Here is a 144,179-nt window from a genome sequence, read left to right on the forward strand (position 1 = left end):
CCCCTCCAACTTCTTAGATGCACAGCAGCAAATTATACCCATTTTCTTCACCTACTTTTTAAAATTTCATTTTCTAAAAATTTTCAACAAATTTCATTATCCAGATGCAAAATCAATAAGAACATTTTTTACTTGAAGCATACTTTAGAATACATGGTTCTAAATGATATATAGAAACCATCCCATCCAAGAAAAATAGAATACACATTTTCCTCAAGTACACATAGAAGCCCCTGGTTAAATTGCAAAAAGAGACATAACAAATATTACAGATTTAAGAAGACTGAAATCATATCAAGTATATTGTCCAACCACACTGGTACAAAACTAAAGATCAACAATAAAACAAAGTTGGAAGATCTACAATGTAAATATTAAATGTTTAATATGTAAATACTAAGCAACACACTATGGTACAAGCAATGGGACAAATAAGAAATCAAATAGCAAATCAAAATATTCCCAAAACAAAAGAAAAACAAAACACAATATTCCAAAACCTATGGGATGCCACAGAAGCAGATGTGAGAGTGAAATTTATGATATAAATGCTTGTATTAAGAAAAAAAGTTCAAATAGACATTACACCACAAGGAACTGGGAAAAGAAGAAACTTAGCTGAAAAATTCAATAGAGGAAGGAAATAACAAAGAAAAATCAGAAATAAATAGAGATCAGAATAAGCAGTAACATAACATTGAAAGTAATGATCAGTTTTTCCAAAAGAATGAATAAAATTGGCAATGCTTTAACTACACTAAGAAAAAAAAAAGAAGACTCAAAAACCAAAATGAGAAATGGAAGAGAAAACAGTACAACAGCTAACCACAGAAATACAGAATGTGAATAACAGATTACTATGAACAGTTACATACTAACAAGTCGGATAACTTAGGGGGAAAAAAAAAACCCAGATAATTCCTAAAAACACAAAGTTACCAAGATTGAATCATGAAATCTTGATTTCAAGAAATAGGAAATCTTCTTAGACCAATAACAAGAATGAAAGTTGAATTCGGAATCCACCTGACCTTTTTTTTTTTTTGCTCAACAAAATGTATCCTGGGGATTACTCCTGAGTATTATGTAGAAATAGTTTTCCTTCCTTTTCCCTGTTGTATAGTATTCCACTGTCCCATTTCTTCCTATATTTTAGCATTTTTACCAGGTTTTATACACAGGTATACAGAATAGGTACGTAACTATTTGGGCTAGCACTTAGAGAGAGTTTGTGTTCCAAGTGCTGAGAAAAATTGGACAACACACTTTAAAAAACAGAGTAATAATCTTCCTCTTGCCCCATCAGCATTTTATTTAGTGCAACAAGTTTCACCCTTCCCCCTCAAGGACTATTAAAAAACTTGGGGCACTCGAGTGTCTCAGTCAGTTAAGTGTCTGCCTTCAGCTCAGGTCATGATCTCTGGGTCCTGGGATCGAGCCTCAAGTCAGGCTCCCTGCTGAGTGGGAAGTCTTTTCCTCCTGAAATAAAGAAAATCTTTAAAAAAAATTCTATTCTTTAAGCTCAAAATTTTTCAAATTTAAGAGAAGTACATTTCTAGCATTTTCTTAATTATTGTCATTGCCTTATCATTTCTGAACCAGGATCTAGTTATGTTCTTGTTTGCTAATCTGCAATTTGCACATTTAAGCTGCCCAAAGCCTTATCATTTTATTTTTTAATTTTTCCTTTTCAGAACTTTCTGGACTTTTCTCTCACTGTACCAAGGAGAGTGCTCTGTTCACTATGGTGGCCCTCAATCCTTCTCACCAACTGTGAGGATCAAGGAATTATTCCAAATTACTAAGTGGGATTAAATTTAGGAATTTGGAATTCCCAGTCACTGCTCCAAATAGCAGCTAAAAATGTTGGTTTCCTCTGAAGATCAGCGGGCAGAAGAATGTTACAGGATATGAGGTGGGACAAGGAGCTCCCTTGGTGCCCGAACAATCCTCAGAATGAGGATTCTGAGGCAAGCCCGAAAGGAGCCCCCAGCTGGGCTAGAGGAAATTAGGCCTCAGCTTCCATGGGGGAGACAGAGGAGCCCTGAGCTTTTCAGGGATGCTTGGGCTGATTCTTTTACCCTTTTACAGCAGCCTTGGAGCACATCAACTTGCTCTCCCTGACAAATGAGAAGGCCAGGCTCAAATTAATTATTTTGGCACTATTATCATACAGACCAATTCAGTACATTTACTTAAAGCTGAATATTAAAGCCTATTTATTTTCTCTCCTAGCTCATAAGCTGTCCCCCCCTACCCCTGCCCAAAATGGGTTACATGATGAAAGCTGAAACTTCAGGAAATTCCTCATTTCCATATGAATATCTCATTCTGCAATTTGAAGAAGTACAAAAGTATGAAATGTACCTCATTTTGATGTGGCCCCCAGGAGAAAGAGTTAAAGGAGATTTTGCTAAGGGGTGTGTGTGTGTGTGTGTGTGTGTGTGTGTGTGTGTGCTGAGTTGTCAGAAAGGAGAGCATGCAATAAAGAATATGATCTTTCCTATTTTTAAAGGGAAGTATTTTGTAAGAATGAGGTATGAAATCTGCTAACTCACTTTAGGATGTCATTTTCCCAATGACCCTCGAATTGTTTCATCAAAATCTTTTCCTATCTAATCAATTAAACTCACCTCTCTGAACCCTTTCTTTTACAGAACTGCAAATTTCTTAACTTCTGTTTTTAGAATTACCCCTTGTCTACTAATAATGAGCCAATGATAACACATGCTCAAGAGCAAAATCCAAAATACAATTTTGTATAGCGAAAAGAAGAGACAGATTTTTTTTTGGCTAGTTAAAATACCAGCTCGAACAAATTATTTGCCCTTCAGTATTTTTTTTAATCTTTTATTTCTCTGTTCTCGGGCTTAAGACGAACATATCTGCTTACTGCTGTTTTTTGCTTGTCTTTAATCATACAAATAGCATCTAGTCTCTTCTTCCATCTCCTTACTGCTCCCCCACTCTCCTTCATTAGAAGGTTCCCTCTGTTCTCATTTCCTCCTTTACTTCATTGTGAGCAGCTGGGCTATGTGCTTGCAGCAAATTAGCTGTAAAATAAAGCCGTCTTTTTTTTTTTCTTTTCTTTTTTTTTTTCCAGGGTGTTGTGGGAGAAAAGGTGGTTAGAGAAATTATCCCACAATAAGCAAGTGTGGACAAGGATCAAATAAGCAGAAGAAATCAGCCTGTTGGAGGGTTCACTCACACTGATGAACCATAGTTTAGTACATTTCCCTCCTGGCGGGGGGGTCCCTTTCGGGTCATTCTGGATGCTTACCCTCAAGTTCTTTAGCAAAGGCAGTTTCCCCACAGTTCTTGATTGCCACAGACATTCACCAAATGAAGTCCCGGTTGCAATGTGTGTTCTTTAAAATATTGAAATCCAACTGCAGTCTTAATGTTGTTGGCCTCACTTTTTGTGTGTGTTTAAAAATGCAACAGCAATTGTCACAGCCATTCATCAATTTAAAAAGGCAAGCAGGCACTGAAATTGTGTATGGTCTCAGGAGGAAAATTAGTTCTAAAGGTAAGGAAATCCAAATAAGCTGGGTGAGAGAGAGAGAGAGAGAGAGACATGGGAAAAGCCTTAGTGACTACTCCCAGGCATCTGGTCTCAATGTCCCCATCGTGGGTTTTGTGGTTCATCATGGTCTGCAGGTAATCAACAAGTGCCCCCCATAAAGGTGCTGGATGACCACGTACATTACGATTCTTTGAAGGGTCAAATAAAATCCTCTGTGCTCGCTTTCAAGCACACTGACAAGAAGATGCTAATTATTCTCACTTGGCTTCTCTCCCGGTAGCGTGTTCAAATCTAACGTATTGTCACTTCTCTCTCTATCCCAGTTCAAGCAGCACAGACCCACCTAAAGGTGGGTGAATGGAAAGAACACTTAGATGGAGGCACGAGGTCATCCTACACCTTGCTGGACCCTTCATCATTATACGCAGTGAATGTCAACCTTTTTTATGAAGCAGTGAAATATTTTCTTTTCCAAATGAAACATTACTCGGCATTTAAGTATGCAAAGCAGCAAAAGGAACATTTGAGTACCTTAAATTTATTTTGCAACTTACAAATTTATGCAATTGTGATTTTAAAGTTTGTTTATTTTAAAGGCGCTCAAAGAGAATTCTGACGCCTTTTGCTTGAACACAAAAAATTGAAATTGGGGATTAGGGATGACTATTGCCATTATAACAACCTCACTTCCCGATTCTACCCTCTTTATTTGTGAATTTTTGTTTGGTTTACAGAGTAGGGAGACAATTTTGATTCAGACACTTAAGTAGAGGGATATGGTAAGATTTTTGTTTTTTATTCCATTTCCTTTGTGACCTCGGAACAGTCCCCATTTCCTAGGAGATGACTGCAGACACGGGATTCCAAAGTTGGCAGAAACACAAGTCAACCTGATAGTACCGGGTTACACTTAGTGATCTCATGTTTGTTCATATCACTTGAGTGTTTTAAATTACTGTTTAAGAGTGGTTAAACTTATTTACGAATGCAATCCTAATTAAATGTTTGCAGAATCTCTGAAGCACCGCAGCACACTCAGGAGTAAAGAATGTGGTTTGGAAACCATTGTATTTCCAGAGGGATCACTGGCAGTACCAGCAGCATCTTGGGAGTGAAGTCACCAAAACTGGTGAGACAGGAGTGTGTGTGTGTGTGTGTGTGTGTGTGTGCCTCCTTAAGAGCCATAAATGCTCTGAAGGGGGTCTGTTGTCTGTTTTGGAATGTTGGAACAACTTTTCAGCCCCAAGTTTTGTTAAAGGCAGAATTTCTCTAGTTGGTGCCATGCAAATTGAGGATGCTGGAGATGGGAGCCTGGAAGCCCTTCCTGCTTCTAGAGCTACGTGGTGCAGTGTGGTAGTCATCAGCCACATGTGGCTCCTTAAATTTAAATCCTCATCCTCAATTAAAATTACATAAAATTAAAAACTCATTTCTGCGGCCTCACCAGCCACACTTCAAGTATGCAATAGCCACATGTGGCTATTAGATAGCATATTGGATAGGACACATTTGGACTTTTTTATCATCACAGAAAGCTCTTTGGGAAAGTACTGCTCTAGAATGAGAGCCACTCATCATCAGTCTGATGGCCATTTTGAGGTTGCTCTTAAAAATAGCTTATAACCCTGCACGGCATCATCTTTCCAGTCATTGCAAACATCCCCTCCATTTTGCTGGAACTATTTAAATGAAAGATGAGTGGGGAAACATTTGGCAACATCTTCTGATCCCGACGACAGTCCTCTCTCCTAATGGCCCATGATAGAATGAGAGAGAGTATATTGGGGCTTATATTTGCGAATTCCCTTGAAAGACCATAAAGGGCAAGCAGAATGATTCAGAGAAAGAACTCTGGAGTAAGGCTACATTTCTGAATCCACACGGGCCCTTATAGGCTATGCCATCTTGAGGAAGTTAACCTGTCTGTGATTCAGTTTCCTCTTTTAAGATAATGCCAGTACCTACCTCATTAGATTATTGTGAAATTAAGTGAGAAACGGCTCAGTGCCTAACTCCTAGTGAGCATGTGATATGTGTTGGTTGCTTTTATTACTCTTACCACTTGCCCAAACTAGAAATTCCATTATGGAAGTCATTGTTTGAATAACCATTTCAAACACATGAAACAGAAGAAAACTGATTCTAAAAGATCTCCCAGGGCGCCTGGGTGGCTCAGTTGGTTAGGCGACTGCCTTCGGCTCAGGTCATGATCCTGGAGTCCCGGGATTGAGTCCCGCATCGGGCTCCCTGCTCAGCGGGGAGTCTGCTTCTCCCTCGGACCCTCTTCCCTCTCGTGCTTTCTATCTCATTCTCTCTCTCTCTCTCAAATAAATAAATAAAATCTTTAAAAAAAAAAAAAAGATCTCCCAGATAAGAGAGTGGTAATCAAAATGTGACCTGTGAGAAAGGTGTCTGGGTAGAGTTAGGAAACCACCAAATGTCACCAATTCCCCATTCTAGAGTTTCTTTGATTCCTCACTTTAAAGGCTAGAGGTAGTCTTCAAGTAATACTTGAAAAAAGAGTGTTTTCTGAGCTCTTGCCTAGTTGGGAAAGCCTGTAATTGTCATATGAACGACAACTTGGCTGAGCATTAAATTCATGGGCCCCAAATCACTTATTCTAAACCCGGATAAACTTGGTACCATGGTTTTCTGATATTTAGTATTTGAAAGCAATCCGACCTGATTTTAGTTTTTCACTGAGGATGTGTTTTGAGTTCCCCCAGCAGTAAACTCAAGAGGCAAGGAATCAAGTGCGAGGAGTTTATTTGACAAGTGAAGGAGGGGGCGTGGAGATGCAAGACAGGGAAGGAAGGCAGCAGATAAGAGGTATGTCCTAGGGTGGGTTAGCAAGGCAGATACCACTGTATCCATCTGGAGCTGAATCATGCTGGATTGATTGTGGAAGTCAGTATAAAACACATTTCCCAAAGTTACCCTCTCAGAGAAGTGAGGACACTGGGGTATGTAATCACCAAATCATGTCTCTTACTGCTTGAATACAGCTTCTGGGAGTTACTGATCCCCCAGCACTTGTAGACATCTGCAAGGGCAGAGAAAGGGCAGGGTCAAAGAAAGACTGGAAGAGGATCCTGGGGGTTGGCCATTGGAGGTCCAGCTGCTTATGCCAATGTGCTGAGGATGAGAGCAGGTGTGCTGGGACAATAAGGACCACCACAGGGGGCAGCCTCTTTCTTCTGTAGGGATGCTTGATGCTTGAATGACTGATTGATTGATTGCAATTCCACATTTTTTTCCTGTGTCCTCTTTCACTTTCTCTGGATCTCACTTTCTCTTGGTTTCTCTCTCTCTTATTCTCCTCCATGTCCCTCATCTCTGTCTCTCTTTCTCTGATGCTCTACCGCTTTTTAATTTCTCTTTCTCTTTCTCTTTCTTTTTGACTGGATTAGCCCCTTTAGCAAGCAAACTTAGTCCTGAAAATTTGTCTTTAATTTTATTTTTGCTTATTTCTTTGGCATTGGTTCTTTTTTTTCCTCTTGTTTTCCTGCAATAACTATATACCTAAGTTTTAGCTATATGTTCTGCCCTCTCATTGTTTTCATCTCTATGCTTTTTCTTTGCATTCAAAACAAATTTTCTGGTTTGTCCTCCACATTGCTGCTTTTATTTTTGACATTGTTGGATCTGCTCTCTATTCTCTCTAAATTAGATTTTATTTTACCAATGCAAGCTTAGCTTTCTTGCAATTCTTCCTTCAGGATCTAGCTCAACTGTCATGTTAGTTTATTCAAGATTTCTGCTGCTCTTTCATAGATACCATGACTTTTCCAATTCTATCAAAAATATTGAAGAGTTTTCTATTTTTTTCTTGTCCCTACTGTAAATCATTTTCATATTTTCCTCCTAGTCTTTAGGATAGTGTCCATTTCTTTAATCTTCAGTATTTTCTATCATCTGTATATATATATATATGTTTTCTTTTTTACTGAATCTCAAAGAAGGTCACATCAACTCAGACCGACCATTTGCCAAATAAAAAAGCCTGTGGATTTTGCCCTGATTCTATTTGTTGTCCACTGCTGGCTGAAATGTAAGTAGGAGGGCAGGTTAATGTTTGTACCTCTCAGCTCAGGCTCCACTGTTGAACTGGTCTTCATTGAGAGAGGCTTTGATGGGCTAAAAGAGAGACCTTCCCCTATTCTTGGCACCTAGTTCTCTTTCCCTCTGAACCCACAGAGTTCAGGAAAATGTAAACTTGTAAACGTGCTGAAACCAAGGCTATTTGTATTCCCTCCATTGTCCATATTCCTTTACTTGTAGGGGCTATGCTTTTCCCAATGCAATTTGCATCATGAGTTCCATGTGCTTTCTTATATATTTTTAAAAAATATTTATTCTCTGTAAGGGTATTGAAATATGAGGGATGATTGGAATAACGGAGTCAGGTATAGTGATTTTCAAACCCAAGTTCTAGACCTAGACTGCCCAGGTTCAAATTCTGATTTGCGATTTTTTAGCTAAAGTCAGTTAACTTCTCTATGCCTTTGTTTCCTTGACTTTGTAATGAGGGTAAGGATGAAGCATCTACTCTTTTGGGTTGTTGTGGATATTAATTCCGTTAACATATGTGAAGTGCTTGGCAGAGTGCCTGCCACAAAGTAACTAATCAATAAATGTTAGCTCAAATTATTGTCTCACAAACACCTCCGGTGTGATGAGAGAAATAGCCACCATGTTTTTTGGTATGGGTGGGTAGGCGTAAGAGAGAAGGTACTGGGGGAGAAATGAAGAATTTTCTGATCCACTTTTGTCTGAATGAGACTGCTCTATCTAGTTCATGAGACAAAGTATGATAGACACAATTTTTTTTTTTTTACTTCCAGTTCCATCAGCCTTGTAATTAGTAGAAATCCATAATTAATAGAGTTAGAATTCTGACCACAGGTCATCTGCTGAGCTTAGCTTTTGGTTTTGTGGTGAATTTTCCTTTTATTATGTGTTTTCATGTGTATTTTAGTGGGATATTGGGAGAAATTGCATTAGATGACTGGGGAGATGCCATTTTAAACTGGAATGATGTAGAGAGTTTTTGCCTGCTGACCTTGCAAATTACTCCTATCCTGCCTTGGTTCAAGTATCAAAGGAGAGGCAGTAGCAAGCATGGAGTGCAGCCTTTATCCATGTGGCATGGGAGAAAAGAAAGTCCACCTGAGCCTTCTCAGTTTTGGAGTCTGTGACATTGACCATTTGACCACACATGGGTCGTGAGATGCAGATATGAACACAAGTTCAAAATAGGTACTGGTGTTATGCCATGATTCCATTTAGGAAAGGGGGGAGCTATTTTTTTGGCTGATTTATGAAGTGTTTAAGGGAATGTCTGGTATATAGGAAGTGCTATAAGGGTTTTTGAATCAAAGAACTCTATGAGGTAGGCTCTATTATTATACCCATTGTACAGATGAGAAAATTGAGGTTATATAATTTTTCCAAGGTCACACATCTAGTAGAAGGTAGAGGCTGGGTCCAGCCCCAAACGGTTTGGTTCTAGATTTCCCATTCTTGACAAATGGACAACTGCCATACTTGACAATCATTTGGGATTCTGCCATGGGCCTCATTGAAACCACATTGCTCACCCCCAAATGGAAGACAGATCAGGAAAGTTGCTATTGTTCCCATCAAATGAAGTTTACCAGAGAATGTCCTCAAGTCTTGATGCTACCATTAATAGTGTCATCTTCTAAGCCCAAAACACCAACTCTCCATTTTTCTTCCATCACAACTGTTGTTCCCTGGAGCAGAATCAAAAGTAAATATATATGCCATGAGCCTCTCTGTCAAAGTCCATGGGTATATGATATATATATACACTTCAGTATATCTGTGGATGCCTTCCTCCTTTAGGAATTATTAATATTCTGAGCACCTTCAATCAATTTTTTTACTTGGTAGAGTTTTCTGTGTGGAGTTTAACTGAGCCCTTAGCCACTCTCTCTCCCACTTATGAAGTTTAGCTGCACCACCATTTGGTGCTTATGTAGGTAAAATGTCAGCACAGGTCTGAGAAGTCTATCTATGGAGACATCTGCTACCTGAAGCCCCATGAGTAATAGCCTGGCCATGGAGTGAGTGGGAGAAACATCTGCTCCACACACAGAAACTGACTGCTGTGCAGGCAGAACCAGGCCACTGGGAGAAAGGGAGCAGACCAGTGACAATGGGGCTGCAGGCGGCCAGAGGCAATATTCTAGCAGGCAGCTCTCTCTTCCTCACTCCTTCCCTAATAAGAGTGGGATCCATGCTATGATAGGTGAGATAGCACACTGGCAGATTGTCCACCAGATGGTACAATCTTCTATTTAAGAAATATTTGAAAGGGCAACAAAATACAGCAGAAACCATCCGACAGTCCACATGGCTAATGCAAAATTAGCCAAGATGATGGCAGCAGCAGTAGTGGGGGTGTTGTGGGGTGAGATGCAGGAAAGGCTAAGGGGAGATGAGCACCATGATGTCTGGTGGGGCAGATGTCGGTATAGTTTGAGATACTTCTCCAACATTGTACCGTGGGGCTTTGATGAGCTTCTGTGAACCCTGATCTGTAGACTGTGCTGGAGAATGGCCAAGGCCAAGGGTGATGGACATAACCATGATGATCCAATGTGGCTCAGGTCTCATGAGCCAGGGACGTCTCTTGTGTTCTCACTCTGCGCAGAGTGGAACTTTGGTTGTCATTGCTGTTCTGTGGTTCTTTCCTCATTTCTGTCTCTGTTGAGTGCCTTTTCCTTACTGATGTTCCATTACAGCACTATTTGAACACAACTCTACATGTTGCCATCAGCATCCTCAGGGATATTGTTAGTTGAGCTTTTGTTTTTTTCCAGGTACTGTGCTAAGCATTCTACCTAGTAATAGTTAGTACACATTCAGTGGTTATTATATATCAGCACTGGTTGGAGTGATTTACATAAATTGCCTTATTGAATCCCTGCAACAAACTAATGAGGCAAGTACTATTATTATCATTTTAATCATACACATGGGGGAAGGGAGGTTTGGAGTCCTTAGATAACTTGCCCAAGGCTACAAGATTATCAAGGAAATAACCTTAATGGGGAAAAGAATGTGTCTAATCCTAATCTAGAATCCATGCTTTTAAAGGCTGTACTCTACTACCTCTGATATGTACATTTTCTGTTTTCATCCTTATGACCACTGTGTGAAGATGTTGTCATTCCTAATGCACAGTTGAGGAAACTACAGCTCAGAGAGTTAAAGGCATTCCCTGGGGTCACGTGTCTAGGAGTCAGGTCCATCTCACTCCCCAGCTGGTGACCGGCCGCCATGCTAGACCACCTCTTCTCCACCAGCTTCTCTAGCTCCCTCTCTTCCCCTGCATCAGCTTCCTCGGCATTCAGGCTTGAAACCCTAGCGATATATTGACATTATGCAGTTAACCCTTGAACAATACAGTGGTGAGGGGTCCCAATCCCTCCTGCAGTTGGAAATCTGCCTATAACTTCTGACTCCCCCCAAATTTAACTACTAGCTCACTGTTGCCCAGAAGCCTTCCTGATAACATAAAGTGTTGATTAACATGTATTTTGTATGTTTGTGTATTATATACTGTACTTCTACAATAACGTAAGCTAGAGGAAAGAAAATGTTATTGAGAAAATACATTTATATTACCGTACTGTGAAAAATCCACGTATAAGTGGACCCGCACAGTTCAAACCCATGTTGCTCAAGGGTCCACTGTATTTAATTTCCAAGTCTTATTTCTTCCTCTTTCAGAGTATCTCCCTTCCTGTTCCTTTCTTCTCCATCCCCGTGGCTACTAGCTGGCCTAGAAGAAGTTCCTTGGCCCTCACAGTGTTATTAAAATATTTGCCGTCAACTGTCACATGCCTTCCCTCAAAAGGTGTGCCATGATTTCTAGGCATGAGCCTCAGAGACACATACTACCATCCTATATTCTAGAGGTAAGCGATGATAGAATGGCTTCCTCTATTAACTAGCCCCTAAAACTACAGAAGAAGGGATATCTGTGTGTTGCTGTGTGTACAGACATTCACCACAGTGTAAACATGTAAAATTTGGTCATGTTTTCCATTAACGTGTATAAATGCATTTATATACAAATACATTTCTAAGGATGAAACTGTGAGCAGAGATAAATGCCACTGTGTTGTGATGGCTCCAAGGGGACTGCGTCTGTAGGGGCAAGCCAGTTTTCCGGGGAACTTTTCTCTTTGACCATCATAGGAAAAGTGTCAGGAATCTGGATGTTTAATTTTTGGTAGGCAATGAGGCTTCATTATTCATAGAGGATTCTTCCTGGGAGTTACAACAGACAGTGGAACAGAAATGGGGTTGACTAACCCATTGACCTTGTATCACAAGTGCAGAAAGAAATAAAAACTGAGCAGACCCCTGTGTTTTCCATCCCCCTGAGGGCTCTGTCTGTTCTCAGGCCTGGACCTCTTTCTGTTTTCCCCTCTGGAGGGTTCCAGTATCAAGCGTCTCTGTGTTAATTAACTCAGCATGTGGCACATAAAGGCCTGACAGCAGATAGCTAATGTTTTGGATATGCACACAGTTTAAGGATTAGCTCAATTCCAAAGGACAACTTAACGTTGTCACAGTACAGTTGACACTTGGTGATCCGAGGCAAATTTTGGGTTCTGGGCAATCTTCCTTCTGCTGCCATCATGCATATGGGCCTCCACTCCTTACTCTCAGCTCTTAGACATTCAGACAAAGCAAGGCAATTTTAATATTTTAATTCACCGTAAATAAAATCTTGTGATTGCCAATAAAACCCAACAATAAAAAAGCCTTATAATGCACCAGGTTATCTGTGCCGATGTCTGTCTCTCGCACGATGGGCATTTTATGGAATATATTAAAAATATGTGTAATAGATAAAATAAACATATAATGTACGTTCACATATAAGGTAGCCTCAAAGCCAAACTCCTTAGAATAGGTGTGTAGATGAGAACTCTGTGGTATGAAAATCCTTTGACCTGATTTCCAGCCTTTTTCAGCATTGAGTAATGCAAAGTTTGCCAAGTGGCAGCCCACAGGCCACATCTGGCCTCTTGACATGCTTAATTTGGCTTGTGTAGCATTCTTAAAAAGTTATAATTGAAAATGTGGGGAGTTTTTTTTTAATTTGCATTTTTGGGTTTTCTTGCTCTAGGTTTGTGTTGCCTGATGGCAAAAATTGACAGGGGTGGAGCGACTCTCTCTGCTTTGGGTGGGGCACATGAGACATGGTGTCAACTTTAGCCCAAGTACATAATGTTAGAAATGCCCATTTCTGAGCCCCAAGTAGTACTTTCTTATTGTTCTGCCAACCCGTTTGCTAAGTCTCCCACTTCATTCCTAATCATTTCTTGTCTATTTTGCTCAAGGTAAGCTGTTGAAGGAAGACAAACTGGCTCGAGTTGGGCAGATTCATCTTAGATTCCCTTTGTAGTTAGCCCTGTACAAAGTGGACTTTTCACTAATCTTGACCAATTGCCCAGAAATCACCTAGTGAGCTCCTTGTGCAAATTCCTAAAACAAGCAAATAAAATATGTGGAAAGGCTGACAAATTTAGCCATTCGGCATGGCATTTAAAAACGGATATAGAAACATTTTTAATGTACTCTTTCAAATGTCATGACAGCTGTCCAAATTTGTAATTTTAAAATATATTTTATGTTATCACATACATTTGCTATACACTCTATCAAATATATGACTAATATGTGAAAACAAATATGTTTGCCACCCGGCTGACTCATGCTCCTTGGGATGTGGGAGGCTCCTTGAAGAATAAACAAAGAGCCCCTTGTGTCTGGGAAGAGGGACCCCCAAGTTAACATTTTTTTTTTCTCCAGGGGATTTGTTCAGGGTTCACCTCTTGTTTCTCCTTGGGATGGAAGGCATGTATCATACAAGTTCTTACAGAATCATTAGGCCCAAAAAATGAAGATGTGTCTTATTTTCAAGACCAGGGAATAGTTCCTTAAGTCATTCATTCATGCATGCAGCCATTTCTTCATCTGTTCGTTCACTCAGGGAGTGTTTATCGAATACCTACCACGTGACACTGTAATGTTTGATGTTATAAGGGGGATATGTAGTGAATAAAAATTCTGGGTTGTTTGCTTGTTTGTTTGTTTGTTTAAAGGAACTGCATTTATTTCCATGGGCTGCCATGACAGAGTACCACAGATGGGTGGCTTAAACCACAGAAAGTTGTTGTCTTGTGGTTCTGGAGGCCAGATGTCCGATATTAAGGTGTCAGAAGGGTTGGTTCCTTTTGAGGGCTATGAGGGAAGGCTCTGTTCCAGGCCTCTCTCCATGGCTTGTAGATGGCCATCTCCTCCCTGTGTCTTCATGTCATCTCACCTCTGTGTGTGTCTGTGTCCAAATTTTCTCTTCTTATAAGGGTGCAAGTCATACTGGATTAGGGCCCATCCTAGTCACCTCCTTTGACCCTAATTACCTCTGTCAAGGCCCTATCTCCACATAAGCTCAAATTCTGCAGTAATGGGGGTTAGGACTTCAACATGAAGTTTTTGAGGGGAGGATGCAATTCAGCCCATTCAACAGGAGCATATAAGGTGACTGTTTCTGGAAGTCTGAATGCTTCTCTTCTGCTCATTGGTTCTGCTGCTTTTACTAGTAAAGAGGTTCTTTCACTGTTGCTAATGGCTACGTCACTGATTACTAAACTAGGCTGGCCTAGATAATTTTAGATTCTAGAAAGGTGACAATAAACAGAGCTTGATTCCATAAACACAAAATTTTAGTAACTGGACATAAAATGGGTATACAGATGACAGGGGCCGGATTTTGGATGCACTTACATGTAACATGAAGGGCCAGTTTGTGGCTAGGAGTGGGAACAAAAGATCTCCATGGTGTTTTCCAGAACGATCAGAAACCATGTAATATGGGTGAATAGAGAGGGGAGAGCTGGTGAAGATAAGCCAGAGAGGAAAGTTCTGGAAAGTTGAAATCTCAGTAACATAAAGGCTGTCACATGATCCTGTAAGTCTTCCTGAGTGAGGACAAAGGGAGAAAGAACCAAAAAGGAGAGAAAGAGCCAGCACTAACCAGGGGTTTGTAGGACATGTGTCATGAGAGACGGCACTGTTAAAAGGACCCCTACTGACATCCTTTGACAAGATCATGCTGCAGCCCAGATAGAAAGCAATGTGGGGCCCAGCCCTGTGCCACAACTGTGAGATGGAAGATCATCTTCATTACACTCTTTCTCCAACCCTTTTCCTTGCTTGGCCTTTTTTCTCCAGCATCTTCCCTGCTTCACTTTTCCAGCCTCTAAGCTGGCAGGGGTAAAATGAGAGCCGAGAAAAACCTTAGACTCTCAACAGCATGTGTGTTGTATTATGAAACTCCCAGAGGTTGAAATGCTTCTGTAAGTGGTAGGCACTGGAGGTCATGGGTTTGTCCATGGGTGCCTTTCCAGCACATTCTAAATGACACCACCGATTCAACCGCTCCACCTTCATTCAGGTGCAAGCCTGGCTCTGGCCCCCTTCTTTCCAGCAGCATTTCTTCAACTTTCATGAGTGAGTTCATCACATGGGGATCTTGTTAAAATGCAGATTGTGATTTAGAGGGTCCAAGGTGGGCCCAGGCTGCTTTGCACTTCAAGTTGCAAGGGCCTGTGGGATGACGGAGCCCCTGTGGAGATGCCGTCAAAGTGTCCTTCTGTCATTCAGGAGCTCCAGGCTCCGTGGGGTTCCCAGGTTAAGAAGAGAAGATGCCTCTCTTGGCTACTGCCGGCACCTTAACTTTCACTAGCTCCTGTATTCATTAGCAAGGGTTAGAGAGAAAAGAAAAATAACAATAGTGTTCTTAATTGGATCTCTGAAAGAGATACTGCATTTCCACTGATTAAGGCAATTAAAGGTGCAAAAAGCTGCTCAAAAGCTGACGTCTTCAGGTGTCTCATAACAAAAATTAATACCACTGTTAGCTGAGCTACCTAGTCATGCTGTAAAGTAAATTAATTACTGCAACCAAACTAATAATAACAGTGCAGGCAGAGTTGTAGCAATCTTGTGGCTTACCACTGGAGACTGAGCAGGGACTTTTGCCTCTCTGCTACCCATGAGCACAACCCAGCAACTGCTGACTGTAACATTTCTATTGTATGGTTTATGCTAAATATGCATATCTTAATTGCATTAGTCAAAATAATTAGCTAATATATTTTTGCATAATGACGAGGTAAGCAAATATCACCATAGCTCAGTGGTTCTTGCATGAGTAAATTTGGAAAATTAATAGACTCCCAATTTCCTAATTATCTGTCTTTTATTCCATGCTCAAACAAAGAAAAGCTACTGCACACTCCTGGGCATCGTGTAATTTAGTTTGCACCTTGAAAATTTAAAGCACCTGTGTTTGTTTTCTCCCCCTTTTGCAGGAAAGTGATAGAAAGAAAGCGACAACTCCTTCCTTTTATCACCCTGAAATTGAAATGTAAAGGAGGGAGTGATCAATACATTGTAATTTTTATATGGAAGTGGGGCCTTGAGTTACAAGGCATTTTTTAAGCATTGGGAAGTTATTATAAAGTTGAAGCAATGGCCAAAATTCTTTCCAAAGTGACAGTGCAGAGCAGGTGCTTGAGCTCCGGGTACATGGTAACATTCCTCCGTACTGTCCTTCCCCAGGCGTCTACCAACCTTCCCCTTTGTGTCTCTGATGACTTCCCAGTTTAGCCTGGCTCTTTCTAATGTATTCACACCAACATGGCAAGGGTAGCTTTCTTGCTGCTGGACATAACAGTCTCCACAGAGGACAGAGTGGTTGTTGAAGATTAAAGCTCGCTGTTTTGATTAAAATGCTCAGTGCACCACAGCTGGATACCTCTGGGTTCCATCTCATTTCTTTGGGTTTAAGATTATGAACCAGAGTAATACGCGGGGCTATCCTAAGGAGCATCCTGATTTAGCAGAACCTGGCCATTCCTGCCTCACTATTTATGAGAAAGCATACCCTTAGTATGCTAATCTAAGGCGTAAGGAAAACAGAAATCTGCCCAAGAGGACATTTGGGCAATATACTAATATCCTCTAAAGAGCTTAAAAGCACTCTTGCCTGTGTCTTCCGGTGGCAAGTTTCAGGCCTCCACTTAAAAGGAAGGATGTTCCAGAGCCTGAAGCCCACCACATCTGGACGAAACCCTCACACCAAGCCCTAAGCCACCAGTCTAATGATAGGCAAGTCCTGTAGGGGAGAAAGCAGCTGGTTGAGGCTCTCCTTTAAGTTTCTGATGAGTCTAGATTTCTGGTGGCTTAGGGGAAAGCAACCCGCAGCCTGATAAGGGAGGGAGGAGATCTTCACTGATGTCACTTTGCCTCAACAAGCTCTGATTGGATCACTTCCCCCGGCAGGTGCAGGATTCATCATCAGGATTCCAGCCTTGAGACCCCTTGGACTGCCTGTCAGCAAACCCCGTGTAGGCAAGGAGAGCAGGTAGTGGCCGTAGGCTGTAACTTCCTCAGGTAACATACTCCCTTCCACGCTCACACTGCAAATCGCCAGGAACCATAAAGGAAATGTATGTAAAATTTGTTTTAATTTGTACATGTGAGTGTAACAGGCTCTAATTAAGATGAGGAAAGAGTTGAAGGCATGCTAAATGGTATCTGGGAGGCCATGAAAATGTTAACATCCAATCTTACAGAACAAGAGTTGGTACAAGAGGAGTGAACTGGAAAACCAAACTCGCAGCGTCCATCTTGGCCAGTTAAGAAGGGAAGGCTGTTCACTGTCACCCAGGCGCCACGTTACCATCAGGGCAGGGGAACCCAGAAGGCAAAAGAAAAAACTGCTGGGATTGAAGGAAATTCCTAGGAATTCCTGGGATTCCTAGAGGGAAAACTAATGAAGAGAAACAGATGAATATTCTGAGAAAAAAAAAAAAACACCCAAATTCTCATGCTAGAAAATGTAGTGAGAGAAAAGTAACTAGAAACTTTAGACCAGAGGATGGCAGAAGTTCCGCACAGCTGGATGTAGCCAGTACACAGATGGAAACACAATGGCGGAAAGAGGAGAGAGAGAGAGAGGATAGAGACCCTGAGGGATGAAGGGAACGACTGCCCGGCCCTCAGGCTCCGTGGTTCAACTTCTCATTGCCTCTGATCCCAGGAGAGGCCATGCTTGCCTCCGAGTTATGGAAAGCCTTGTATCCGGGCAGGAAGTCAAGGGCAAAAGTAATGGGACATATTTCCCAGCCTTTCCTTAACTCCTCAGAGGCCTCAGGGGAGGCACCTTCTTGCATGCTAGTCAGGTATTCCCCCTGAGCCCCTCGAGTATTTAAGAAGACTTCCCATATGTGATGGTGGGGCACAGAGCAGGAGGTTGGGGCGCAGCAGATCAGGCTACAGAGGGAACAGGGACCCGGTGACACTCTTTCAACATGATCTGAGGAGTTTGAGCTGAATCCTGGGGATAGCCAACAGCCAGGAAAGGTCTGAAAAGCAGCATGAAGCATAAGATCAGCAAATCTTGGAACAAGCCATCAGTTACTGAATAGCTAACCTTCATATGGAAGGTACAAGAATGTGGAAAGCATATTCTTTGCTTTCAAAGATCTAATGTTCTTGAGTTATGTGAAAAACTGAATGATTTTGTTAAAAAAATCCCAAATAACAGATTAATAATAGAGAAGACATGTCTCAGAAGAAGTAGGATATGATTAACATGCAGATCCCTGCTGCTCCAAGTGTGGTCCATGGACAAGCAGCATGGTAATTACCTGGGAACTTGTTAGAAAGCAGAAGCTCAGGCCCTACCTCGTACTGACTTGATGCAGAATTTGAAAAATAACAAGATCTCCAGGTGATCTACCCAAAATCCTGGCCAAGAAGACTTGCAAAACTATTAGGTGCAAAGCCTTCAGTGGAGAACAAAGATTTGATGAAGAAAGAGTAACCTTTTGTTCAGTCGGGATTAGTTTCGTTGTCTACCATGAGGCAGGTGCTTTGGTGCATAAAGGCACAGGACGGGTCCCCTACAAAAGCATAGAGCAGATAAAATATAATAGCTGCCAGATTCTCCAGGCACTCACCCTGGAAGAACTTAGAATCTTGGGAAAAGGGGAGGAGGACCCTGCATTTCCTGAGAAAAGGGGACTTGTATCATAATTTGGATAGGCTTATTTCTTGCACACCTGGGTTGGAGAAATAGTTCTTCTTTGGTGCATGACGCAGTTGAATGGAGTAAGCTTTGGGAAGAGGCAGAATGGTGGGAAGTGAGGGAAATGGAGTTCCTAGGCATGGCTTCCATGTTGCATAATCAAGTGACTTCACAAAAATATAAGTCAACTAGAATCTTTCTAGAGTAACTAGATCTAGAATCTTAACTACAATCTTTCAATGTCTACCAAACCATGAAACAAGCCAGACTTCCAGTAGAGCTCTCCTGGCCTTATGTGGACAGACTGTTGCCAACCTTTCTATTCTCCTGTATCTCAATCCTCAAGCCCCCTGATCTACCTATCACAGCAAGACCATATGGAAATGTTACGTTGGGTTCTCCCACTCTGTCCACCTTTTTCTTCTCCACCCAGTGATTTGCTCACACAGTTCCCACTACTTATAACAGACCTTGTCACCCTATTTTGCCTATCCTTTGGTAAGTCCTACTCAGTCTTTGAACCTTAGCTCGCACTTGACATCTCCTTTAAGGCAAAATTAGGTACACTGTTCTCCATTGTCCCCCGATGCCTCATACACGGCTCCATCCTGTAGCAGTTACTGTGTGTGCTTCATACTGGACTCTTAAGTTCCTTGGTGCAGATAACCTGTCTTATTCTTGTGTTTCCACTCCTATCGCTATACTGCAGACATAATAGATGCTTAATAAATACAAGTTTAATGAAAACAGTGAATAAGTATGAATAAGTATGAAAACGTATGAATAAATGAAGACTAAATGAATAAATGAAGACTAAATGAATGAAATCAGATTACAGAGGGCCTTGAGTGCCAGGCTGGGGTAATTGGAATTCATTCTGCAGCTGTTGGAAGGAAAATGTAGCAGTTGGGTGTGGGTAAGATGCACTGATTCAACTCACATGTTAAAAAGCAAAATTAGAAGAAAAAAAAGAAGAAGAAAAAGAAAACACATGCATAGAGAGGAAAAGGAAATTCAGTGAGAAAAACAGCAACGAAAATCTGCAAACTCATTTTGTAATAAAAATGTCTCATCTCTGCATCTGGAGAATCGGGCAGTTACAGGTGACTGGAAGGTGACCTGCTCTCTCTTCTGTACACTCCTGGGCAGGATGTCCAAAAACCTCAGTCAATGGCAAAAAAAATCACTAAGTCAGGGCAGCCTTACACAGAAGATTACCTGCTTTAGTGTGCCCTCATGATTTATGGGTGCAATTTCAAATTGCTGTGCATTTCCTCTGTTATTTCCCAGATTATTCTTGCTTAGGTTATCAGACACGTGGAGCGCAGCCAAAGGAGGTGCCGTGGTTGGGATTGCTAACAGTAGGCGTGCACCAGCTCCTCGGCCAGCACCTACAGGGCACTTGCTCACGGGACAGGCCTTTTCTTTTGTGGTCACGTGGACAGACCCTTTGAATTGCTTCTGTTTCTTTCATTCGTTGATGTCACGGAGATCTCAGGGCAGAAGCTGGTACATTTAGTAGACTTTACGTTGTCCTGGTTCTACTTTGAGCCAGCCTTCAAAGTATTTGTTACAAGACAATTATTAGAGTAAGGAATAAAGTCAGGGTCTTTCATGATCAATTCCAAACTTTGGGAAGCATGCTGTGACTTTGGCAAAGGAGTTCCATGTGGAGGGAGCTTGGAGAGTTCTCAAGGCAGCATTCCTTACACAGGGCCTCAGTCCCCGCTGCAGCTTAGCCTGGATGTGGGATTCTTAATTCAGGTCCCAATTTTTTCAGATTGTTATACTGGGCTATTAAGCAGCTGCTGTGTTTAACCACAGATGTGGGTGCATTTTATGGATGCGATTCCTGTGTGTATGTGCGTGTGTGCCAATAAACAAATATGTATATATTTAAAACCAATATTGACACAGTGTTAAGACTGAAATCTTTGCAGTCAAATCAGGAAATTCCAAAGCTACACTTCCTGCAACAGAATCCTTTTAGGCGCTTACACATCCTGCGCATTGTACCACAGCCATGTAACTCCAAAATTACGTGGGGATAGACGACCTCAGGCCTACGCTCGCCAAAGTACAGTAATTTTATGAATTATCTGCTTTTGAGGTGTTTTAATTGTACATTTTAGCTTCATGTAAACACACTGAACTTTGAGAAAGGTGGAAATAAAGGAATCAGGAAAGATGTTTTCTTTTATAAGTCAAAAAAGAGACATGTCTAGTTTTAGTCTCTGGTTAATAATCTTTATCCAAATGGAAGTTAAAACGGCAGAGGGAATGTTCTTCATCTTAGGTTCAACACTCATTGTTTCAACCTTCTACACTCAAAAATAGGAAACCATTTTTCTTCAAAATTGGCTTTCATTCCCTTCCTTAATGAGGACTACAATCTTGCCAAATTTGAAGTTCACAGCTTCAGTCATTTTTGAATTGCAGAAGCACAGATAAAACATTTTGATATTTTTTTATGATGGAAAATATGCAATTTTCCCTGTCTAGGTGTAAGGTAATATTCTCAGATATATCACATCTAAGTTTAGATTCGAATGAGTTCTCCCGTGTCTAAAGTGCCGGGTAACTAACATTAAGTGGCTTTTGTTTTATTACTGTGGTTGGCTAACCTTCCATTTGGTTCTCTTTTATGGCCATTATCTGGTTGAAGTGTTTTGTCAACAGGCATTGCTGGGCCCGGAGACACATGGTCTAGGAGTTAGTTATCTGACTCTCAATTTGGTGCCCCCCCACATTCTCACTTCTTAATCTTACTGCTTGTTATGTTTCTCCCTTCTTTTTTCCTGCTTCCAAAATCTTCTGAGAGTTGCCAGATAATAAGAGACAAATTGTGCAAATTGAATGTCAGGAAGTGGTGCATTAGTAAGTGAGCTTTTTGCCATCAATGGTACAGCCGATTCCCTCTTTCTAAGCCAAATACTTCTCCAAATTGGATTAGGCTTGATGAATTTCTCTCTTTCTTTTTTTTTTTTTTAAAGTTAAAGTATGACAGCTGCTTATTTTCATTTTTGTTCATCTGGTGAAACCAGAAGGGGCCCAAAGAAGTCATTAATGTCCACTGTGTGAGGGCTCTAGGAAATGCGTTGAGGGTAGAATGCATGAACAGTATTGTTCACCATATGTAGACTAGAAACATCCTTATGTTCAGGGTCCATGGGTAAGAGAGGGAGTGTGTTATAATTAACTGTATAGTACATATGGTGGACTAGAAAGTTTACTCCTTGGAGACTAGTTTAGTTATAAAATCAAACAAACAATGAAAACAGAGTCAATTAACAATGGCTCTATCAAATGTTGTCATGGACTGCATGTCGATTGTGTGGAAGACCCCGGGATCAGAAAGCACGGGCATGTTCTGAACCTCGGCCCCCACTTTTCTAGACAAGGTGAAACAGGTTATATCAGATGAAGTTAACAGACCTAGTTCATAAGAGGGTGGCAATGACAGAGAGAGAGAGAGAGAGAGATGAGCTTTATCTGCCATGAATCCCCTTTACTATGGCTTCACCAAGGACTACTAGAAAGTCTGTAAGTGAGTCCTTCCCTCAGAGCCCATGTTCCATGGTCATTTGAGGGCCATCTGTCAATATTGCACTCCATCCAACTATGGGATCACCAAGAACTGGGTTAGAACTCCATAATCTGCTGCTTTGTGGCTCCATTTCCAGGGTCTAAGTGGCTATAAGTCTTGCTGACTGAATCTTTGATGGAAAAAGATAGGTCTGATTGGTAGCTTATATTATGCAGGACAATAAATATTTTAAGCTGGATCAATCTGAACTTCCTCAAATCTAGACAAGTCTCTATGCTTCGAAATCATGCTCTTTGCCAAGACAAAAGGCAGATGGTACCAGACCCTGCAACTGCAACAGAGAATCTGGTTTTGCAGAGCAGTTTAGCAAGATGGCCTTTGATTCATGCTCTTTTGCATCTGATGCCTTCCAGACATTTCTTGAGAAAATGTTAACAACTTTGAGGGCTCTATATATGTTGATAGGTGTATTTGCAAAATACAGACTTCTCTTTTGCTCTGATTGTGCTCATAGTCACATCTGATTACATCAATAGCTGGCTCAAAAGTTTTCAGTGGCTCCTTGTGGCCCTTAGGATCAAATCAAAAGGGTTAACAAGCTAATATGACCCTTCTCCTTCTGACCACCTTGTTTTTTCATCCTCTATTATACCCAACTTGCATTCTAGACATTAACACTTACTGATGTTTTTAGTTCTTAGAGATTCTTGAAGGCCTTCCTTGACTCTTCCCATCATCCTTCTCCTTCCCACTCCCATCTTTTGAATTGGTTAGGTGTCCCTCCTGTGTCATTGTATAGACTTGAGTAGTTTTTTGCACTTCTATTATAAGATTTACCATATTTTTTATATTTGCTTAGTTGTCTGCCTCTCCAGCTAGACAATAATAATCTCTGTGAGATTAGAAATCACTGTGTCTTTGTTGTTCCCCTTTGGGGTCCTTTACCTCACACAATGCTTGGCACATAGTGGGTAATCAATGGACATTCGTTAAGTGTTTGAATCAATCATTTCTATTTTAGATACTTAAATGGTCATTTCTGTGTATTAGACTAATACTTTGTTCTTTTAAAAAAATATTTTAACTCTAATAAATTTACCTCCTTGCTAATCTATCTTAACTTTGTACTGTTTTGAACTCCCTTTTTCTAGAGGTTTCAAAAAGCCTTGGGTCCACAGCATTGAAGTTATAACCTAAAAAGTATGAAATAAAAGTTTCTTAGTGCCCTATAGGACATTGTCTAGGTTCTCAAGCTCTAGGGGTGCTTTGCAAGTAAGACCAGTTTCTAACAAAACCATTAGAGCACCTGAATCTTCTAAACTGATACTAAGATGTGGCTGCTTTAAATAATATTCTGTTGTATAGTGAACATCCTCATGGTTAAGTTCTGGTGCATAAAGATTTGTGCCTCTGACAGATTGGTATCCAGGAGCACACACTCAGAGACACTCTATCCCGATCAATGTATGATGGAGTAGAGAAACTCGAGAGGAAGGGCATAGAATCTTGAGGCTTATCCAAAACTAACCCTTCCAAAAGTCACAGGAAACTACTATGCCCTCAAAAGGTTTTACTCTCAGCCAACCATAATGTCTAAAATGCTTATCACTAGAGTCCTCTTAGATTTTCATTATTGCATTGAATAAATGCCTTTTTAGAGTAGAAACCTATTAGCTCATTAAATCCATTCTTGATCTAATAAGTTTAGTCTAGATCAAGTAAGCTGCCTCTTAGAGGAGAGAGAACAGGACCCTCAAGAAATGAAATAGCAACAATAAATATCCATCATCAAAAAGGAGAGATGGTAGGAACCTAAGGAAATGTTAAGCTTGTAGGGATATTATTTGGATGGAGGCCAGCAGCTGCAGGGGGGGGAGGTTGGCGAGAGGAACGGGATCTGGGCAACCATGGGGTGCTGTGTATTTGTGTGTGTGTGTGTGTGTGTGTGTGTGTGTGTGTGTGTGTGTGTGTGTGTATAAGTCCTGGGGTCCCAAGGACAATAAAGAAGGTGGCTCTAGCAAGCTTCACCTCCTGGATTTTGTCTAGGTCCATCCGAGGTGTCAATTCCATGCTTCTCCAAGATAAGATGTGGGAGAGGGAAGACATAACCGTGCTTCAGTTTCTCTCGCTGCCTGGCTTGCTATTGAGTAAAGATCAGATGGATATAAACTCTCAGGATAGATTGTGAGCATCCTCTGGTTAACCTCACATTCTTCGACATCTTTGCCAAAAGATCTCCCACAAATATCAGAGATTTCTCTGTCTGTGGGGCACATGTTTGCTCATTACCACTGAATTGAGACTACTAATGTCCTTCTGATTTCTTTGCTTGCTTTTAAAACAGAGAAAAAAATTGAGTTTCTGGGCCAAGTTTGTCAAGTTTCCCCTTCCTTGCCTCCTTGTCCCAGTAGCTGCAGTCTTTTTCCTATGAGAGTTGTATGAAGTGTGCAGGGTTTCCAGGTGAAGAAAACCCAGGGGAAAAATTGGACAGAAGACTGGCTAATGACCAAAGTGGGTTTAACCCATATTTGAAGTCTCACTTTCAGTAACTGGTGAGGGTGATACTTCTGGAGTGTATGAACCAGCTGGTATTAGCAAAAGTGTGAAGATCTGCTGATGGAGGAGGGGGCAGGGAAGGTTTGTGGGTGTGTTTTGAAGTCTGTTGGATGCAACTGGTTTAATTTCCTTTGTTCATCTGCTTCAGTGTTTGCAGTGATTTGAGAGGGTCGTTTTCTAGCCCCCTCCAACACATTTGGTGAAGTCTGCTGATACTGTGTCACTCATTAGGCTGTCAGCAGTAGTAAATGTTGTACATTCCATTTACATCAGGAAATTTTCTCTTAAAGAACAATACAAAATACAGAGTCTGGTTCCAACCAGGGTTCATGCTAGAGAGAGGGAAAAGCAGAGACAAAGGAAGTCAAAGAGGAGAGGAAAAAAAAGAAATATGGAAAAAGAGAGACAGAGAGACCTAAGAAAGAGTAAGTGAGAGATAGAGAAAGAAGGGGGAGAGAGAGAGTGCCAGTGAAAAAGAGGGGACAGAGAGAGAAATAGAGATACCCAGAGAAGACAAAGACAGACAGAGATAGAGAGAGAGCCAGAGCCAGACATAGAGATGGATGGAAGAGAATATTATATATATAGTGAGAAAGACTGAACAAGATGCTCAGAGAATTGGGGAGGGTGGGAATGTGGGAAAGAGAGAATCAGAGATGGGGGGGTTGGGGGGAGAGACAGGGAGGGCAGATAGAGTCGGGGGACTGGAGGAGAAGGGAAAAAGAAGAGGACAAACAAGGAGGAGGAGAAGGGGGAGGAAAAGAATATTCCATCAAGATCCAGTGTTACTCATTAAGCCCTCCATGATGTTTTTGTTTTGTTTTGTTTTGTTTTGGGGGGGTACCAAATTACTTTATTTGAAGAATGGTACAAATGAAAGAAGTTAAGTAGATGTTTTGGTACAACTTATAGAAAAGGTAAAGGTAACCCCAACATGCATGCACTGCCTTGGTGACCAGGGAAGTCACCCTTGTGGCTATGGGAGGACAGCCTAAGGCTTAGCTTTCACTATCACTGTTTCCCAAGGTGTGCTTGTCAAAGAGATACTCTGCCATGCCAGATTCGGGAGCCCCCATCTTGCGCAGGTTGGTTACGTGGTCACCCAATTCTTTGATGGATTTCACCTGCTCATTCAGGTAGTGAGTCTCAATGAAGTCACACAAATGGGGGTCACTTTTATCAGTGGCCAGTTTGTGCAGTTCCAGTAGGGACTGATTCACGCTCTTTTCCAAATGTAATGCACACTCCGTTGCATTCAGCCCATTCTCGCAATCATCACAGTCTGGTTTCTTGATATCCTAAAGGAAGATTCGGCCACCTCGTTGGTTCTGCAGCTTCATCAGTTTCTCAGCATGTTCCCTCTCCTCATGAGATTGGTGAAGAAAATATTTGGCGAAGTTCTTCAAAGCCACATCATCGCGGTCAAAGTAGTAAGACATGGACAGGTAGACGTAGGAGGCGTAGAGCTCCAGGTTGATCTGGCGGTTGATGGCGGCCTCCGAGTCCTGGTGGTAGTTCTGGCGCACCTGCGAGGGGGACACGGTCCTCAGGGCGGCGGCTGAGAAAAGGCGGCGGGGGCCTTGGGGCGGTCCAAGGGCGCGACGAAGAGATGGCGGAGGGCTGGCTCTGAACGGCCGGCCCGGGTGGGGGACGAGTGCCGGGTTCCAAGCACTGTTGAAGCAGGAAACCGCGGCGACTCTTAGCGGAGACTGTCCCTCCATGATGTTTTGATGTTAGGGGTTACCTATATGTGCACAAGATTTTCCTACCAAACCAAGTTCAGGAAGAAGTGAAGGTAAAGAGACTACAGCAGACTCACAAGTCCTCAGAGCAACTGTATTCATCAAGGCAGGAAGGCAAGGGAGAGAAGTGATAAAAAACACTTCACAAAACTCTCTGAAAAAGTTTATAAAGAAGTTGATCGTCTTTTCTGCAACAATTTCTCTACTGAACAATTATCAGGAGAGTGAATTTCACTTTTTAAATCCAGATTTCCCACAGGTATATCAGTGGGGGAAAATTTCCTCTGAAGGAAGTTCAAGACCTCTTTTTAAGAACTCATCTGTGTTGTCTGGCTCATGTAGGCACTGTTTGGACACTGTGAGGTACCCAAGTTGTGGGTATGTTCGAGTGGAGGCAGTTTTGGTTACAGGGGAGTGAAACCCATTCAAGTTGAAGGTGAATCAAGTGGTGAGAATCATCCTAGTATGAATCTGCTGCTAGTATCAGACAGAGCTACCACTTGTTGAGTTCTTGCTATAGGCCAGGAACAATGGCAAGCTCTTTAAATGTGTTGTTTCATTATATCACCTCAGTAGCCCTATGAAGTAAATATATTTGACATATGAGGAACAGAGGTGCAGAGAAGTGAAGTGATTCACGCAAAGTTCTCTGGGATTTGATCTCAAGCAGCAAGCAGCAAGGTTGTGCTTCATCTGATACAGATAATAACAGCTGAAAAGATATATATATATATATATATATATATATATATATATATATATTCTCATGGAGAACAAACTGATCATTTTCTCTCCAAGGCAGTTGGAGTTCTAAAGAAAAGAGTCAATATCTGTCTTTCCTTATTATTCCCAGGGCTTTGAGTGGTGTTGTAGATATTAGACAGATATCACCATACATCCCCCCTGACATCATATAGAAAAACTCAAGTATCTCAGAAGACTGTTCAGTCTGTCCATTTTATCCAAACTAGCTGAAGATAATGAGTTACTTTATATCTGCAATGGGACTGGCCGTGGAGAAGGCCTGGACTAAAATGGATGAGGCATCAGATTCTAGCGCTCAAAGCTGAAACTTGGCAGCATTTTCCAAAGTGTGTCCTGTTGCACACTTGTTTCACAAGATATTATGTAAAGAAAAACTTCCAGGATCAGAGATTTTTGGGAAATACTGGGTTAATCACATTTTGGGAGGTCTCTTTATTGAAGAATTTCTTGTTAGAGACCATGTATATCTGCATTTGTGTCCTTCCAGTGGGATTGGTCTTGCCCTTGCATCCCATCTACCTAAAGCCACACATTATCCAATTTTTCTTAGATAGCTTATGTTGTACTCATCACACACTGCCTGGTTTGTTATTTAATATTTGACAAATCCATGTTTTACTTGCCCACCTAGATTGTGAGTTCCCTGTGACTGGGGACTTAAACTTGCTTGTTTAGATCTAATACTGTGTAATGTAGGTAACAGGTACTCAATAAATATTTATTCGTTGACACATCCACATGTGAAAAAGTGACATGTCTTTGTTTGGTTCCCCCCAAGCAGCTCCTGAGACAGCAATTTGGGTACAAGTTGTTTATTTGGGAGGTGATCCCAGGAAGCCCAGACAGAGTGGGGAATTGAGACAGAGTGAAGAAAGGCAATAAAAGGAACATTAATGGATGGGTTACAGCTGTGGCCAACTGAGGCTCCAGCCTACTGGGGACTCTGGCCCACGGCAGTGTACACATCAGGGTTGTGCCACTGCGGTGGGATGAATCTGGATTATCTTCCACCAACTTGGTTGAGGATTGGTCCTGGGATGTTAACCCCTCTGTACTTCTGGCCTGTAAGACAGAATGGCTGGAAGCCTTTAAGGCAGAGAGACACAGGAAGCAGTCAGAATGCACCAGACCGCTGCAGTGACCCCTGGGAATGTTGGCAGGGTGCTAGTGATGACCTGTCACATTATCCAAGAACAGCATTATTTAACTGGTCTTCCCTATTCCCAACAACTGAGCAATATGTACTCATTCAGCCTTGTACCAATAAATGAGCAGGGTTTTTTTTTGTTTTTGGCCCGGGCTAATAAATTAACTTGGGTTTTTCCTGCTTTTAGAATCCTCTACTGCTTTGCTCTCTACTACCTCAGTGAAAAATTGTCCTGTCTGCAATATCACAATGTGATTCCTTTATCAAAGGTCATTACTGATTATTTCATAAAGAGCTGATACTTCAGTAATTACCTGATTTTTATCTTTTTTTAAAAAAGATTTATTTATTTATTTGACAGAGAGAGCGAGAGCAGGAACACAAGCAGGGGGAGTGGGAGAGGGAGAAGCAGGCTTCCTGCCGAGCAGGGAGCCTGATGTGGGACTCGATCCCAGGACCCTGGGATCATGACCTGAGCCGAAGGCAGATGCTTAACGACTGAGCCACCCAGGCACCCTGATTTTTATCTTTTTTTACATAGTCATTTATATGTCATTATTGTCATGTTATGGTCTCTCTGCCTATGAAAAGGCCTGTAGTAAAACCAGCAACTTTGACTTTGCCTCTTAGTATTGCCCCATGTTTCGTTTGTCATTTTATTTACTGTTCTGAAGAAGATCATAGTTGGTTAAGGTGCTTGATAAATGAACACATGGAGATATAAGCAAACATATGCATGGGACCCTTCCCGACTCTTCGACTGGCCTGCATGCCTCATGCTAACAGCAAGAGATGACAGTTTCCATCAGTGATGTCATAACTACCCTCAGCATAACTAGGTCCAAATGGAAGTCTGCTTGATGTTTAATACTGGCTGTGCTTCATGCCAGTACCCAAGCCCCAGAGTTCCATGTATTACTACCTCCCATAGCAGCCAAGGCTGATGCTCTCATTCCACGTTGCCTTGACTGGTGCTTTGAGTAGGAATTCACCTCTTTTATCCTAGTTCTGGAAACATTTTTCTAGTGGTTATCTTATACCTCTTGGCACTTACGAATTTGTCCTCCTAAAACTTAAAAATTCCTGGAGTTCCCAGACTGTGTGTCACTCGTCATCTTTCCATTTCTCAGAGCACTCAGGAACATGCCTGCCATATTTAGATGTTCAGTGAATACAATGAGTTGAACTGAACTGGAAGACGGACAAAGAAAATCTTCTCTCATCTCTTCTCTTTATCAACTGCAAAATTGGAATGCAGAGTACCTGGATGGGTAGCGGGCTTTCTGGGAGTGTCATAGCACCCCTACACCAGACACATGTCATTTCCACTTTTCGAGGCATCAATGTTTAAAGAAGGTTTTAGCAAAAAGAAGTTTAAAAAAAAGGCAATCAGAGGGGGGTTAGTGCCTTAATTGCTACCCATTAGTATTAGTTTGAACTATAGGAAATTTCTATTGTTAAGGTCACACAATGGTGGTTCCTACCTAATGGCTGAACACAAATTAGTAGATTTATGGGCATGATAAGAAAAAGGACGTGGCAGTTGCGATGTGGAAAGAGGAAAGCAAAGAACACTGTTGAAAGGGTTTTTAGGATGAGGCACCAGGAAATGATGTTAATTGGAGGAGGGAGAGTAATAAAGATGAGGTAGGTGAGTACACTGCAAACTGAGTCCCCCTGAACCCTATAAAGTTTCCTGAGGCCACTTCTATCACAAGAGACCAGTGCTTCTAGGAGGTTCCTACAGTAGATTATATGGGGTAAACCCTGTTCTCTTTCTGTATTTGTTTCTTAGTATGTGTAACTCAAGGGTGTGAAGCCATGAAGGAGAGTGGTTCTTCTCAAATAGAGACTGTCTCTATAAGCCCTTACCCATCACAGATGCTTTTTGGCCCTAACTAAATGCTTTTAACCCATGAATTTTTGCTAGTTGGCATCATCTAGCCAAATCTAAGCCAAAACCAAAATCAGATGAACAATATGTACTCCCACACTCTCTATTCATACATGGGAATACCTTAAGTCATCTTCAAGATAACAGATCCCAAACTCTGCCATCAATTTTTAGAAATGAGAAGTCTAACCAGAACCACACACTCAACTGCCCCATGAGTCAAAACCCAACTGGCTGAGGCTTTAACTTTCTATAATATTAATGTGCAATAATGCTTGGGGACCTTGATATAACCCATGGTCCATGTAGCTCTTAGATATTCAAGGGCACCTTATAATGAGGTCCTACTGAGCAAAAGAGGAGGCATAGGCATTTATGTTAGGAACCAATAAAGGGTGCATCCACTTACTGAGGTCAAAAAGGTTACTGAACAAAAGGTTACTGAACAAAAGGTTACTGAACAAAAAGGGTGGGAAGAGGAAGATGTGGGAAGTATGTGTTTTAAACAGGGTAGGGAAGAAATAGCACTTTTTTTGTATCCTAGGATGGTGCAACCTCCCAAGATGGAATCTATAAATCAGGGTATTTTAATGTTTCCTCTGGAAACTTGCTCTTTCAGAAGACCATCAAGCAATTTTCATGAACTTGTCTATTCTCCCTCACACCTACATTGACAAGTGGAACTTTTCTATTCCATCATAATCAAGACACAGAAAATGGAGGTGTTAGGGGCCATTTGGCAATTCAGTAACACATATATTGATGTATGTGTATTACATTTAAAGGCACAGTATGGTAGAGCAGCAAAAAAAGATGACTTCTAGATTCAGCTCTAACACGAACTAGGTGGTGAGAACCTGGATTAATTCCTTAACTCTTGGAGTTTGGATTTTCTCACCTATAAAATAACTGCGTTAGATGATGATCTCTATTGGATAGGGCTATTCAATTGTACTATTCTGTGATTCTGGAGGAAGTTGCTGGTGCTAGACATAGAATTCTTTTCATCTTCAGAAAGTCATCATTGTTTAATATATCTATTGTCAGCTTGTGAATGAAGGTAAACATTTACAAGGAAAGTATTAACCAAGTAATAATCAAATAATTGTTCTTCTTGGCCTCCTGTATTCCTTATTTTTCCCTCCATTGCTATTCAAAATGCATGGAAGTGAATCAGTTAGAATGTAGGAGTCCACATACTTTAAAGCCTCCTGTATTTTATTTCACAAAAAGAAGGAGAGGAAAGAGAAGGGGCAAATACATAGGCATGGCATAAAAGAACAAAAGGACCAGATCATTGTGCATGGTTCTTGAAGCTTCAATAAAGACTTTGGGAAGAAAATGTCCCCAAAGGAGGTTTTTTTCCCCCTGAGAACCCTTAGATTAGTGTTAATTTTTCCCATCATCGTATTCCATCCCTACATTATATCAGAATTGATTCAGAGAAAGGACTGCACCCAGAGTACATAATAAACATCTCCAGGAGAGGTGGGGAGGATGGGCAGAAGCAGGAAGGAGATGAAGGAAAATCAATTGCTCGGTGCTGACAACTTCTTCTTGTAATAACAGTATTCTGTCACATTGCATTAGCAGCACTTTGCAATTGTATGTGTTTTTGCTAACAGGCTGTAAAAGTGTAATCATATGAGCACTGAATACATTGTATTAGTGGGAATGATTCAAGGGGATGTGCGCTTTATTACACCAGTATGGTGCATAATGTGTTGCTTACTGAAGTGAGACTTATCACTTTAGTAAAAGAATATTTATTATTTATATGTTTGTTTGTTGTGACATTGGTGCCTTCCAGGGAAAGCTGCACATTCCTGTTGGGGGAAGATTTTCTCCCACTCATCTCTCTCTCCCCACTCTGTATATCTGAGCAGTGTGACCCTGAAATTGTGATAAAAAAAATCACTTGGAGTACCAAATTCCCAACCACCTGAGAAAGCCACGGCTCTGCTTGGGTTTCCAAACAGCATTTGTAAAGCTAATGGGATTGTTGCTGTGAAGCGTCTTTTGCAAGGAAAGTTGAAGGAACAAAAAGGGAGGAATTTCACATGTGTATGAGAGCGACTGGGGGTTGGACAGTTACACCCCAAAGGATGTGCTGAAAAAGACGCGGCTAGAATTAGAGACAGCCTAGAAAGGGGCATGCAGGATCCTTGAGGATAGATTTTTTTTTTTTTTTTTTTGGCTTTAAGGAAGTTTGTAGGAATTTAACTCTTTCTACCCATGCTGGAATGCATTTGGGACCTTTCTAAATAGAGCCTTTCCTGACTACCTAGTTCTGAACTCTTGAACCACCAATTGTCCTATCACTCACTGGACATTGATTATACATTGAAGTGTGTGTGTGTGTGTGTGTTTGCGCGCGCGCACACACACATGCACCTCCTCTGTGACAGTGTCGGTCCTGGAGCGCAGACAGGGACTGTGCCTTGGACAGCCTCTCCCCTGCTAACACAGCACCGTTGTCCTGAGGTGCCCAACAAGCAGCTCTTGATTGGCTGACCTCATCCACCATAGACATCTGGATTTGTGCCTGAATTCGTTTGCTAGGGCTGCTGTAACAAAGTAGCACCAACTTGGGGACTTAAACAACAGAAATTTATTGTCTCCTGGTTCTGGAGGCTAGGAGTTTCAGATCAAGGTGTTTGTGGGCCAGGCTGGGTCCTTCTGAGGACGGTCCCATGCCCCTTTCCTAGCTCCTGTGGTTTGTGGGCAATCTTTGGTGTTCTTAGGTTTTTAGGAGCATCGCCCTGATCTCTACATTCATCTTCACATGACATCCTCCCCCTTTGTATGGGTTTGGGCCCAAATTTCCCCCTTTTATAACAAAACCAGTCATGCTGGATGAGGAGCCCACCCTACCCCAGTATGACTTCATCTTAACTAACTGGATCTACATTTTCAAGTAGGGCACATTCTAAGGTACTGGGGGTTAGGACTCAAACATATGAATTTGGAGGACACACTTGAACTCATAACAGCACTCGGCCCCTGAGAATTGTTTATACAACATATTTCGGGATTGGTATGAGTTTCCTCTAAATCTGACGATGCCCATCAACTGAAAACAGCCTCTGCGGTTGGGAGCATCAGCCAACACAGTCGCTTACCGTGTGGTGAGCGTGGTGCCAAGTGCTTTAAGTGCATTAATTTGTTTAATACTCACAATGTCATTATGAGGTAGGTACTATTATTATCCTCACTTTCCAAATGAAGAAATTGAGGCACAGAGGGATTAAGCAAATTGCCCTAAATGACACAACAGATTCAGGTTTTAAACCTGCACGGTTTGCCTCATGAATATCTGCACTTAACTATGGGTTTTTATAGCCTCTCTTAATTAGACAGAATTTGGATGGCTTCTTATATAATTGTTTCCTCTCTTTATATAATATTTATATTTATTTTTTCTGACTAGGGCTTTTTAACACAACAAAAGAATGTAATAAAAGACTTTTAGACGTTAGGTCAAATGATGCAAACGAGGTGCCTATTTTCTTTCGCTAGCTTTGTAAAGGATCTCCCACTGAAGACTCCCCAGGAAGCTGTTCTGGGACTTTGGCTTCGCCCATGGTCCAGAGGCAGAGGAAGTGAGGCTGCGTGTGGGTGGGATAAGGTGATGCTGGCTAGGACCCCAAAAGACAGTTCCTCAAAGTAACGTGGTGATTTTGAGCTGTATTTGGGCTTGCATCCATTGAAGTGGGTCCAGTTTGGTGGATAGAGAACGCCAACAGGTAACTGCAGGCTGGGGTGGCATTTCGAGGCAGGGTAATGAGTGGATCTTGGTTCCTGTGGTTAGTGAATTAGGGCAGGAGTCCTTCTAGTGGTATAGGACAGTTATTTTTACTATCACTTCAGCTTTTTATGAATTTTTTCCCCAGCCATAAAATCCTCCAGGGAGGTTTCATGGGTTATTAGTCTTTCTTTACAAGGATTCTTTTGGGCCCCAGGGATAGGTCCAGGGAAGAGTCTATGGTAGCTATTAGATCTCTGCTCCGGGTTCTGTCCTCTGCCAGCCGGGGTGAGAGCCTGGCGCTCTTCTGTCCACCTGCAATGGGGCTCTCGGCAGAGTAGAAGTGGAAGACGAGCTGTGGGAGCAGGCAGGTCTGATGAGGCCCCCTTGAATGACAGCCTCACAGTATCTAGAAATAAGCTCCTTTTGTGACGAGCCTGTTTTAATGCTATTATTTATGTTTCTCAATGATAGGAACAATGGTATTTTCATTCTAATTCAGTTATCCGACGTAAGTAATGTCAGTGCCCTTTAGCATAACATAATCTCCAACGTGAAAAATTTAATAAGAGGTGACAGGTGGTTGTTACTCTGTGAACCTCACTATCTTTTACTGGCAGTTGGGGTGCAAGGTTAAATAAACCACCCTTCAGTGTGGGAACTCCTGAGGTAGCCATTGATGGCAATGCAGGGAGTGGGTTCCCTAGGACCAGACAAATGGTGACGTCTTCGGCATAAAGACAAAGCTGCTGGAGACAGCTGATTGCTGAGTGTGATCTGAGGCTCTTGATTTTCATTACCTAATTAGCAAGACTGGAAATCTCAGGTTAAGACAGAGCAATAGTGAAGTCAAGAGCATGGACTGTGTCTTGTGTAGGTTTAGTCCTACTTGTTCTTAATCCTGAACAATTATTTTTTTCTAAGTGGGTAGGATTAGCCAGGAAGGTAAGAATGGAGAGATCATTTCCATTCCCTGACCGCTACTGGAAAAAAATAGTTCAAAAGAAATATCCACCGACAGTTGACTAATGAAAGTCACTGGTGTTTTTAAACAAAGAATGTCATATTACAGGGGAGTGTCTTTCAAAAAAATTATCTGGTCTTTCTGGACAAAAGGATGTAGAATAGCTCTTTTGGCAGCGAGAAGGATATCTGCTGCTGCTTTTCTCTGTGTCTAACCATTGATCTCACATTTCCTTGACCCTATTTGGACATAGAAGCCCCAGAGCTGGCTCTACTCACATCTTCCTTGGAAGCATGCGGCCTTATTTGGGATTGATAGGAGAAAAAAGACACAAGGAAACTCAGGAAAGCCTTCAGTATTTGTGTCCCAGGTAAAGGCCTGTGGACTTGGTTGGCATCTTGGAGCCCTAGTTGGAAATAGTACTTGGTGGGAGTATTTGGATGACCTCAGAGCTTAATTATAAAAGGACAATATCACTCAAAGTTTGAAAGAAAATTGACGTAAACAAGGTCTAATGATAAAAAATCTGGATGTTAGATCAAAATTTTTTTGTGTGTGTTTGCCATGGTAGAAAGGCCACTGGGGTCCTAGGTTCTGGCTCAGATGGCCAAGTCATAGCAAGACAATGAGGAAAAGCAGTGGGGTTGGAGAGTTTGCCTTCTGAGATCCCATGTGAATGAATCTGTGACATATAATGTACATTTGGGAAGAAACTTCTCTTCTTTCTATTTTTCATATTTTCATTAACTAAATGCATCACTAACATTTTTTCTAGCTATTACCTCTTGCACTTTGACATTCTTACAGACCCAGACCGTGTTCTTAACCCTCTCACTACTGTGTCTACTACTTGCCTCTAATTATCTATTCTGAACACCCCCATCCTTGCCTCTCTTTCAAGGCACAGAACAAATAAAACCTTCACTGTTTCCCTAGATCATTTAGTTTGTACTTGTCATAGGGACCCTGAGTTAGGACACATTCTGTGTTCCTGTTACTTTGTACAAGCCCTTTCCTGATTCATCTTTGCAACCCACACAGCTTCTTGCATATTTTAAATGTTAAATGAAAGTTTTTGAATGAATAAGCGATCGGGGGATAAAGACTCATTTGGATCTGTGAGAAGCCTGAGCTTCAGAAATTTATTTCAAATTCTAGAGATCCTGAAAGTCTACTTTATGATAGCATTTACCTAAACCCTTAAAAATATTTATTCTCTGAATGAGGGTAAACATTCCCTTCAATCCCTTCCCTCCAAATTTGTCTCATTGACTCAATAAACACTTTCTTTACAGATACTACAAAATATCTTAGACCAGTTTTTGTCTGGATGATAAGAAAATATCAATGTGAATTAAGGAAGGTCTTACATCTGTCCAATACATCCTGAAGTCATTTAGACTTTTCCTCCAAAGTATATCTTACATACAATGACTTCTCTCTATTCGTACTGCCACCACCCCTAGTTTAACCCAGGACTGAGTATCTCTTCCCTGGTCCTCGGCTCTAACATCTTAATTGGTCTCCCAATGATGAACAATTCTCCCATTTACTCATGAGGCCTCAGCAACATTGTTTTTCAGTTCCTTGAACTCTTAAAACAAAAATAATATAAAACAAGGATGAAATCAAGAAAAATAATTTCCTAAAACCTCAGGAAACTCTGACTACACCTTCTGCTTGTCCTTCATAGCCCTTTTTGATACCTTAAATCGTGATTTCTTGTTTAGTTCCAATAGCCCTATTAAATAGTAAGTTCCGGGGCACCTGGGTGGCTCAGTGGGATAAGTGACAGACACTTGGATTCAGCTCAGGTCATGATCTCAGGGTCCATGGGCTCCATGGTCAGCGTGGGTCTGCTTGGGATTCTTTCCCCCTCTACTCCTCCCCCCACTCACATGTGCACTCCCTTTCTAAAATAAATTTAAATAAATAAAATCTTAAAAAAATAAATCATAAGTTCCATGAGGGCAGAGACTGTCCACTTTGCTATGCACAGTATAACCAGTACCAAGATAATGAGTGGCCGAAGGTAGGTTGCTCAATTAATAGTTTGTTGATAGAAAGAATATAGATTCCATCATGGATCTTAGTCTTTCGTCTCATCAAGAGACTTAATAGTCAACTTCTTTCTAGTGGTAACTTTTCACAAGTCTGAAGGCTGCCTTCCTTCACCACCCAATCTGCTACAAGTTTGTAGTTCTACAGGTTATTCATCCCTGGGCCTTTCTGGAATACCTTTTGAGTCCCTTTGCCATTCTGGTCCCTATCTTAAAATATATTCTAGTTTGTGTGTTGCTATTTAAAAGTGGCACCCAGAGCTGAGTTTGATCTTCTACATGTGGTTTGACTGGTGTACAGAAGGACCAGCGTCTTCTTCAGATATGATACCTTCATTAAAGCAGCCTAAGTCTGATCAATTCCTGTGTACATTCATCATCTTGCTGCTGATGTTTGAGCCCACATCCTGAGGAACTGTTCCTCAGTTCCTCAACTGAGGAACACCCCTAAATGTCTTTATTCAATATGCTCCTAAGACACATTGTTGGTGTTTTGGACTCATTTCCAGAACTTTGCATTTATTCTTGTAAAATAGAATCATTTTACCATGCTAACCCCTAATTCTCTCATTTTTCAAAATCATTATCTTTCTTGGATTCTTGTTATCTGCAAAATCTATGTCTTCATTCCCTTAACTATTTTTTACTGCACACCTACTCTCTACTAAACTATGTGTTAAATGTGGTGCCTTATAAAGTGGTCATGATACCAACTTTCATGGAACATTCTAATTATTGACGAGATTTTTGAATGCCACAGCAATGAAGACACAACCTAATGGCAGTCATTTAGAATCCCTTCTAGGTATCTATCAATAAGCAGTATTTGCTCGATATGTTTTTTCAACCAATTAATAGCCCATCTGATATATTGTCATTTGGCTCATTATCAGTACATTAGCCAATACATAAGAATATGATTAGAGACTCATTTTAGGCATTATTAGATTACAAGTAATAGAAAACTTATTCAAAGTGGCTTAAGTGAAAATAGACTCATAAGGACACAAGGAATCTCATAAACTTAATTGTAGGAAATATTTCTGAGGTCTATGGAATTGGAAAATCATCAGTGATGATCTTCCTCCATTTCTCTCTTGAGAGCCCACCCACACTACAGATCTCCTGCATTCTTCTCACTGTAGGTCGAATGCTTCTGGAAGATTCCTAGTTTCAGCTCCCTTCAACTTTGACTCTCCATGGTATCAACCCGGGCACCATTTCTACATGGACATATGTATCCCAGGACCCAGTACCATCCGCCTGATTTTCCTTTCTTTCTTTTTTCTTGTTTATTAGTTCAAGTCCTAGAAGGAGAGAATCTGATTGGCCATTGGCTGATGGCAGATTGATTCCCCTTGGTCATGCTTGTTCAATCGACTGTGGGAGAGGAGAAGGAGGGGAGTGGAATCATTTTGTCAGAAGATCTGTGTCTTACAGGGCTGATTAAGCTGATGAAACTGGAAAGGGAGAGTGGGATGGCAGGCGTGGAGTGTAGCATGCCACTCTGATGAGAGCATCTTCATAATTCCTCTAAAATCTAGACATACTCTATCAAATTTCCCAATGGACTAATTTGATAATATTATCAAAGGAAGTGAGAGTAATCTGGCAGAATTTGTTCTTGGGGAACTTGTTTTTAAATTTTATCATATTTTCTAAGAGACCACAAGCCATTGCTTTACCAATCCATTCTAGAATCTTCCCCACGATCAGCTTCTAGGGAATAGATCTATACTATGCAGAACCAAAATTAAGTCCAATATATGCTCCTCCCTAGTAACTCTGATTCTCAATGATACACAGATAATGGTTTAACAATTTCATTTTCAGGTATTTTTAGTACATGTGTATAGTGGACACGGAGATATGCTGTCCTGATCCCTCTCTGAAGAAGCACTTGTTGCAGCTACTCATGGTACTGTCAACAGACAGTTCTCAGCTCTCAGCTCCTGCAGGGATCTTTTAGTTTCAGAGAACTGACTAGCCCTTAGCCATGCCCTTCTAGATGGTCCACATCTGGTGACTGACCAAGGTGAGGGTACAAAGGCTCTGCCACTTTAGTCCAACATGAGACCACTCTGATGGGCCATTTTAATTCCAGAGTACCCTGAATTGCTGGCTGAGGCTGCCAGGCCTACAGTGCAGTATGACTTCTTATACCCAATCCTGATTCCTTCCTATTCAAAGGTACTTCTACCCACACATGAAACTCCCAGACTCATTTCAGTCTGTTTTACAAAGAACCCAACCTATGACATGGCAAGACTGGCATATTCTTGACTGGCATTTAATTTACTGCCATTTTGACACCTTTTCCATTGTTTTCTTGTGGCACATGTAATTTCCTGTGTGTCCATCTTGTCTTCTTAACCCGCATGTGGACTCTCTTGGGGCAACATTCCGTGTACTGCACTCGTTTGTGTCCTCACCGCATTCTTACCCAAGTCTCTTCTCATCGAGGCCATCACTGGCCGCCATATATAAAATTGCATTGCGTGTCTCTCAAACCTTGCCACTCCCTATCTCCTTTACCTGATTTATATTTTCTTTATCATTTACTAGCATTTATCACGCTAGTATATAGTTTGCTTATTTATTTTAAAAATTGTTTATCTCTGCCCCCCCCCGCCACAATTAGAATGTAATCTCTACGAAGATAGGAATTTTTCTGTTTTGTTCACTGTTAAAACCCCAGTACGAAGAATAGGACCTGACACACGGTAAAGATTCAATTGATATTTGTTGTATTAAATTGAATTAAATTAGCAAAATCTTTCATTGTAGTGTTGTAAGGGTCTCTTATATCAGTCAGGGTCCTGACAGGAAATAGATGGCACATTCAAACTGGGTATTTGAGGAGACATTAATTAAGGAAATATTTACAAAGTTATAGGAAGGTCTTTGGGAAGCCAAGGAGGGATATTGCAGTACTCTGGGGCTAGCAGTAGTAGGGAGCCATTATCACCCCTAGATCTAAAGGGACAAGCAGCTATGGGGACCCAGAGAAAGTAGTTATAAGGAGAGGGTCTTCTAACAAGAATTGTAACCTATAGCAGAGGGAGGCATCCAACTTGCCATGCTTGGAAGGAAGGGAACTGGGACCATAAACACTGACCTCACTCTCTTCCCACCCTCTACTGCCTCCTAGAAACTCCTAAAGGCCAAACTCCCATTGCCAGCAGGCAAAGAAGCTCATTGATGCAGTCCTGGCGAGCCAGCGTCTCAAAGCATAGAGCAAGGTAGAAAAGGGTAGAGATTCAAGGGTCACAGGAAATATCTGGAACATGCCTTAAAACAAATGAGCTATTGCCATTTGGTCACAGATTTGCCTGTAGGTTGTGGGAGACTTGGTTAAATGGATTGTGATTGAGAGAGAGAAAATCCGGAGGGGTTATGCGGATGTCATGCACTAGTAGGTATAGGGAGGGGGGGAGTTTTCCTCTCTTAAGAAAGGAGAAGGTGAGTTTCTGAGAATGGGAGCTAGAACTGGAGAGAAGGCCTTCTGAATCTGTATGTTGCACGAATTTAAAAGAGGATGAGATGCTGTTTCAGCTCTCTGATTCCTAGACTGAAGGTGGCTTCTGAGAAGCTCCCTTTACATTAGTATTCAAGCCATTCTGAGACGATTCCAGAGTGTGGAGAGTGACAGGAGGGTTCAGCATCCAAGATTCTGGCTGTTGTTGACGGTTTTAAGCTGCAACTGTGGGTGCCAATCTGGTGCCCCCATTCCCTGCCTGCTGGGAGTGCCCTGCAGTGTCATCGCCCTCCCTTGGCCCTGGCCACCTGCCAGTTGGCATTCAGCAGTACATTGGGGCCAGAGTGGTCCACCTTCCTTCTGGGTGAAAGAAGAGGGCTGCAAAATGTCCTGGGAGCCACCGCTAGTGCCAGACATGCAAACAAAACTGGCCGAGTGGAAACAAGCTGAGAACTAATGCAAATGTGGGTGTGGGAGACAGAGCGCACAGGGCCAGGGAAATGGCAGTCTTCATTTCTGCTTGGTCGAGGAGGTGCTATTCTTTCTGAACCTGGGGCAGAGTGGCAGGAACAGCTGTTCAAAACTGTCTCTGTCAACTGCAGTGTAAGAGTGTGAGCTTGGTTGGGGTAGGGGAGTACTTCTATAGTGGAAAACTGCACAGCATCCATCGACAATCTGTAAAGGCAATGGAGCTTATGTGTCATACAATAAAAAGAAGACAAGGAGGAATAAAACTCTGAGTAAGAATAGAATTTGTTTAAGACAAGATGGCAATCATCCAGATGGTGGCTGAGGAAGGAGAGAGCTGGGGAAGGAAGACAGGATGCCATTGTGAAATTGCAAAGAGCTGTGAAGTCCTCCAGGTGGGAGAAACCTAGAAAGCAGATGGGAAGTGTCCCCTAATGGTAAGATAAAGTCCAAACAATGTAGCCTGGGTGGTCACAGGCATTTCCGTGGCCTCCACGTAACTTTCATTTCAGCTGATGACTTTCAAGTTATACTGATGGAATCTCATGATTTCCATCCCATATCTCAACCCTGAGATTTCAGACTTGAATATTTTTTTTATTCGACAGGACACTAACATCTAAATGCCCAGTAATTCCTTTAGAGTCAGCCCATCTGAAATAGAAATCAACACTTTCATCCCCACAATCACCATCTTCCTTTATTTCTTTTAATTGCATTACGTTCCCTCAAGTTATCCAAACCAGATCCCTGACCGCAATCATTACTCCCTTCCTTTCCCTACCTCTCTATCCAATCCATTACCAGCTCCAGTTGGCTTGAGTACTCTCTCTCTTCAACCCCATTATCACATTGTTAGTTTTGGTCTTCGTTATTTTCTTATGTGGGTCATGGCATCCTCTTCCAAGAGTTCTGTTCTCCATGAGTCCAATTTCTATGCTGCAGTCAGAGTGATCTTTTTGAAATTTAGAACAGATTATGTTGTTCCCCTGATTAAAAATTTCCTCCATTGTTTCAGGATATACTTAAAATTACCCAGTCTGGCTTACCAGTGTTAGCTGAAATATTACTTCCTCAGAGAAGCCTCACTTGATCTGTAGAGCTGGCTAGGCTTCCCCTATCTGTACGTTCTCATACCTCCTTGTGACAGAGCCAGACATCTGACTTACAAGTGGTGTTCCCCTTCTCTTAAGTAGAGTTTCCATTGATAAGTGGCTCTCCACTCAGGAACTTCATTTCTTACCCCTTTGCATCTAGGTGGAATGATATGGCTCATTTCTACCAAACAAGAGCTCAAGGGATGTTTATCACATCCAGGAGTGGCTAAGTATCAGATCTAGCTACTATTTTCCAGGCTGTTCCTTTCCTCTCATTGACTAATTGGATGAAGAGAATTTAGAAAAATGTTTTAGGAAGTTCCTGGAGATAGAAGGAGCCAGAAGAAGGAAGGCATCTGAATCCTCAGTCACCCTTGGGAAGGAGAGCTGCCCAATCTGCAGCTGTAATGTGAGTAAGAAATAGGTATTTGGTGTGGTAAGCCATTGAAATTTGGGGATTGTTGGTTATTATCAGCTAACATAAATTATACTAATACCTTCATCTACTTCCTTATCAGTTATGGTGGAATCTTAGTGTTCCTGATTTTTTTTTAAATATGTCTTATCCACTAGGTTAAATTTTGAGAGGACAGAGGAAATGTCTTTCTTGCTTTTATAACTATATTAATAGTATAGCACATAATTATTTCATCTTTAGGTAATAATAGCTCTTACCATACACCAGGCTCTATTGTAAGCAACTTAATAATACTAACTCAATAAATAGATGCTCTATAAATATTTTTGTGTAAGTAAATAAATGAATAAATGCATGCTTTGCCCCCCGCCTCATTTCTCCATCATTTTTGCTAACCTCTCCCCTAAACATTTTCTTTGGACCCCACCTTCCCTGGCCTATTTGCCTTTACCTGGCCAACATCTACTCGTCCTTTAAGACTCTGTCCATGTGTCTCTCCCGAGGTCCTCTCAGACATGTGTAGGTTTATTGGATGGCCTCCTCTGCCTGTGCTCCCACAGCCCCTGGACAGCCTATCGTGGTACTTATTTCAAAGCCAAGTGGTTTTTTTCTCCTTATAGTCCCCTCTAGATGCTGAGATTCTTGTGGACAGTGGCAAGGTCTTTTGTCTTATGCATCCCCAGTGTGAGCATGGACCTAGCACATCACAGATACTTCACTAATGTGATTGGATAGATAAATGGTGAACTAAGTACTCCACAGTGGGACCACAACTGGCTTTTTAAGCTAGGTGTTTTTCTACTCTGCCTTCCCAAACTCTCCACTTCAGCTTATTTGATCACCTTTTCACAATAGACCTCTATGCTTGGCTCATTGCCTGGTTAGAGAGTAAGCTAAGCTACTGTTAAAAAGATACCAAAAAACTCTGAAAAACAAACTGAGGGTTCTAGAGGGGAGGGGGTGGGGGGATGGGTTAGCCTGGTGATGGGTATTAAAGAGGGCACATTCTGCGTGGAGCACTGGGTGTTATGCACAAACAATGAATCATGGAACACTACATCAAAAACTAATGATGTAATGTATGGTGATAAACATAACAATAAAAAAATTAAAAAAAAAAGATACCAAAAAATACAGTGCCTCAAGACAGTTTGAAGGTTCTTTCTGTCATATCATGGTGGGAAGAGTGTCTGCTCCATGAGGTCCAAGAACCCAGATCCTTCTATCTTGTATTCTGTTACCTTTAGGTTGTTGTTCTCATTAACATGACTGTAACAGGCTCCTATGGCCCTAGTGATAAGGAGTCTGGGAACTATAACCTCCAGCTGGGCAACCAAGACCGAGCTAAACCTCTTCAAAGGAAGAAGATAACTTTCTGATAGAACATTGGAAGTCTTTAGTCAGTTCACCTGTGGCCCACTAAAATCATAGCCCACCCCAGGTCCCCTCTGGGACCTCTGCTGACCACTGTCATTACCGTCTTCTACAAATGACAGCATTTTGAATGGCACCACCCACTTGGAACTTGGACTGGCCTTGGACCTTTGGCTATCTTTTCGTGAGTCTTTTCTCCTCCTCTGAAGCATAATTTCCTCAAGAACAGGGGCTTGGGCACATGAAGAAGTACAGAGTAGTGAAAAGAACACGGGCTTTTGTGTCAAGCTGAACTTGGCTCAGAGAGGCACTGACACTCACTAGCTTTGCGAAGTTCAAGTTAATGAGTTGTTCCATCTCTCTTAGCTCCAGTTGTCAGACAGAAGCAATAATTCCAACCTCCTGGTTATGTTAATGAGAACCTATGTAAGAGTCTAGATGGGATTAGTATTCACTGAATAGTATCTGTTATTTTGATGATGATCCTGAGGCTAATATTTTATTTCTTCTATGGGGCCAGATTATATCAAACATTAAATAAACACTTAACAAACATTCACTGAAGTTTTCTAACGAAAAATTCCGCCAGTGACGTTGCATCCTGAGTGGGTCAGGAATTTCTAGACTGGGCTAATCATTACATTAGGTCCTCACTTGGCTCTAGAACATTGTTTTCACTACTTGAGTGGGATTCGGTTTCCTGGAGCCAGGGAAAAGAAACACGAGCTTCTGATCAGGTGAAGGGCTGCCTCTTACCCAGCCTCCATTATTCCCTTCCTTTTCCAGCATCCAGATACTTCCAGTAAGAGTCAGTGAAGGTCATGATGCTATGGTTGTGATGAGAGGAAGTAGTGTCACCAAGTGCTGTTTAATTGACTAAAGTCAGGCCATTCTTTTGATGGTGGGTATTTGAGTGTCTTTTAGAGTTATCATGAGAACAAAACAAGGTAATACATGTGAGATACTTAGAAAATTGTATGGAAAATTGTAAATGTTCAATATCACCAAATATTAGTAGCAGAGTAGCAATTCATTACCTATTCTATAAAATTCTACTATAGGTACAGTGGAGGCTGTAGAAGTGCATACATACAATATTCACAGTAAAAAGGGTGTTAAAATTCTGAGATTTTCCAGTCTTGACCTTTACCTAGGCCAGTGTTTGTGACTGATCTGGTTTACTTGAAGATATCCATAGGCCAGTTGCTAGTCTGGTTCGATGCTCCAGAGAAGCTAGCTTGTGCCTGTCCCTCTCAAAACCAAAAATGTTAAGACCAGATGAGATGAATGCTTAGGTAACTGTGGGGTGCAGCACAGTCTTGCTGAGGGGATGTGGGCACTGTCCAGCTGTGTGGCCTGAGTGAAGGATGCTGTCATTGTCAGCAGCTTGCCAGCCGGCCAGAAGCTGATTTGTGATCTTTGCACTTTTCAAAGACTGCTTTCCCTTTGAAGCTGTTTCATCAATTGCTCTTTCCTGCATAGTAGAGCCTAGTCTCTGATTTCACTTGTAGAACAGAGATGAGTGGTGTCCTCTGAGCCCAATGAATGGTTACATCTTCCAGCCTTAAGTCATTCGTGTTCCCTGTAGCTCAGGTAGTCTCACGTGACACTTAAGTACCTTCAATATCTTTCCTAAAGTCTTTTAATTATATCCTTACAATACATTTTTAAATGATGAAAACCATACACACATAATTCCATCCCCACCCCACCACCCCCCAAAAAAGAAAGAAAAGGGTCAGTCTATTACAAATGAAGATGTTCTGCTTATATATCAAAGGCTTCTAAAATCTGATGCTAGAAAGTCAAGTCTATCTGTGCTTGAAAATAGAGTCTCATGGTTCTAGAGGGTAGGGGGGTGGGGGGATGGGTTAGCCTGGTGATGGGTATTGAGGAGGGCACGTTTTGCATGGTGCACTGGGTGTTATGAACAAACAATGAATCATGGAACACTGCATCAAAAACTAATGATGTAATATATGGTGATTAACATAACAATAAAAAAATTAAAAAAAAAAAAAAAAGAAAATAGAGTCTCATATGCAGTGTCTTCAGATGGAAAGATCACCAACTCCATACATAAAGGGAAATCAGCCTTGGCCTGTGTTACTTGAAAAATTGAAGAAAAAGGGGTTTGAAACTTGGGTTATTCAGGTAATTACCTATTCCCTGACATCACTCAATGCTTTTTAGACCTGAGCTTCAACTCCTTTGTGATTTTTTTCCCCAGCTCCAAAACTTGAACAAATTCATCCACTTGGGTTTGTTTTTTCCTATTTGATTCAGATATTTGTTCCCAGCCTGAGAAATTGCATGCCAACTTCCTGCCAGGAGTACCTTTCCACAGCTGTGTTATAAATATCTAGGAAAAAATAGGGGAGGATTAAATAGAGGATTGCAATACAATCCCTCCCAGTGCCAAGGCAGTCCTGGGAGGTTCAGATAATAATATCTCATATTTACAATTTAGATCTTGAGCCCACCGAGCTAGGAGTGCATCCAACTTATTTTACCTTCCACAGGGCTGATGGCATTTAAAGACTTGCATGTCTGTGTAGTGATAACATCTATTATTAATTAAATTATTCTGTATTAGAAAGTATTGTGATTTTTAAATAACTTTATTCTTGGATCACACCTAGGTGACTGGTAAATGTGCCTTGTAGTTTTTAGCATATTTTTGTCATCTGAGTCTTAGAAGTCAGAAAGTGACAATGATTCTGCCCAAGGGTTCCTGTTTTGCAGATAACAAGATTGTTCTGATTTTAATGGGTAAGCATGTAGAGTAGAGCAATTTGTATGAGCTTTGCGGATACTGCCCTGAAAGTGGGTTTCCATGAGAGGCAAGTGAGGAAGGTCATGAGTACAAGGATATGGGCCGAGTCCAGCCTATGGAGGCTTCAGCAGCCCTACCATCCATGAACTGGGAGAGCGGAGCAGAAGAGTATGAGGGCACACAGGAGAGTGTATGAGCCCTCCGAAGAGGAAAGACAGAGCAAGGGTGGGGACCAAAAGTAGCAGCTTTAATCTTTTGCCCTTTTCCAGCTTTTGATTAGGGCCAGTCTTGCAAGGACAGCAAAACTGACTTGTTTGTGGTGAGACCAGGACTGTAGTCCGGTTCTACTGACTTCTAGACTTGAGTGGTGTCTACGTATGCCACAGCCTGGGAGGTCAGCCTCACTGTTTCACAGAGAAAATGAGCTGATCTAATTCCAAAACCTTCTCAAGAGGCAATGAATCTTTTGCCTAATCATACAAAGTAAACCATCTCTTCTAAAACAGACTCCATTCATTCATTCATTCATTCATTCACTCGCTCTGTACTTATTGAGCTACCGTATGACAGTTACTGCTCTGGGTACTGGAAATAGCTATGAACATAAACAATTCAAGTCCCTGTCCTTGTGGGGATGACATTCTGGCAGAGAAACAACGCTAACAAGTAGGCAAATATGTCAATGAAATGGTTTCAAATAGAAGGTTATAAAGAAAGTATAAAAATAAAAAAGTGATGGGATGAAGTGGGTAGGTAGTAATAGATGAACATATTGGTAGAGAGCAGACAATAATTTAGGCATTTCCATTTAATAATAACCGAATGTTAACTTCTGGCAAATGTCTTTAGATTATAAAGACCTCGCGAAAAGAAGCCATGCAAAGTAAAACAGTAAACTCAGGAGACGGAAACATTAAAGAAAATACTAGTTACTATTTTTCTATTGTTTTTTAAAATTACCACTTTTGTTATGGAGGTAGCACGTTTATTGAAAATAATTAGACCATATAGAAGACCAAGAAGAAAAAGTAAAATATGATAAAAACACTCCTAAAATTTTGATATTTTTCTTCCAGTTTTTCCTATGCATGTGAACATATGACTTTTACATATGCTACTTTGAAACTGGCTTTTCTGAACTTGCAGCGTATCATGAACATCTTTTGATATTAATTGCATAATTACATTAGGCATAATTGTTATGTATCCTTGTCGGGTAGTATTCCATTGAAAAATGTACCAAAGGTATGAAACCAGTTCCCTGTTTTGAACATTTGTTTCTAGTTTTCACTCTTGTAAGCAATGCTTAATGAATAATTTTTTTCTACACCATTGCATGTTTGTTTAATAATTTCTGTAGAGCAAATATCCTAAGAATGGAATTGCTAGGTCAGAAAGTCTGCAGTTTTATAGACTTTGAATTACATTGCACACATTTTTTTTTCAGTTCTCAATGATGCTTTATCTTCATTTTGTGTTATTTTTAAAAATTTTTTATTGTTATGTTAATCACCATACATTACATCATTAGTTTTTAATGTAGTGTTCCATGATTCATTGTTTGTGCATAACACCCAGTGCTCCACGCAGAACGTGCCCTCCTTAATACCCATCACCAGGCTAACCCATCCTCCCATCCCCCTCCCCTCTAGAACCCTCAGTTTGTTTTTCAGAGTCCATTGTCTCTCGTGGTTCATCTCCCCCTCCGATTTTCCCCCCTTCACTCTTCCCCTCCTGCTATATATTGCACACATTTTTTTTAAAGATTTTATTTATTTATTTGACAAAGAGAGACACAGCAAGAGAGGGAACACAAGCAGGGGGAGTGGGAGAGGGAGAAGCAGGCTTCTGGCAGAGCAGGGAGCATGATGCGGGGCTCGATCCCAGGACCCTGGGATCATGACCTGAGCCAAAAGCAAATGCCCAACGACTGAGCCACCCGGGCGCCCCTATTGCACACATTTTTATGTGAGAGAATTTATCTATCTAAACCAGCAATTGATGAGTACTCTTTTCCCCCACATACTGGCCAATTCAGAGCAGTAGGAAACATAGGAATAGGTGAAAAATGGAAAACTGCTATTTTGTTTTTAAAGATTTATTTTATTTATCTTAGAGAACGAGAGTATGCAGGAGAAGGGGCTGAGGGAGAGAGAGAGAGAATCTCAAGCAGACTCCCTGCCAAGCACAGAGCCTGACACAGGGCTCGATCCCATAATCCTGAGATCATGACCTGAGCTGAAATCAAGAGTTGTATGCTTAAGTGACTGAGCCACCCACGCACCCCAAACTGTTATTTTAATTTGCATTTATCTTATTACTAATGAGATTTATAGTTTTCTTTTTTTTTTTTAAAGATTTTATTTTATTTGACAGAGAGATAGAGAGCACAAGTAAGCACAGAGGCAGGCAGAGAGGGAGAAGCAGGCTCTCTGCTGAGCAGGGAGCCTGACGCGGGGCTTGATCCCAGGACCCCAGGATCATGACCTGAGCCGAAGGCAGTCGCTTAACCGACTGAGCCACCCAGGCGCCCCTGAGATTTATAGTTTTCAAACTTTTTTTACTGACTTTTCATATTTCTTCTTTATGACTCATATCTTTTGCTAATTTTTAAAACTGAAGTGTTCATTGTTTTCCTTAGTGACTTGCAAGACATCTTTATGTAGCGATTTATTCAAGTGCTGCAGGATCTAGAGATAGACTGATGAACAAGAAAATATTGGCTTTAAAAAAAATCTTTCCTAGTTTATTCATTGTTTCTTCAATTTTTGCCAGAATTTTTTTGGAAGTCAAAATATCCTTATTTTCTTATATGGTCTCATCTTGCAGTGTCATGTTTATAAAAGCTCTTTGTAACTTCAAGATTATAAAAACTAGTCAACATATTTTCTGCTGCTATTAATTGAATAATTTATCTTTTCTCCACAGATTTAAAATGCCATCTTTATCATACACTAAATTATTAAATATACATAGGGCTGCTTTGGGATTTTCTACTTGATTTCACCTCATATGTCTATGTTAGCACCAATGTCAAATTATTCTAAGTATTGTGGTTTTATAACACATTTGGCTATCTGCTAAGGAAAATCTCAACTCATCACTCTTTTTCAAAACATTTTTGCATGTTTATTGTACCAGAATTTTATCAAACTCCAAAAAGAAATTCCATGGGATTTTCTGAAGAATTAAGTTACATTTATAGATTAATTTGCAGAGAACCTGTACAATATTCCTGTTGTAAGAATACAGCTTCTCTGTATTCAATAATTTAAGGGTTTTTTGTTTGTTTGTTTCTTCTTTTCCAATATGGTGGATTTTATTTGTTTTTCTTTAAAGATTTTATTTATTTATTTATTTATTTATTTATTTATTTATTTGAGAGAGAGAGAGAAACAGCATGAGAGGGGAGAGGTTCAGAGGGAGCAGCAGGCTCCCTGCTGAGCTGGGAGCCTGATGTGGGACTCGATCCCAAGACTCTGGGATCATGACCTGAGCCGAAGGCAGTTGCTTAACCAACTAAGCCACCCAGGCGCCCTCTTTCCATATTCATTATGAAGAAAGCGTCTATGAGACCCTCAGCAAAGTTTGTTTTTATTAAAAAGGTCTTGCATATTGTTTGGGTTTAGTTTATTTCTATATATTTTATATCTTTGGTTATTATTGTGACTAGGATTTTTGCCATCATATTTTTTTAAAGATTTTTTTTATTTATTTGAGAGAGCGAAAATGAGAGAGAGAGAGCACATGAGAGGGGGGAGGGTCAGAGGGAGAAGCGGACTCCCCGCCGAGCAGGGAGCCCAATGCGGGACTCGATCCCGGGACCCCAGGATCATGACCCGAGCTGAAGGCAGTCACTTAACCAACTGAGCCACCCAGGCGCCCTGCCATCATATTTTTTAACCGATCATAATCGGTTAGTAGGAAACCTGAGTTACTTATTGATTTATTGGTAGCCTTCTAAATGATATATTTTATTACCAGCTACAACTCCAAATACTAGATCAGTGGTACAGCATGAGAACCAACCAGTCAACACAGATACTGGGTGTGAATGGCTTGCACACACTTTGCATGGCATAGCAGATGAATACCAACGTGGATGTCAGTTCTAATACTTTTTCAGATAAATCTTCTTTTTCCAATAGCTTTCATAGGTAAACAACCATAACATCTGTAATTCCTGGCCTTTTCTCTTCCACCTTTACAATATTTTGTTTCTATATTTAATTGCATTAACTAGAATTGTAGGAGAATCTTACATAGAAGTGGTGATGATGGGGGGTGCCTGGGTGGCTCAGTCGGTTACGCGTCTGCCTTTGGTTCAGGTCATGATCCCAGGGTACTGGGATGGAGTCCTGCATTGGGCTCCCTGCTTGGTGGGGAGCCTGCTTCTCCTTCTCCCTCTGCAGCTCCCCCTGGTTGTCCTTGCTCTCTCTCTGTGTGTCAAATAAATAAATAAAATTAAAAAAAAAAACCAGTGGTGAGGATGGAAATCCTTGTCTTATTCCTGATTTTATTAGAAGAGTTGGTCTGTAAATAATATTAAGGAAAAATCTATTCCATTCTATTTTATTAATAGTTTTTTTAAAAAATTAGAAATTGATAGTGAATTTTATCACACACTCTACCTCCACCCTTTATCAAGATGTTTATGTGGATTGTCTCCTTTGTCCTATTAATATAAATTCTGTGAATCCATTTCCAAGTTGAACCATCATGGCATTCCTGGAATTGAGCCTCCTTGGTCGTGATGCATAACCTTGTGTCATACATCTGAATTTTATTTATTCATGTTTTATTTAGTACTCTTGTATCTAATAGGCAGAAGTGTGATTGGTTACAGTTTTTTTTTTCTTGTGCTTTGACAGGTTTTGGTAAAAGATTGTCTTCATTTTGTACGTGAATTGATAGGTTTCTATCTTTTTGTGCTTGGAAAATTATTAAAAATCCCCTAAACAACATTATGGGCTTTTTGTGGAGATCATGTTTTAAAATTATTTTCAATTTTTTAAAATAATTTTGGTCTACTCAGATTTTCTAACTGTTCTTGAGTAGGATTTTGGAATTCATATTTTCTTAGAAAATAATCCATTTCATTGAGATTTTCAGTGTGGTGGAATAGAGTAACATATAGTTCTTTCATAATTTTAAAAATAATCATATCTGTTGCTATATAAGCTTTCTTGTCATTAATGTTTTTCATTTTCCCCCTCTTTTATCCTCAAACTAATCAGAGGTTGATTTATTTTATTGATCTTTTCAAAGAGCCCACACTTGCTTAGTAATAGCAGACATATTTTGAGTATTCACTGGGTGTTAGAGGTTTCATGAAAAGAACTTTACATATATGGGGCACCTGGGTGGCTCAGTCGTTAAGCGCCTGCCTTCGGCTCAGGTCATGATCCCAGGGTCCTGGTATCGAGTCCTGCAACGGGCTCCCTACTTGGTGGGAAGTCTGCTTCTCCCTCTCCCTCTACCCCTGCCACTCCCCCTGCTTGTACGCACACACACTCTCTCTCTCTCTCTGTCAAATAAATAAACAAAATCTTAAAACACATTCACACACAAAAAACTTTGTGTATATTATCTCACTTAATCCCCCAACAACCTTCTGGTTTTCATCACAGCACAGATAAGAACACTGACACTCTGAGAGCTTAAGTAGTCCCTGACCTTACACACCATAGTTAGTATCCTTCGGGCAGATGCTGAACCCAATCTGTCTGACTCAAAAGAATGTCCTTTTTAGCCTTTCGTTTATCAATTTTATTTAAGAAAACCAATTTCTCAACTTCTATTTTTATCTTTATTACTTTTTCCCCCTACTGTGCTTAAAATTGGGGATGGTAGTCTTGTTATCAGTAATCTACACATAGACCGTAAGTTCAATTTGAGTCTTGCACTTCATGATACATATAGAAAATAAATTTTGTATAGTACTTTGGGAAAACAGGGTAAGGCTGCTCAAGGTCAACAACTCTGGACTTAGAGGACTTGGCTGGTCCCATGCCCAGCCCAGCTGCCCTGGGGACTGAGAAGGTCATTACGTATTGCTGTGCTCTAGCTGGGTAGGAGACGTTTTCATCTTTATTTATTTTATTTCAAGGTGGTCATAATTGGAGAGAAAAGTGTTGATTTTTAAATGTGTTTTTTTAATACTTTTAATGCACAGCCGTCAGAGAATATGTTCTATTTGATTTTTGCTTCAGGAAATTTATTTTCATCATAGACCAATATATGATCACTTTTTTGGTAAATAATTCATGAGCACTGACATAGAAGCTATGTTCTCTGTCCATTCTAACCATGGGGTTCTAAGTCGAATGTGTATCCAGTAAACCAATCCACTTCTAGACTTACTATTCAAATTCTCTACATCTGTAAGTACTATTTACCTTCATCTGTCAAGAAGTGAAGGAAGCATTGTATTATGTCTGTCAATTCCTACTTTTAATTCAATTAGTTTTGCTTTATGTATTTTGATACTTTTTCAGTTGGGGCCTATAATTCACTACTATGATATCTTTATTTTACATTGTAAACTGTATAAAATAAAATCATCCTTTTTGTCCCATTTAATATCTTACTTTGAATTCTTGATATTGATATTTCAACCTCTGAATTACATTTTCCTTGTATTAGCGATTTATCTTTAATCTTTTATTTTTAAATTTTGTGAGTTGTCTTTGAATGGCATGGAGAAGGCTTTTATTTTTAACACACTTCACTCTCAATTTTAAGAGATTTAGCTCTTATGAAAGACCATCTCTCTTTTTGAAAAATATTTTGTATTGACTTGCATTATTAGATTGGTAGATGTGATGGTTGCTGAGACTTTCCCAAATGGCTGCACTTTCAGGACAGGCATAAATAAAGTGGGAAGCTACACGAATTGTGCTGGTGAATCTGAGATGAAGAGGTTTGTGTAGACAGGTGTCAGGCAAAAGTGGTAGGCAGTCTTTGATATACCAATACCAATGACCCCATCTCCTGGCTCAAACCCTGTGTAAAACCCCTTTCCCATAGTGTAGACTGGATCAAGTGATGGCTTTTAATAGAATATGGCAAAAAATGATGGGATTTCATTATGAAGAAACTGTGGCTTCCATCTTGCACACCCTCTCTGGTTCTCTTGCTGGCTTGCTTTGAGGAAAGCCAGCCCCATGTCGTGAGCTGCCATGGAGAGGGCCCCACGGCACAGTGTTTGAGGAATTCTATCCTGCTAGCAACGCTTGAGAGAGCATGGAAGCAGATTCTCCCCCAGACAAGCCTTCAGGTGGGACCACACAGCCAGCCAACACCTTGATTTCAGCCTTGTGAGACACTGAACCAGAGACACTCAGCTCAGCCATGCCTGAATTCCTGACCCAGAGAGACTGGGAGATCCGAAGTGCTTTCTGTTGTAAGCTGCTACATTTTGGAGTAATTTGTTATTCAGCAATAGATAACTAATGTAATAGGTGGTTAGGTTTCTTGAACATTTGTTAGCCCTTTCTATTTGGTTTGTATGTACAGGCACTAGGACAGGCACCTGAGTTCTGTTGTGATCGAGAAATCGATCAACGAAGACTGCTTAAGTAAACAAAATGGACAAAGAGGAGGTTAGAGCCTCTTGGTGATACACACACACACACACGCACACACACACACACACACACCGTGGTGACACACACACACCCACACACACCCCGTGGTGACACACACACACACACACACACACACCCCGTGGTGACACACACACACACACACACACACACACACACCCCTCTTGATTTACATAATGTCACCCTTTTATAAGTTGTTCCAAAGGGTTAGAATATAATTTTAGAGATGCAAAAATATTAGTGTGATCCATGGAAACGTAAAGTATCTCATGGCAGAGATGAATATTAGGGACGGAGGAGGCAGCCAGCACTTAACAGGAGGGAAGGCCCGTCTGTTCGGTCCCATGGGGTTTCTGATACCATGCGGATTCTCATTGCACTTTCTTGCATTATTTCAGTTTACTGTATTCATTTCCCCTTTTGCTTTATTTTATTTGGGACTAAAAATTGACAGAGTTATGGCAAAAATAGAGGGCCACTTTGAAAGTGTAAGAAGATGAGTATATAATCAAAAAATGAAAATACAAAGGCACTCACAGTCTTCATTGCCCATGAATCTTATTTCGCCTATTTATTAGAGAAAAGTAGTTTGAATGATGATGAATAAAAGCATGAAAAATGATTTCCACCATTAAAACCCCATAGGGCTAACAAAGCAGGATTCAGGAGGAAGAGTTACCCAAGGAAGTGTAGGTTTTACTCACAATAAGGGTGGTGAACCAGAGTTTAAAAATGTCACTTAGCCTAACGGCCATTCAAACAAAGTCTTAAAGTTGGAAGAAGAAAAGAGAAAGCGCAATGATCTCTTGCAGAATGGGGCTGCTCACGGGTGGGTCACATGGGAACTTGAATGACAAAAAATGGGGGGAGGGGTGGTTAGAATAGACACAAAAGCAACCAAAGTCTATGCAGGGATATTCAGAAGAAATAGAGAAGAATATTACACAGCACAGGAAGCCTTTCCATAAATGAAATCAGACTGCTTTTGGAGAAAACATGTCACCAAGAGTATACATTTTCTGGAGTTAAAACCAACTCCAGGACTGAAGGCTGCAAAAGATACACTCCGGCTTGGGGCTAATATGGTGGGAAATTGCAAATAGAAACTGTCACCTGTTTATGTCTCAGAAGGTCCCCTGGTAATGTAAAGGCGTTAGCTAGGCACATGTATTTTCAATGTAGACTGAATTCACACATTGCAAGGCTACCTTGCAAAGGACATTGATGTGATTTGAGGACGGTCCGGATAGTTATAAACCTTGCCTTCAAGGAGTTCATATCTGGCTGTGAAGGACAGTCCGCAAGGGAGGACTTCTACAATAAGAGCCCAGTTCTTGGCACGGAGGGGTCCTCACTGTCGTCAGGCCGTAAAGCCCATCTTCCAGCCCACAGTGTAAGAACTAGTGGGAAAAATCCAGGTTGTATATGTATTCTGAAAACAATTACTTCATCCCTCAGAGGTAGGAATTATTACCCCCATTTTACAGCTGACAAAATGAAGACATTGAGAAGGAAGTCATTTGCCCAAGATCACTCAGCTGGTGACTGATGGAGCTGGGGTCAGCGGTCTGGTACTGTGAAATCAAACCGACATACTTGACCTCTAAGGGCTGGTATTCTCTCTACCTCTGCCCACACCCACCTCCCAGAGATTTCGTGGGTGTTCGTTGCTTGTGACGGGAGCGAACTTTTCCAGATGAGGCTGGAATCTCCAGCATATTTGATGTGTGTTAATTGTGTCTTACTAACTGGATCACAGGCCTCTTCAAAGTATTGTCTCTTATTTTTTTCCCCCTCTCCCATACTCCTATATATTTTCTTTTGCTTCATTTTTTCCTATATATTTTAATATGGAAGACATGTCCCCACCTAATCAATTGTTTGCCTGCTTGACTACACATGCATTCAGGTGTTCTTTTTCGTCAGTGGCTGTTGAAGATGCCATGCCTTTGTTAGTTTGAAGGCTGCTACTAAGCCAGTCAGCTTATATTTACAAGACTGTTTACAAGAGCCATGGAAGGTTCAGGGGCTTCTGCTCCAACATCAGGGACTCTGTACAAGAACACTGGTGCACTCTCTAGGACTTTGAAAGCACGTCCTTACTTGCTGTGAGATTGTAGAGAACTTGAAATCCTACACTGAAAATTTGTGGAACGAATAAATGAACACATAAAATGCTGAATGTGTGAATTGAAACATAGAAGGAAACTTTGTTTTTCTTCCTGTCTTAATTCTTGCATGCTGGTGAGAACAAAGGCAGAGAAGAAAGAAAGAGGAAAGAGAAAAAATTATTTTGCACCCAGCGCTTGTTTAATAATTTTCTTACAGATGCGCGCAGAGGAATGAAAAAGGAGAATGTATTTTATCCATTCAGGTAACAACGACCAAGGTCTTACTATGTGTTAAGTTTACATACCTTACATAGCACATTAGTCCACTAGTTCTTAAATGTGGCTGCACATTGGAATCCCCTGAGAAAATTTAACATTATTGATACCTGGCATCCAGCCCCAGGGATTCTTATTTAATTGTTCTGGAGTGTGACACAGACAAAGGGTTTTTAAAAGTTTCTCAAGTGATTCTAATGTGTAGCTGACTTTGAGAAACTTCGTATTACTCCTTTTGTCCAGGGTTGTCAAACTCTTTCTGTAAAAGGCCCAATAGTAAGTATTTTAGTTTTCTCTGGCCATATGGTCTCTGTCGCGATTACTCAATATTGCTGTTGTGGTATTAACACAGCCATAGATAATATGTAAGTGAATAGGGTAGCTGTGTTCCAATAAAACTTTATTTAGGGACACTGAAGTTTGAATGCCATAACATTTTCACATGTCGCAAGACAGTATGGTTGTTTTGATCTTTTTTCTCAACCATTTAAAAATATAGGTTGCAGGCCCTACAGAAAAACAGGTAGCTGGAGGGATTTGGCCATAGTTTGCAGACTCCTGCTTTCTTTCTTTCTTTCTTTTAAGATTTTACATATTTATTTGAGAGAAAGAGAGAGAGGTAGAGAGAGAGAGAGCATGAGCCGGGGGAGGGGCAGAGGGAGAGGGAGAAGCAGATTCCCTGTTGAGCAGGGAGCCAGACACAGGGCTGGATCCCAGGACCCTGGGATCATGACCTGAGCTGAAGGCAGTTGTTTAACCGACTGAGCCACCCAGGCGCCCCAGACTCTTGCTTTCATCTACATACCTCCAAAGAGGCAGATATAATGCTTATTCTCATTTTTACAGCTGAAGAAAGTGAGACAAGATCTGATGTTGGCTAGTGGTCGAGTCAGGATTTGATGCTAAGCTTCTCTTTTAGAAAGTATCAACATTTATCCCCAAGTTACACTTTTGGCTGTATTTGAGATTAGTTATGAGGATAAGTGATGTGGGGAAAGCTCTCCTTCCAAACCCTGTCATTTATAAAATAAATTGCCAACAAATTAAAACTGAAGCAATACCTTGTTTCAATTAAAAAATTTTTTTTTTAAAAACATTGCTCAACTCTCTCCTTCCCACATTGTGGGGCAGACCTGGCCTTTTACATGTTCGTTGAGGGATTTACTCAATTTAATTGAAGTTACAGTTTTTCCTTGTTCCTCATGTACCGCCAAATCAAGCAAATAGTGTTAAAATATTATGGTCAATTATACATATAAATCTTGCAGAGTTAATGAACATATTCTGTAGATTGTGGAACAGACTGGACACTTATCTTACTCCTTAAGATAAAATACCACATCTATATAATGCATTGCTAAGCTTTCTTCTTCCTACACATTTTGCCTAGAATCCCATTTTCCATTAAACAATAATCACTGTAATTAATAGACTGGTTATTTTATCTCCCTAATCTGGTTACAGTAATTTATCAAAGACATGTAAAAGAATGCTAGAAAAGTAGTGCACCCTTCTTTTTATAAGAAGGTAAAGAATGTAAAATGTAATAATTCTCTAGGGGAACATAAGAAGATGTGACTTCTTGTAATTCACTGCCGGAAATACATAGAATATTTACCATTGTTTTCAGGGCATTTGATCAGTTTAACTTAACACTTCTCACAGCTAGTGATTGTGGGAACATTGTCCGGTGACTTGAATGTTTTCTGGAAATCTTCAAAAGGGCCCTGGGACGGATCAGCAGGATTCATTCCTGGCTCTGCATCCTGCATTCCTCAGTACTGACCAGCTGGAATGTGCAATGCTCCCAGGTGCTGCTGAGGACAATTCCGAGCTTAGATGCTCTTGAGAGGGGCTTAGAAAACCCTTTACTTCACCTTACATCTCCAGGGAGGATTTGTTACCAAGCTCTACCACCCTTGTGGCCTGGCACTGACAATTTATTCAGGCAAGAAAAAAGGAGGAGAATGAAGGGGACCCACCAGGTAGGTGTCTGGGCTCCCGTACAAGGTCTGTTGCAGTTCTTCAGCTGAGCCAATCTTCCTGACCCTTAATGCTAAGGTAACCTCCTTCTCTGCACTCACGCCTGTCCTGCCTGACCCGTAGGAGTCTCCCAAGGCTCAGACGAGATGTATCACGCACTAGTAAACATCAGTGGCCGAGGCTGGAGGTGTGCACAGTTTTAGGGCATTGAGTTTGAAGAATGAACTTGGGAGCCAGTCAGGCCTGGATTCAAATCTCAGTGATGTCCCCCCTGAGCTGACAACCTTGAGGATGTTCCGAAATCTCTGGATACTTCAGTTCATCGTGGACAAAATGAGGCTCATAAGCTTGTTGTGAGAATTAAATCAGAAAATGCTTCAGAACCCTCCGTTTGTTTCTCCGAGGCCATAGTCTCTCATGGGTGGGGGATGGGTCAGCCCGGTGATGGGTATAAAGGAGGGCACGCGCTGCGTGGAGCACTGGGTGTTATATGCAAACAATGAATCATGGAACGCTACGTCACAAACTAATGTATGGTGATTAACATAACATAATAAAATAGAATTAAAAAAAAGAAAAGAAAACGCTTCAGAATCCTACCCAGACTCAGAGTGAGTCCTAGAAAAAGGGTGTTTATCCTCCCTCTGTTCTCATCTTAGGCTGGAATGATCAATGTGGGACGTGGCTGCCCGCCTTTCTCTGAGGCCACGCAGTCCTTTGGAATGTTCATTCAGAAGGAGAGGAAAAGAGCAAAGATCAAAAAGAAAAGCCCTACAGAGGAACAAATTCTGATCGTGTCGTTATCACCCTCATCGTTCGTTCTCAGGCTAAAGAGCACAGAGTTTTTTACCACCGCCCTCGTGGCCCTGTGGTCTGGCCCCTCCCACGGTGCTAGCCTTCTCGGTCACCAAGCTCTGGCCCTATTCATTTCTATGGCTGCACGACAAATGGCCACCAGCTCTGCCGCTCTAAATCAACACTCATTTATTATCTCACAGTTCGGTAGGCATGAGTTCAGGCATGGCGCGCCTGGCTTCTCTGCGCAGGATCTCACAAGGCAGAGTCATCTTGTTGGCTAGACTGAGATCTCGCCTGGAGGCTCTGAGGGAAAATCCACATTCTAAGCTCTATAGGTGGAATGTGTCTCTCTTCTTCCCCTCCCCCCAATTCAGAACCATAGAACGTGACCCAGGACTGCAAAATAGACCCAAACCCAAACCCAGTACCTCAGGACGTGACCTCATTTGGACATAAGGTCTTTACAGATGTGATCGAGTTAAAATAAGGTCATACGGTAGATCTTAATCCTATATGACTGGTGCCCTTGTAAGAGGAAGAAATGATACAGAGACAGACATGTGAGAGGGAGGAAGATGTGCAGACGCAGGGAGGAGACAAAGGCCATCGATAAGCCAAGAAGAGAGACCTGGAGCTGGACTGTCCTTCACAGGCTTCAGAAGGACCCAACCCTGCCCACGCCTCAATCCTAGACTTCCAGCCCTCTGAAACGTGAGAGGTTAAATGTCTATGTTTCGGCGGCCCTAAGAAGTTAACACGCAAGCTCATTGTTGCTGTTGAGGGAATTCAGTTTCTTGCATGTGTAGGACTCGAGGCCCCGTTTCCTGGCCGGCTGCCAACCGGGGCTGCTCTCAGCTACGCGAGGTCATCCACGTTCCTTGTTATGTGGCCCCCTCCCTCTCCAAAACAGAAATGGTGCATCGAATCCTGTTCACGATTTGAATCTCTGACTGACCCTGTCTTCTGACTTCTAGACTGAGATTCAAAAGGTTCATGTGATTAGATCAGACCTGCTTAGATAATCTTTCTTTCTAAAAGTTAACTGTATATATAACATAACCTAATCATGGGAGCAAAATCCATCATATTCACAGTCTCGGAAATTATGTAGGGTGTGTCTACCCAGAGGATGACGACCTTGGGGCCTCTTAGGATTCTGCCGACTGGGGGCCCAATTTCTGGAATTTGCCCTGCTTTCTCCTCCCCCAGCACCTTGTGCTTCCAGTTCCCTCTCTGGGAATACTCTTCATTGCACCCCACCCTCCTGTGACTGACCTTTAATTCATACTTCAGATCACAGTATGTTTGTTTGTTTGCATGGATACATAACGTTTTCATCTGAAGAACTACTCACAGTTACGATATTACCTTTTTGTTTTTAAGTTGCTATTGGTTGATTTCTCTCCCATTCACCCTGTAAAGTCTTGAGGGCGAGAGCTGTCTGTTTCTCGTCATCAGTATATGGTGATGCAGACAATGCTCCTCACAGGCAATACAGTATCCACTGAATGAACGAATGGATGATAAAAATACCCTTCCCCTTATTCTTCCAATCTCTTGCACGAGTTGAGACAGTCAGAGACACCAACTTGGGATATGGAGGGAATTTTATTTTCAGGGCATTGTATGGGCTCCCTGAATGAGAATTTGATATGGACCACATGGCCCCCTGCTTGAATTATCAACCTGATGCCTAAACACTTTATGTTAAATTTCAGAGTTTAGATGATAACAGTTTAAAGGCCAAGATTTTTAAGTGCCACCATCATTGTCCCTGACAACTTAACCTAGAATGACTTATGCCACTTCCAACGGCTTTGAAGGAACACGATGAAGGGCACCAGGTCTTCTCAATGAAAGCGGACTAAGGAAGAATGCACCCTGGAATCTATCTGGGATGGTCATCACACCATGGGTTTGGGGGAGCCAAGAAGGCATTTGGGTGTTATAGGTGTCGGGCAGAAAGAGAAGGTTCTGCCTTAGAGTTCTGTTTAAGTGCCAGATGGACTATAGTTGGTTCGCTGAAATCCATTAATGGGTTAAACCATGATGAGACAACAGCTTGTGTTGATGTGCCTTTCTATCCGGGGTGGCTGTTTGGTGGAGGCGCAGGGGAGTGGGGGAGATGAAGATGATGAGGGAAACATTTCCCTGAAACATCAGAACAGTTACCTTAATGGCTACTTATGTCAGGGTTCCAAGGTTTTCATTCAAAATGATAATAAAAAGGCACCTTAAACCCACAGGGAAAGCCCATTCACGTAGAGCAGCTTTGAGCCAAGCCTCTGGAGTCACCAAGCTGAAAAGAACCTGATTAATGACAGCACCTGAGATAAGTGGCACTTTAACCAACCTTAACTGTTGATGTATGATGACATAATGTCCCCTCCAATTAATGACAAGGATATAAAACACCTGTATTTAGCAAAGCAGATGCTGCTTTTATGGTTAGATGCACAGATGAAATTGACTTCTAAAGGACCATCTATAACTTACTTCCTTATTATTTGTTTCTATATTTGTTTCACTATGTGTGTTATAGGTGGAGGAGGAAATCTAACCTCAGATTCTAAACCTGTGCAGCAAAAGGGTATATGCTATACTGTAATTTACCTCCAAACTTGCAACCCATGATTGAGCAGGTTGGCACTGGTGATCTGCCTCATTTACTGAAGGCCTTTCATGCTGTATGAACGCCAAGTTTATACATACATATATATATATAAAGATGAGCAATCCTTTAATGAATCATCCAATCAATCAATATACAGAAGCCACCTGTTTAAATCCTCTATAAGATAAACAAGGTATATGTAGTTTTTAAAATAAAAATGGTTATTGCATACCAAATACATGCAAGATGCTGTGTAGGTGTTTTCAGCTTACTGAGGACTTCTTTATGGAGTTGTAATTTATCAGAAGCAAGGCACATACACGACTGTAAATGCTAAATCTCAGGGAGAGCTACTGTGGATACTGTGATTTACAGTGAGAAATAATATATTTGGTCTTCTTCCCCATTTCTGGCACAGAGCTCCTAAAACCTCTGGGATTTCCTAAGTGAGAGAGTTACCAAGGTGTCTTTTGTTGTGTTAATAAGGTAACTTCTCAAAGGCACTTAGGTTTCATAAGGATATGGGCTGGTTGCCAGTGGGCCCAATCAAGTCATTAGAGGGTTGGAACTTTGAGTCCATCACCCACCCTGCCCTGCCCTAACCGTGGGGGGGGGGGCTGGAGGCTGAATCAATCGCCAATGGCCCATGACTTAATCAGTCATGCCTGTGCAATGAAGCCTGCATAAAAACCCGAAGGATGGGGTTTAGAGACCTTCTGGGTTGCGGAACACATGGAGATTCCAGGAGAATGGCCTCTGGAGAGGGCTCCGAAGCTCTGTGCCCCTTCCCCGTACTTTGCCCTAAGCAGCTCTTCAATCTGCCTGTTCCTGAATTATGTCCTTTTATAATAAACTGATGATCTAGTAGCAAAAATATTTCTCTGAGGTCTGTGAGCCATTCTAGCAAATGAACTGAACCTGAGGAGGAGGTGGTGGGAAACTTCAGTCTGTAGACAGTCAGTCAGAAGCACGGGTGGTAACCTGGACTTGCAACAGGCATGTGAAGTGGGGCATGGCGTAGTCTTGTGGGCCTGAGACCTTCACCTGTGGGATCTGAAATCTCCAGTAGGTAGTGTCAGAATTAAGTTCAGTTGTAGGGTCCCCAGCTGGTGTTGGAGACGGGCTTGTTGGATGTGTGGGGGAAAGCCTACACACCCACACACTGGCATTGGATCCAGAACCCTTTTTAGCTACAAATAATGGACATTCTATGAGTTCGGAGAAAGGAGAGTACCGTGGGCTGAGGTTGGCAGGAGAAAACTGCTTGGAAGAAGAGGGATGGGAGAAGGATCTACGTAAACAGGTGGGGAAGAGATCGGACAGGTCGGGTGGGAGATTATGCTTTTGAAGTAAAGGCAAAGGAATACACAGATCAAGCCAGGGTCTGGAGCCAACAAGAAAACAGCAAGTACAAAATGTATATTGGACAAACTATAGCTCAACATCAACAAGGTAGATTGAGTCAAGATTGTCAATGGCGTTGAAGACCAATTTAATTTCTTCCACATGATGATTTGGGAACCTAAGGGAAAATAATGGGGAATCTTCTATTTTCTGTCTCAGCTCGAAGTATTTTATGTTACTGTGTTACTTGGGTGAGTGCTGACCTTGGAATTGGGAGACTCTAAACAAGTGTTTAGAAGACATTGTGGCTTGAGACTGCCCGTCTTGTTGGTTGCAGCAGAAAATGTAAGAATGGCAGTAAGAATTGGAGAAATGGCTTCATGAGTGGTCATGAGTGGTGCGGTCCCCCCAAGAGACCCGAGGCAAGAAACTGGGCCATTGGTGTGGCTGTCAAACGCAGGGGTTAATAGGAGAAAGAACAGGAAAATGAGGGTGGATTTTAGTTTGGGGGAGCTAGGAAATTCATGGTCCCTCTTTACTTTTTCTCCAACTTCCCTTCACTACCCAAAGAAGAGTTTTCATGAATTGGTCCAGTTTTAGGACATTGAAGTGGTCACTGCCTAGAGGCTTCAGTGCCCTTGTTGTGTGGAGTTAGGGTCCTAGCATGCATGGGTGTGGACTCCTATTGATGTCTCTTGGGTTCCTGAGGCCAGAGAGGACACCAGATCTCAGAGGACACTGCCTAGGGGGTAAGGCCCATCAGCAGCCCCTTCTCTGCCTCTCCAGGTCATTGCCAGGATGTGGGCAGCTTCCTTCCCTCCTCCCTTGTTGAGACAGGTGGCCTTCACCAGTTCTGCTTTCGTTGTGAGGGCAAACGTTCTGCCTCTTTCACTTTCTCTTGCTTGCCATTAAGAATGGCAGGTGCAGCCATTCTCACATCTCAGGGTGGTCTCTGGGATGGCAGCAGGCAGAATAGACAGCTTGGCTGACAATCTGAGGTCACACTTTTCTTGATAAATTTGGAGATGGAATGTAAATCTCATGAGAAGGGGACTTTATTTTGTCCATTGCTGTATCCCTAGCACCTGCGTCCTGCCCATAGGGAGTGTTTAATATACATTCATGGAATGTGTCACTTAGCCTTGTTTTCTTTACTGCACACATATTTTCTTTAAGGACCCAGATGGCTGATTGAGAGCAGCATCAGCTGTTTGGGGTCCCATTCCCCAGACGTCCATACCTGTTTATAGCTATAAAATGGGCCACCTCATTTGAATATAACCAGCAGTAGCCACTAGCATTTTGCAATGAGTTTTTCCTTTACTTCTCTTGGAGGAGCTGTTTGTGGGGTCAGTAAAGCCTCCCAAAGATGGTTTTCAGTTTGCCATGCCTGTTAGCTCAAGATTCCAGTCTGAGAAGTGAATCAGCTGAGACCACATGGAACCCATTCTCACTTCTTCTTTGTAAAAGGAAAAGGTACCTTTCTTTCTCTTCAAGATTATTTTTCTCCATCCCACACCCTCCTATCTAAGGAGGGCCAGACTCACATTTTATACCTAATCCCTCCCCATCACCTGGCATTTTCCACCTCTTACTATCAACGGGTTACTTCTCAGCAAGTTATAGACATATTTATCAATATTTAAACAAATCTCTCTTCATCTCTGTGTCCCAGTTGTTGCCAATGACCCTCTCTCCTTTCCCTCATAGCCTAGTTTCTTGGGGAAAACAAATATACACATTTTATAGTTTCTACTTCCTCTCTTCCCTCTGTGGTTCCCTAACACCTCTTCGGTGGCTGGCTCAGGACGGAGCCTGTGCTTTCTGGTCTCTCACATATTATTAAGGGCCCTTTGTGCTGTCACAGGTCCCTGGTAAACTGTGTTGGTTCATTTTTGGTGATGTTCAGCCACTGAACGGAATTCTAGGAATCCTTATACCTATCAACTAATTTTATATTAAAATGATACTGAAAGAATGGGAACCATGTGCAATTTTCTTGTTTGTTCTGATACTTGCATTTTTTTATGGAAGACTTTTATTTCTAGAAGAAGGGAAAGCCATGGTTCCCTGCTCCCTTATGTAATCTTATCAAGAATTTAAGACCAAGGAATGTAAAGGGGGGGGAATGGGTAGGTAATGGAAGATTCTCTGTGCCCCATTAGTTCTCCACGAATCATAGGCTAGAACTACAGTCTACGGAAGAGAAGAGACCTCAGGGACCACCAGGTTAGGTGAGGCAAATAGGCCTGGGGGTTAGATGTGGGCAGAGAGAGGAAGTGTAGTGTGGTGGTCAAAACCATATTTTTTGAATCTGACTTCCTGGATTTAAATATGAATTCTGCCCCTTAAGAACCAGTGGCACTCTCTCTCAATGTCCCGGTTCCCTCAACTGTGGACTGGAACAATAATAACTGTCGTGAGGATTAAATGAGTTCACACTTGCAAAGGCCTTGGCACAGTGCCTGGAGGATAATACACAGGTATAAAGTGTTGCTTTTTATTATTCATTAAACAGATACTAACTACCCACTGCATGCCCAAAAGTGTACTGAGTGCTGGCGTTATAACATGATGAAGTCATAGAAACAGAAGTCATAATACAGCATGCATAAGTGACTAGGGGAATGCAGAGTCAAGGCTCCAGTGGGGGCTGGGATCTCCTTACTACCAACATCCAATTCCACATAACCTTAACAAGAAGAGCTGCGTGTCCCGTTGCCCCAAGTGTTGGAACGAGGGGAATGCGCCCAGGTGTGTAGGCAAGCACTGTGTGCAGACAGTCCCACTCACACATTTAGGAAAGGAGAATGTGAACCAAGGTAACATTCAGTGGCATGCTTTTATAAGAACTGTAATGTGTGTGGCTTGGCCAATGGAAATAATGACCTTTTTGCCTGAAACCATGAGCTTCTTTGTTCTTCTGCTTTGTCATGGATTTGTTTAGTCTTCAAAATGGCATTTAGGAACGAGTTTATTATTTCTAAGAGCAGTAATTACTTGACCAAAAAGAGGTGCAACGTCCACGTGAGCCAAACTTTAGTTTAGTTGGACTTGAGATACTGTGCTTTTTGCCTGTTGTGTTTGTTTGGGTATTTGTTTACTCACTTATTTATTTTTAATGGCAGAAATAGATGGAAGTTGTCTCCTAAGCAGAAAATAAACAAAAGCCCACTCTCAGACATTTGTGCTCATAACAGAATTTTTGGTCTGTGAATTGGGTCCTGACAGATTAAAGACAGCTGGTGCATACCACAGCAGCTGAGAAAAAGTACGTTTCTGGGTAAGTGTGTTGAATGAAATCTAAACAATGCTAACTGGTCACAGACACTAATTAAGGAGCATGCCAGTAGCTGTGGGCCTCTCCAAATGAAACACTATCTTTTCTTCACTGTGTTGACACAGAGATACAAATAAGGTTCCGGAAAGATTGAGAAGAAGAGTGTGGGCACTGTAATCTTGTCTTCCTGGTAAATTTGCCGGAATCAGATAACACTGAGAAGGAACTGGTTCGAAACCACCAAGAGACAGTGTTAAATGAGGGCTACATTGTTTTTTTTCCTTAAGAAAAAGAAAAAAGTCATGAAGCTCAAATCCCTTAAATCCTCAATTCTCTGCCATCATAATTGTATATACTAACTGGAAAGCAAATAGTTCCACTGAGAATTGTTTGCCATGTTTTATGTTGTTTCGAGGATGACTATTAAAAAAGACACTTTAAAAAATCTAGAAGAAGTTAAGTTCCTGCAAATGACTTTATAAGGTAGGGAAAAGAATTCAAGAAAAAAAAATTAAAAAGATAAAATTTGCAAAACACAAAAAAGATAAAATTTGCCTAACGGCAAATTCCTCATTTCAGAAAGTCTAGGGGTGTCCTTGAAGGAGGGGGAGAGAGCAATTCTCCTGGTCAGTTGGGTGAGGGCCTCTTTATCGTATGTTTGACTTTGCAGGAGCCCCTGGGAGAGACCAGTGAGTCAGGGAAGCAGAGTAAGCCAAGATGGAATGGAGATGACTAAAATGAGTAGGCCATCTTCAACCCCAAGGAGCTCTCCTTTTAGGAAGACATCACTGCTGTCCTCTGGGATTCTAAGGAGAGAAAAAGACCTATTTGATACAAAGCAATTTTAAGTAAAAAGGATGAGAAATGGGGATGATATATATCTTTGCACCCAAAGCTATCTTCTTATCATGGAGTAGGACCTTGGTTTTACAGTGATGGTTAGGAAGACAGTACTCCATCTAGGCTCCTGTCTACCTGTCTCCTCAGATGGCAGAGTTTTCCCTTGTCAAGGTCCTTATGACTTTCATATTTTCTCTTTTGGAATGAAATAACAGTCATAATTTGAACTGACACTATTTGAGGAGTTACTATACATCAGGCTCTAAGAGCTTTACGTGCATTATTTTGTTCATCCTTACGACAACTCTCCAAGATTATTCTCATTTTTGTAGGTGAGGAAATAGAGACACCAAGGGGTTCAATATATCTCCCAAAGCCAAAAAGCAGATATGTGGTGAAGACATGGTTAAAACCATATGACCTTGAAGAAGACCAAAGTTGGAGTCTTCCTGAGAGTTTTGGGAAATCCATAAAGTTGCATGGCAGGAAGAGAGAGGCCAATGCAGCCCGAGACCTTTCCCTGTAGATCAGGGACAGAATATAGCTTCAGTGGGTGTGGGTGAGGAGAAGCTCAAGTCCAAGCCTATCTAGGAATAGTCATTGACTCTGTATTCATTGACATAGATATAACAGGCATGTTTAATATTTAACATGTGTGTTGCATAGTATTTTTTTGACAGTTAAAGGCAATTTATCCTGTACCATATTTAAGATCATCCAAGGAGGCTAAGGAAAGTATGCGTATATGGCAAGGAGTAGGGGTGGGAGGTAGGTTCTCCTTTGGAATATAGCTAGCTATATCACTTAGGGTGTAAATTCCTATGGTATTTGCAACTGACAGAAAATCCAAGTAACACGGGTTTAAACAAGATAAGAATATATTTTTCTTTTATCTGCACAAAAATGTTTGGATGCACAGGGCTGGCAGAGTAGACTCATTAAGTTATCATGGACTCAGGCACCTTCTCTCTTGATGCTCCCCTATCCTCAGTCTGTGATTTCCGTCTTATGGCCCAAGATGGCTACTTGGACTCCAGCCATCATATCTATAATCCATTCTGCAGGAAGGAGAAAATGGGACTGGTATGCAGCAAATCTGCTTATATGCCATTGGCCAGAACTTAAAATTTTTGGCTATGTTACACCACTATCATGATAAAGTAATCCAAATGAAAGTGTTAATACTAAAGGCTATTAACATACAATAAATTACTCTCTCCAAGTACAATTTTGTATTTTCAAGAGACTACCTTCACTCCAGAATTTTACTTTTATGTAGACATCATATAAAGAGGTAGATGAATTTCGGGGGAGTTTTCTGTATAGTATAAAGCAAATAAGAAAGGGACCCTGGCTTGACATTTTGGACCATATTTCTGCTCACTTACTCCTAAAAAAGCCAGGGGGGGGTACTAAATAAAGGAAAGATGTTGGTTATCAGATAAATTGCAGGATAAGTTGTTTTATTCCAAACTTGGGGTTTATAATTAAAAAAAAAAACCCACACATGTAGATGTTAGGTAGCAAAATCTACTTCTTAATTAATGGAAGGTAGTCATATTTAGTAACATAGCTAAGAGCCTTTGAAGCACAAAATATTAAAGCCTAAGTAAATTAAGCTAGTTAGTCAAGAGGCAAGATTTTATCAGTTAAGTTTATTTGTTTGTTTTAATTGCAAGTAACCGACAGTGACTTGTGTCGACACAGGCAAGGAAAATTAAAAATAATTTGTTGGCAGGTTGTGGAGAGCTTACTGACACTAAGAAAAAGTGAAAATTGGCCAGTACCATATTTACAGAAAACTCCCCAACAATTCATGGTCTCAGAAAAGACATTCACCACGAAATACGTTGGTGAACCAGCTTCAACCGTTTTTCATACTTGGTTCACTGGCCTCTAGATTCAAATTCCCAGGAAGTCTGATTGGCTAAGCTTGTGTCTAGTCCCACCTCTTGGCCAGGAGAGGCTGCGACACTTTGATTGATAGAGCTACCAAGACTGGATGCCAGGGGGTTGGGGTGGTTCTCACAGAAAAATGAGGACACTCTTAGCGAGAGAAGAGGGGAGGAAGGCTGGCAGGCAGAAATAACAGATGGCCTGCTACCTACGTACGCACAAAGAGTAGCTCAACTTGAATCTCAAAGGATGAGAAAAAGCACAGAAACTTGGGTTAAAAAGTAATAAGATCATGAGCAAGCCCGACTACATCGTGGAAAGATGTTGCTTATCAGATAAATTGGGGTTTGAGATTCCTTATTTAATTAAACAGAACCCTATAGCTGGAGAATCAGAAAACTCCCTTTGGTCCTTCAGTGATGGAAAAAGGCAGGGGGAGAGTAGAAAAGACGGGGGCGAGGAAGAGAATGATAAGGTACTAAGGTCTATGCCGTGGCGCACGCTAACTTTGCGCGCAATCCTGCAACAAGGTGCAGTGCACTTGACTAACACACGGTCGTGAACAAACGAGGCCGCCTGAACACACCACTGCAGGGATTTGGTGACGCACTGATGTGGCAACAGCATCACTAGGAGCCAGGTTTCAACAGAACGGTTTGGCTGAGCTGATAAAAACATGGGTTTTGGGGCGCCTGGGTGGCTCAGTCGTTAAGCGTCTGCCTTCGGCTCAGGTCATGATCCCGGGGTCCTGGGATGGAGCCCCGCATGGGACTTCCTGCTCAGAGGGAAGCCTGCTTCTCCCTCTCCTACTCCCCCTGCTTGTGTTCCCTCTCTCGCTGTGTCTCTCTCTGTCAAATAAATAAATAAAATCTTTTAAAAAAACCAAAAAACAAAAAACATGGGTTTTGAAGGCAAAGAGGTTTGAAGTCAAATCTCACTTGTTTCAACTTGGGAAAGTTATTTAATCACTCAGGTTCCCCCTCTGTAAGTTGGGGGGTTCCTACCCAATACCGCAGGGCACTTCTCAATTGCCAGGGAGCCCTGGCCACCGCCCCCCCCCATCCCATCTTCTTCCCTCTCTTTCTCAGCTCCAGCTGCGCCGACCCTGGTGCTCTCCAAACCGACAAGGTACAATCCGATGGTAGAAGCCGTGACCCAGGTAAGGAAAGTGGCGGAAGCGGGTTCATCCTGGGTCATCTGAAAAGACCAACCTGCTTCCCGGTGCCTGTCTTTCCCGGAGCCTGTGGTGGACGAGCCTTTGGGAAGTGTTCTGTGGATCCGCTTCTGGTAGTTTCCTATAGCAGCTGTACAAATTGCCACCACAAACTTAGTGAAGACTCCCTAGGCTAAAATCAAGGTGTCGCCAAGGCTAGTCACTTACTCCTGGGAGTTCCAGGGGAGAATGTGTTTCTCTGACTAGAAACAGTTTCTCGAGGATGCGGGGCTCACTGGCTCATGGCCCCTTTCCCCATCTTTAAATCCAACAGGGTCTGGACAAGTCCTTCTCACATTTCTGTCTCTCTGGTTCTTCTCATCTCCTCCCTCTTGCCATTTCATCTTTTATTTTTATTTTTTAAAGATTTTATTTGTCAGAGAGAGAGAGAGCACAAGCAGGGAGAGCGGCAGGCAAAGGAAGAGGAGAGCGGCAGGCAAAGGAAGAGGCAGCCTCCCCGCTGAGCAGGGACCCGAATGTGGGACTGGATCCCAGGACGCTGGGATCATGACCTGAGCCGAAGGCAGACTCCCAACCAACTGAGCCACCCAGGTGTCCCTCCTCTTGCCATTTTAAAGACCCTTCATGATGACATTGGGCCCACCTGGAAAAAGCAGGGTAATCTGATTTTAAAAATCTGATTTTAAAGTCAACTGATTAGCAACCTTAATCCTATCTGCAATTTTAATTGTCCCTGCCATGTAAACTATCATATTCTCAGCTTCCTGGGATGGGGGCCCAGACAACGCTGGGGGACCATTATTCTGCCTAGCACAAAAATAATACCGAATTTCCAATTTTCTTATTCAGTAAACTCTCTAATATTCTTCCAATAAATTATCTTTATTTTCCCTGCTTATGTTAATCCAAATCCACGGTGGTTCCCTCTGCCTATATTCTTCTTCTTCCAACATATGGCGGGGCTCGCCCTCTTGCTCTGCTCGCATTTGTTACAATGTACCTTCTCAGATCTTCATTTGTTACAATGTACCTTCTCAGATCTTCATTTGTTACAATGTACCTTCTCAGATCTTCATTTGTTACAATGTATCTTCTCAGATCTTCCTACCCTCTCCCTGCTTCACTCCAGGATTCCTGAACCTGGAATCTCTCCTAATCAATTAGTTCCATAGCTGTTACCACCTCCTATGTCACTATGTGATTTACCTATTCCTCCTGTTGATTTTGTGTCTCCATTCCTCTGGAACAGTGTCTTGGACAAAACAGGCCCACAACAAACAGATGTTTGATGAATGAATGACAAAAAGTCATCATTAAGATTAAATAAAATTAGCTGAGATGATTCATGTGCAACACTTAGAACACTGTGTGGCACCTAGTAAGTGCTCATGGGATGGTTACTATTATTTTTAATTCCCCAAAGTCTCTGGCTTCTAGAATTCTTCCTGGTAAATGCTTCAGCCCCAACTCAAAGATGCCCCAAATGTTGCTAACAAGCCCCAGGAAGCTTGTAGTGTTTCTGTGACTGGAAAATAAAACTTTCATTCTTTGAAAGCCACAAAAATCGTTTAAATAAGGCAGTTACCATACTGGCTTTGTCTTTGTGGGACTGTTGGAATGGAGGGACAAATTGTGAATTTACACACCCCCAGCTCAGTCTGCTTTCCCTTTAGGGTAACGGCTCTCTGCTCCTGAATGTGAGAGACGCTGCCCGTCTCCTCCAGATTCCAGGCAACTGCTCCAGCTGTCACAAAGATGGGGCTGTGGCGTTGAGGAATGCGGTCAGAAAGCCACTAAGTGGAAAACAGGCAAGAAAGAGGGCACAACCCTCAGTGCCATGTGAGTAACGGGCTTTTTCAAATCAGCTTCTGAAGTACCACTTCCCTGAATGTGCCAAAAATGTGAAGCTTTGACCCTGCAAACCAGAGAAGTTCAGGTTTACACTCTAGGTAAAGAAGATTTCCTTAAGGCAGCCCAGCAGCTGCAGGACTCAGAAGAGAAAGAGGAAGACAATACATTTTCTTGCTCGGTCTGCGGTGGCAGGTGCACACCAAGGGTCATGGCCTCCAGAAGGAACTGGGGCTTGGCTGGAGAACTGTCAGTTAATCATCCAGGAGAATGCCCCTGACAGCAGGGAGAAAACTCCCATTCACTTCCTCAGGATTGTGCTGTAGCCATGAAACACTATGTTTCTACAAAAAGAATTCATGCGCCGTTTGGCGCCGGGAGTCATTTGTTTGCTGCTGCATGTTGTAGAACATGCAGCTGGATGGGTCTCCACTAAGTCCTCTCCACCTCTCCACACAGTCCGTGCCTTCCATCTCCGTTTTGTCATTTACGTGCCCCATTCGGAATGCACCCCCTTCTTCTCTTCCTATGTAAATTCTGCTCACCCTTGATGGTCCCACCAAGTCCCAGTTCCTCTCCCGGCCATTTCTGTTGAACTTTGTACCCATTTTATCCCGTTTTGTGAATCAGATGATCATGTATCACATTGATGATGATGATGATGATGATGATGATGATGATGATAATGATAATAATAATAAACCTGGTTTAGAAAGTCCCCCACTTTCCCTTTTACTATCTATATAACTTAGAGCGAGTCACTGTACATCCCTTAGCCTCTGGTTCCCCACCTATAAAATGTGAGGATGGGGGAGTAACCCATGAAAGCTTCCTTTAGCTTGCCTTTGCATGTAGTAATTGCTCAATAAATAGCAGTTGAATCTGAAAGTCCTGTCTGTCCTCAAGATGGTTCAGATGCTAAACTAGAGTCTCTGACATTGAGCATCCTGTTGCTGTGCCTTTGCAGGATTCCTCAAGTTTCCAGGCACAAGTCCTCCTCCTCCCTCTCCTCCTCCTCCCTTCTTTATTCGCTGTTCAGATCTTTCCCTACCATGTCAAGGCCATTTTACAGCTACATCTCCCCAACCACCATCATCCGGGTCCAAAGGCATGTCTTGGTTGAGGTCCTCATCCTGCATAGGTGTCACAAATCAAATTTCCAAGGCAGTAACATTGTGCTCCTGTCAGCTCAGACAGCTCAGCAGCAGAGGTCCCCAGTCCTGGGCTGTGTGGCTACCTTAAAAAAGTGTGTTCATTGCAGGGGGAGCTCTTTCCTAGCCTGCAGTTTCATGCCACTCACCAGGCTCAGCTTTCTTTTCGGGAAGCAGAACTATCCCCCACAGGAGTTCATCTCCTGGACAACCTCACGTATTTCTAGTCCAAGAGTCCGATGGGTTTTTTTGTGTCCTCCCTGCTTATTACTGTGTTTTCTTTCTGTGGTTCCATTTTTGATAAATGGAGCATGCACCTTGTTTGCCTTTTTTTTTTTTAAGATTTATTTATTTATTTGAGGGGTGGGGTAGAGGCAGGGCAGAAGGAGAGCGAGAATCCCAAGCAGACTCCCTGCTGAGCACAGAGCCCGACATGGGGCTGGATCTCACGACTTATGAGATCATGACCTGTATCGAAATCACGAGTCAGAAGCTTAACTGACTGAGCTACCCAGGCCCTCTTCATCTCGTTTTTGAGGATGGCTATCTTTTTATTATTTTCCCCGACTTTTTTTTTGAAAATTTTAAATCTACTGAAAAGCGGTAGGTAATAGAACTAACATCTGAGATTTCACCTAGTTCCACCAATTGTTAAGATGTTGCCAGATTTACTTTCTCCCTCTTTTTTTTTTCTTTTCTTAACCATTTAAGAGCTAATTGCAGGCACCATTACCTGGAACTTCAGCCAGAAATCCTTTATCTTATACATGGCTAGGGAGTTCTGCATGAACTCATGGCACTATGTTCAGTGGACCCTTGATAAGCTTTTCCTATTGCACTAGGATTATGTTAGGCAGGTTGCATTTTTTTTTAAATACATTGATGAAAGTCATTTTGAAAATGTCACACCATTGTCCTCTTGAATCCAGGGAAAGCAATGAGAAATCAAAAGTTGATTCCTTTTTTGTTCTCAATCTTTTTTCTTGCACAGGGAAGGTCTTTTCTTCATCCTGGATCAGTTTAAGTTGTCTCTTTATGCAAGCATAAAGAGACTATTGTGCTCCAAATATGTCCTCCATTTGTCTCGGTGTGGGTAAAAACATTTTATTCTGGCCAGCCTTTCTGTTTACAACTTTCTACCTCTTTATCACTTCACGATATATTTTTGAAAAATCTTTGGCTCTGCCTCCCATGTTACCAATCAAGCAAGACCTGTCATGACCCTGTCCATTATCCCTCCACACCCCGGTGCTGTGCCCACTTTCCTCCTTACTTTGGTCCATTTTTGATCCCTTGCAAACACATTTTCCTTGCCCCGTCTCTCACTTTGTTATATTTAGTTGGCAAACTCAAACCCTCAGTAAACTCAATTACCAACACACTTTGCCCCTCAACCCAAACAGCTGAACGTTGTTAGAAAAAACACACCTGTGGTGACAATTCTTATCAAAAATCCCCCATGGCAGACCTCTAATGGGCACACAGTCAGCATTCCTACAACGCATGCCTGGTGTGTTTGCTACACCATTCTCCGAAACAACTCCTCCCCTCACCTCCTGCTCTGTCTCTCCATCAACCTGTGACATCACCGCTTACTTGACTCAGAAAACTGAATCAAGCAGCAGGTGAGTTACCTACTAAACAACCAGAATCCATTCCTGTGCTTCCTGCCTTGTCCTTTCCTGCCTCAATAGCTAGATCAAGCAAGTTCCTGCTCCCATGCTGGTACTGTGTGTTTCTGTGTTCTTTCCCAGAAATCTCCCCTGTGGTCATGATCATGGCTAACTCCTCTTTCCTCCCCCATGAGACCCCCTCCTTACCGCTCTCCACAAACTACTAGTGCCAGTATCTGCAATCATTTTAATATTGGGGAATCCAGCTGCCATGTCTTTGCCTTCATCTTACTTGGTGTCTCAGCCACATTTGACACAGCAACTCCTTCTTCTTTCTTGAAAGATTTTTTTTTTCCTCTTGGAGACCGTGTGTGTGCTGGCTTTCCTACCACCTCTCTGACTATTACTCCAAAATTTAGAATCCTGCAGAAGAGGATCTCAGGATTCAGTCTTGAGTTCTGCTCTCCTCAACACATCCTCTTCTAAGTATCTCCCTCAGTCCTCAATGCTTTAAACACCATCTTTGCATTGATCACATGCACACACATGCACACACAGGTATGAACATACATGCACACACTCATATGTACACACATACATATCTACTTCTGACCTCTTTCCTGATCTCTGCAGTTGAATATCCAACTGACTATTGGACATCCTGACCTGGACATCTCAAATGTAATATATTTGAGATAGAACCCTTGCTTTTGACCCTGCCCAAGCTTGTTATCCAATTAGACTTCAGTATATTATGAAATGGAATCACCAACACAGTTTCTCAGGTTCAAAGCCTAGAAGTACCCCTTGTCTCCTCTCGTTCTCTATTTCCCTACATCTCGCCCACCATCAAGTCCTCTTGAATCTACCTGGAAAGCAACACAAATCTATTTATCTCCATTTTCACTGCTATTACACTGCACCCGTGATTCTCCACCCCGGAAGGACACTAGAGTTCCCTGGCCAGCCTTTAAGATGGGGGTTTAGGTCTTACTCCAGCACAAGTAGATTGCAGCCTCTGCAGTAGGGAGCAGACCACAGTCATGTCTTACAGCTCAGCAGTAGACCCTTACCTGGTCTCCTGGCTTCTGTTCCCCATCCTTTGTCACTCTTTTCAATCTAGCAGCAGAGTGGGCTTTACAAGCTATGAATTATTTCACATCATTCCCCTGTTTAGAACCTGTTCAGGTCTTCCCGTGATTCGTAGAATAAAATTTAAATTCCTCATATGACAGGTCTTCCCGTGATTCGTAGAATACAATTTAAATTCCTTATAAGAACCCAGTGGCCTACCCCCTGCTGAGCTTACTAACATCATCTTAAACAATTCTCTACCTTGCTCAGCCTGTGCCAAGTCCACTGACTATTCTATTCCTTGTCTACCTCATGCTTATTCCCATCCTTGTGCTTAGAACCAGATTTTCTTTGATTCATATCACTAGCTAACATTTTATTTTTCACTTTATTATTTGTCTTATTATTCTCTCTGTATTCTTAAGACTGGGACTAGGTAAGGAAACTGGGTTTATTTATATTTGCTCCTAAACTGTGTGACCTTGATGAAGTCACTTAACCATGGTGTTATTTTCCCCCAGACTTATGTACAAGCCTATAACTTTTTGTGATACACAGATAATTTCTCCTCACTTTTCCTTTTATAACTCTCTGGTCTGAGAGAATCTAAAATAATATTGTATCCTGCAATTAACATTTGTTTAAATTTTTTCTGTAAGTAACATTATTTAATATATAAAATGTGAATCTTCAGAATGATAGATATCTTACAAATTAATTGCTATTATTATTCCTAATAATGGTCATGGTAACACTTAGCAGTTGGCAGAGAAGAATAAGTTAGAAAGATCCATGTGAAAAATGCTTATCTAATATAACCTGGCTTCAATAGTGTGTGTGTACTTTTCTTATGCTATGAAAGCTGAAAGTTCTAACTTGAAGGTGCAGTGCAGATAGCAGGGTAAATGCTCCCAGGTTTACATTTTTCATTAGATGCCAACTTAACTTCGGCTCCAAGAACTCATGGGAGAAGTGGCCTTCAGTTGCCCTGTGTCATTTCAGGTTATGTAAGTTCTTACCGCAGGTTCCATTTTTAGCTACATTAATAAAAGGGATTGTTCATCATTATATCAGCTTAGCAGGCACAAATCACACATTGGGTCAAACCTTTAGGGGAAATAAGGTGATTCATTCTACTAATCCTTGGCCTCCCAAGTCCTAATAAATCTTGTCTCTTACATTGAGATGCAAACTTGAGCACCCAGAGATGTACCACATCTCGCTTTGCTGACTTTGCTGTTGTAATATCATATTTAGACTTTGTTTGGGCCACATTAAAAAGCTGCAATGACCATATGCCTAGAAAAACAAGAAAAAACGCTCTTGATGTATTATTGAGCAAAACGGATCACTGCAAAGCAATGTGGTTCAAAATGCAAAAAAAATATTATTAGACTATTTTAATGATACAGGATAATATTCACAATGTAATTTATTTTTTTAATTAAAAATATTTTTAATTTGAGGATAGTTGACATACAATGTTACATCAGTTTCTGGTGTACAACATAGTGATTCAGGTTCTCCATACATTATGCTGTGCTCAGCACAAGTGTAGTCCCCATCTCTCACCACACAACACTATTATAGTATCATTGACTATATTCCCTATGCTGGGACTCTTATTCCTGGACTTATTCATTCCACAGCTGGAAGCCTTCACCCATTTTACCCACCCTACCCCTCCCCTCTGTTAACCATCAGTTTGTTCTCTGTGTTTATAGGTCTGATTCTGCTTTTTGTTTGTTTATTCCTATTTTATTTCTGTTTTTTAAGTTCCACATCTGAGTGAAATCATATGCTATTTTGTCTTTCTCAGTCTGACTTATTTCACTTAGCATAATATCCTCTAGGTCCAACCATGTTGTTGCACATGACACCAAGGGGGAAAAAAAAACAAAACTCATCCTTTCTTATGGCTGTGTAATATTCCATTATATATGTGTGTGTGTATATATATATATATATATCACATTATATATATGTATTTGTACTATGTTATATATATAATACACACACATATATATGTATATAGATCACATCTTCTTTGTCCATTCACCTATGGTTGGACACTTAGGTTTCTTCCATATCTTGGCTATTATAAATAATGCTGCAATATGTATAACGGTACACATCTTTTTAAATTAGTGTTTTTGTTTTCTTTGGGTAGATACTCCATAGTGGAATTACTGGATCTTCTGGTATTTCCATTTTTAATTTTTTAAGGAACTTCCATATTGTTTTCCACAGTGGCTGTACCAGTTTATGTTTCCGCCAGCAGAGCACAAGCATTCCTTTTTCTCTACATCCTTGCAAACACTTGTTATTTCTTGTCTTTTTGATTTTAGCCATTCTAACAGGTGTGAGGTGATATCTCATTGTGGTTTTGATTTGCATTTCCCTGATGATTAGTGATGTTGAACATCCTTTCATGTGTTTGTTGGTTATCTGTATGTCTTCTTTGGAAAAAATGTCTATTTAGGTCCTCTGCCCAGTTTTAAATGGGATTGGGTTGGGGTTTTTTTTTGGGGGGGGGATGTTGAGTTGTATAAATTCTCTCTATATTTTGGATATTAACCCCATACTGGAAATATAATTTGCAAATATCTTCTCCCGTTCAGTAGTTGCCTTTTTGTTTCATTGACGGTTTTATTTGCTATGCAAAAGCTCAAAATGCAAGGATTTAAGTGCCATGGAAACCAGGCTTACATATGTTCCAACAACCCCAGTGTACTTTTCAGGTACCTCTAGGTTGTGGAGACCAGAGCTCATAGAAGCTGAAGTGATAGCCTCTGCCCATGATAAATCCTCCTTCCCTTGCTCCAGCAGGTGGCACTGAGCATCCTGGGTATGGAGGGACTGCTGTTCCCATCAGCCTTTTGTGTGCATAGTCAGGGATTTCACCCAACAGCCAGATTTGGAATGAATTTACAGACTATTTTAAGGTAGCTGGAACAATGGATGGGAAATCAAAACTCAGTTGTGGTAGATAAAAAAAGTGGGAACTTTGAATGCTTAGCTGAAACTTTTCTATATTCATCTCTTTTTAGGCTACAAACTCAACCAGATTTCTTCTAGACAAACCAAGCCTTTTGGCTCCCAGGGTTACCGAGGCCCAAATGTCGTAGGCTCTTTCCTATGGGATGGGGCACAGAGACCGGCAGTTTGGGGGAGGTGAAGAGGAAAAGAAGAAACATTTGGTTGAATTTTCCAAAGCATTCTTGAGTAGCAGGAGGATCTTAATATATTACATTGTATATATAAATGGACACCTTGATTGCATTTTTCTTGTCATGCAGTATAAAAGCAGCTCCGGTCTAGTAGGAGAGATAATTAGAACCAGGAATATTAATAAATTCTAAACTCCGTAGTCAACAGTGGGATACCTTGATGTGGGTTATTCACTTTATGTACTATCCACAGCAATTCTTGTGTCTTTCTCTACTTCTCAGCTACAGCCCTACAAGTTAGTCCTTTGAAGCTGGGCCTAATTAAAAAGGTTGAGATGAGACAAGGTGAGATATGTGTGCGTCTAAGCTTGTAAGTGTTGAAGAAATGGAGAATCCTATGATTTGCTTTTACTGCTGAAGGTAGTGAGTTATAATGGCTATGAAACATCCTTGTTATATTAGCCTAAGCAAGTTTTTTAACCTCTGTGAACCTTAGTTTCCTCCCTTAAGAAATACTGCTCCTCAAATAGGAACAATAATATTGACTCTGAAGTATTGAGATAAATGAATATATAAAATATATTATAACAGAAACAGTATATAAAAAGTGCTTTCCATTTGCCTGGCATAGAGTAGGTACTCAAGAAATAGTAGCTGTTATATTTACCCTAAATTTTGTCATTAGGGAAAAGGTCATTCCAGTTAATATCCAGGTCATTTTACACATATTCATTTTAATCTACTGATAGATTATATTCCTTTGTGTCTTTTCTTTCCCATTCTATTAATATCTGCTTTGATTTATTTTTAATATATGGGTAGGGCAGCACTGCTTTATTGATAAATTGCTTTTCCTATTTTCTCATTTTAAAATTTATCAGTGGGACTGGGTTTCAAGTCATAAAAGAAAGCCTTACCCACAACTAATTCTCAAGAAATGTTTACATTTTAATAGAGCCATTTCCCAATTATTCCCGTAATTTCAAGGGAAAGAAAAGAAATTCTTTAAAGAAGCAGAACCTTGAAGAGACAGATTAAGCCAAATGAATGGAGCAATGATTTGAAGGATCAGCCACTTTTATCGAGGGTGTCTATCTGCTTAAATTGTGCCCATGATTTTTCCCCCCATTTTTGTGTCCTGATTTGATATACATTAGATTCTTTGGGAGCACCTGCTTGCACGGATCAATTATTTATTTATCCAGTAAATATTTCCAATAAGTATTTACTGAATGTGGACTGCTAATAAGAAACTGTAATCAATTTTGGACGCAGGGGGGTATATTAAGTTGTTTAAGATAATGTATGTTATATATATATATTATAGGAGCCAATGTATGTAAATATTTATATATGGGAGAAAGTGCTAAATGCCATGAGAGAATCAGTGAAAGTTCTAGGGAGAAATCCTAACTGCTCAGGATAGAGATTTGGAAGGGCTTCCTAGAAGTGGCATCTGATGGAAGTTTTGAATGATGAAGAGAATTTGGGCATCTAGAGATGAGCCCTTGGGCAATGCGGGCAGTGAGAACAGTGTGGTCAGGGCATAGAGCCAGGCGCATGCAAGGAGATATCTTGTCCTTGCCCTGCTTTACTTCCTGTCCCTGTTACGTGACCTCTTTTCTTTCAGTATAAAGATGTTTTTAAAAGCAGAAGAGCGGGCGCCTGGGTGGCTCAGTCGTTAAGCGTCTGCCTCCGGCTCAGGTCATGATCCCAGGGTCCTGGGATCGAGCCCCGCATCGGGCTCCCTGCTCGGCGGGAAGCCTGCTTCTCCCTCTCCCACTCCTGCTTGTGTTCCTGCTCTCGCTGTCTCTGTTTCTGTCAGATGAATAAATAAAACCTTTAAAAAAAATAAAAGTAGAAGAGCAATAAAGAAAATAAAAATTTTAAATGCAAAGTGTATTCATCTTTATCAAGCAAAGAACAGTACGTCTGAAGCTTTCCAAAATGAATGATCTGACAGCCCAGATTGGAACATCTCAGTATTGCACTAAGCCCAAAAATGTTCAGCTAAGATGAATAACAGTTCCTGTGTTGAGAGATGGACAGATTATTTCCTCCTGGGATTCAACCTATCCAACAGGTATCCCAATTCCTTAGCAGATTGGATGTGGCAGCCTTTCTCTGAAGAGGGAGCCAACTGCCCCAAACCTCAAAATTCCAAAATGAAACACATATCCCATAGTAGACACTTTGCAAAACAGTACCTTGTCTATTCCAAGGCATTAGAGCTAATCTACCCAACTATGCTTTGTGTTGTTTCCTAGTACAGTATTTCATGTGTATTTCATGTTCCTTGAGAACACATCCTTCCTCCTCATTTAACATCTTGGTATGGTGTTGAGGGCCATCAGTATCCATCTATGACCCTTTATTGATGACTTCTTAAAAGAGCAATATGACCACGCTTCATTACTTTTTTTTTTTTTTTTTTTTTTTTTTTGCAGTGTTCTGTGTTTGTTTGTTTGTGCTTCATCTCAGGAAGGTAGGTTCCCTGCAGGAATAAGTATCCAATGGATGTTTGTGAGTTGACTCAAAATTAAAATAGGAGTTAGCCTAGTTCCAGGCTGCACGAGGTAAAAACAAAACTCTCTATTTTTTTGTGACCTCCAGAAATACAAAACTGCCACCAGAAAAACTGATCCAATTTAATCACATTCATGGCCTTTAGTTCAAGTTAGCAAATATAGTGCATAAACCAATGAGCCAACTTAACATGACTAGAGCGGGTAAGTAAGTCCTGAGCCCTCTAAAACTACCCATGAGGTCAACTGAAATGGTATTAGCACTTGGCTCAAGGCTTGGTCTAGGAGAATTAAGCCATTGTGATGTCCCACGTGAGCCAGGCTGGCTTTGGGGAGAATTAGTTCCTCTTGTATGGATGGGACCACTGTGTTCTGTGGCATACAACTTTCGCATACCCTAGGCTTTAAAACTCTAAATGAAGGTTGGACTTGGTTAGGGCCTAGAAGGTTGTGTGCCTAAAGGACCCATTCAGTGATTCTCCAGGGAGATGTTGGCTGACTCCTCATGCTCTCCAGAGGCCATCTGCTGTTTTCTCAGAGAACTTGCTGACAGCAGCCTGTCCTGGGAGACTTGGCAGTCAGTGTACTCCCCTCTAGTCAAAATTATCTTACATTAGAGGAAAATCCCAGCCACAGATGTAGTAGATTCTTTTCTCTTTTTGAATTTTGGGAACATTTTATCAACCTACTAAGAAGGAAGTTTTGTATGTCCTTTTTCTCCCCCAAAGGAGAAATTCCACTCAAAATAATCCTCCTTAAAGAAGTAGGCATTGGTTGGTACCATATACTCAGTAGAACTGGCAAGCATAGAGGGTCTTAAGACTGCATGTGTACTCAGAGCCTGCCAGTTCTGTGACTCATGACATGGCAGAGGCTGAGTTGGCAGCAAAGCCCTGTCCCAACCAAATGTCTCCTGCCTGCACAATCTAATTCCCTACCCACTTCTGAAGGAGTGGGGTCTCTGGAAGCACGTGCAGTCTCTTCCCCATTTAGTTACCTATGTTCATTTGTAGGTGTTTATGTTTGCCGATGTATAAGATGCATTTTCAATGACATATGCAAAGTGTGAGTTTAATTGTCACTGTCCTATTTGATAAGAGAACCTTACTCTAGTGCATAATTCCAGTACTGTTTCACACTTAGACAACTCTTCATTAAGCCTTCTCTTTATCTCTGCTTTGATATTGGGTTATAAGCAAACCTAAACATTCACCTGAGTTCTAGAATACTGCTCTTGAACCCAACCATTTTTTGACACAAGCACTCTGATCATAACAGAGTGACCCCTGGGCATTCCTTGCCCATTCTTATTCTCATGCTTTTGCTCATGCAGTTCTCCTTGCTTGGATTCCCTTTCTCCTGTCTGCTAATATAACCCTATCCTACCCTCGGAGGCCTCCCTGGGATACATGACCCCAGCTCTACATGATCCTTCACTCTGTGGAATCATTATCAAGTTTGGTGGTCTGGGAAACAAAGTGAGAGGCTGCAAATCAGGCCAGGCCAGTCATGTTACAGTTATCTTAATTATGAGAATGAACACGAGGTCAGAGCTCAGGTTGTCCAGCCAATCAGAGAACAATTGTGAGGTTCAGAGACTATGTACATGGACTAAGAAGAATGTGTCGTGTCCTGGGCCACTCAGCAAAAGCAGCAAAGTTTGACATAGAGCATTCTAAAACAAGGTATTTAGAAATCCACTTCCATCCTTTACAGAAGATCTTGAGGACAGAGAAGTTGGGTGACATTCCTAAGATCACCAGATATTAAAAGACTGAGCCAGGACCAGAGCACAGACAGTACAAAAATCTAGAAATTTCTGTCTGTGTTTCATTCAGCTACACAGGCATGAAAATATATGCAGTTTCTGAATCGGTCAGCTTTAAGAACCAGCACTTTTAACAAATACCCAAAGTGTCTCTGATGCACCATACAGTTCAAAAATGACTGGTCTAGGTTTTCTAGTGAATTCTCATTGTTGTGTCATATGGGCTAGACTATTGAATTTGACTCTTATTTTTCGTTTTAATATTTTTTGGGGTGTGTGTGTGTAGACTATTTTTTGGTGTGTCAAAGTTTGGGTGTTCAAATGGACTTTTCAGAACAGTCACAGGCTCTGTAATTATCTGAGTGGCTCTTATGGAACTTACCTGAACAAATACTTTCAGAGCCTGGGACAATTTTACCATCCATGAATCCTCCTTTTGGTTCTTCCCTTCCCTTTCCTCCCCTTCCCACCCCTCCCCCTCCCCCTCCCCTCCCTTTCCTTTCCCTTCCTTCCTTCCCTTCCCCCTTCTTCTACCTCTTCTTCTGGTCTTTTGTGAATTGATTTGTTACTTCAGAAAACTGATGCAAATTGGTCAGAGACTGTTTTGGGAAACAAGTTGGATGATCGTGTTGGACCACATTAGATAAAATTACGGTCTGATGGTAAAATAATGAGATCAGTTTTCTACATTTAATTTGTAACTATTTATCAAGGGCCTGCTAATTCAGAGGTGAACAAACTCAGATAGCTCAGTCATTACAGCAAGGTAAAAAGACAATGTAAGGCTTAGAGTGGGCCTTGCTGTTGAGATGCATGGAAGAGCTTGGAGAAGACTAGAAAGCACACTTTGCATCCATGGCTGACAGTAGAGAAGCTACACACTGGTTCTCTGAGGCAATTTACAAGGAGGAACCCCAGATGAATTTTGAGTAATGGCAGGATTATTGGCATAATGCATCATCCCTCAAGGTGAAAACCTCATTTGGAAATGTAAAATCTTGTTTTATTAAAAAATAATTCTTTTGGTTCTATAACTATATTAAGAATGTCTAAAATTAGATAATGAGCCGTTGGATTTTGCCTGAAATTGTTGGCTTAAAGATACCCTCAACGTAGCACATCTAAACCCAACCTTGGAGTCCGTCTAAATGAACATGTTTCTCCTTCAGTGCTCTGTGCTCACCAGCTCAATACAGAATCCCAAGAGCATCCTTGGTGCCTCTTTCATCCTCTACTCTTATCTGATCAACCACAGAGCCTATCAATTTTACTTCCTAAGGATTTTTTAAATTTATTTGCTTCTCTCCATCTCCACCATCACTACCCTGATTCAAGCTACTGTTGTCTCTTCCTTGGATTTTCATAATCACCTCTAAATTTTCCTCCCAGCTTCTACTGGTAGTTCCCTTATTATAGCCTGGTAGCCTGAAAGATCTTTTTTTTTTTTTTTTTTTTTTTTTTTTACTAGAGGGAGGGAGCGAGAAGGGGTAGAGGAGGGAGAGAGAATCTTAAACAGGCTCCATGCCCAGAGTGGAGCCAGACACTGAGTTTGATCTCACAAGCCTGAAACCATGACTTGGGTTGAAACCAAGAGTCGGATGCTCAACTGAATGAGCCACCCAGGCACCCCAGCCTTAAAGATCTATTTAAATGCCAATTGGATCATGTCACTTCCACATTTAAAACTATCCAATTCTCTTTAGATAGAGATCAACATCCTCCATATGGCCTAACGGCATTGAGTGCTTGGACCTCTCTTTACCCCTCAGCCAAATCAGTCCCCTCATGTCCTCTGTTGTTTCTGTTGCAACCACACTGGCCTTTCTGTTCATGGAACTAGCCATGCTCCCTTCCACCTTGGAGACATTATTTCCCTCCTCACTTTCTTCCTCTAAGTAAATGCCTATTCACCCTTCATTTTTCAGTAGGAATTACCTATACTAAACCAGACTCTTCTGTTTTTCTTTCATAGTTCCCTGAACTTTATTTTTATGATACATGTATAATTTGTTACTATTTATCCATACCATAATTTGATGAAGATCTCTCTTCTCTACTAGACTGTAAGATTTATGACATTTATCAACATTTGTGTTTGCTTACCATGATTTTCTGGGAACTACTATTATGCCTGGCACCTAGTAGGTGCTCAATTAACATAGACAGCTAGAATGAATGAATCAAATCTTAGAGTGGTGCAAAAAGAAATGCATCTCTGGAAACACCAAGTAATATAAATAAGTTCTGATTCAATAAGATCCAAATGAGCACAAGTGGTAAATAAATAAGGGCTATGTGTCATACTGTATTAAATATACACACTTCTAGGGAAATATCCTCATGAAACATGTACATATACACATACTTTTATAAAAACTACTGACAAAGCAAGAAATATAACATGTGAAAATGGAGGCAAGAATTCTTTTTCTCCCTGATTTTATATCTATCTATGATATATAAGTGAATATATATTTACAAACATACAGGAAAATTGAAAATATTATTTAATGAACACATGTATATCCACCACTTAGGTATACTTGTTAATATTTTACTATATTTGCTTCATATCTTTCTGTGTCTGCGTGCAGCAGGATGTGAGTAAGTTGCATTTATTGTGAAGAGATACTTCAGCAAATATTTCCTAAGTATAAGACATTTTGCCTCCATAACTAGGAGATCATTATAACTTAAGAAAATAACCAATAATTACATAAAGTAACCTACTAGCCAATCCAGATTTAAATTTCCCCAGTTGTCCCCAAAATGTCTTCTATAATTTTATCAAATGAGGTCCAAATTTCACACATCTCTTGAGGTTATTGTGTTTTGTTTTGTTGTTAGTATCTTTTAATCTGTAATAATCCCTCATTTTTAAAAATTCACTGATTTTTCTGAAGTGACTAGACATTGCCTTGGACTATGCTCTGTCCTGGATTAGTTTGATTGTTTCCTGTTGAAGTGATTTATGTTGTTCTTCTAGTTCCTGGAAACTGCAGGTTGGGTCTAAATGCTTGATGAGAGCTAAATTAAAAATTATTAACAAGAAGATGTCATAGGTGTTGATAGGCATGGCATATTGCATCTCAGAACATCTTTGAGAGATCCACTAATAGTGATGCTAAATAAGATGGCCAGATCCCTCCATTGAAAGGTTTCTTTCTTTTTTTTTTTCTTTGCAATTAACAAGCAATCAATGGGATGACTCAGGTCATCTTGGGACTAGCCTTTCCTTTTTATCTAACAGTTTTGGCTCCCACCGATGTTCCTTGTCTGAATCAATGCTTTCATGGGTGGGGGTTAGAATGCAAAATGGTGATTTTTGGAATTTCTATCATTTCTTTTGCTTTAATTAGTTGATGTTCGTTTGCAAAAATTAGCTTTCCCAGTCAACTGGGGATAAATTAAAATTCCTTTTTTAGAGATGTTAAAATGCTTAATTCTCTGTGAGAAGTATTCCAAGTGGGCGAATCAGCGCACCTTTAAAGTAGCATTTTTGAGTGGTTGTTTTAAGGAGTTGGCTCACTGGTAATCTGCAGTAGTGCATATGCCCAAACCAATTATGGTGCTTTGGTCAATGATCCATGAATTTCAAATTCTAATTAAGTCTTGACATCTTAGGTTAGAATGATGCAAAAGTTCATTAAAGATTACTGAGTCTATGATACCTGTTTTAAAAATACTCTAATTATGTATTTAGTCAACTACTGTTGAGGATGACCAAGTAAATTCTGTGCATTTTAAGAAGTCTCTTGATTCAATATTTACATAAACAGCCTGGAATGGGCAAAATATCAAGTAATTAATATACATTTTTAAATGCCAAAAATATCCATGTTTGGAAAGCTCATTATGTATTTATGTGATATGGATGGGTGGGCAACTGATAGGCATTTCTAAAAGTTAATTGTTTCATATCTTTGCAGAGGCTTACTCTGGTTTGTTAACGAGACATAATGGTAGGCCCGTGTCACATCTCCTTTTGCAGACAGAGCAATGGATCCCTCTTTTCATCCAGACTAGCATCTGATGAATTTCTCATTTGGGCTTGCATGCCTTCAAAGAGCTGAGGGAAATAAATCTACAAGAGCCAACTGCATGCTAAAGGAACTGTTATGCTTTTAGCTCCCTGAATTCAACCAGGAAACAATAGAAACCCAGAGTCAAGGCTAGCAATCTCTCTCCTAGTTGAGGATGTTGGAATTTATAAGTGAGGCACATTCATAGAAATTATAATGAGGCTGTCAGTTCAGATGGGAATACCCAAGACAGATCTTCTTACTTTTCAGATTCTCATCATTTATTGAAAATGGACTTCTTGGGAATTTATTATTTATTTACTTTCAGATATCTCTATTGTCTTTCATCTAGAAGCAGAGCAGTTTTTAGAAGGTTTAAAATAAAAGATCAGCGTGTTCTATAGGCTCCTTTTTTTTTAATGGGATAAATTAGCATCAACTGCTGAAATCCCTGAGTGAAATAAGAGAAAAATTATTTCTTGAGCTGATTATGTGCTCTGTGGTGTGCTGATACCTTGATGATAAAATAATAAGTTTATTGATAGATAATGTTATTCATCAGAAGAAATCTGATCTTTAGAACACAACTGAAAATAATCCTTTACAGAAGACTTGGTTGAATTTAAGAACATAATAGAAGGAAAAACACCACAGTCCCCTTCAGCAATAGTTCCTGCCACATAAACTTTTATACATAATGACTCAATCAAAATTAATTTAACGGACATTTATTCAACTGTATTTAAATGACAAGCTAGACAATGCTGCAAAAATAGACAACTCCAAAATCACAGGGGCTTAACGCAGTACAGGTTTATGTCTTGTCTATAGTGATAGGTACCGTTTCTCAATGTTTTATCTGTATTAACTTGTTTAATCTTTTCAATGACATATGAGACAGACAGCATTATCATCACCTCCATTTTACAGATAAGGAAACTGATCTTGCCCAAGATCGCACAGCTAGAAAGTGGAGGTGCTGGGCATTTCACCCAGGCATTCTGGCCCTAGAGCCTTCTCTCTTAACCTCTGCCCTGGCTTAGGCATGGAAGCCAGTGAGCAGTTTAATAAAGAGGAAAACAACAGGCTCAGCAAGACAGTATGAGCAATTCTGCAAGTAAGAATGACAGAGATGTGCACATGGCTAGTTGGGAAACTTCCCTTGGCCAATTATCAGCTATGACCTTGACATTACCTGTCTGGCTTTAGTTTCATGATCTGAGAAATGAGAGTGAAAAGAATCTGTTCCATTGCGTGTGTGTGTGTGTGTGCGCGCGCCTGCACATGCATGCACATGTAAGCATTCACATGGATACGAGAGAAAGAAAACAAGGGGGGAGCATGAGAGAGGGCACGCACGTGCAAGCACAGAAGGTCTGATACTTAGTGAAGTTTTATCTGTTTGTGGTAGTTTCCTTTCAAATTTCCTGCAGAGCATTTTAATTGGCCTTTTGGGCTTTCAGATTATAGCTCCTGATTCCTGTATGTCTCTCCTCATTCTTTCCTCGCATTCCCAAAGCAAGTTCCTTAAATCACTGGGAGAACCAGGTCAAGTCTGCTCTCTGAGAAGGCATGATGTCACCTTGCATAACCAAAGTCCTCAGAAAAATGATAGCGTGAGGACTAATATGTATGTTATGGAGAGAGAACTTAAGAAAATGACTCTATTTTCCTACCGTGAAATAAAGACAAACTCAATCTACAGGTGTTCAGATTCTTGGCCATCTCAGTGAGAGATACAATCTCCAGGAAGGATTTTACACCGGAAACTCTCTTTTTTCCTTTTTGTAATTTTATGATTTAATAATATTTCCCATGTTACAAAACATTCTCCATTACATATATGTTATTGTTTTATACAGTTTTAAACCTTATACACATGGCATCAACTTCTAAACCTTACATTTACCGTCTAAAATATTTCACAAACTGACAATAAATTGATCATGCTTCTTTAGATTGTTAACTTCTTTAGATTGTTAACAATGAGAACTAAAAATATAACTCAAATCCTTGATAAACGGGCTGTTCTGTACTCCTACAAATGATTTCTGTGACCTAGAGAATGCTATAGAGTGTTCATATGATTATTTAACTTTCTTTAAGAAAAGAAAAGATTCTGACTCTTGTTTTGATAGAATTCATTCTGGAAATTCTATTTTCTTTTTTATTTTTTTGCTAACTTTTAATTGTACCTATTTAATTTAATTTATTTAAAAAAGATGAGTATAATTGTCACACAATGTTACATTCATTACAGGAGTAATGGGCATTGGAAACAGAAATCATAGAAGAGACTTTCTGTTTCCCGTGCTGTTACTGAAATGGTTTTACCTTCCACCAGCCTGTTATTTGAACCTTAGAGACAGACAGAGAGCTTCTCACTTCCTATAGGAGCCTTGTTTGTAAGCCCCACACCCACCTGCTACTTAGAGATCTCCCTGCCAAAAATTCTGGCTCCAAGTGCTTTGTCTGTTTTTTTCCAGAATCAATAGAGATTCGGAGTGTGAGTGAGGTGGACATGACTGCCTTAAGGACCTGACTTTGTTTCTTAGCTATCCAGGCCTAGCTCATCCCGAGTCTCATAATCCAGGACAGAAACCTGGCTTAGATGTTGTTCATTGTTTTAGGGCAGGTAGCTGGTAGAAGGCAGTGGGAGAGAGTAGTTTCCCCTCAGAGAGCAGGCTGTTAAGGTCCTAACAGTTTAGGAGGGAGGGTTCATGGAAACCGGCCAGTTGTGACTGTTGGATGTGCTTCTCTGATAAGAGAGCAGATAAAAGTACAATCTTGTTTTCATTTTTTTTAGGTCCAAAATAAAGAAAAAACTTCTCTAATCTAAGCATTTGGTGAGACCATCAGGAAAGCAGACACTCTCTGAGATTTTCTCTGGTTCCTCCATCCCAACTTATCCACTGGCCCTTCATCTCACCCAAGAGCCAGTGACTGATACTTCTTTTGGGTTGCATACTAATTGCTGTTGTATAAGGAGGTATTCACATGCTTTCAGTGGGGATGACTTTAAGTGCAGGATGGATAAGTCAGTGTAACACTTAAAGCTATGAGAGAGAAGCTTAAATCTGAGGACTAACTACATACTGGATGTCTTTGAATTGTATACAATGTGCATAGTGAATGTAATCCCACACCCAAACCTAGACAGTGATGGACCGAATAGCTATGGGTCTCTCCCCATCATAATGATCTCTTTGAACAGTGATTCTAGTGACAACTTTCTTCACAAGCAAATTGAGATGCTGAGCTAGCCTGCCACCAGGATATATGTGTTTAGAAATACATTTACTTTCTACTTGGCTTGAACTGGACCTTGAAGGCAATGTGCTCTGTGGAAAGGGGAGTGGGGAATGAAGGGGTATGTCCCAGGTAGATGTGTGAACAATGGGAGAAGTAGGAACCCTCAGGCCATTGCTTCAGTGGCTAGGGTTTGTAGGGAATGGTTAGGGGTAGATTTGGAAAAGTCAATAAGCGTCAAGTTTGATATATAGGCCTGAAGATATAAGATATCCCATGGGGTTGACCATTAGAATCTTCTTCTTGGGAGATTAACAAAGATATCACTAATTGGGCCCAACTTCTATAGATATGAAATCTGTGGGTTGGCAATGCAGGCACCTGCATTTTTAAGCACCCCATCATGCTAATGGGTCAGTCTGGGTTAAGAACTGGTGTCATTAGCAAAGGGAAGCCGATGAACATGTGGGATAAGGGCTTATTATGTGTAGTAGCTTAGGGCAAACCTATAGATGTAGCATCTCCAAGTCCTGTGACCTATAAGGGACTAGATAGGGCTTGTAGATGTTAGTGCAGAAAGGTTTTTAAACATTATACTCACATTCTTTTATTATTTGCAAGGAGGTGATTAGAGATGGCTCAGTATTTGAGCTTATTAATTGATTTTAAGAAACGTAAATACCATGTAAGTATACATAGAGTTGCTTTCTACTACGAGTGTGTTTGTTTATTGATGGGGCAGAGTCTTGCAGCCTTGGGAAGAGGAGTGCTAAACTTGGCTCTACCCTGTTAAACTGGCTTGCTTCTCCTCCTCTGATGTGTTTTTAGTCTCACACCTACACTTTCATTCTCATTTTCCTTTAGGAATTTCGCATTGTGCCATGTGTCCAGGAAAGGTTCAGTAAATGTTAATTAACTTTGATTTCCAAGGAGGGAAATTCTATGGAGAATGGTGATCAGTTCTTCCTCTTTTTTGCTGGAAGTAGAACAAGAAAAATTGCAGCAGAAAATATCTATTGAGTCTGAAGTGTGTGTGTGTGTGTGTGTGTGTGTGTGTGTGTGTGTGTGTGTTAGGGAGTAGGGGTAACCTGCTTCCATTAACTAGAAGAGAGGGTTGGGCCATAATTGGGGAGATTAATGAAGGATCTCCTAGATCTTTCATGTGCCTTTTCAACTGTCAGGAGCTGGAATGGGGGACTAGATTGAAGACCACCAGAGTATGTTTCTCTGTATGTAGTGTGTGTAGTGTGCGGTGTGTAGCATGTAGTATGTAGAATATTACACCTCTCACCTCCCCTTCATGTCCTCACTTTCATAGTTTAAACCTCCACTTCCTTAAATTACATTCTTCCTTCTTTCCAATGCAATCTGGCTTTGTCTCCAGAATTCCAAATTCTTTTCTCCCTTGAAAGGTTGTTTCTTATTTTAGAACATGACATTGCAATCTATTGACACCCAAGCTAAAGCTTAAAAGTCATCCTAATCTACTCCTTTCTCTTCGTCACCTTCTTTAGTGTCTCCCACCCTCAAGCTGCTGCATCTAAAAGGTGCTCTCCATTCCCACTGCCATTGCCAGTCTGAAGTCCTCCCCCTTGCATTGCCCTGCATCTGGCCTCTCCTACCTCCGATTCACTCCCTACTCCCTCTGTGCAGGATTCCCTTTTCTCAACCACACGTAGGAAGAACTTTCTTGGAATATCTGTATGCTTTCTAATCCCATCAACACCTGTTTGCCCTTCCCTTGTTGGTCTTGTAACCATCACGACCCCATATTAGAGACTCAGCCCAGCCATATTCCCATGTGGAGAAACCCCTTGCTAATGGTCAGAACATCTGCAAACCTCAGGAAGCAAGACTTGAGGCCTGGAACATCTGGAGGAGATGCAGTTCTGTGGACAGAAAATCCCTGATGCCTCTGCTGGAGTAGAGGTTAACAGAGACAGTATGAGATTTTCTCTCCACTGATTATGTGATGAAACCCGTTCATGGTATGAGACTATCTAATTGTTAATATATTTGAATTCCTCTCCCAAGTACATTTTTACTGTCTCCACAGAGAGCTTTTATGTTCCTTTAGGGTCCTAAAAGAACCCTCCCCTGGCTCTGGCCCTCGGTGTAGTAAGAACTGGGTCTGATTTGCCCCTATGCCTCCAGGATAGCCCTCCCCATATGCAAGGCTATGCATGATGACGTGGGTAACATGTTCTCCAGGGTCCCACGTTATCAAGTGGGTGAAGCTGGGTATCAGGTGAATATCTCTACACCTTGGTTTGGGACTCACCAGTGGTCTCCCCAGCCCCGGAGGCTATTTCTGCTCCCATAGCAGTCAGATCTTCTCGGTTATTCCTAGTTTTATCTCAAATTCAGAAAAGGCTGGAGTCTCAGGGGCCCTCCGTGTACATCAGGAGTGACGCCCACTTGTGCTTGAGGCTTTATTGAGCCCACTCTAACTGACCTGCGTGTTCCAACCCTTGCTTTGACAAAGCAGGCATAAAAGGCACCCTACAAGAGGGTGAAGCCTGTAATGAGGGAGAGTAAAAATGGTAGTGTGAATGGGAAAGATCTTCATTATCTCTATTTCTAGGAGAGACTTAACAAAACTGCCTTGAGATCTCCTTAACAGAACAGTAGTGAAACTCACCCCCAGTTTATGACTACTAACATGTGAATACAATGTCTGAGACGCTGTTAACTTAGGTTACCCCATGGGCATATGAAGACTCTAGATCTACCCCAACCACCTAGTCTTTGTTTTGTTTGTTTATAGCATCATCTCAAATAGACTCCAGACTGATAAAAGAATAGTGTATATATAGGATAGAGGTTATTAGTTTAGGTCAATAGTAGAGATGCAGATTTAGGGATTATGCAGTGATTAGTAGTTCTTTACTGTATGATGATAACATTTCTATAGTTTAGAGACCTTATGCTCCCTAGGCATTCTCCAGAAAGATTAGGAGTTACTCAGCTCTCTCCTAAATTGCTCTCTTAAACATAATCCATGTCCCATTTATGGAAACAAAAAAGTTTTCTGTTAGCTTGGTGTTTCCTTCTAACTAACTTTTCTGTTAGCTTTCTGTTAGCTTTCTGTTTCCTTGGTGTTCTCTATGCCTTATATGTCAGGGAGTCCATAAAATCAAAACCCTTAGATTTTAATTTGGGGGATTCTATAGGATTCTACAATCCTAGAGGGCAGAGCAGAGGTCATGGCTTGGGTCTTTGTTCTCCATTTATCTCTTCGTAAGTATTTGTACATGGAAAACAAACAGGAAAATCTAGGTATGCAATACCTATCTGCTGTCAATAGAACTGGGCAACCATTTCATACAATTGGAATTTGCTACTATTAGCCTTCAATGCATTCCCTCACTTTGGTGGAACTAAAGAAATCTGGTAAAGGATGAATGTATGTGTTTGTACCCAGATTCATCCATTAAAATAGATTAGGACTTTATACTGTGAGTGCCTTGAACTTTTGCCAAGGAGTTGGTGGCCTTCAGAACTGGCCGTGAAGAATGGGTGTTTTCAAATATCCGTGACTGATGAGTATGGAGAAGACTGCCTTCACATGTCCTGTGTGTTTTTAGCAATTGCCTAGACTTATGTGATTAGCTGGATGACATAATGTTTTTCCTAAGACCCAGTTGTCTTTTCCCTGAGTCATTGGGAAGTGGCAGTGTCCATAGGCACCTTCTGGGAAAACTGGTTGAGGTCCGACGCTCAGGTCTGCTGTGTGGCAGAGGCAAATAAAAATTCTTTGTGGGATTACAAAAATGTACTGAGGACAGGGATCTAGGTGGATATATCTTGAAATACATTTATGTGATATTGTACAGCAGTGGGTTTCTCCACTGCTGTGGCTGAGGTGAAATCTCAAGCTGGCCTTGTTCAATCTCCAAGTCCCTCTTTTCTCCTCTAAGTTGAGATAAAAAGGTATGTTCTCTTTCATAAAGCATGTTCTCTTTCCTAGTACTTCCTGTGGGTGTCAAGGCCTCACTTCCTTTTTGAGACTTAGAAGTGCCCTAGAAACTTGAAGAGGAGGCTGTTCCACATACGGGGATTTGGCTGAATTGAGCAGTCTGGAGGCCTGGGCATGTTTCACTGCTGTCTAAGTGCAGGCAGTTGTTGACAAGATGTCCTTGAGGGACAAGTAGCCTCTAGGGGCCAGCAATATCAGTGATGTTCCCTCAGACAGACACCATCAGAGGAGGCAGGACTAGTACCTTCAAGGTTCCCTGGCTCTGGCCACTGGAGGTGTTCACGCAGACTTGGGGTATTCTCCCAGAGCTGATTCCCACTTTTCCAAGTAGTCTTGGGTACATGGAACCCCCCCTGGTCGTGCCACCCCAAAGTTTGTAGAATGTCTATCTGATAAACACAGTGTTCTTCCTTCTACTTCTTCATCTATTCTCTTGTCAATTTATCATTTGTGGATAAACTCTTTGGTTGCCCCATTGGTATATTAACACTTGGAGATTTAACCCAATCACCTCTTCCTTTTCATTTTATCGTCATCTCAGAGAAACACAGATTGATAAAAGAATGGTATATGGTACTAGCAAGCTATTGATCTTAAGCCATGTGAGTGGTGGGGATACAGATTCGGAGACTGTGCAATAATGAGTAACTCTTAACTGTGTGCTCATACATTCTGCCAGCTTTGCCTTTTGATATGCAAAACCTTTCATTCCTCTCAAAATATTGGTTCTTGAAAATTAAAAGCAATGACTTTTACTATATTTTTTTGGAAGTTGAAAGCAGAAATGGACTCTTTCTTGTTGCGTTCTTACTATAGAATTCCTAGTTCTCTCTGAAGCTGTAGGAATCTCTGATGGAATTATTATTTCCACACATGAGAATTTGCTCAAATTGCCCTCTGTCTTCTAGATCTTCATTGTCTATAAGATTAAGTCCCAACTCCAGAAGAGATTCAAGAGCATTAGTGGACTGACATCATGCTTCTCTCCAGTCTCATCTCCTGCCTCCCTCCCAGGCTCCCTTTGCTGTAGTCATGCTATTTCCCAAAGATGCCTCACCCATTAGTAACATCATACTTTTGTTCATCCTTTTCCTCCAAAATGGTACATCACTGACTCTTCTCCATTTGGTGAGCTTTTACTTAACCTTTAATGCCCAAATCCAATATTATTTCTTCTATGAAATACTTATATGTGGACATAATCTCACCTCCCTTGTCCTCTGAAAGCATACTGTTCATCACGAAAGCATAGCATTTATCACATTATATAATAATGAGTTACATACTTCTCTCATTCACTACACTATCAACTCCTTGATGCAGAGACTGTACCCAATTAATCTTTGCATCTGTAATATCTACCACAGAGCCTAGTGCAGAGTTGATTCTCAGTAAAAGTTCATTGAATTAACGACTAGAGAATTCTTTACAATAAAATTATATTTGGATTATGCTAATTTGGAATTTATGAGTTAGAATGTTGTTGCCATTTATAAGTAAACAACTAATACACTAATTAAAAATTAATCCCTCTATTCATTAAAGTAGGTCCCCAATGAATTTTGTTTGTCAGTATTTTGTTAGCTTGAGTTACTCTATGCATTTGAAATTTGTAGGCTTAATTTCTTTAAAAAGATACCATCATTTACAAATTGGTTGTTCTTTCCATTATATAAGTTTAAGAGATTTTAAGCTATTTCCATATGAAGATACACTATTCTAGACTATGATCAGCCATGAAGTCTCAGGAAAACCCAATAGCTCTTATTCTGGCCACTGAACTGAGTTTCATTGGCTAAGTTTTTCAAATGAGAAGGGACATTTATGCCATCACATTCGGCAGAAATGTTAATGGCTCATCATTTGACTAAGTAATAATCCCCTCATGCAAGTGAATCACCTACATGTCTACTCAGGTGTCCAGCCCGTCATAAAGGACTTCAAACCAAAACCATCTGAGAGGACTTTGAAGTCGTCAGTTTCTGAGATTTGGATCTGCAGTGGGAAATCTTCCATTACAAACACAAGTCCGTATTTTGTCCAATCAAAGTGTCTTTTTGGTCATTATTCTTGTTAAATATTGCCCCTCGAGTGGCTTTTATTTTCATCTAGTAGTTCCTTTGAGACACATATGTGAAAGAATGAGAGGCTTTTAATCATGACTCAAGGTGACTATCCTAGTTCCTGAAGTCACACTACAGTGAAGACAGTCAAAGACAAGAGGGTAGCCATATATGTCGATGTCATTTGTGATCATTCTGCAAAGGCAGGAACACTCCTCCTCTAATTTGTGTGCTCTGCGACAGCTAAGATGTGCTCTGCATGGTCAGTGAACGCCAAATGATGGGAGTAAATGTAATGGAATTATTCAAGCAGTATTCCTTTCATACTTTAAAAGTGCTAGAGAATAAAAAGTGATGACACTTCAACACCATGTCATCCTCTATTTGAGAATCAGCCTGATTATTGTAATTGCAGAAGAGAAGCATTCAGTTCTCTAAATATTTATGGGCCATTGTCTGTACTCTTCTGGTTACCATTTGCTATTTCCAGAAAGAGTATGAGAGAATCTTGAGATCATTTTTGAGTTCTGACTGCTGGGATGATTGGTTTGATCTTCATGATTCCAGATCTTGGCAGGCTTGGACTCTGACCTAAAAGTTAAATCCTTCCTTATTTGATGTCATAGCTTCCAAACACTTGGATGGCTACTGACCTTAGGTAATCAGGGAAATGCTGACCAGTATCTTGACTTCTTGACTTTCATAACTTGACTCACCTTGGCACAACTCAGTACTCCCTGACTCACCTTAGCTCACCTTGACTCACATCGGCCCATCTTGGCCCACTTTGACTCACTTTGATGTTTTAACAAAGGCTGTGACATTAATCCCAAGAGGACTGATTTAGGATGTGGGTTCCCTTGTGGTTTTTCCCCAAATCTGACCCATTCTTCTGACCTTCCTCTACCCTCTGTTATGTATGCTCAGCATGATGCTTTGTTAGTTGTTGGCCTCTGGAACAAACACAGAGGTAATGGCACATAAATCATGACTGTGATGAGCAGAGGCCTTCTTAAGGTTGAGAAGTTCAATGCAAGAAATCATATGTCTAGCTATGGGAGCAAATTAAGGAACAGCAATGTCTTGAGGAGACATGATACTCACGGTAAAAGTTGTTGATAATTTTGTGTATGAAACTGGGAAATCTAGCATTTTCTTTCAAACTCTCTATTTTACCCCATCTTCTTTTTTTTTTAAGACCTTATTTATTTATTTGAGAGAGAGAGAAAGAAAGCAGAAGTGGGATGGAGGTGAAGAGGGAGAGGGAGAAGCAGACTCCCCACTGAGCAGGGAGCCCGACACAGGGCTCGATCCCAGGACCCCAAGACCAGGACCTGAGTCAAAGGCAGACACTCAACCAACTGAGCCACCCAGGTGCCCCACCTCATCCTAGTTTTAATTGAATAATAGCAACACAATAAGGAGTAAATTCTTTAGATAAATTGTTTGCCTTTCCATCAAAAAACAATGTTGATTTTAAATATTTTTTTAAGATTTTATTTATTTATTTGACAGAGAGAGGGAACACAAGCAGGGGGAGTGGGAGAGGGAGAAGCAGGCTTCCCACGGAGCAGGGAGCCTGATGCAGGGCTCGATCCCAGGATCCTGGGATCATGACCTGAGCTGAAGGCAGATGCTTAACGACTGAGCCACCCAGGTGCCCCTGATTTTAAATATTTTTGATGGAAAATTTTCTTTCATGTATTATGTAAAATCCTGTCTTAAAGAGGATATGTTGGATGGAATTTAAAGTTTTAAAAGAAGATTCAAGTTCATCATTTCAAATACCTGATAATGTAATTATTGCTTAGTTTAATATTACTTTTATGTCCCCTGAAACTGAGACTCAGTTTTCTGTTGCTATATAACAACCGTCTTCACACCGAGTGGCTTACAGCAATAATCATTTCATTATCTCTTATGATTCTGTGAGTTGACTGGGCTCAGCTGTGTGGTCCTTCTCCTCCAGGTGATGTGAGCAGCAGCTGCGTCCTGAGGGCTTGGTTTGGCTGAACATCCAAGATGGCTTCCTCACATGACTGGCAGTTGGTGCTGGCTTTGCTAGAAACTCAGCTGGGGCTGTTATCAGAGGGATGGACTCTCCAGGAGATCTGGGCTTCTCACAACATGGCATCTGAGTTCCAAGAGGGAGCATTCCAAGAGATAAAAATGAAAGCTATAAATCTCTTAAGGCCCTGTTCCAAAACACAGTGTCACTTCTGCCAAATCCTACTGGTTAAAGCAATTCACAATGCTGACCCAAATGCAGTGTGGTAAGGCTATGGTTCACTGGGTGCCATCTTTAAGGATTAGTTACTAAAAATATTAAGCAAGTTTCCTTCTACTAATGAAGCCCTAATTTCTGGGAGAATTACTCCAGTAGCTCAGCATCTGGTTAGTCCTCCTCTCAGTTACAGTTCTAATCCCTGGTCTCTTGACTTGCTCTCTGTGACCAAATCCTACTTAGATATCAGATTCAGTCATTGGTCTCTGCCCCTCTTCTCTGGTTCTTCCAGCTGACTATAAATCATGTAATGCCAAGTTTCTTCCCTACTAACTTCCTAAACTATCCTTAGACATCTTCTTTCCCCGTCTTTGTCACTGCTGACTCCCTCCTTGCTGGGCCTCCTCTTATTCACTGAAAAGTCTGATTTCTCCCTTTGGGACCTATTTGATTTGGACCCAAATATCAGTCTGACCCAGCTCCCTGCCACCTGAGTTCCACTAATGCAAGAGCTTTTCTCTGAGGCTGAAGTTACCTAGAGCCTGTGTCTACCTGTGAGGTGGTCACTATATCTGATTTGTTCCTAATGCAGTTTAATTCTGAAGACAATAAACCTAATGCTCTTTGAATTGTTGGCCAGGCCATATTTGCTATTTATGTAGCTGTAGGGACTGGTCTCATCTCCAGGGCCCAGTTGTCCACACTGAGGTAGCTACATAAGTTTATGCTCTTACCTCCGTGGCAGTATTCCCTTAGCACCTTATTTATGTTGACTCTGGCATGTCAGCTTGTAAAACCAAAGAACCTTTGCAATGAAATAATCTTGCAAAGGTCAGCCATACCTTTAACACTGGCCCTTTTTCACAATTTTTTAGAACATCCACCATCTCCAAGAATGTTAGTATTCTATAACACAGGCTCCTGGGTCATGCCTATTCATCTTATTTCATTCTCTTCCAAAAGAAACAGAACATGGGTTGGCATAAGGTGGATGTAGAATGTTTATGTAATGACATAGTTATTTTAAGATTCCTGACTAGGAAGCAGCTTGTTGCTGCTAAAAAGCTTAAAAGAACACCCCACTGCCAGGACAGTCTATTAACAAAATGTCATTTTAGCATGCACGATGCCTATGTGTGTACCTTTAATTACCAAAGTCACAATTTATTAATAGATTTCTTTAACCTCATGTTCTGGACATGTCCCAGTTTGAATGAGTGCATTCTTCCTGCCTAAATTTTTTTAGTCCCTGGCTAGTGAGAGCAGAATAATAGGCTAACCCTGACTTCCCATGGTCCACTCAGATAACCAATAAATGTTTAATGGAGTATGAACTGAACATCTACTAATGAACATGTATTTTCTACAATAGTAATTTCATATAATAGATAATGCATATTTATTGATTTGATTTGAATTCTAACCCAACTCGATGGTAATTCATCGTGTATAATTTATGGCATTATACACTTAGTACAATATTTCAACTGTTCAGTATGTGTCAGGCACTCTCCCAAGTCTTCTACGTGTACTACCTCATTTGATCCTCACAATGAACCTATGAGGCAGTTTAGACAAGAAAACTGAGGCATGGGGGGGATTATGTAACTGTATCATGTGGCACTGACATGCCCTTGTTTTAGCAGTTGTAATTCAAAAACAAAAAACTCAATATAAATCTCGTAGGTATCACAAGGAACTTTGTTCTTCCTTTCTAGTAGAGGGGTGGGTTTGAAGAAGCAAGAATGAAGTGGGTAGGACAGGTGACATATGAATGCAGTTTATGAACTGTTCTTATGAACTCTATATGCGACAAGGTTCATAAATTATATGTGTGTGTATACACACCAATACACTTGCACTTGGGTATAAATAAGTATTATGAATGGGCTAAAAAGTCTTGTTCCAAATAGGAAAATCTTGAAAGATTATAAAAACATTCCCTAAATAAAGGAAGCTTGTTCTTAATGAATCAAATGGAGAATTATAAGGTCTTATGTTCAAATCAGATGAGACTTATTTAAAGGTCTTGAGAAACTGTCAGATCTGGGCTTTACACCTCCATCAAGTTGGCCAGGCTTTATCTATGGTCTCTTTAACTCTGACATTTTTGTGAATTTTTAACTGTGAAGAAAATTGAGAAGATCAGCATATCATTCTTGTCCTCAGAAGACGTGTTCGTCCTGTTTCTCTGAAGGAGATTCTATGGCTGGTGGCTTCAGAGAGCTCCAGATATTTTTTCCACCATGGGAAAAGCTAAAGAAGCTCTACCTATTGGTTCCCCTCTGTTTCTACACATGGTGCACCTGCCAGTGCCATTTATATGTGGGGACATGTTTTATTTGTTTCTGTACTGACTGTGTCCTCCAACCAGCATCCATTGCCTACCCTGCTCCTCACATACTGCAGGTCCTGGATCTGCCCTCTCCCCAGCTTTAGTTACTTCTTTATCGGCGTTGTATGCATGGTGGCCTTGTTGTCACAGCCAAACAAACCCTGAATCTGCATCCCCTTCCTGTGTTAAATGTAAGTGGATTATTTTTTCTTAAAAATTATTCACATGAAGATTATTCCCATAAATGCTGTTTCATGGTGGGGGGTAGTAGGCAATTAAGAGAGTCAACTGTATCTTCTAAGTTTTTCTATTCGAGATTCTGGGTAGAAGTTCAACTGATTTCACTCAATTGCTTTTGAGAAGGAACAGAAGGCCAACGTATCTATGCTATTTGCTTTGGCAATATTAGGAGTTTGTCCTGTAGTTTAGTTTAAAAGTCCCCCAAAACATTGATGCCAAATTGTTAGGGCATGAAAGCCTTAGAGAATGATTACATTCAAATAGCAGCCGCCGTGAATGCTAAAAGCAATAATATTGTAGAGTAGATAAGAATCTAATTTTTACATTGGCTTCCAAAGCAAAACTTCTCCAAGTCCTTTTCTTAACCTGCTTTCAATTCTTCAACCCATCCTCCAGAGTCTCTTGGATTAAATAGAAAATAAACAAACCAGAGTAAAATCACACACACTGGAATCCAAGTGCTTTCTGTGAACAAGGCCTGATTCTGTTGGACTGCTAATAAGACTACTATAGTTCTTTTATACTTTTAAAAATAAACAAATATGTTCTATGGAAGCAAGAGATCTGGAAGCACTGTCAGAAGTATTGAAATCTAGCCTAAAGAAAACAGCTAGAGGTCAACTCAAGGTTGGCTTGTCTTTCCCAGGACACATTCTTCTAGGCTGGGGACAGACCAAAGAGGAAAACACAATTCCATGTTTGCTTTTGGGGCACAGATGGACAACACGGAAGCCAGGCACCTTTATTAGCAGCCATTGTGAAGTAGCTGGAAGTGGAGCAGGAAAAGACTGTCATTAGGTTTCATTACCTGTCCTAGGACAAGGTGGATGGTTCTGCCATAAGTGCATGTCTTGGGTAGGGATGTCAGAGATCGATGAACATTACACAAGTTTGTGGTCAGCCCTCCTGACGGGGAAGCCTTAACCCTTTCTCTAGCTTTACTGAGGGTATTAATCAAGACCTCAGTGGGGAAAACTGCCATTGTTTACCAAAACACCCTCAGCACTGTTCTTGTTTCCTGTTATTGGGTCTTGTTCTGCAATCCACATTTTATTGTTTTAGCTGAGACAGGGCCAGTGCTGTCAAAATGTGAGTTTTTCATTAGTGGTCTGGTTGTCATTTCCTTCCTGTGCTGATAAAGTAGTGAGCTGGAGGTTAATATCTGACTGCTCTATAGATGCTCAGCTTCCACTGATCTATCCCTGGCCGTTCATGGTACAGGGGTGGAGTTACCCCTGACCTTCTTGCTGCTGTCCCCCTGGGTTGGTTCTTTCCTTTCCACCTCTGACAGCACTGACTAAGGAGGGAAAGAGGTCACAGGGCACATTGCCAGGGTCTGTGTGGGGCTTTCCCGATGTAACGTAATAAAGTTTACAAAGTTTGCTCTTGGTTTTCCCCATCCTCCTTTTGAGAAACTTCAGCTTTTGGTCCCACAACATTTTGCTGATAACAAAGGAAATCCTAAAGAAAACTCAATCCCTTGTGTGAGTGATAGTTCCTTTTCAGGAGTATTCACCTTTTCAAGGAGGAGATCTGGAAAAGGTAAGGATTATTGCAAATAACCATTCAGTAATAATCAAATTTAAGGCATTAGAAAGGAAGATACATTTATTCAGGAGTGGGCTTCACTCTGATTAGATGGCTGCCTACTGTTTGTTTGTTTGTTTGTTTTTTAAATCAGTATGGAGCATAGGATTGTAAAGTATCATTTATCAACTTTGTGTTTTCAAGTGTGTGTCTTCATCTACTCTTCACAGCTATATTTCTGCTCTACAAACAAAACAAAACAAAACCCTAAAAAAAAAATCCTCCCCCCCGATCCCGACACAAGAAACAACACAACTGGAAGCCAATGATGGAACACAGAAACAAGAAAGACAAGAAGTAAAACTATTAAAGAAAGTTATTAAGTGGCTAAAGGCATGAGGATGACTTATGTTTATTTAGGAATGATCTAGATGCTTTACACCTGGACCAGAAAGAATTCAATTAATGGTGAAGGACTTGTCCAAATTGTGGGAAAAAAATTATAATGTGGGCCTAAGTCTACAGCCCTGATGAGGAAAAAATTTAACAGAACTTATCCCTAAGGGCCTACCTGTCAGCTATTTGTTCTACTTATTCCATTTAAACATTTTCAAAGGATGAGAAAAAAAAAGACATGATCTATTTCAAAAAGTGCAATTTACACTCTCAAGGTGTCCCATATTAGCTGGCACTTTGGTAGAAAATAAACCAACCAGTAGGAGAGGAGATGATGGTGAGAAAAAAAAGGAGCATGGGCATAAATATTAAATGGGTCAAGTTAAAATTAAATTAATTCACTGGCATTATGCTCTATGTTAAGCTAGAAACCTGTGAAAGTTAGGTGCAGAGAAATGATCTTCAATGTCTTTCATTCAGAGTTTTCACAATATTTTATCTGGTTAAGAACATTAAACTTAAGGGGCACCAGGATGGCTCAGTTGTTAAGCGTCTGCCTTCGGCTCAGGTCACGATCCCAGGACCCTGGGATCGAGCCCCGCATCAAGCCTGCTTCTTCCTCTCCCACTCCCCCTGCTTGTGTTCCCTCTCTTGCTGTGTCTCTCTCTGTCAAATAAATAAAATCTTTTAAAAAAATAACATAAAACTTAATATGTGGCATTTTTTTGAAAGGAAAGAAGACCTGAGCCTAAAATAAATGCTTCTTTTGTTTTTTCTGACTATAAAATAATACATGCTGTTCATAGAAAGACAGAAAAATTAAAATGACAATAATCTCACTACCAAGAAATACGCACTGCTAATATTTTGGAAAAATATTAGAGAAAAAAATTCCCTTCTAAGCATTTTCTTGCATGCTTGTGCACATGAACACATGTTTCACAAAATTAAATATTTCGTATTTGGTTTTGAAGCTCTTTTTGCATTTACATAATTAAAATATCCTTACATCATTATGTATACTCTTCAAACAATAGCCCACTTAACATTCTTCTGTTACACATTGAGATCAGTTCTAAAGTTTTTAATACTATAAATAAGGCTATGATGGACATTCTGGTACAACAATTGTTCCATTAAAGGGCTTCAGAATGAGCCTCCCCGACATGTGCCACCTTGGTGTATGTATTTGGGGCTGAAGACAGTCAAGGCCCAAAAGACTCAGGAAGAGCTTTTTACCTCCCCCTAATTGCCGCTGAGAATTTTGATAGAGGGCCTGGCCCAGGAAAGACCTACCACCAGAGATCAGTACAAAAAATGTGGGCTAGGTGTGGTAAGCCTGGGGGTGGGGGGAGGTGCGTGGACGATTTGGGGTATGGCACTCAGCAGGGCCTTTTTGTTTAGATTCCTCTGTGTGTCCTATTGTCTCTGCATGGCATGGCAAACATTTATTTACCAAACATTTGCTCTTCCCATCTTCCTGTGAATTGTCTTCCTACTCTTTATAGCCCCAGACTCCTATCCGCTTCTTAGCTCAGGATGGCATATAAACCTCAATTGTCTGTCTTTCTGCCTCTCTTGTCTTTGTGGGGCTCCCCTACATATTAAGTGAAATTTGTTTTTCTCCTCTTAATCTGTCTCATATTGATTTAATTAATAGATCAGCCAAAAGAACCTAGAAGGGTAGGAGAAAAATTTTTCGTTTCCTGCCTAGGTTTACTTATTATTTTATCAGGGTTTTTTTCTTTTAATTATATTCTATGCAACATCTATTTTATACCCTTTCCTAATGTAGGGTGCAGGTGCATGTTTTTCTTATAAAGTTGCAATTGTTCTTTATACATTGACAATATGACCACTTTGTAATACTTGTTCCAAATGTTTCCCCAATTGTTCATGCATCTTTTACATTTTGATGCTTTTATTGACATACAGAAATTGTGCCAAATGTCTTGATTTTCTTTTGGTCTTTCTTCCATGGCTTCTAGGTTTTGAAAATCTTTCATCACCCCAAGCTCAATAAAATATTCATCTACATTTTCTCTCCATTTTGAAAACTGTGCATGAAATTGTGGCTTATTGTTTTTTAAAAGACAAAAGAGAAGTAGAAAGTAAAAGTAGAAGTGTCTCTGTTCCCCACCCCCTTCTTTCTGCCAATCCCAATCCACAGACGCTCCTTCAGTTTTTGATGCTTTCACTTTTTACATTTCACTTTTTAACATCAGCTGGAATTTATTTTGTTGTGTGGTCTGACGTGAAAATCTAACTTGAGAATTTTTTTTCTTCCAGATAGTGAGCCAATTTTCCCAACACCATTGTTGAATAATTCATTCCTTCCTCCTTGGTTTGTGAAGGCCCATATTTTTTGAGTTACAAAGACAGGAAACTCACAATGACATTATGCAACAAAAATAACCTGCTTTCAGTGCTTGAATACATGACTGGCTAAGCACATGCTTACTTATACACCTCCACTCTATGTGGAGGCAGAACATGTCACTGTAGGGCAAGTGATTGGATTGTCCATTTTTAACAGACTGTTCTAATTTGCTGAAGCACACAAGTCTTTAATTTTTCAGTTCAGTTCAGTTCAATTCAACTGACTTAATTTTAACCAGTGTTTATTAAATGCTTATTATATGCATTCACTGTAGTATGTGAATTATGGTTGATCCAGTTTTGGATTTCAACACAGGCTATGAGCAACGTGTTTAATAACACAGGCAAATGCCAAATAAAATTCCCCAAACAATTCTGGAAGAAAAGAAGGAGGCTTTGCTGAAATAATTTTAAATGACAATCATCAGAGTTTGAACTTTTAGGGCTGCAGGGTGCCTTCATGTTCTCATCTCAAAAGCCGACAATAACAAATTGTCCAAGTCATTTGGATTATGCCATGGGAGCAGACTGAAAGCTCATAAGCACACGATTGAGCAAAATAAATAAATAAAACAACATATGTAAGTCAAGGAGACACATTCCTTTCCCAGTATAAAAACATAGGAAGACAAAGATGCCTGCCATTCTCGGATAACTACCCATAGTTCATCAAGCATAGAGGAGCAGGCAGAAACAACATTCTTATCACAGATGCCATATGAATATCTAAAATAATCATGTCCACAAATATTCCATTTTACTTGTATTTCTATTGCTTATCTTTTCTTTTCATCATGTTAGTATTCATTTTTTCATAGAATGATATAAAAACAACCTGATGAGATTATATATTTGGGGGGTTCCTATTAGAGAAAACAAAATTATTCATATGATCCCATTAGAGTATGACAGAAAACTGCTGACAGAATGGAAATGTACCAAAGATGTGTTTCTTATGTTTGTAGTTACACTGCCATTTTTCTTTATTACTCCTGACATGTTGCCTATCACACCAGGCACAGTCCGGGAAATGAGGGAATGCTGTTTGAAAACTTCACTCCTCCAGGGAGTTCAGAAGCACCTGCTAATTGCCCAGTACCCCTTTGCATTGCTCTCTACCTCTTGGAATTTCCACAGGGCAAGGTTTTCTACAATCCACGTGACAGTCTTTTTTTTTTTTTTAGTTTATGCAACATCATTGTCTTTAAACTTGATTCTAAGAGTATTTTTTTTTTTTTGTTTTACACAATGTGTTTTACATCCTAATATTCAGCATGGCTGGAATTTTACATTTATCTGTGTGACTATTTAATTGATTTTATAAGTTCAGTATGAAGAAATTAGTGTATTTTCAAAACCAAGGTATCCCCACTACTTAAAACAGTGCATATAATGGAAACTCAATGAGTATTTATCGACTAAATGTTGAATGAAACAATTATAGGAAAGACATTTTGCTGGATATGAAGAGAGACACAGAGATGTGTGACATATTGTTTCTATTCTCAAAGTACTTACAGTAGGACTGGGAGCCATGACAGACACAAAATTAAATAGGAAGACAAGCCAATAATACAAGAGATGTCTTTCAAAAGCATACAAAGTATCCAATTAAAGGTACCACAGTCTGTCCTTGTGTCAGAGACAGTGTTTACCAAATGAAACACTCCTACTCATTTCTCAGCCTCCCTTGCAGTTACCGGCCAAACCACTGGTGCTCGCTCCATTCTCTAAAATGTGAGTGGAGTTTTGTGTGTATCATCCAGGTGGAGGCTGTTAATTACCAGTGCGCCTCCTCCAACATGCTCTTCCTCTGCTGGGCAAATTTAGAGAGGACATGTTTCTAACAACCTAGCTAGGAGATGAAAACAGCCTGGATCTCTGAGTCACCACTTAGGAGGAGTGGTGCCCTGTAAAGCCACTCAACCCAGTGCAAACTATGATGTGAGCTAGAGAGCAACCTTTTTAATAAGTCATTGATTTGTCTGTGTGACAGCTGGAGTGAAATATCGTCATAAAATATTACCACAGTTTTAGGACGTTGGAATCACAGATCGATTGTTCTTTGGTGAGGCCTCTGAAATGCAGGAGCACGGAGAACTTCAGAACCACAAATTAATTGGGATGGGAGGAGGAGAGGGTGGGAGCAGCCCCCAAAGGAAATGATCCTCGGGGTAGACACATTTTATTTGCGATTCAAGAGTCTAGATTCAGAAGTAGAAACCGTTCAGTGTCCTGGGAGAATGAAAATACCCTGGCCATCAGAGCCTTTATTTCAGCAGGCAATCGACTGTTTTTTTTTCACAAGACAGAAGCTGCAAGGTGTATATATTCCTGTTCTACACGGACAAGGGTGGACATACAGAACCTCTTAAAAAATTCAGAGCAAGTTTTCTCAGCTTTCACAAAATGATTTCAATCACATGAACAGAGAAAAACATACCAACTCATAACAGTGACATAAAAGCCTTTGAAGTCGACTAAAAATATTGTGATTGCTTTTGTTTAGGAATGGAAAATTAAAGAATTGGATATTAGGCTCTTATCTCAGGGGAAACAAAAAAAGAAGAAATCGAAAAACAGAATATTAAGAGGGAGGAGGAATGGAATTAGGCCACGTTTCATAATACTGGTAGAAATTGTTAAATCTTTGTAAAACTTTCTACAGAAACCACCCCATTTGAATTGTACGGGAACTTTGAATCTAACGGGTGTCCTATCTGGATGGCCGCACTCCCCTCCCCCGCTCACCAGAGACCTTAGTTTTCCTTTTTATAATTTTGCTTCTTGTTAATTTCAAGGTTTAGTGGAGAAGAGAAAATGTCTAAGTTTCCTTTGTGGGAGGATTTCAAAGACACAATACTAACATTCCGGATCATGCCCCACTCTGCTGTGTGTGTGTGTGTGTGTGTGTGTGTGTGTGTGTGTGTGTGTGCGCGTAGATTGGGGACAGCTACAAAATAGAACTAGAATTTAGGAATTTCTTCCAAAAACTGCTACACTGTCACCATTCCATCCCATCCAGGCTGCCCCATGAACTTCAAGTGATAGTCTGATTAGGTCTTAGATAATGGATAACTAGTGTGATACTTGGCAAAGCATTTCAGCATCAGAATAGTTTTAGGTCAAATGAGGCCGGGGGAGCTCCAGCTTAATTTGATCCATTGCAGCAGAGAAACAATGAAAGACTTTTAGGTATTTGGTGGCATAGGTCCCACCAAAAAGTAATATTCAGCACTCTGGGTCAACTCGATATTTAATTATATCAGTTAAGCAGGGAACTAATCTAATACAGGCTTTGCGTAAATACTCTTTCTATATTTAACTCTGCATGCCATGAACTCGCTAGATAGGAAATTCTGAATTTAATGAGGTTTAAAAGTTCCTTAATAGAAGCACCACCTATTCCTTGACCTGCTTTTTTAAGACATAGAAGCACTCTTAGCTCTGGAAGTCTCTGTGGAGGCTGAGCTGGCCAGGTCTGGACAGTTGCTCAGGAGATGCCCTGTGGAGATTAGAATGGTAACTCTGTCAGTGAGTGCTCACGGAACGGATGAGGCTCACAGGGGCCCACGTAATCAGCCTGGGTCCCAATGGCTCTGTTGTCCTTCATTCTCTCTCTCTGTTACCGTTCATTCTCTCTCTCTCTTGCTGTTCATTCTCTCTCCCTCTCTCTGTTGCCGTTCATTCTCTCATGCACATCTCTGAGAATGCACACCACTCTCGCCATGAGGATCCTTTCGTGTCTCCTTTCCCACTTTTGAGTCCACTCACAAAGCTTATTGTAACCCACTTCCCTTGCAGGAAGAGGAACACAACTCCCCAGGGATACCTCGTTTCCTGCCCCTTTAGGTATATCTCTACTTACTCCTCACCTCAGATCTCTGAGATACTTGATGGGACTTCAAAGTTTTGTTATTCCAAGACAGGCAAAACCTTATCAGTCTGATGGGCTATTGCTGGAAAACCTTGTTTTGAACGGGTGTGTTCTGTCAGATTGATTGGAAGTTTCTGGCTGGAATGTTTAATTATCACCTAATTAAGACAGACTTGCGTTAGTCTCTTTTTTGTATGCTGTGAGGTTTGCCAGCAGCAGGGTAAATCTTGCTTGAGTGACAGTTGTCAGTGGCCCATATGGAAATGACAAATAATATGACAGGATGAAGATAAAAGTTTTCACCTCGACACTGACCTATGCCAGTATTACTTCCTCAACTCCAGCATTTTAGGGCAGATGCCATGGCCATGTGGTGCATTGACTTGGTCATGAAAAGGTTGTGTTCTGGGCAACCACTGTAGGCACCTTTCAAGCTCTTCATCCTAGTTTACACGTTGAGCTGTCTGCATTGCTTGGACCACTCCACTGAGTGATCCCCTGGTTGGAAACAATGGATTCTACTCAGAAGGCCTGAATCAATGCCCACTTAAGCCACACCTAGTGTATTTTTTTAAATTTTATTTTATTATGTTATGTTGATCACCGTACATTACATCATTAGTTTTTGATGTAGTGTTCCATGATTCATTGTTTGTGCATAACACCCAGTGCTCCACGCAGAACGTGCCCTCTTTAATACCCATCACCAGGCTAACCCATCCTCCTACCCCCCTCCCCTCTAGAACCCTCAGTTTGTTTCTCAGAGTCCATACTCTCTCATGGTTCATCTCCCCCTCCAATTTCCCCCCTTCATTTTTCCCTTCCTACTATCTTCTCTTTTTTTAACATATAATGAATTGTTTGTTTCAGACACACAGGTCTGTGATTCAACAGTCTTACACAATTCACAGCGCTCAGCATAGCACATACCCTCCCCAATGTCTATCACCCAGCCACCCCATGCCTCCTACCCCCCACCACCCCAGCAACCCTCAGTTTGTTTCCTGAGATTAAGAATTCCTCCTATCAGTGAGATCATATGATACGTTTTTCTCTGATTGACTTATTTTGCTCAGGATAATAACCTCCAGTTCCATCCATGTCATTGCAAATGGCAAGATTTCATTCCTTTTTATGGCTGCATAATATTCCATTGTGTATATATACCAAATCTTCTTTATCCATTCATCTGTCGTTGGACATCTTGGCTCTTTCCATAGTTTGGCTATTGTGGACATTGCTGCTATAAACATCGGGGTGCACATACCCCTTCAGATCCCTCCATTTGTATCTTTGGGGTAAATACACAGTAGTGCAATTGCTGGGTTGTATGGTAGCTCTATTTTCAACTTTTTGAGGAACCTCCATACTGTTTTCCAGAGTGGCTGCACAAGCTTGCATTCCCACCAAAAGTGTAGGAGGGTTCCCCTTTCTCCGCATGCCCGCCAACATCTGTCGTTTCCTGACTTGTTAATTTTAGCCATTCTGACTGGTGTGAGGTGGTATCTCATTGAGATTTTGATTTGGATTTCCCTGATGCCGAGCGATGTTGAGCACTTTTTCATGTGTCTGTTGGCCATTTGGATGTCTTCTTTGGAAAAATGTCTGTTCATGTCTTCTGCCCATTTCTTGATTGGATCGTTTGTTCTTTGGGTGTTGAGTTTGATAAGTTCTTTATAGATTTTGGATACTAGCCCTTTATCTGATATGTCATTTGCAAATATCTTCTCCCATTCTGTCAGTTGTCTTTTGGTTTTGTGGACTGTTTCTTTTGCTGTGCAAAAGCTTTTTATCTTGATGAAATCCCAATAGTTCATTTTTGCCCTGGCTTCCCTTGCCTTTGGCGATGTTTCTAGGAAGAAGTTGCTGCGGCTGAGGTCAGAGAGGTTGCTGCCTGTGTTCTCCTTTAGGATTTTGATGGATTCCTGTCTCACATTTAGGTCTTTCAACTATTTGGAGTCTATTTTTGTGTGTGGTGTAAGGAAATGGTCCAGTTTCATTCTTCTGCATGTGGCTGTCCAATTTTCCCAACACCATTTGTTGAAGAGACTTTTTTCCATTGGACATTCTTTCCTGCTTTGCCGAAGATTAATTGACCATAGAGTTGAGGGTCCATTTCTGGGCTCTCTATTCTGTTCCATTGGTCTATGTGTCTGTTTTTGTGCCAGTACCATACTGTCTTGATGATGACAGCTTTGTAATAGAGCTTGAAGTCTGGAATTGTGATGCCACCAGCTTTGCTTTTCTTCTTCAACATTCCTCTGGCTTTTCGGGGTCTTTTCTGGTTCCAAAGAAATTTTAGGATTATTTGTTCCATTTCTTTGAAAAAAGTGGATGGTATTTTGATAGGGATTGCATTAAATGTGTAGATCGCTCTAGGTAGCATTGACATCTTCACAATATTTGTTCTTCCAATCCATGAGCATGGAACGTTTTTCCATTTCTTTCTGTCTTCCTCAATTTCTTTCATGAGTATTTTATAGTTTTCTGAGTACAGATCCTTTGCCTCTTTGGTTAGATTTATTCCTAGGTATCTTATGGTTTTGGGTGCAATTGTAAATGGGATCGACTCCTTAATTGCTCTCTTCTGTCTTGTTGGTGTGTAGAAATGCCACTGATTTCTGTGGATTGATTTTATATCCTGCCACTTAGCTGAATTCCTGTATGAGTTCTAGCAATTTTGGGGTGGAGTCTTTTGGGTTTTCCACATAAAGTATCGTATCATCTGCAAAGAATGAGAGTTTGACTTCTTCATTGCTGATTCAGATGCCTTTTATTTCTTTTTGTTGTCTGATTGCTGTGGCTAGGACTTCTAATACTATGTTGAATAGCAGTGGTGATAGTGGACATCCCTGCCGCGTTCCTGACCTTAGGGGGAAAGCTCTCAGTTTTTCCCCATTGAGAATGATATTTGCTGTAGGTTTTTCATAGATGGCTTTTATGATATTGAGGTATGTGCCCTCTATGCCTATACTCTGAAGAGTTTTGATCAAGAAAGGATGCTGTACTTTGTCAAATGCTTTTTCTGCATCTATTGAGAGGATCATATGGTTCTTGTTCTTTCTTTTATTAATGTATTGTATCACCTTGATTGATTTGCAGATGTTGAACCAACCTTGCAGCCCAGGGATAAATTCCACTTGGTCATGGTGAATAATCCTTTTAATGTACTGTTGGATCCTGTTGGCTAGTAATTCGGTGAGAATTTTTGCATCCGTGCTCATCAAGGATATTGGTCTGTAATTCTCCTTTTTGATGGGGTCTTTGTCTGGTTTGGGGATCAAGGTAATGATGGCCTCATAAAACAAGTTTGGAAGTTTTCCTTCCATTTCTATTTTTTGGAACAGTTTCAGAAGAATAGGAATTAATTCTTCTTCAAATGTTTGGTAGAGTTCCCCTGGGAAGCCACCTGGCCCTGGGCTTTTGTTTGTTGGGAGAGTTTTGCTTCAATTTCCTTAGGGGTTATAGGTCTGCTCAGGTTTTCTATTTCTTCCTGGTTCAGTTCACACTTAGTGTATTGAAAATAATGTTGCATCTTTATAAGACCGAGACAGAAGACATTAGAAATCTAGTGTGCAAAGTTTACAGGTGTTTTCACAGGCCCTGGGAAGGACAAAGAGTTGCTAATTCCAATTTCTTTCCTATTCCATTCACCCTGATCAGCACCCTAAACAAAATTTTTTTTGAAACATCACAGCTTTTGCCATATTAGTCACCCATTCAGAGGACCCTGAACGACTGCCATTGCTGATCATGGAAGTCCAAACTCAACTTGGATTCAAGACTGTGTAGGAATCATTATCAATCTGTTCAGTCTCATCACCTCCTGTTCCCTGACAGGTGCTCCACTTCGACAAACTCTCTCCTCCCTGTCCCCTGAAGCCATCTTTCCCAATCTTATTTCCAGCCCGGACTTGGCCTTCTTCCATTTCCTGCTCTGCTGAGTGGAGGTTTTCCAAGTATACTCACTAGACTTCTTGCCTTAACTGGAGTTTTGCTTTCTCTGGAGCTACAGATTCTTCTAGAACTCAAAAAAGCAAAGGTTGTTCATTCTCTATGCCCAAGCAGCCCAGATCAGGAGAGAGGAAGGGATGCAGCATGCTCTTTGACCCCCACAGCCACTCTCATTCATTATTCTTCTACCCTTGCAAAATCGCCCTCTGTTTGGATCCTTACAGCATCCATCCAGACTACCTTCTACACTGCAGCCTATTGTCTCTTTCATCTGTTGACTCCTCACCATTCTGTCCCCCATGCCACGATTGTGTTCTCTGATCTGTGATTTGAATTTCTGCTAACCATCATAATATGCATCTTCAATGTATGTTAAGCTAATCCATGTAATCTCCCTTCTAATCTCATGTCTTCCCCTTGGAATTGTTAGTTCCAATGACCTTTATAGCATTTCTGTTGCAGTATCATACTTTTCTGGCCACCTTCATCATTATTGCATCCTTGAAACTTCTGATGATCTCTCTCTGTCCTCCCAGTGCCTTCTACCACCATTAGACATGTTCATTGACCTCACTGAGTCAGTCTTCCAGACTTGGGACCCTTTAATTTTCACTTGTGTATCCCGCTCTGATCTCAATGATACACTATTTTAATTGTTCACTGGCTGGTCACCCCCACTCCCAGATTCTCTCTGTCATCTTTCAGTACATCTACCCTTTAAGACACAGCTTCCCGATAGTCCAACCGTGTGTTTCCTCTGCTTTTAGAGATGAACTTCTGAGCTACTGAAGGAAAAGAAATTGTGGTCAAATAATGCTTCATAACTTGAAACAGGAACATTGTGGTCATGTCCTAAAAGTGTTTCCTTTTAGAATCTTTAACAGGAAGTTCCAGTGTGGTGTAGAAGAATGAACACAACTAAGAACCTGGAGGTTCTGCCTTTAATACAAGAGTAACCTTACTCAATGCCTCAGAGATCTTCCTTCCTTCCACTTTTTCTTCCTTCCCTCCTTCCTATTTCCCTCCTTCCTTCCTATTTCCATTCATACCCCCTTTTTCCCTTTGTCTTTTTCTTTCACAAGCATTGCTAAATCATCTGTATTATTTGTGTTTCTGGGGACATGAACAAATGGGACATAGGTCCTGTCCTCAGGGAGCTCATAGGAAGGCAGCCAAGGAAATCATCTACCCTGGTGCTATGGGATAGGTACAGTCAGGGTGCTCTGAACAGTGGTAGTGGTAACAGAGAGGAGGGGGTTCTACCTGGTAGAGAGAAGGTGGTTCTGATCCATATCCAATTCATCTTCTAAGACATAAGGAATTGATCTATATAGGTAGACTAACCATGTCTCAGTACAAGCCACCAAATAAATTTTCATTTGCTGGGTTATTTGTAGCAAAAAAAAAAAAAAAAAAAAAAAAAAGAAAGTGTGAACTTACATTTTTTCTTTGTGCTGTGCAGGTCTCACTGAAGGATCCCAGCTATGACTCTTCATTCAATCATCCTCTTTAGAGCTAGACCCTCTCAGAAGCTCATCAATGTACAGTTCCCTCTAGAACATGCTGTCCAGTATCATAGCCACTAGACACCTGTGGCAATTTAATTTTGAATCTAAATTAATTAAACAATATTAAGAATTAATTCCATGGCTGCACAAGCCACATGCCAAGTGCTCAATAGGCACATGAGCCTAGTGGCTACCATATTGGACACAGTTATACAGATCCCACTCCCATCATTGCAGAAAGTTCTACTGGACTGCTCTGTCTAAAAGATGGTTTTTTCATTATTCTTTTTTCTTTCCATCATATCTAACTGTGCTAGCCAGGCTAGACTCAGCCCATGAGTCAGGTTCCTTCCCTGCCTTATCCTTAGCAGTTTGCCCAGCTCCATGTCAGAGGGCCATATAAATGGAGAAGAATGTCCTAGAGACACCCTATGTCATTCAGTTTCAAAACTGTGGCATCAGGCAGGTCCATCTTATGGGAAATAAGGCCAATAGTGAGTATTTACTGCACTTTTATTCTATGCCCGACACGGTGCTAAGTGTTTTATATATATATATATATATATATAAAATCTCATTTAATCCTCATAACAATTGTTGAAGGCAGGCATAATCAGTCCATCATATGGATGAGGAAACAGAAGTTTAGAAAAGTTAAGTAACTTGCCAAAGACCACACAGCTAGTAAGTGGCAGAACTCACTTATGTCTACCTCCAAAGTTCCTGGATCTGTGCTGCTAAAACACATCACCTGCAACCAGGTTATATCAGAATTGGCCGGGGAGATTCTACATTGGCGGATGTCGGGGCTTTATCACAGACTTACAGACAAACTTAAATGTTTTCAGGTTTCTGGGAAAGTCCACTGAGTACTTTGTATAGATAGTATGGGCAGCCTCAGGCATGCCCCCTTTTCTCCAGAAAGACCATGCATTTGGTCCATTCTTCTGCTCTTTGCTGTTCATACCACTTGCAAATGTCCAGAGCCACATAGATTGTTGCCTGAGGCACTGGGATAAGACTGAAATACTACCCTCAACTCTCTAACAGTAGGGTAACTGCTTTGGTTCTCACGTCATATGTAACACTGGGGCCACCTCCTCTCCCCTGTTCTTTCTACCCAAACACTGTTTGGGTGGCCTATCTTCTCCATCACCAGGTCCTGAGCTGGTCCTGAGTCAAAGAGGGAACCACTAAGCATTATTTTAGGTGCCACTGATTCAAAGTAAGGGCAACAACATCTCAGAAAAGAAAAAGAGCAATATGACTAATAAGTCAGGAACGTTTCCAAGGAGGAAGAGAAAATTCAGTAGCCAAGCAGTACAGTTTTAGAACCCATTGCGTGGAAATTATAACTTCAGTAGGTGTGTTCTTTATTGTTGTATGAACTGAAAGGACTTTACTACATCATTATTTAACATTTAGCATTTTTTTCCTGTCATAATTTGAATTAATAGTGGCAGCTTTTGAGACTCTTCTATTTCATCCTCTTTATGTAATCGATTCATGTCACAAAATGTACTGCATCCCATTTCCACTTTAATCTGTAAGAGGTAATTTAAGACCATATAGTCCAATGGCTACAAATATAATTGCAGTTTCAAAATCTGCTGAGGTCATTAGCAGAGGACATATTCCATATTAAAATGATGTTTTAAACTTATTTTGCTTTTCATTACTAGCATTGTAGCTAGTTTATTTCTATGAACCTATGTAATAAAAAATTGTCTGCAGTTTGAGCTGGTACTTGAAGGTTATAGTGATCAACTTTTTAACTCAAATCTTAACTGGGTTTTTAATTTATAAAATGAAAAGGAAAGTGGATACATTAAACAGTGTAGTTGGAGGCTCTATTAAATGTCTTGCAAAAGTAAGGTCAAGCAGGGGAAAAAGGTATAAGGAAATAAATAATAAAATGAATAAACTTTTGGTTACATATAGATATGTATATGCATATGTATATCAATATATCTCCAAGAAATTGAGAAAAAATATATTTTTTTCCTGAGTACACATGGAACATTTACAAAAACAGACTATGATTCAGGCCTCCAAAGAATTCTAAATTTAGGATCAGTGGCATCAGCATCATGGTGGCATAAGACATTCCTCCCTTAAATCCCCTTTTAAGTCAATGAATTAGACACCCATACATGATCAAAAGCACCTTGGCAGGTCCTTTGGGCCTTAGAACTTCGCTCCAACAGACTCAAGAGAAGTCTCATTCACCAGTACAGCTGGTAAGGAAGTCTTGGTTTAAAACAGCATGTAGAGGGAAGTTTATATGTATATAAGTTTATATCTTTAAATCAATAACACCCATTGTAAAAATTTGGTTCTGTGCACAGCAGCCCTGACCTCCATTATCCTGCTCTCCATTTTCCTCCAGAGGCTACTACCTCCTAACATACTGCATAACTCACCTATTTATTATGTCTATTAATCATGATACATCTTCTCCATTTAGGATATAAGTTGCAGAAGGGCAGTGCTTTCTGTTTGTTTATTGGTTGATGTACTGTCAGCTACTAAAACGGTACCCGGCACATAGGAAGCACTCAATAAAACTTGTTGACTGAATGGATGAATGAGGAAAGGTTTTTTGTTTTTTTTTAAACATTAAAAAATTTAAGTAAGGGTGATTACACTGATATTAAAGACATCTGTTCGACACTATGGAAAAGTCAACAGACTGATAATAGGTTGGGAAAATATATTTGTAATATTTAAACCAAAGAACAAATATTTAGATTATACAGTGAGTTAGGCCAGGAACCCAAATAGAATAATGTGTAGTCTAAAAAATGCAATTAACAGTAAAACATAAAATGGAAAAAAAAATAGATGGATAACGCTAAGTGTTGGTGGGATACAAGGACCTTTATGCAGTGCCGATGGAATATAGACTAACTGGCTATTCTGGACAGCAAATTAGTAGTATTTATTCAAATTATGAATGTACATATCGATTCCACTGCTGGATCTCAATCTCAAAGAAATTCCTATATAAGGGCCCACGTATGAGGGTGTTCATTGAAACATTCTTTGTCATGCCAGGACCCCTGGGTGGTGCAGCTGGTTAGGCCTCTGACTCTTAGTTTTGGCTCAGGTCCTGATCTCAGGGTTGTGAGATCGAGCCCTGAGACTGGCTCAGGGTTCAGCATGGAGTCTGCTTAGGACCCTTTCTCCCTCTCCCTCTGCCCCTGCCCCCTGTGCAGGTGCACTCTCTCTCCTCAAATAAATAAATCTTAAAAAGCAAACAGACAACAACAACAATAACAAAAAACCCATTTTTTTGTCGTGCCATGATAGGGAAAATGTCTGATGACCACCACAGAGGGAGTGACTGGGGAATATATGGCAGATGTATACCAAGAGCTAGATGTACACACGGCAACATGGATAGATCTTAAAAACGTAGTGCTAAGTGGGGAAAAAAAAGTAAAGAGAATAAGATCTAGAACAATATAACTGTTTTATAAATTAAAAATATAAGGACAAAATAATAATATATGTTATATGTAAAGATGTATAAAGAAAAGAATGCCATTTGGCAGGGGTTTAGATGATGGGAATATAGAAGGGGTTATAGGAAGTAAATAAAACAAAAGAAATGCTTTGTATGATGATTATATGCTATGAACTTAAAAATAGAATAAACTGAACCTTCCAAAACTAAGACTCAACTGAAAATAAAAAATATTAAAAATATTAAAAATATAAAAATATAATATAATATAACAGTTTGTTTTCTAGGATAATTTCTAAGTTTCTTTATATAACCCAGAATTTTTAGTAAATGACTATTCTATTTTCATATAGAATTAGTCTTAAAACGTTTTTTTTAAGAGTTAGCAAATGTTTTGCAAATTCATTTTGGTGTGCATAGTACACTTTCAATCAACGTATACTTTGCATTCTAGCCATTTTGCTTTAATGTCTGCCTTCGATTATCATCTTTCCTATAAAGATGCCCTTTCCTAGTTGCCCTGAGTGAAATGTTCTTTTCCTTTTTACCCTATGTAAAACCTTAAAGTCATTGTTGATAAAGAAAATAATAATTATAGCCTTCACTAAAGCCCAGGCCCCATCTTGCACTAGGGAGGTTGTAGGGTATAGAATAGAAACATCAAGTCCTTCATAGTACTGTGTTTGTCAGGGACAAATATGTTTGGGGCTTGGATGCTGAAATGGCACCCATCAACTAATTTCTACTTTTCATGGAGGCTGTTTTTAAGGGAAACTAACAAGAAGCATCCATGAATATTAATATTCCAGTGAGAGAAGAATATTAGAACACTCTAAAATGAAAGGCTAAATTATAAGCAAAACTCATGAAGAAAGGCATAAAATTGCCTTCTTATATGAATTTTAAAACCTACAGTGGTGCCTGGTGATGGGTATTGAGGAGGGCACGTTCTGCATGGAGCACTGGGTGTTATGAACAAACAATGAATCATGGAACACTGCACCAAAAACTAATGATGTAATATATGGTGATTAACATAACAATAAAAAAAATAAAAAAAAAACCTACAGTGGTTTCTCCTTAATATGACATCATATAAATAGTGACATTTTGTTGAAAGTGAAATACTTGCATTTCAAATCATTTCATTTAGTACTTGCAGTGTGAATATATGTAAGTATATGCAAGACTTTTTTGAAGCCTAAATGGGATCATAGAATATGATCACTACCTGTTTTGCTCAATACCCATTGAAGAAAGACCTTTTTGTAATTCTGCCCAAAGGAAAAAAAAAGATGGATATTTGATGATTTTCCAGATTACCTTCTCATGTTATATTTCTGAGATACAGGGTTAGTAAGTAAACTGGATGCAAAGGTTGCATTCATAATTACCCTTTTGAACAGATGTTCTCTGTCTGTTGAGGCTGGCAAAGATCTGAGCTTGTGGTTTTCTGCATGAGTTCTCTGAGCTCAGGAGAGGCAGAGGGTGGGGTTTTGAGAAGGTGAAAGGAAAAGCAAAAGCAGAAGTCAAATTGTGTGCTTGCCTCTGCAGGAAACTCTTTTCTCCTCAGGCCAACTCCTGTGGTAGGGGCTGCTTTTCACTTTTTTTATTTGTACTTATAGTTGTGTGGTCCTCTATGCTTTATAATGCTCTTAAAGCTCTTTCAAATTCAATATCTCATTTGATCCTGACAACCACCCTGTGAGATAAGTAGAACTCTATTTTTACTTTATAGACGAAGTAACCAAGGCTCAGAGAAGATAAAGTAGAACTAGAACTCAAACAGTTTTGCTAACTTTGAATATGGTATTCTTTCTTTGAACCAAGATAAGTATTAGGTTCCCTTCCTCTCCCTTCACCCCATAACTTTCTCACCCCATGATTCTCTCACCCAATGCCAACCTCACCAAGATCAAAAATAGGGGTTTAACATTGACTTTAAAATTAAACATCACCATGCATCTTATACAAAGTTATTATTTTAAAGAGAGAGAGAATAACCAAAAAAAAAAAAAAAAAAAACCAGAGGGACAGAAGAAATCCTAAAAATTATAATTTGAGAAAATATTCCTGAAATAAAGGAAGACTCAAAACTGTATCTTGAAAGGAGACATCATAGTTCTGGGACATCCAGTAACCAAGATGCATGCTATTCAAATTAGTGGACATTAAATAAAAAAAAAAATCATTTGGACATCTAGGAACTGCTGTTTCCACAACCAGAACAAAAACAAATATGAATGAAATAGTTATTTAAAAGGAAAGAAATCACATTTTCATTATTTTTTTATTGTGATGGTTGGTGGTGGAAGATGGTGGAGTAACATATTTTCCTTTAAAGACTCAAGTTTAAAAAGGAGCCAAGGATTTTATACCCAGCTAAAGCAACTCCCAAACATAAAGGCTACAAACAAACTGTTATGAATATGCAAGGAAGAATTCAAGGAATATGTTTCTCACAAACACTTCCTAAAAACTTTATTTGTAAACATGCTTTACCTAAACAAAATGACCAGAAAGACACCAGCCAAAAAAATCAACCCTATGCTGTGTAGTATACACATATTTAAAGCCGGGAGATTTAGAAAGGCTAAAAATAAAGAGATTGACAAAGATATATCAGGCAATGAAAACATAAAGGAAGCAGGGGTTACAATCTTGTTTCTTGATAAAGTAGAGATCAGGAAGCATTACAAGTGACAAATAAGTTTAAAAGATAAAGGCTAAAATTGCAATGAAGATAAAATTTATGAATAGAGAGTCAACCTTGGAGATTCAAGGAGGAATACACAAAGCTACACAAAGATTAATCCCAAAATGTAAACTTATATAACAATCTCTTTTATGAGTACCAATGAAAAAAGTAAAGTACGTGGAATATTACTAGTCAGAATCCAATAGCACATCAAAATAATGACATACCATGACTAAGATTTTTTGCAAGAGGGCTCAATATTAAATAAATTGATTGTTAGGGGTGCCTGGATGGCTCAGTTGGTAGAGCATGTGACTCTCAATCTTGGGGTTGTGAGTTTGAGCCCCATGTTGGGTGTAGAGATTACTCTAAAAAAATAAAAAGTTTAAAAATTTATTATAATCCATTATATTTATAGAGCTAGGAAGAAAATTCATATGATATCTCTACAAATATGTAAAAATATTTGAAAAATTTAACACCTATTCACAATAAAAGTAGAAATGGGTGGCTATTTCCTTAAAGAGAGATGACAGGTAGCTTCTTGATAGATAGCTTCTTAATTAATGGATAGAGAAATAGATAGATAGAGAGCTTCTTAATTAGTAAACACCAAAAACTTTTCTGCTAAATCCAAGAACAATTAAAGCATGCTCACTGGAATCATTATTAGCTAATAATATGGTATATGCAATTATATAAAAGAGAATTATATAAAAGAGAACTAGTTAGCACTCTGGACTGTAAAAGAGAACTAAAGGCAAAAGAATTGGTAAACAAGAAGTAACAACCATCTTTTTTTGCAAATGATTACAAATCTGGAGAAACCAAGAGTCAATGGGAAAACAGAAGCTTTATAAACATGTTATAAAACAAAGCTTAAAAAGAATAGCTTTTATGAATACTACCAAAAGAAGATATGAGACCTTTTTTTTCTTTTAGAGAGAGTGTGTGAGCGGGGGAAGGGCAGAGGAGCAGAGGGAGAGGGGGAGAGAGAATCCTAAGCAGACTCCCTGCTCAACACAGAGCACACAGGGCTTGATCTCACAATCCTGAGATCATGACCTCAGCTGAAATCAAGAGTCAGAAGCTTAAACGACTGAGCCACCCAGGCACCCCAAACCACCTTTTTTTCTTAGAAAGATTCAGTATTGCAAAGATAATTTTAATTTAATATCAAGAAAAATACCATAATTTCTTTTTCTTCAGCAAGGTAAGTTGGTTACAAAGTTTACTTGAAAGGAAAAAGAAGCAAAAGTAGTGAGTGAAATCTTGAAAAAGAAGAACAATGACATGGCACATGATATTTGCCCTACTCGGTAGAAGAATATATTAAAACTCTCTATAATTAAAATAATGTGATATTAGCACATGAATAGACAGACCAACGGGACAGACCAAAGACCCAGAAATCAATGTAATTGTCTTTGGATATTCAAGTGCATTGGGATAACTAGATGGCTGTTTGGTGAAAGATAAAATTGAAACTCTCTCTTACATTCAGGATAAATTCCAAATGGATCCTATATTTAGATATTAAAAAGAGAAAATATACAACTACTAGAATAAAACATTGATTATGGTTCTATAATACATGAGAGAGAAAACTTTCCTAATTATGACTAAAAATCCAGACTAATTGTATTACCTTAAAAACCCCACTTTTTCTAGTAAAAATTTTTATCAAAGTATAATTAACATACACCATTGTATTAGTGTCAGGTGTACAACATAATGATTTGATACTTGTACACTGCAAAGTGGTCACCATAATAAGCCTAGTAAACATCTGTCACCATGCATAGTTCATAGTTAAGGAATTTTTTTTCTTGTGATGAGAATTTGAAGATCTACTCTCTTAGCAACTTTCAAATATATAATAGAGCATTATTTTTTTAAAGATTTTATTTATTTGTTTGTCAGATAGAGAGAAAGAGAGAGAGAGAGGATAAACAGCGAGTGGCAGGCAGAGGGAGAAGCAGGCTCCCCACGGAGCAAGGAGCCCAATGCGGGACTCGATCCCAGGACCCTGGGATCATGACCTGAACAGAAGGAAGAGGCTTAACTGACTGAGCCACCCATGCATCCCTATTAATAGAACATTATTAACCTTAGTTGCCATGCCATCCTCATAACTGACTTATTTTATAACTGGAAGGTTTTTACCGTTTGACCATCTTCACCTACTTTGCCCAGCCCCACAGCCCCTATCCCCACGTTTCCTGCCTCTGGCAACCACTAATCTGTTCTCTGCGTCTATGAGCTTGGAAAAAAACCCCACATTTTCATAGCAAAATTATCATAAGCAAAGTAGAAAGACAACAAACAAATGGAGAAAACCATTTGCAATTGACATCACAGTTTCTTAAATTAGAGAAGAAAAAGACGAAGAACCCTAGCAAAATGAGCTAACGAAATGAAGAAACTGTTCAAAGAAAAAAGATGCAGTGACTCTTGAACTTGTGAAAAGGTATTCAATCTCCCTTCCTCATAATAAGGGAAATGCAAAATAAAATTACATCAAGATATAATCTCTCGGGGTGCCTGGGTGGCTTAGTCGGTTAAGTGTCTGCCTTCAGCTCAAGTCATGATTTTAGGGTCCTGGGATTGAGCCCCACATTGGGCCCTCTGCTCAGCGGGGAGTCTGCTTCTCCTTCTCTCCCTCTTGTTCTCCCTCTCTCTCTCGCTCTCAAATAAATAAACAGAATCTTTTAAAAAAAAGAATTTTGCCTCAAATTGACAAAATTCCAAAAGTTTGACAACATACTCTTATTGGGAAGGCAATTGGGGGAAAGACATTTAACTGAAGGGAATAAAAAGGGAATTGGCAATGTCTAGCAAAATTACATATACATAAACTTTGACCTCTGAATCTCGGTTTTAGAAATCTGTCACAAAGGTATGCTGGCAAAAATTGAAGAGATGTATACTATAGACTACTAATTCCAGCATTATTTGTAGTAATAAAAGATTGAAAACAACCCAAATGTCCATCAATCGGGACCAAGTTGTGTAAAACATGGTGCATCCTTGCAGTAGGGTACTATGTAGATCAAAACAAGAATGAGGAATACTTCTAAATTTTGATATATTGTGAATTATTTGAAAAATGGAAGAATTAATATTTTTTAAAGTTACTAAAAAAGAGGAGTCATAGAAGCTTGACTTACCTGAATATGCATCTTTTTGTAGTTTTGACTTCAGAAACTTGTAAATATTTTATTTAAGTATAAAACAAAATTTAAATTTAAAAAAATATTTTATTTATTCATGAGAGAGCGCACAAGCAGGAGGAGGGGAAGAGGGAGAGGGAGAAGCAGGCTCTCCACCGAGTAGGGAGCCTGATGACATGGGGCTTGGGGTTTGATTCCAGTACTCTAAAATCATGACCTGAGTCGAAGGCAGACACTTAACCCACTGAGTCACCCAGGTGACCCAAAACAAAATTTAAGTTTAAAAAGCAGTCACTGTGGGGCACCTGGGTGGCTAGTCGTTAAGCATCTGCCTTTAGCTCAGGTCATGGTCCCAGGGTCCAGGGATGGAGCCCCGTATCGGGCTCCCTGCTCCACGGGAAGCCTGCTTCTCCCTCTCCCTCTCCCCCTGCTGGTGTTCCCTCTCTCACTGTCTCTCTCTCTCTCTCTCTCTCTCTCTCTGTCAAGTAAATAAATAAAATCTTTAAAAAAAAAAAAAAAAGCAGTCACTAAAACATCGGAAGGAAAGTAAACCAAATGAACTGTATTTTTTCCAGGAAGCAATGTGCCCTGATAGAAAAGACTCTTCCTTAGCTTCACTTGTAGATAGCAATAGCCAATGAGATAGATATATTTGCAAGTCAGTAAGTGAGGCTCCTGGACTATCTCTTTAAAAGATCCAGTTTAGCTATGAGGATTTTTTTCCCCTTGCTCTTTGCCTTCTTCCTTCCTGGAATGTCAGCATGATGGCTGGATCTCTAACAGCCATACTGCAACTTTAGAATGAATGCCACAAATTATTGATGAAGGAAAAGAAAGAGAGAAGGAATTTGAATGCTTTGTAAATTTGTGGTTTCACTAACCTAACCCTGGATTACCCAGCTTTGAAATTACTTTTTGTGAAAGGACAAGCTTTTAATTCTTTAAGCCACTATAATTAGGTCTCTGTTGCCAGCCTTTGAAGGCAATTCCTAATCAAAACTGCTCTACCCATTTTTTAGCGGTCTGGGGGATGGCAAGGGTAGGAGTTTTTAGGTGATGCCAAAGCAGTCCTTGTTAAAATAGCTGTGCTGTGTTCTCTCAGAGATATTGTTCTTTATGAGGGTTTTAGCTACAAGGTTGGCGGGTGTGGACCATTACCGTTAGGGTGCAGTTTGCTCTTCTAATTCCTTGTGTAGCCCTGAGACTTACTTCCACCTCAGAGAGTCAAACCCATCAAAACTCATCTTTTCCCATTTCTTCCCAAAGGGCATTCCCACAGGTCAGAAGAATGAAAGATGTGCATCCTGATCCAATTTGCTTCTTGCCAGAATGGGGGAGTATTAGAGATTTGTGGACTCACCGGTACAGTCTCTAGAGGGTGAGAGCAGAGTCAGGAGCTGAACCATGCCTGGGCATCTGTTTCACTCCAGAAGCTTCTGCTTCCTACCTTGGCAACTGGTCTTTGATACTTCTTTCATTATGCCCTTTCACCTCTATGAATAATCATGTCCTTATATATTGAAGAGGAGAGATTTTCTAATAGAGTTTTAATGTACTATCTTAACCCAAAAGCCCTTTATGGCTTTTAAAGCTTTATTAAACATTGTAATACAAAAAATTTTTTAAAGATCAATATTGCCTTTATTTTGATTTAGTGTAGAGACACGGGTTAATCTGTAGGACTGAAAAAAATCTAAGTTTTAGTGTCTTTTCCACTAGTGTGGCCTCCAAATACAAAATTCCATATAGTGCTTCATGGGACTGATCAGATCTAATGTGCAGCCAGGATGTGGTGGTGCTCCAGCTACCTTGGATGTTTATAGTCAGTGTCTCTCGTGAGCGGTCATTTCCCTGCTCTCCTGGTCCTTAGATATTTAGAATATCACACTTGCTGTTTTATAAAAAAGGATACCCATAGAGATTGTCAAAACATGTGTGAGAAAAGATAATTATTTAGAGGAATCAAGGGATAAAGCCAAGCAAATTCGTGTCTTTGCTACAGGATTTATTAGAGACTATAATATGTTAAAAAACTTCACGGAAGCTCCAACTGAATGGTTTAGTGGGTAACAAGAACTTCACAAATTTATTCAAACTCTGAGTATCTTTAACTGGAGCATCTCTTGGTACTAGTATTCTGAAATAAACTCTGGGAAACACTTCCTTAAACATTTAAATTTTTCAATGAATTTTGAAGAATGAAGAAAATATGGCAATTATCATTCAGCAGTACAAATGCTAGACACAATATTTAGCTGTGATTTTCTTTCTTTCGCGTATCTTCAATTTTTTCTCCTAGATGGAAGTTTTATTTATATGCAGACTTAGTTTTCAAAATATTCTCTAATATTCAGGAAGACATTGTTTAGTAGGAGAATCTATGCTTTTTTTCCTGACCCTCAAGTTTGAAGAGAGCTCTCATATTTGAACTAGGGCTAAATGTATTTTACAAATATGCACAGGCACAAATCAAAGACCTTGACACCATCTCTGTACGTGTCAGTCATAAAGATATTGTGAGCTCTGTGTAGAAAGTGAGCATGACATTGATGAAATAATGTTCCTCTTGAAAAATCAGTGAAAATATAATATCAGGAAGGCAGAAGGGAGGATCAGAGCTCTCTGTAAAATGTGGCTGGATTTGTCCAATATCAAACATCTAAATAAGTGCCCCAAAGTTCAATATATCATCAACATCTCTATGATTAGAATTTTTACTGTCATCTCTTTATGTTAAAATGCTCATGACTGTGGACACTTTTCAAAGCCTTCTAATTTCAGGTACTTTTGAAATTTATATTCTAATTTTTATCCCCTTAGGTTTTTTGTTGCTGTTGTTGTTGTTGTTGTTTTTAAAGATTTATTTATTTATTTGAGAGAGAGAGTGAGGTGGGGAGGGTTGGCACAGAAGGAGAGAGAGAGTCTTAAGCAGACTCTGCACTGAGCATGGAGACCGATGCGGGACTTGATCCCATGACCCTGAGATCAGGACCTGAGCTGAAACCAAGAGTCCGATGCTCAACCAACTGTGCCACCCAGGCGCCCCTCCCCTTAAGTTTTAAATCCTTTTCCTCAACCTGAAATTCATATATAAACTTATATATAAAGTTTATATATATATATATAATTAAGTTTATATATATATAAACTTTCCATGTTTCTGCCTTTTATCCTGTTCTATTGGTTGGCCATTTCTATCTTGTTAGGGGCAGGACTCTAATTGTTTTGGATCTGAATATTCTCTTACTCATTTCTGTTTTAGCAACAACTGATTTTGCTGTTCTGTTTGTTTTCCAGGGCTTGTCCTCAGTACCAGGCTCATGGCAACCCAAAAATGTAAGCTACAAAGACACACATGAGATAAACATCCCTGACTGGCCCCATCCTGGGCAGAGGCCAAGTTCACCAACTCTTCATGCCCATGAAGCAAATGGACATTTTGCAAGTTGGAGATTTATAATAATTAGATTTGTAATGATTAGATAAATGCCAGAATATTAACAATGACAATTTCTCGGTGGTTGCACTGAAAGGCCTTTTGTTGTCATGGTTGTTACATTTTATTCCCAGGACTTATTTATTTTATAGCTGGAAGTTTATATCTTTTGACCACCTTCAACCATTTTCCCCAATCCCCTCCTTTTCTTTTTTTTAATGTTTGCGCTTTTCCATGTTTCGTGAAATTTTTGTAAATATTCCTTCATCAGAAAGAAGTCAGTAAATATCATTGGTCTTTATGAAGATGGCACAGCAAGCTTTCTTACCTTTGGAAGGCAGAGGACATGTCCTTTCCCTCTCTGCCTTTTCCACACCTCCCCTGCTGTGTCTCCTGCGGTCTAAGTGTTGGCAACACTCTCATTTAAATTATATCCAGTTATTTCTTATCAAGATCCTACAAGGTATTCTTGGTTCTTTAGGAGGATTAGATGGAGAAGACGTGCCCAAAATCAATTATTCTCCACACGCCAGGTATTTTATTTATTTATTTATTTATTTATTTATTTATTTGACAGAGCGAGAGAGCGAGAGCAGGAACACAAGCAGGGGGAGTGGGAGAGGGAGAAGCAGGCTTCCCGCTGAGCAGGGAGCCCGATGTGGGGCTCGATCCCAGGACCCTGGGATCATGACTTGAGCCGAAGGCAGATGCTTAATGACTGAGCCACCCAGGCGCCCCCACATTCCAGGTATTTTTAACACCCCAGGGGAGACATACATGAAATCACTACAGAATATTACACAGCAGTAAAAACATGGGCAGAAATGTGTGGTCAATGGTGTAATTGCCTAGGCCTTCAGAAAACATGACCCATCCCTCTCCCAGTGTGTTTTTAGAAACTTTCTTGATGATATAATTTGACTGGGTTGCTTGTTAAACATACAGATTCCTGAGCCCCTGCTCCAAATGGATTCATTCAGAATCTCTAGAGAAGAGGGCTGGGAATCCATACTTCCCAGATGATTCCTATTATCACAGATGTTGGGGAAAACATGAACGAGAACAACCAGGGAAGGTTTAAGAGTTGCTGGAACATGAGAAAAATATTAAAGGATGAGCAGACATTAGGCAGAAAAATTAGAGGGCAAGAGTTCTAGGGAAGGCTTCGTGGAAGAAACAATGTGAATTTAAGTCCATATCAACAGGAAATGGGAAACTGATACAACCAAATGAGTCCCTCGGCTACTTGCCGAAGGGGATTTATAGAGGTACTTAACCCTATAGATCACAGATTTGGGGGGAGAATAAAAGTAATGTGGCCATGAGTGAAATTCTCTCTCTCTCGATCAGGCTCTCTCTCTCTCCACCCCTCCCCCATTAGAGTAGAGCACACCATGGTCTAACCTGCAGATCTTTTGAAGATTTATATTTAAACTTGCTACCCAGACTTTGAAATGAATACTGGAGCCAGGAGGGTATCATGTTAAATTCATTTGCAGAACCATGAGAAGCTATCACATACTTTTATCCATTTACATTAAATCCAAACCATCCATCCTCATACAATTTTTCTCTGCCTTCCCTATAGGATTAATATAAATCACGGGAGATAATTTGCAAAGAAGACTATTTAAAATTGCGGCAGAGCAGTTCATTTGTTGCGATAATTCACTTTGGTGTAAAATTCAATTATTACTGACAAATAAAGGTTAGTAACTTAATCATTATAAAGAACAGACGTCTGGGTGAGGAACGAGTAAATTAGGGGATTCCCAAGCCTTTTAATCTCCACCCCCGCCCCGAGATTCTAGAGGATTTTCAAACCTTGTAAAAGCTTTCTTAAAAAAAATTCTCATCCCTTTTATCCTTGGACAGAATCTCTCCCATCCGTTTATTTTCAAAGTAATAAATGTGTAAATACACGCCATTCGTTTATATACTTGCAGAGCCCCGAAGCATTTTTTAATCCAGCCTAACTATTCAGAAAATTTGGTCTCTATTTTCCCCCTTCTGGCTCAGACCAAAGAGAATCCAGCCCATTTGTTGGAGGCCCTGACACCTGCCGATTTGTCAGTTTTGTTTAGTTAAAGTGGATTCACATTTGTGGGGAAGGGGGCCTTTTAGAGGAACCAGTGTTGGAGCAAATGAGTTCTCCTTTTTCCAGTACGAACTCCCTGATTTTGCATTAATTGTGATAGGCTCTGTGACTGCCAGGGCCACTTCGCCCCAGGATTTGGTGAACTGGGGAGATTTCATAAATCAAGAGGAATACCCACAGGGAGGGTGGGTGTGACAGAGGCCACAGGCCAGGATGGCGCACACTTGGGGCCAACGAGGCAGCCCTCTCTTGCCCCTGTTTGTCCTGCACCGAGGGCTGGTTCTGATGAGCCAGCAGAAATTCTAAAGAGCTGGAATTTGTCCTTCTCATTACAGTTTCCCACTTTGGGTAGTTAGTATGCATTTAATTCATTCATATTTGTATTGGAATCCACAGCTCTATCCAGACCCCAAAGAAGTGCTACTAAACAGTTTTCACAGCTCAGCACTTTCTTGCACTAAGGAAGAAAGCTGGACAACCAGTTTATAAAATGCTGACAGAAATACACAGTAATTTAGAGAGTTTCTCTGTGCAGTCTCCAAGATTAACTGCCCTACATCTCCTATTATTGTTTCAACTCATCCTTCCGAAATGGTTTCCACATAGTGGAAAGCTATAAAGGTATGGTGAGCAATGAATTATTTGCAAGCCGAATACGAATGGCGATAAACCTTTTAAAACTTGTATCTATAGAGCGGGCACTTCAGAAAGTAAATAGGTATAATAACACATCTATGGGGTCCCCCTTCATTGCCCATCTTTACGTGTATTTCCTTTCAAAATGAAGAAAGCCCAGCTAGGTAGCTGGCCTTTAAGCCGTCAATTAATTGAACAAAGATTTCTAAATTGTTCAATTGGTTTCATAAGGAAGTGTACAATGAAATAATAAAGTAAAACAAATGATATAAAGCAGAGCCACTAATTAGCTCTACATGATGGATATAGCTTTGGACCAGGCATTTGATCTCAAACAAAATGCAGTTCCTTGTTAAGAGGATTTTTAATTGATGTGCAGAGAGGTATTAGATGATGTTGGAAAATAATTACTCCAAAGCTATTCATGCATTTGGCTGAACATAACAAATGAAGTTTGGGCACTGGATCTGGCGAAGTGGACACGTGCTAATTAATAATGAGAAGAACAAGCATCTTCCAGGCATTTTTAACCCAGTATTTGCTAGGAGATTGCTGAGCAATTATATGCCATAATGAGGTTGTCATATAAACAAGATTAACATTACTCAGATGTCAGATGAGATTTCAAATTCATGCAACCCATATGTATTTTCCGGTTGTTATAGACTGTAATGCAGAGCCAACCAATCAAGGTTGCTGCTCAAAGTTCAGGTATGATTAAGGAAACATCACAATGAGATAGCAAATCTTTTCTATCTTCTGATGGACAAATTAAGACTGTCCTTTCAGAATAAATAAGCAGATTCACTTGAGCTCATGTCAAAGCACAAATATATATATTAAAAAAAAGAACTTTTCTCAAAGATATGAATATTGACTAGGGTAAATATGCTCTTCATCTCTAAAAACTTGATGAGCATATGCACCGAGTTACACATAATTTGTTAAATCTTACAAGAACATTAAATTAGCATTTGGTTGGGCTCGGCCAAATTCTTTGCTCAGAAAAATGTGTGCATGTTGACATGAAATTAGAGGGACTTATGGGTGAATATCTGAAGGCGGAATTTGTCTTTCTTTGTTTTATAGAATGCTGTTTTCTACCCCCACTCTCCACCCCCGCCACAAAAAAGATAAAACTAACTTAGGATATGTCTTCATAGTCAAAATGTAGCACTGATTCGAGTATTTAGATAACTTACAACTGCAATAAGGAAAGCTTGAGCTTAGTAGGAGCTGAAAGTCCTGAATAATTGCTTAATAGCTCAACTCACTTTTGCAGTATATAAATGTGGTTCGAGGGACCAATTTAATAGCTGAACTTTTATTTTGATGAATTTATTTATTAATTTATGTTTGAGTATAGTAGACACCCAGTGTTGCCTTAGTCGTAGGTGCGTAACTGTAGTGATTTGACAAGTTTATATGTTATGAGTAGCTGCCTTTTTTAAAAGGTTGATTTTACTCAGTTATTCTCCACAGATTCTTAAGGTACTGAAAATTTGAAGTGTTCCCGTTCGATGGTGGTATACATGAATTTAAAACTTTCTAATGTCTTGCCAGACACTGTGTGTGAGTGTATTCGTAGACTGTGCATGTTTGTGTGTGTGTGGTGGGCGGATGTGTGGATAGAGAGGGAGAGGGGTCAGAGTTAGAGCAGGGAGGAATTCCAGACTATGAACTGCTTAGTTTCTTCATGATGCTTTACAGCTCATCCTAGTTGCTACACATTTGTCTTTACCTCTTCATTAATGTGTGTGTGTGTTTATTTACAAAGGCTCTTTGTCTAAAAAAAAATAGGTTTTAAGGCACTGTCCTCTGTGCATATGCTTTGTTAAGTTATCCTTGATTATCTTGATTAGTAAGATTTATTTCTTTGCTAATCAATATTTGATTTTTCAAAACCTTATAAATTAATTTTCCAGCAGGAAACCTCATACAATGGAGCAGGGCCTGCTGCAGGATGCTCAGTGCCCTTATCATGTCTTACTTCAGTCCTGATCCCTGTTTTCGTGGGTAAATGCGGCACAAATGCAGAGACTGGAAGACAAAGGCCCTTTAGCCCAGGGGTCTCGGTGCTCCCTGGGACAACAGAGCCGACGTGAGCAGGGTGCATTAGCACCCCACGGGAAGCCGCACTCTAGTCTGAATGGGCTCGGACGTAGACTCCATCACTGTGGCCTGTAGGACCTGCAGGACTCAGATGGATGAATGAGAAGGTGAAGGAATTCTGGTGGGAAAAGGGTGCTTCTCCCCGAAATAAATGAAAGAAGCATTTATGACGAAGAAATGAACGAAGGACCGCCTTGGCTGCCCAGTTCTGTGGAGACAGAAATAGGAGTCAAGGAGTGGAATGTGAAACCCAAGGAGTGAGCTGGCCTCCACCCAAAGGACAGGTCGCTGGTTTTGATCTGTGAACTTGGAGATTTCTGAGTAGAGCTTGAGAAGAACCCCTCCTCTTGGGGTAAGCACTGAACCATCTGAATAAATACTGTAGAGCAAAAATGAACAAACAAAAACGCCCCTGGAATCCAAGTGAAAGCCTGGGTCTATCTTAAATATGACTGTTGATTGTATCATAATACCGACTGGGAGAAATGCTGTGGACATTTAAAGACTCTTCTGTATTCGAAGTCTAAGTAATTACGCAGATTATTATCCTGTATAATGTTAAGTGAAAGAAGAGTTATTGACAATGTAATTACAAATTACGATCATGTTAAATAATATGAATAGAAATGAGACTAGAAGGCAATAAACCAGAATGCCAACATCGGTTTTGTGAGAGTAGTGAGATTATGGGTCATTTACCCCTTCTTTTCCAAATTGCCTGTAAAGTTTTAAAATTATTTTTATAATGAACACATGTAAAAAAAAAAAAAAAAGAATTTACTACACTAACTTATGCCAGAGCAAAATTGAGCAGGCTTCTAGCAGCGCAGTTGGTGACTCTCATTGTTCTGTGTAACTGGAAACTCTGAGCTGACTGAGAGCATTCAGCCACTTCTACGGTTGCAAAGAACGTCAAAGTGAGTGTCATCCCCATTTTGAGAGCAGTTCCTGTCACTGCAGTTGTTGGATGAGAAGTGCCCAGATCCATTTCAACACCCCCACACAGAGCACAGGAGCCTAACTGGCAACCGAGACCTGTGCAAGAGCTGGTCTTGGCAGCCGTGGCCAGCACCGAGGAATGGGCCCAAAGATGTAAAGAAAATTATTAGCAGGTGAATATCTTTCCTCTGTGCAAGGAACATCACAAGGCTAAGTATCCTTCCTTTGTGCGAGAAAGCACTAGGAAAATGAAGTTTCTTTCTGCCATTTATTTTATATCAGAGTTTAAACTGCTACACAGTCAGTGGCTTTCAAAGTGTGGTCCTGGACCAGCAGTGGCAGCATCACTTGGGAACTTGTTAGAAACGCAGAATCTGGGCACCTGAGTGGCTCAGTCGGTTAAGCATCTGCCTTTGGCTCAGGTCATGATCCCAGGGTCCTGGGATCGAGTCCTGCGTCCAGCTCCCTGCCAGTGGGGAGGCTGCTTCTCCCTCTGCCCTTCACCTTGCTTGTGTTCTCTCTCTCAAATAAATAAATAAAATCTTAAAAAAACAAACAAACAAAAGGAAACACAATGAATCTGAAATTCTGGGAGTGGGACTCAACAATCTGTTTTTGTAAGACATCCAAGGGATTCTGGATTCTGCTTGCTAAAATTTGACAACCACTGACATGACTATAATGGCAAAGGGGGTGACTTCTGAATCAGCTGTAGATTTAGATCATGGCTCTATCACCAGTTGGGTGAACTTGAGTGCAAGAGGGGAGTGAATGGGAGGAAGACATCGAATTTCAAGAATATCCAAGGGCCTTGTCATTGAATAGGAAAAGCCCAAATAAAGAATTTGAATTATTTTGAATTTTATTTCCTGTTAATGGAGTATATTTCTTTGATCACTCTTAGACTAGACTATTTGGGAGATAGCTTTGTAAGTTTTATATTTACAAAAAACTTCACAAATGAAGAGTTGTGGAGTATATATTTTATGGTTTTCCACAAGTAATTGTGTTCCAACCACAAGAGCCCTAGAAAGAGGAAAACTCCACATGTAAAATAGTTCCTAAAAGGAAACAGGAAAACAGAAGAAAAGAAGATCTGGCCTTGGGATCTATCAGAAATGTAAGTAAGCATCTGGGAATGGAAAGATTCCTGTGTCCTCACTATTCACCAATCAACTGAGAAGTGAAAATTTTAAGCTGTGATTTTTTTTTTTAAACTCTTTATCCATGGCTTTTGCCTGAGCCTCCGCTGGGTAGAGGGAACCCAGTGTAAAATAAAAGTGTAAGCACCCTTGTTCAAAAAGTAGAAAAAAATGTCCATTGAAAGTACTAATATATAAAGTTTTTTTCATTTCTTCTGTCCTTTGTGTCTCAACTTGTCAATGAATTTTTATTTGTCATTTAATGTTATTCTAAGTCAAGAAAAATTAAAATTTATATTATGAACATAAATTTTCTTATTCATCTTTAAATTGTATGGTGTCAGTTTTAAATGCAAATATCAGAACATTTGGCTCGCACGTGGAATCACTGAATTTATAGAATTTTGTTTCCCGTAGCTTGTCCCTGCAAGGTGCCTCAAGCTGACCAGAAAGACAAAAGCAAGTTAGATGCAGGAGGGAGGAGGGAGAGAGTCTCCTAAGGCACAGAGCTAGCCTGAGGAAGCCGCTCTCTCCTGCAATGGATACTCTTGGGGCGATTGCAGACTTTACAGGCACCTGGGGGATCCTTGCCTTGAAAGTCAGAGAAACTGCGTACACTCAAGCCAGACAACTCCTGGACTCCCCTCTCCTGCCACGGACAGGATTTATAAGCTGGGCCCCACCAGAGTGGGAAGATAAGCCAGGCATCTCCCTTCCCCATAGACTCACTGCCCCAATCCATGGCAGATGGTGACCTCCAAACCCAAGGGTGCACTAAGTACCAGAATGGGGATGAGCAAAATGCTCATCCCTGCTGAGCTGCCCACGGCAGGTGCTATGACCTTGCATTGCCCAACCCTGACCCTTCGAGGGAACCCTGGGTGTTGAGATGTCCAGAAGTCGGTGGACGACAATAGTCTCACCTTCTAGGAGGTGGGGAGAGTAAACCCAAGTAGGGCTGGGTGCAGCAGGAGGTGGGGCCAATGCCAGGAGACTGGAGGATGTGGGACAGCCTGTGTTGGTGCTCCATTTTCCCCTCCATGCTCCCTCCTGTCCCTTCCCCAAGCTCCACTATCCTAGGGGACTTGGCTTACAAAGCATATTCACACATAGAATTACGAGTTTCAAGGCAGCAACTACAGAGCTTAAATCCCAAGCACGGAGCTCTTCAGAACACAGGGTCCTGGGTGAGTACAGTGTTGCTGGCCCTGAGTAAGAAATGTGGTGAGCTCCCAGATGAACCAGGTGGCAAGATGCCTTGGAGAAGGTGACTCTACCTTTGTCATTTGTATTTGGAATCTCTTCTCTATTTGGGAAGGATTAGAGACTTAGAAAATGAGTTCTTGCTTAATTAAATTAAATGCGGCCGAAAAATTTGTTCAAGGATCCTATTTTTTTTTTTTAAGATTTTACTTTTTTATTTGAGAGAGGGAGAGAGAGGGCACAAGCAGGGGGAGGGGAAGAGAGAGAAGCAGGCTCCCTGCTGAGCAGAGAGCCCGACTCGGGACTCAATCCCAGGACCCTGGAAGGCAGACCAACTTAACCAACTGAGCCAAAAGCAGACCAACTTAACCAACTGAGCTACTCAGGTGCCCCTGTTCAAGGATCTTATTAAAACAATTTACTGCGCTGCCCCATCAGATCAAAGACGTTGTTTAGAACCAAGGGCTCTGAATTATGGAACTTTTCATGTCCTCTGTGGTGCATAAGAATGCAATTTCTAACTGATATAAAAAAACATTTGAATATACCAAACTCAAAATTTTAGTGAACAAAGCACAAACCCTTATGATTTAAGAAGTTATAGATAATTCCATTAGGAGTATGGCAACCAAATTTTACACTTTGCACTCATTTCTCATTGCCCATCTTCCTTGGAATGGATGGAATCACCAATTGTGTGTGTACCTGTGTGTGTGCGTGCATGTAAATTTGAAGTAGACTTTTTTTGAAGATATTCACAAACAGTCACACATCTGAAATTTGTTTTAAACTTTTCTCTCTGTCTTTGGAGAACCACCTTTAGGGCTTGGAGTGGTCCACAGCATCTAGTCAGTGCCACTTATATTGTGGAATGAAGTGTTGTGAGGTCATTGGATTGGCAGGGGTCAGTCTATCAAGGCTCCCCAAAGAGACATTGCAGGGATCTGAGACCATCTTGACATTTCTGGCTCTGTGGGCAAACTTAGGCCAGCAGTTGGATTATAATCTTTTTAATGAAGCAGCTAAAATCAAAGCCAGGTGCTTCCTTCAGTGACTCAAACCTGGAGTCAGAGATAAGATGTATGAAGATCAAAGCCCAAACTGTCATAGAGGATGTTAAGTTGGGAGCAGGACCTGGGAGCCTTCCATTTTGATTTAAATTGTTGTCAACATTCCCTCCAACCCCCATCCTTTTTTCTTTTCTTTTTTGCAGGTGCTTCATCTGTGCAAGTGAATTTAATATTTCCAGACTTCTCAAATTCCTCACTGGCAGCAATATCATGTTGGTGTAAAGTCTATTCAATGACTCAAAAAGTCAAACATTTTCCCCAGGACTTTTGATGATAGAGATTAATTCATGTTGCCAAATACTGTACTTGTAATTGACTGGTTCCCTAAACTGACTCCTACCTAGCAATTACACTTGTAAGTATAATTATACTTTGGTTATAAGTTTGATTAAACTACTTTTGAAATACTTAAGCACATTTTAAATAAGAGGCTATATGTCATCAATGGTTATCGATGAAAAATTCATGCACGCATAACAATTTCTGATTCTGTGGACCTTTCCTGGAAAAAAAAATACCATTGAGTGCCTGCTATGTGCTAGGAACATTGCAAATAATCTCCTCTGTATCCCTCACTGCAGGCCTCTGAGAGATGTTCTGTTACTGCCCCCCAATTCCCAGAAGGGCAAAAAGTTGACCTAGTTATCTGGGGTCACATAGGTAATGGGAAGCGGAGGGAAGATGTAAACAGTAGTCCTTGGAACCCCAAAACTCTGGCTATTGTCACTGTGCTCTCTCCCTTAGTGTCTCACTTTTCCCAAAAGAACCAGCTTTGTGCTTCCCTTTTTACCAAGAAAAAGATTCCTTCCCTCCTCCACCCTCCGTGCGCCCTGGGGCAATATTCTCCCTTTAGGAGATTTTTCAAACTCTTCAAGACCCCTGGACCATCCCTCCCCTTTACATTCTTGGTGACTTCTCCTTTCTATTACAATATCTCTTAGGAAGACATGTCAGGAGAGGGCCCAGGAGGGTTATATTCACTGCCAACTAATCTTCTCTCTCCTCCAGGCTCCTTCTTCCTTTCCCTTCAGTGAGTCATTACTTTGAACAAATATCTTCTTCACTGAGCAAGATTCCAGCAGCAATTTTTACAGCCTTTACAGTTTGTTGTTGTTGTTGTTGTTGTTGTTGTTGTTGTTTAACACAACGAGGCTCTTTTCTTTCTGGATGCATTTAGGCTTATTGTGAACAGCAGGAAACAATGCTAGAATCCTGGATTCTAGCATTTTGTCTGGACAAAATAGCTAGTGCCTAAAGAAAGGGCCTTCCAGAAGGCTCTAAAGGTAAGCCTCCCATAGGTATCTTTACATGGTTGTTTAAAGTGTATTCTCACCTATTGCCTCCTTTGGTTCTCCAACATCACGGTGAAATAACCGGAGCGGGTGATTATCACTTCCGTTTCCCAGATTCAAGGCACCACAACCCAAGTTTTAGAAAATTGGTGGCGGGCAGGTATAGAACTCAGTTCTTCCCTGGCAAGACCCTGTTCTAGCCATGGACTCTGCCACCTCTCTCCAGGAAGGACCTGCAGGGGCCCTTCCCCGGGCTCGGGGCCCCTGCTCTCTCCAGCCAGTCTTTGATCTGTTCTTCTCTGGACTTTCTCAGCCACATGCCTCTTTGATATAAAAGGAAAGTGAGAAAAATAAATGTGCAGTAAAAACAAATTGTACAAGTCTGAGGAAGCATTTCTATCAATATTTGGGTCTCTTGTTTAATTATTTTTTTAATGTTTGTGCAGTTGTCTATGTGTCTTTTTGTTGTGAGCCTATATCAATATTTTTTGTTTTGGAGAGCAAATTCCTAGAGAGAGAGAGAGAGAGTTGTGTCTATTTTTCTTTTCCAGCTTTCCACAAAACTCCCAAACTATGTGAATCTTTTTTTGATGTCCAATTTTTTCACCCGACCACCCCCTCCCAATTTTGTTCTAATTATTTTAGAAAAAATAAATAAATTATTTGATTCTAGGAAGTATTTATTTAAGCTTTTTTTTTTTGGAAAATTTTCGGCTGGTTCTGGTTCTGGACATGAGCAACACTGACTCATCAGCATTTGGTTCTGTTCTTCATACCAAGAGAAATCGAGAATTATAAACTTAAAGCTAGACCTAAGGAGTTAGCATTGGTTTAAAAACATGACTTCACCTGTAATATATTTGAGTCTGGGTCTTTGTTCCCTGGATATATCTGACCTTTAACCATGAAGGATGACAGAGCAGAGAGGATACAGTCTTTAGGGAGCCCCTTGAAAGCACAGATAAATGATATATTTACAATATAAAATTTATTCTATTAAGCTTGACAGTTTTCATCAAGTGGGACAGAGAGCTTCCCTTCATTCCAGACCCTTCCAGGGACAGCCATCTACCCTTGTTTCCTCTGACTTTTAGAAAAGACAATATCCAGTGACCTGCCTATAGGACATCGATCAAAAAGGAGAGAAATACGGTGTCCAAATACTTGGTCTCCACGAGGCCAAATAGCTAGATGCTTGTGGTCTAAACAGATTGGAAATGGCTTCTTTGCGGCCATAGTCTGAGCCTAGCTGTGGTTGTATTTGGAGTGTCCACTTGTTTACGCAGCCCTGTGAGTTAGAATGCAGATTCCAACTTAATTTTTTTCTAAACTCATGGAAGCCCCCTGGAGTGGGCGTGCACTCCACCTGCAGCGAGATTCCGGGCTCACCCAGGGCGGGGCTTGTTTGGTAAATGACTGTTCCCTGAGAACTCCATGCCCACCCAGTGCCCTGATAGAAAGGCTCTGGGGACAAATAGGTTGCCAGGCCTTCTCAAGCGGAGGGCACACTATACTTGAAAAGGAGCAAGCTTTCGGGACACCTGGGTGGCTCAGTCGGTTAAGCGGCTGCCTTCAGCCCAGGTCATGATCCCAGGGTCCTGGGATCAAGTCCCACATCGGGCTCCTTGCTCAGCAGGGAACCTGCTTCTCCCTCTCTCTCCCTCTGCTTGTGCTCTCTCTGTCAAATAAATAAAATCTTAAAAAAAAAAAATTAAAAAAAAAAGAAAAGGAGCAAACTTGCCAGATTAGCCCAAGGCTTCAGTTGGAACCACCGACTTCTCCGGGACCAGGGAAGGAGGGACATCGTCTGGGGGACGAGTGAGAGAACGTGCTCCTACACATCACTTCTGTGTCTGAGAAGCACCTGAGCTTCTGATGGAGGAGAGGAACCTCAAGGCTGGCCAGTCCCTGATCAGCCCTGTCCGATGAAACTGTGATTTCTGCAGAAGCAGCCAGCCAGATTAGAGGGGATTGCCCACCGCTTCCCGCTAACATCTTGGTGCTGACCAAAGCGGGAGGGACCAAGAAAAGCCAATTGTCTCCTACTTTCCTCCTTCTTTCCCTCTTTGCCCTTCCCTCTCTTCCTATAGCCTTGCATTCTTGCTTCATTCAAACATTTATTGAGTAAACCAGGGGCTGGGTAGACAGACCAACACATATCATGCAATAAACAGAGGTGCATATGCAGTGGGATGGGAACTTAGAGTGGGTAACCAATTCTGAACAAGTTAATTGGGACTTACTGGAAAAATTTCCACCTGGAAAGGGGTAGTGGCATCCTTAGCAGTGAGATCACCTACTCCAAGGCTCAGACACTTGAACAGGCATAGACTGATCAGTAGTCCTGGTTCCTTTGGTAGTAAATAACAGAATTCCACTTAAACCATCTGGGATAAAAAAAAAAAAAGAAGAAGTGGAGATTTATTATTGGGACATGGTAGGGAGGGCATGAGTATTTATCACCTCAAAAATACCTCTTCGATCTGCCTCAACCTTCACCTTCACTGCCAGCACCTTAGTCCAAAGGGCAGGCTATCCCACAGGAGCCCTGCAGAGGCCTCTTCCTGCTTTTGTTCCTGCCCCATTCTAATGCCTGCTCCATTTGGCAGCCTCTAAGGTTCTTTTATTATTTATTTTTTAAATTTTTAAATTTTTAAAAAAGATTTTATTTATTTGACACAGAGAGAGAGAGAGTTAGTGAGAGCAGGAACACAGCAGGGGGAGTGGGAGAGGGAGAAGCAGACTCCCCACTGAGCAGGGAGCCCGATGAGGGGCTCGATCCCAGGATCCCGGGATCATGACCTGAGCCCAAGGCAGACATTTAACGACTGAGCCTCCCAGGCGCCCCTCTAGGTTTCTTTTAAATTGCAAATTAGATCTCAATGCTTCCCTCAGATCACTGGCTTCCCATGGCACAGAAAACACAGTCCACATCCAACATGGCCAGCAAAAACAGGATTCCTGGCTATCCGGTGCCACTGTCCTGTCCGATCTCTGCTGGACCAAACCCTTCCCAATCTCAAAATCTCCAACCCCACTCCCCTACACCTCACCGTACCCACTCATCCTTCAAGTCTGGGTGTAAATGTTACTTTTCAGACTTTTCTGCCTCCCCAGAACCCCCAGGCTAAATCAAGCCATGCCTCGCCTCTCATAACACACTGTGCTTTTCTTTTCTAGAACATATCATACCTTGGGATCACATATATTTATGTGTTAGTCTGTGTAATGTCCATTGTTCCTGTTTGACTGTAAGCTCCCTGGGGGCATTCAGTGGAAATCTATGGCAAAGAATCAGGGAAGTGTTTCTTTTGTCAATGTTTCTCAGTCCATTTACAGAGCGATTTTTCCCATCTTCACAGGGTTTCCCACATGTTCTGTGGCGTTCAACTTTTTGTAGAGGAAGGATCAGATCATGAACAACTTCATTGTTTGGTTACATGTATTTATCAAAACTATAAATGTGGGGCCTGCCAAACAGTCCACATCTATAATAAGAAGACATGAGAATTAATTTGAAGCAAAGTGTCAATTATTTGTTAATTCAGTCTTCTCTAGATGTTTCTGGAATGTGTGTCTTTGGGAAGAGAAGGCAGTTTTTTACTTCAGTATACATTAGCTTGGCAATCCACAAACATTCTTTATAAAAGATTTTATTTATTTTGACAGCGAGAGCAAGAGAGCGAGAGAGAGAGAGAGAGAGAGAGAGAGAGAGAGAAAGAGAGCAAGCAAGCAGGGGGAGGAGCAGAGGGAGAGAGAGACAATCTCAAGCAGACTCTGCCCTGAGTGTGGAGCCCAACACAGGGCTCAATAGCATGATCCTGAGAACAGGACCTGAACAGAAATCAAGAGTTGGACTCTTAACCGACTGAGCCACCCAGGTGCCCCAGCAATCCATAAACATTTTAAAAAGTGAAGAAATAGGGGGGCCTGCGTGGTGCAGTTGGTTAAGTGACTGACACTTGGTTTTGGCTCAGGTCATAATCTCAGGGTCATGAGATCAAGCCTCACCTCAGCATCAGCTTTCAGTGGGGAGTCTGCTTAAGACTTTCTCTCCTTCTCCCTCTGCCCCTCCCTGCTGCATGCTCTCTCTCTCTCTCTTTCTTTCTCTCTCTCAAATAAATAAGTAAATCTTAAAAAAAAAAAAGTGAAGAAACAAATCTCACAAACCTGTGATCATCAAGATCTTGACTTTGACCACAATCACATCTACACTGTTTTTCCCTCCAGGCTGGTTTATCGTAGTTCCTTCTATGGACATCTCCCCTGATGGTCATTTCATTGATAAGTATCTGCAATTGAATTGATAGGAAGCATAAAATTAATGAAAAATCTTTTGGAAATTCCACCTCCCAAACCTCGTAAACAGATGTGGTAACCTCCTAAATAGAATATTCAGGTGTATTGAGAGCTAAGAGTGTGGGCTCTGTAGTTGGAGGGCAGATGTTCAACTGTTAACAACCGTAGCACCTGGGGAAGTCATAGGACCCTGGTAAACTGGGGGCAATAATAAGATGTACCACACAAGGTAATTGACTAGTAAGTTTAAAGATGCAAGGTACTTACAACAGGGCCTAGCACATAACTAATCATTCAATAGAAGATTCTCTCTCTCTCTTCTCTTTGCTTCTTAATTTTCAAACTCTACCAGGTTTTACAGTTCTCTCCCAACTCAGCTAAGTGAAAACAAGTAAGTATATGTTTTCAGACTATATAAATACATATTCAATCAAGATGTAATTTCCTTGAAATTTGTCATTGTTGCCAAGAAGTATTTTGACACAAGGATTTTCATAAATGTACACTTAGAGGCACAGTTTTAAGTTTTATTTTTACTTTAATTGTTGTACATGATAAAAGTAAGATTTCGTGTGCATTATTAAAAACATCTGTGGAATACATACAGTGGAATATTATTCTGCCTTAAAAAGGAAAGCAATTTTGCTACATGTTAACCATGGAAGAACATTGAGGATGTTATGCTCAGTGAAATAAGCCAGTTACAACAGGACAAATAGTAGCATCTGTTTACATGACATTGTAGAAGAGGAAAAATATTTTTCCCTCTACTCTTCCAAATCCCAGCCAGGGGCCCTATAACAAAAGACAAATTGACAAGACAAAAGCATATCGATTTATTAAATATAAGTTTTGGGTGACACAGGAGCCATCATAAGGAAACAAGGACCCAAAGAAGCAGTGAAACCTGAGTGTTTTTAGACCAGCTTTGATGAGGATGGAGAGTCATGGAAAAATGTGATAGGACAATGGGGTAGGTAGGAGCTAATTATAGGGAAGTGGGGGAGTGGCAATGCTTGTTTGTTCATTCAGACTGCTTTTGGTGTCCTTCTGTCTTGGAGGTCAGGATGCTCCTTTCCTCCAGG

At 40.6% G+C, this 144,179-nt stretch overlaps 1 pseudogene; it reads right to left on the minus strand.

Moving 5' to 3' along the window:
• Nucleotides 1–25,616: 25,616 nt before the first annotated feature.
• On the minus strand, nucleotides 25,617–29,381 carry LOC112834990 (ferritin heavy chain pseudogene; annotated as a pseudogene).
• Between the last annotated feature and the right edge of the window lie 114,798 nt (nucleotides 29,382–144,179).

The sequence above is a fragment of the Callorhinus ursinus genome, unplaced genomic scaffold, assembly GCF_003265705.2.
Source record: "Callorhinus ursinus isolate GAN/ISIS: 27379988/994484 unplaced genomic scaffold, GSC_fseal_2.0 scaffold11, whole genome shotgun sequence".
Lineage (NCBI taxonomy): Eukaryota > Metazoa > Chordata > Mammalia > Carnivora > Otariidae > Callorhinus > Callorhinus ursinus.